The sequence below is a fragment of the Pogona vitticeps genome, chromosome 1 (genome assembly GCF_051106095.1).
Source record: "Pogona vitticeps strain Pit_001003342236 chromosome 1, PviZW2.1, whole genome shotgun sequence".
Taxonomy (NCBI): domain Eukaryota; kingdom Metazoa; phylum Chordata; class Lepidosauria; order Squamata; family Agamidae; genus Pogona; species Pogona vitticeps.
The window spans coordinates 176697189-176841367 of record NC_135783.1 but is presented as its reverse complement, the minus strand read 5'-3'; the positions used below and the strand labels follow the sequence as shown (position 1 = coordinate 176841367).

At 41.1% G+C, this 144179-nt stretch overlaps 2 long non-coding RNA genes across 2 annotated transcripts; one reads left to right on the top strand and one right to left on the bottom strand.

The window, feature by feature from the left end:
- Positions 1 to 65285: 65285 nt before the first annotated feature.
- On the top strand, positions 65286 to 94728 carry LOC110072428 (uncharacterized). Its single transcript, XR_012080571.2, has 3 exons — positions 65286 to 73650; positions 83349 to 83424; positions 93893 to 94728. It is a non-coding gene; the product is annotated as an uncharacterized LOC110072428 (long non-coding RNA).
- Positions 94729 to 97651: 2923 nt separating this feature from the next.
- On the bottom strand, positions 97652 to 123821 carry LOC140701650 (uncharacterized). Its single transcript, XR_012080568.2, has 2 exons — positions 123695 to 123821; positions 97652 to 100913 (listed from the first exon to the last, which is right to left on the bottom strand). It is a non-coding gene; the product is annotated as an uncharacterized LOC140701650 (long non-coding RNA).
- Positions 123822 to 144179: the final 20358 nt, after the last annotated feature.

Sequence of the window (144179 nt, the reverse complement as noted above, 5' to 3'; positions counted from 1 at the left end):
TCTTAAGATGCCCATTCTGCTCTTTTCTCTACTGTGTGCCCATGAGATATGGTAAATTGTAAACAAGCCTAATGAACTAGGACTTGGAAGGCAGGATGAAGTTTTACTGACCATGTTTAAAAAAAATCCTCTTGCAGAAATGTAAATTTTTTTTTTCTAAAGCAATGTAGTTTTCTTCATTTTCTGCTTAGGTGTACCACGGATGAGTTTTATAAATTGGCATGAAAGTTGACTTTCTAGGTAAAGAATTGAAAGACAGAGATGATTTATATATGTAAGACCAGTAACTTTGTTGACCTTTATTTTCCCAAATTCAATGTGGCATAATATTATTTTTATATAATTTAGATTAGTCATTACCAACAGGGGCCATATCGCTGGGGGGGGGGGGGCTGGCGCATTTGTAGGGAGCCAGACTGAAAAATATGAGAAGCTTCTGAAAGATACCAGTTTGTGCTATATCCTTGTTTGAAAGGAGACCCTGAGAAGAGCTCCTAAAAGGGCCGTGACTACAAAAAAGAAAAAGAGGTTGAGAATGGCTAATGTAGAGTATGACTGCATCTCTGAAGAACACAGGAGACAATGGCTACCCTAGGGCAGGCTTATAGTGCTTCAGATCCACACAAATGTCCCTCCCCTCCCGATCATTTTTTTTTTAAAAAAAATAGACAAGTAGCGTTTTCCTGCTTCTAGGAGTGTCTTGGAGCAGTAGTTTTTCCATTGGGGATTCATGTTGTGTCTTTTCAGGGACATTTTTCAAAAAATTTGGTGATTCCTTTAGATATTTGGTAGTTGGGTCTGTCATTAGGAGCTGGTAAAATTTAGAGTTGGACAATTGTCTTTCGCCATATTGTGTGTAGCTTGATTTGTCCACGACAACCACAGCACCACCCTTATCTGGCTCTTTGATGACTATGTCTGGATTGTTTTTGAGACTGTCTATAGCATTGCTCTCTGTCTGAGTGAGGTTATACAGTAAATTGTGTCCTGTGCTGATTATCTCAGCCTGGACATGGTGAAAGCATTCAGTATAAAAGTCCAGTTCTTTGCTCCTGAAGAAAAAGAAAGAAAACAATCTAATCTACTACAGAACTGCCTGCCCATCCAATAATAATAACACCATGGACTTACAAAATAACACTATAAATCTATCCAGGCGCACACTGAGCCAAGCAGAAGAGGAATCAGTCCTTTCATGGGATCTGTCCTTTAGTCTCACCAGACCCACACAGACGATACAGCTCTGTGGTGACCTGGGCACCTTTTTTCTGCAGACTACGACTCAAAGAATGTTTCCACAACTTTGACAACCACTATCAGAGCAACACACAAGCTGTGCCCCCCTCTCCACAACAGGAGGAGGATGTGTCCCAGTAACATGAGGAGGAACTACATACTGATCCACATTCGCCTCTTTCCAACAAAACAGAAATAAGAACTCCACATGGACATCTCCAGAACGTTATAACAAAGAACTGGAATTTTATATTGGTGTCCAGAGTCTGAGAGCAGTGACAGGGTAGGTCCTCGCCTATGTCCTCCCCAAACACACCTGTGAGGGTGGTTGGGCCTAGAGAAAGGTCTCCCCTGATTATCCCAACAGCTGGACAGCCTCACAAGGGAAAATGTGGTCTTTAAGATAGCTTGGACCTAAGCTGTTTAGGGCCTCAGAGGATAAAGCCAGCATTTTTGTGTGTGCACGGAAAGGGATCGGCAACCAGTGGCACTGCTGTAATAGAGGGATTATGTGATCCCTGTAGACAACCCCAGCTAACAATATGACAAACAGTTGAACCTGCTGAAGTTTCTGAACGCTTTCCAAAGGCAGCCCCACACAGACCATGTTACGGTTAGCCAAATGGGATGTAAGTGAGGCATGTGTCACCATAGCCAGATCAGACATCTCCAGGAACTGGCACAGCTCATGCACTAGTTTTAACTTTGCAAAAACCTGGACATCCAGGCTCAGATACTACCGTATTTTTCCATGCATAAAATGACACCTTATCCTAAAATAATTAGAGGAAAAATTGAGGATCATTTTATACACAGTAGTAAGGAAGGGGATAAGGATCAAAACTTTTTGCAAAGAGAGTGGATGGAGAAAGCACTTTACTCGCAAGAAAGTGGAGGGCGAAAGCGATTCTTTCTTCCGCCCTCTATTTTCTTGGGAGGAAAGTGCTTTCCCCCTCCACTTCCTTTGCAAAAAGGTGCTTTCCCCCTCCACTTTTTGCAAGGAGGAAAGCAGCTTTTTGCATAGAAAGTGGAGGGGGAAAGCACTTTCCTCTCAAGAAAGTGGAGTGGAAAAGAAGGAATCACTTTTCCCCTCCACTTTCTTGCGAGGAAAGTGTTTCCCCTGTCCACTTTCTTTGCAAAAAGCTGCTTTCCCCCTCCACTTTTTCGAGGGGGAAAGCATCTTTCTGCAAAGAAAGTGGAGGGGGAAAGCACTTTCTTTGCAAGAAAATGGAGGGGGAAAGCAGGCTTTTGCAAAGAAAGTGGAGGGGGGAAGTACTTTCTTCCCTAGAAAGTGGAGGGGGAAAGCAAGAATCAAAGCACTTTGATCCCTGCCTTCCCCCTCCACTTTCTTGCAAAGAAAGAAATTTTGGATTAGAAAAGTGGGGGTGTCTTATACATGGGGCGTCTTATACACGGAAAAATATGGTATTCCAGGAGCATCCCCAAGCTGCACATTTGAGTTTTCAGGGGAATGTAATCCCATCCAGCACAGACTGGATCCCTATTCTGGATCTGGCTTTCAAGTGACCAGAAGCACCTTTGTCTTGCCTGGATTAAGTTTCAGTTTATTTACCCTTATCTAGTTCCATGACCATTACCTAGCATCTGTCTAGAACTGAGGCAGCTTCCTCAGATTTAGATGGATAGGAGAGATATTGTCATCCACATACTGGTGACACCGAACTCCAAATCCTGCACATCCTCTCCTGTTAGTTTCATGTAGATCTTAAATAGTATAGAGGACAAAACAGCACCCTGAAGGACACCACAGGCCAATGACCAGGATGTCAGACAGGAGTCGCCCAGTGCTGTCTTCTGAGCCCTTTCCTCCAGGAAGGACTGGAGTCACCATAAAACAGTGCCTTTAAATCCCATTCCAGAGAGACAACCCAGAAAGAGGCCATGGTCAAATGGTATCCAGAGCCTCTGAGAGGTCCAACAGAACCAACAGAGACACACTTTCCCTGACCAGCTTCCAGCATAGGTTGTCCACCAAGGCAACCCAAGCAGTTTCTGTCCCATAACCAGGCCTGAAGCCAGACTGAAATGGATCTAGATAATCAGTCTCATTAAGGAACCCCAAAAGCTGCAAAGCCACAAACTGTTTCAGCACCTAACCAATTAACTACCAACCCTAGACGCTGCCCACACCAGCTAGAAAAGAAGTCAGAGAGAGAGAGAAAACAGAAAGGAATTACAGCCCATTTCCTGCTTGCTGTCTAACAAAGGCTACATTTTCTTTGATAATGCTTGGCCAGTCCATCTTCTATACCAAAATATTAACCAGTTCTTACATTGAAATATTAGATAATGTCTAGTGTTAAAACGAAAGCCTTGCTTTGAACACACACACACACAAATGGGGAGCATGTAGTAGAGTGCAAAACAGTTGTTTAGATGAAATATTTTTGAATTTATTCTTACTTTATTTGTGATTTGTTGAATGATGCCACAGCTGGTAGTCTAAATAACCAGACCACACCACAATCTAGATGTTTCCTCAAATGTAAACCCTTTCTTTATTTATTTATTTATTTATTTATTTATTTATTTATTTATTTATTTATTTATTTATTTATTTATTTTATTCTACTTGTATGCTTCCTGCACCCTGCAAGGGTCTCACTACTTTCCATTTATACTTACTCCAAGGTAAGTGAGCACAAAATCACATCTTACTCCTGCTTTTTAATATCAGATGATGTGGATATTTCTTCCCTGCTTTACAAGCTATATAAAAAGATGTAAGGCTTTAACTCTGAAATGTAGAACAGATAACTGCAGTTATGTAACTAATTGCTCTATATTTAATGGCTGCAGAATATTGCCTTGTTAAGGAGAAATAATGTTGTCTTAAACCTCTTTCCTATTTAAAGAATAAAAGAATGTCATTCTTTCTGATATGCTGAAGTGAGAAAAACATACAGGATGGTTGATATTCAGGGCTTTTTTCTCGTTATTCAACTTTGATCTTCCCCAGCCCCCTCACTGTATCTTGGGGTACAATCCATGGGAAGGGTCCAGATACACGACTCCTATTTTGAAGGGTCCATTCTAACCAACATTGTGCTAAGTTCCTGCCAGCAGAGTAGAAAAATCATTGGGGCTGTTTTTCAACTTTGCTTCTTATGATGGAAACTTTTAAAATTATTTTGCCAATTTATATTCCCAATCTCTCCATTGTAAACTCTGGGAAAGAAAAGTGCTATATCGGTTTTAAGTGTGTCAGAAGTTCCAAACATGGAAAGAAGCCACTGTGGAAATCCCCATAGTGACCAGGTGGAAATCTGGAAGAAATCTGAAACCAGCTCTCCTTACTTTGAGACTGGAGGGTTGTAAAGACTCTGATGGCATTTTAAATTCTGCTAATAGCCCCAGTTACTGTTCATAGGCTTCCCAGTCTCAACTAAGAAAGAATCAAATGCATGAATGAAATTGATAACCCAATACACAGATTATTATGAATGAAAGTGAATGAAGTCAGTGAGATTGAGTCATTCTAGCTTCATCTGCGCACCTGATTTCTGCTTGTATAATTGCTGTACTGGCCCTATGACAACCTTCCTTCCCTCCTTGAAGATAGCTATCTTAGGTCAAAGAAGATGGTAAGGGGACTGAGTATTTCCTACAGTCAGTCCATTCTCCTCCCCCAGAAAGAAGTACCTCTGCAACTGAACTCACAAATTAAGCTGGTGTTTACTGTCCAATGACCAATCAGAAAACAAACCACCACAGAGGAAGAAAAGTCACATGCTATGACAAAAAAAATTTTTTGCCACTCGAGGGAGCATCTTTTCTAAATACATGGCCAATAATTGATTTAAATTCAAATCTAGAGAAACATGTGTTCCTAGATCTTTAAAATGGGGTGGGGGTAGGAAGGGAGGCTGAACCCAGGAAATCGTATGTTTGAAAAGAAAGAGCTAATGGAAAGGAAGTAAAACAAACTCATCCCAATCCCATTTCTTCTTATGCCCAGCTGAGTCACATTACGCATTGCACTAAACAAGAGAGGGGGAAGAATTGCAAGTGGCAGAGAGCTCAGGACTGTTTGTTTGTTTGTTCATTTGTTTGTTTGTTTATTTATTGGATTTCTATCCCGCCCATCTAGACTAAAGGTCTACTCTGGGCGGTTTACAAATTTAAAAACAATAAAACCAATAAACATATATTATAGATCCAAGGTGGCGAAAGTATAAGAAATTACGATTTCTTATACTTTCGCCACCTTGACTAGACTAGAGTTGGTCCCTTTGAACACAGAGGACCAGACTGTGCACAATGCCTGCATCACAATCAGAAGTTATAAAAACATTGCCCCTCAAGATGCACATTCCTTCAAAGTTGCAACTTGCAAAGTTGTAGAGGCCTCGTTGTAGGAAAAACAAATGTTCTTTACCTCTAAAAAGCTTTTCCCCTAAACGGGATACTTTGAGAAGGCCCCCATGTTTTCCAGGTATCCAAAATTGGCACTCCAAAGGCAGATAGCATCTTGGAGGCACATACAAGGCGGCTTGCTCAGGCTTACAGTAACTAATACACTAGTCCGACATGTTTCACTTGTGCTGTTTTTAATGCCTCCATTTTTGCAAAATACCCCACCACCAGGCCTCACGAAACCTCCACTAACCCTCCACTAAATAATATATTTTATGATTCTACCCAAATTGTCCTCATTACTTTCTACTCTGTATGTATTCCCCTTTGCAAGAATAGAATTGTTTATTTTGCTCTAATAAATGGAAGGGCACATCTGAACTCTTGGTTCCTAGGTGCTGCAAGAGGGGGAAGTGATAAAAATATGTGTACTTAGACTTAAATAACTTTGTTTTAAGATATCCTCAAAATGTCATTTTATACCAATAAAGCAACCTCAAGTAAATGGACATTTTGTTCAATCCATAACTATCAAAAGTGGGAAGCGGAAAGCAAACCAAGTTAAGAAGAATAGCGATTAGAATATATATATTCTGAAGACAAACTTCTGAAAAGTCTTAATTAATATGAAGAAAAAGAGGACGGTTAGTTCTCTAAAGGTCTCCAAGTCCCCTCTCCGGAGAAGGAAAAACCCAAACAAATAAGAAATGTTGATTATTAAATATATTTTTCATACTTGTTAGCAAATTTGAATGCCATGAATTACTTATAGCACAACACAAATTCCCTTGTTTTGATTTCCTCAAAGGCCTTCAGACTAGTGTACAGAATGGAACCCTTGCTAATTCTGCATACAAAATGCAAATGAGATTGAATCCTCCTTATAGTTCAGATTCTTCAACTTTTTAACAACTTTTTTGAACAAACAAGCATGTAGGCTGCAGATAGCTCTATGTAGATAATTGTACATCCACCATGAATCCTCCCCACCACCAACCCTTTCTCTAGACATTGGGACTCCACAAGCAGCTCCTCTGGCGGACTCCAATGGGAGGTGAAGTAGCAGAAGAAGCCCCCCCCTTCCTCCTAATCCCTTCCGCATCCACAGAACTGTGTGGGCCTTGTGTGGAGCACAGCTGTGGATCGTTTCGAAGGAACATTTCTTAAGCAAATTCATCTTTATATGGATTACTCCCAGGAAAGTATGTACAGGACTGCATTTTAAAATGGAATTCAAAATGGAAGGGCTACGTGTCCAGTACAGGGGCACCACCCAGACAAGTTGAGCATTTTTAATGCCCAGTGACTTTATAAAGGGAAAGACGGGATTATCAGATTGCACGGAAAACGAGATTCAATGCTTGTTTAAGTGATTACGCTACCGCCTTTTTCTTTAGCAAGTAAATAAATTATATACATCAGTGGTTCCCAACTAGGTGTTCATGGACTGCAATTCCCAGAAACAGCTAGTGGTGAAGGCTTCTGGGGACTGCAGTCCAAGAACACCTCAGTTAGTGATATTGATATTTATAACATGGCAGTGATTGGTGTAGGTTTGGAAAAGATACTAATCATTAGCAGAACCCTAAGCGTAATCTCTAGAATAGAGATTGAAACAAATCTCTGGTTCGGCAGTTTGGCAGAGTTTGTTTGCCAGCTAAAGAGCTGATCGGCGGCGCTCCGCGCACCCCTCTCTCCAGTGGACGCCCAATCAAGCAGCAGTGCCTGGAAGAGGCAGGATGGGACACAGCTGCTAAAGGGGACACCACACTGCCGATCAGATGTTTGGCCAGGAAAGGACCCACACCAAACTATTGAATCAGGGTTGTGTGCCCATTTTTACTCTAGAAACGATGTACAAAGGGAAGGAGACAGAAGTAGACAAATTTGGGTTTTTGTTTTTCCTTTTGGATGTCTCTTTCTAGCAATTTGCTAAATGCTGTTTGAAAATTGTAACATTGTTGGCCCTTTTAAATATTCACAATCTCCTGACAAGTCATTATCTGAGAAAATAATCCTTGGGCTTTTCAGCAAATTTACACTGTTGTGACTGCACAATTTCCATATGTAAACCCAGGAAGGTGGTTGGAAAGAAAATTGATTCATCCAGCATAAGATAATTAATTTAACAAACAAATGTACTATCCATTGAATATGAATAGAGAGTGGATTGACTTGTGATAGGGCAAAGAAAATAGAGTGGCGCCTGTATCAGGATTAAGGAAGGGCAAAATGCTTTACTTATTACTGCTGACAGAAGTTTTGTTTATTGCTATATTTCTGTGCACAGAAACTGTTGAAATTATGCTGATCTTCCACTGATGAAGACATTGACATAATGCCTGTCATTATCTCAAGCTATTTAGATCTGTGTCCTGATTATCTCTTATATGATTTCTGTATATTATCAGAATGGCTACTGATTTTGTTGACAGTTGTTTAAACCTGCAATAACTTTAGCATTGATCTTCATTTCCAGATTTTTGTACATATGTAATAATGCAAGGCAGAACTACAAGCTTAGAACTAAAACTAGAACTCAAAAGAACACTTCAAGGAGTATTTTATATCTGCTTCACCTCTTCTTTATACTAAGTGATCTCACCACTGCTGAGTCAAATCTGAAGTGTCTATAATTTCTGTACATATCAAAAACCGTGATTTTGATCCAATGTTTTTATAATGTTTTTATAAAAGAAATGAAGATTTATTATGGACCTATTGCAATATTCTGTGCCTGAGCACTTGGCATTAATTAACTAAGCAGCTAATTTCCTCCATCTTTGCAGATGATCAGATGCTGGGCTTTAATGAAATATATCAAATTAACTTCTCAGACTGAGAGTAGGGTTAAGGAATGTAAAAACTAGAAGAAAACTAATTGTTTAGATACATTTTTTTCATTAAAGAAATTCTAATTTAGTTAGAAAGAATTGGATTAAGCTATTCAATTATTGATCATTCATTAAGTATTTAGATCACAGGACATTTTTGATTGCCAGACCAACATGGAGTATTTAGTACGTTTACAATAATTTATAACACGCCACTTGTTCCATAATGTCTTTGTAAAGATCCAATAATTACAAAGCATCCAATGTACATGCATGCACGCATGCATTATATACAAACATATCTATTAATTTCCGCAGTAGTTACTGAAGGAAAGGTCCACTATTTTCACAGGAACAGAATAATTTTGCTTTGGCCATTTTCGACTGGCTGAAAGTGTGTAACAGGAAAATCAGACATGTTGATTTGTTTCCAACCCTTGTTCTGTATTTTTGTACTCATTCTGGGAACTGCTTGTATCTATTGCTGGCATTTACAATATTCTATTCTTTTAAAAAAACAACCCTCCAGTTTATGTATGAGCACAATATTGCTCATATCAAGTTATTTTCTGCTATTTTCAATCAAGAAAGAGAAACACAATATCCCACATTTATAAATTGGAGGTATTTTGAATAATTGAATTTCCTAGCCTTTTTGAAAAGAAAGTTTAAGTATATATAAACGACAAATTCCAACAGCAATTTCCCTCATATACTGTAGAATTACCCCATGCCAGGATATTAGAAGACAAACACATGACCTGTACTGTGGTTGCTAGAAAAGGACAGAATCTCTGTACCAAAATATTTGAAGGGCTGTTTTGAACTTAATGGAATTATGAAGCAAAAGTGTGAGTGAGTGCACTACATGCAATGGAGAAAGATACACACCATTTAATCTGTCAAGTAAACTAATGTTGCTGTGCTCGCTCTCTGGAATGCAGACTAAAAAGCTATCTTCCAATTTCCAAACCCTTGCTCTAATCATACGTTGTGTGCATGTTTTCCAAAAGTGTCCCCTTATCTTTTGAAAAATAAAAGTTGGGGAGCTGGAAGTTAAGAAAGATTGTCACTTAAAACCGAGTACAAAATCATCCATACAATATAAAGAGGGACAGTTAAGAAAGAGAGCTGAGAGGTCATTAACTCATATAGTCACCAGACATCAATCTTTGTGTGTTTTTTTAAATTACGAAAAATTGTACAGTGACAAGATTGGTGGATTGGAGACTTTGAGAGGAGACTGTGTCAAAATATAGGCATCAAAGCTCCACTAACATCAAGTAGGACCATCCACTGTTTCAAAGCAAAAAACAGTAATTTCACAGTTTAAAGGAAGGAGCTTCTTAATATTCATTCTGTATTCTTTTTAAAATACATTTTTTAAAAAGTTTTCAATATCTTTTTTTAATTAATAAACTTTTTCTGTCTCCATTTTTACAAATAGATACAGAATCATTTTTTCAAGCATGATTCTGATAAGCCTCTTTGGCCAGGAAGGAGTTAAAAGGTTTGAAGATTAGCAAAGAGTCAGCTAATTTCATCCTGATTAACAGGGTCAATAATTCAGTCTGCCCCAGAGGAGGAGTTGATTTTTCCTTTGAAAACTTATGTAAGGAGACTGTTTGGTCTCAGAAATTTTGAGAGAATATTTACTGAAGATACATGGCAAAATATCCACCTTTCTGGCGGACTGTCACCCCATAACTTTTTTAAAAACAAAGCTTTTTTTCCTCTTTAAAGAAAACATTTTCAGTCTGTTTCTGTGGCCTTTCTCTAGAAATACCTCCATCCCCCATCTATTGATGTATACAATGTTACATCTGAAAATGCTCCTGCTGTCTAGGCTGTGCTGCACATGCTCAGTCTTATAACGAAGTAGCTCTTCTTCCCTTTTGAAAGGCTTTTTTTGAGGATGTATATTTCAGCCCCTGCAACCTGGATTGTTTCCAAATTTTAAAAAGTGGGTGGAGTAACTATTATCTTTCAAGATAAGTAAGACTGGTCTTTTCAATTTATGCAGTCTGTTTTAAATCTGGAGAAATTTCGGGTCAGTTATTTTTGAACAGTTTAAAGAGTTTTACTTTTTCTTAAAAAAAATGTAACTTGAAAACTGTTTGCTCAAATTTCCCCATATTTGGCACAGAGCAAGAGTAGTCTGTCTACTGCATTTGTGCTTATCCAAAGTTCAGTTTCAAAGTTATAAATTTTTATTCGGGCTGCCTCCATTTTTAGAATGGCCTTATAGAATGTTAATCACAAGATCATTGCTGCACTCTCATGTAGCAGTAATAAAACTAGGTAGGCCAGGGGTCTAACTCAATACAAGGAGCATCACTATTTGGAGGAGGAGTAAGGGGAATTATTTTCCAACAGTTCTGTTTCAAGCAGTGGAGTTTTTAAAACATGATCATGGGAAATCTTTCAGCTCTCCAAAGTGTGCAGAATCCAGTGCTGAGATAACGAAAGTAACTAGTAAGAAAATCTTGTCCCTGCCCAGCTTGGCATAGTTTCTTCTTTTCCAAGGCAGGTATTAAACATAACATTAATGTGTACTATTAAACATAACATTAATGTGCTTTAAAAGAGCATGTCCCAGAACCCAGGACCCTTTTCCCTGGAAGCTGGGCTGAGGGCAAAGGCCAGGTCTGTTTGAATGGATGTTTTGCTGAGGTTTTTTTTTCTGGGCTTTCCTTTTGTCTCCTGACCACATGGCCTGGGGGTGGGGCCTAGGGGTGGGACTTCCTGCTTTAAAAGAACATGTCCCAGGACATGCTCTTTTGTATCTGGCCTTAATATGGTAAATAGGAAAGCCAATTAGATTTGCATAAGCCTGGGAGTCAGGAAAGTTTTAAGGATCAGATCATACTTTTGCACTATTAAAGAGCAGGCCGGGTAGGTGGGGCTCATCAGCCATGGAAGGCAGCCCATCTAGGAGAAGGAAAACTCCGATTTCAAACCTCCACTGCCTTGTGTCTATAGCCACTCATGGAAAAGGCTTCAGGAGTTAACCGCGAGGCAAAATCCAGAGCTGGAGTCCCGAAGGCAGCGTGTGTCGTTCTGCCAACTCCTGCGACATTGCTGGAACCAGTTGTATTGGCTCTTGCCTTTCCATTGGATCATTTCAGCAATGTGGAAAGGGGGGATCTGATGCTTGGGTAACAGCCTATCCTCCATATTACCTTACCCGGGCTTCATGCTCTGGAGAGGGCACTCCTCGATTCAGAGCATGTTACCATAGTCTCTTGAGACTGAAGGATGCGTATAGGATAGGAATGTGTACTTAGCTATGATGTAAACAGATAAACATATTTCTTCAAAGAGCCGTAGCAAGCGGGAGAAACGAAGACTGGCTGCAATTTTGCTCGTAAGTGATTAGAGTTTCAGCTGTGGAATCTTAGCCACAATTTGGGGCATGAATGGAATAGATACTGAAACATATTTTCCAGAACCACATAAGAGTATGACCATATTTATTGTGCATGATCACTTATTTATTTATTATTTTGTTATTTATTTATTGGATTTCTATCTCGCCCATCTAGACCAAAGGTCTACTCTGGGAGGTTTACAAATTTAAAAACAATAAAACCAAAAACATATAGGTCCAAAATGGCGAAGTATAAGAAATTAAGACATGTCAGGAGGGAAAGCCTCCCCAAATAGCCAGGTTTTAAGTCTATTCTTGAAAACACCCAGAGAGGGAGCCAGGCGGATCTCCACTGGCAAGTTGTTCCAAAGGCAAGGGGCCACTGCCAAGAAGGCTCTATTCCTTGTCCTTTCCCTCTGGACCTCCCTAGGCATTAGACCCCTCAGCAGCCCAGCCTGGCTGGAATGAGTGACTCTGGCAGAGAAGGCGCTCTGCCAGATATTGAGGCTGTAAACCATTTAGGGCTTTATATGTAATCATAAGAACTTTGAAATCAATGCGGAAACAAATGGGTGACCAATGCAAGGCAGCCAGTGTGGGGGAAATAAGTTGGTATCTTTTCACCCTGTAGGAAATCTGGCCACCACATTTTGTACCACGTGAAGTTTCCATGTCAGTCTCAAAGGCAGCCCCATGTAGAGCACATTAGTGCATGGACCAAAGTGGTGAGTGCCCCCCCCCATCAAGATAGGGATGCAGCTGGGCAATCCGCCGAAGGTGGAAATGTGCAGAACAGACCACTGATGACACCTGGGTCTCCATAGTGAGTTCTGGGTCCAGATATACACCCAAAATGCGAACCTCACTCTTGGTGGTAAGAGTCACCCTTCCAAAGGAAAGGGAGTTTCCCAGACCACTGATGTCTGGGACACCCACCTGAAGGACCTCCATCTTGCCTGGATTCAGCCTCAGTCCATTCACCTGTATCCATTGCTGAACAGCCCCCAGGCAGCACTCAAGGGACGAAACAGCATCCACTGTTGTTGGAAAAAAAGAGATGTAGAGCTGAGTATCATCAGCGTACTGATGACACGAAACCCCACTGTGACGTTCACCTCCTTGAGGCACCTACATTTTGTCACCTCACAAAGGTTCCAGTCATTTTCCTTTACTGCCACCAGTGGATTACCTCAATCCACAAAATAAATGATGTTTGATCAGACACTTGTATGGTGAATGCAAATAAAACTTATTTATTAAAGTGAAGTCAATTTAATAATCACAGAAGTTCTTCAGATGTACATACTATTCTCTTGCCATATAATTTCCACCTTCTCTATCTATTTATCTTAACCAGTCTCTAACTCAATCTCTATCTCTTCTGCCTCTGCCTCTGACTAACTCACTGACTCTCTCTTGACTGACTGACTCCTCCTCTTAGGCTCCGCCTTTTAACCTCTCTCTCGGCTCCGTCTCTCAACCACATTAGCATCGGCTCTGCCTCTCAAACACATTAGCATAGACATAAATAATACATGACTTATACCTAACAAAGGGTGAACGCTACACCCACATCCCCTGATGACCCCCTCCCAGCAGCCTCATATAGATTTAAAACAGCATTGGAGAGATAATCGAGCCCTGAGGAACCCCACAATTGAGACTCCATGGGCCGAGAAACTCTCTCCAATCTGCACTCTCTGAAATGGTCCTCCAAGAAGGAATGGAGCCAGGCAAGAGCCAGGCCACCAATTCCCAACTCAGAGAGCCTCCCCAGGAGAATACCATGGTTGACAGTATCAAAGGCGGCTGAGATATCGAGGAGGACCAGCAGAGATATTTTGCCCCTGTCAACCTCCCTCAGTAGGTCATCAAACAAGGCAACCAATGCTGTTTCCATGCCATGCCATGGCCTGAAGCCTGACTGCAATGGATCCAGGGCATTGGTTTCATCCAGGAGAGCCTGCAATGCCTATGGTAGTTACAGGCACTTGTGGTCCTCCAGAGGTCCTTCTACATAAACCTCCCATCACCCCTAGCAAACACACCCAGTGTTGAGAGGTGATGGGAGCGTCAGCCCAACAACATCATGGAGTCACAGTTGCCAATTCCAACCTGAAGAGGAAGCTCTATAATCATCTGAATCGGGCTGAAGGTTGTTCAGTCTTGGATTTTAATGTTACTGCCATGTAAGGAGCTGCCCTTAAACTATATTCTCTCTTCAAGTTGTTTTTCTTTTAAAATAGCATTATTTCCCCCTCAACATTTTCTAATAGCATCTCTAAGGCTAAGATGAAACTTGACATGCTGTAATAAACAGCCGTTGGGGTATCTATATATTCAGCCAGTTTTAAAAACATGTCATGCTGTATAGAATTCAGAGTCATGATATCTATCACATCTGGTTAATTTATTATACGAAACTAATAAAAAGCCAGGTAGATATAATGTGAGCAGAGCATTAAAAACACTTGACTAATAATCATCAGCATATTCCTTTTGAAATATCAGTTAGTTTCTGTGATGCATAAAGGTGACCTAGAAAGAAAGGAGTAATAGGCAGTGTACTGCAAAGTTACCAACTTCTGCCAATGCAAAGAGCTAACAGACCGTCATGCACAACATTGCAAAACAGTATTACTTATTTATTGATTTTATTTCTGTGCTGCCCAATAATACAATGCCTCTGGATGATTCACAAAATAGAACATAGGTTCCAAAATAATAAAACACAAGCTGTTCACATCAGATTTGCATAATTTGCTGCAGCTAATTGCAGCTAACTGAAGAGGTGCTGGAGTGCATCTTGGTTGCACAATCAGGCAAATGAGCAGACACATGACCGAGATGTTCCCTAACACCTTGTCTATTAGTTGCAATTAGCTGCAGCAAGTTATACAAACCATATGGGCACACTAGTAGGATTCTCATCACAATGCAAAGCCAGAGATTCAAATCAAAGTAAAACAGATAGCACCACTGAGATTTTTAAAGCACAGTGTTTATAAATGCTTATGAACTGAGAGAATTCAAAGGTCTTTGCTGACATGGTAAAGACAATAATATAGGCACCCAGAAGGCTCCTGAGAAGTGTCTTCAATCACTGGGGCATCCATACTGCAAAAATCCTTCATTTAGTAGCCATCCACACTTAATTTTATATCTTAGAGAAGGGCATCTGAATATTGTTTTAGACTCTGCGAAAAAAACAAACTTTTAGATAGCCTAGCTGTCCCCAAGCCATTTAGGGGTTTAAAGATTCATAGAAGCACTTTGATTCAAAGTCTGAAATATATAGGCAGGAAGAAAGAATAATACTGACGGACCACTAAAGTAGTATGATTGTATCAGCCTTTCTCTGTTAACAGTCCTGTCTTTTCTTGGACCATCTCATGCTTCTGGACCATTTTCAAAGGCATATAAATCTACAATATATTAGAGTAATCAAAAGGAGAGGACAACTAGTTGTTATGTGTAGTGGACCATAAAATCTCATCCATTTATAAGTGATCCTAACAACGTTTTCAAGAATAATTCATCATTGCCATTCTCCCTTCGCCCCACAACCCAGAGTTTCCATGGCCAAGTGGGGATTCAAATCCAGGTCTTCTGAATCATAGTCCATTGTCCTCTACACTACACTGGCTCTTCTGTTAGCCACCAAACAGTATGCATAATTGTACCTAGCTGTCTCTGTCCAGATAGGCTTACAATTGGTGCTATCAGCCTAAACCCAGCAAAGGTGTGCCATATCACGTGTTCCTCCAGTGAAAAATCCAACTCAAGATTATTCCAAACCTACCAACTTGTTGCTTCAGAATAGGTTGAGCACCTGTCAACCAAACAGACAAGCCATCTATAAACAATAATGTCTGACATCCTGGCGTGGATTCAGCTGGATTCCTGGTGGATTATGATTTGACATAAACAAGAACCTCACCTGCATTTGACAGAATGGAGAGACAGAGTTAAGAGCTTGCTCTCTTCTACATGCTGATGAGGTCTAGACCACGTTTCTCATCAGTGTCACATACGTACATGTTGAACAGCAAAACCAACAGTTTTGTGACTCTTTAAAGTCTAACAAGTTTTATTCATCAGAAGCTTTCATGGACTTAGACTACTTCTTATCAATGTATGAATAAGCTATGTTCACGAAAGCTTTTCCCAAATAAAACTTGTTAGTATTAAAGATGCCATTGGTTTTCTTGCAACAGATGAACATACTGTAGCTACCCCTTGGAATGCTGAACAGCATGAGCATTTAAGTCTACCTTAATGGACTCTATCATCATAACTTCAAGCGTTATAATGGTAAAGCCACCTTCTAGCATTCACCGTTGAAGCAGGAGCCGAATCATTGCAATCCCCAGCCTACAAGGCTTATCCATGGTTCTACAGCTGATGATACTAAAAGCTGCTGAGAGATCTGTGAGACTCAACAGGCTTACACACCCTTTCTCATCAAAAATCATCCCACACCGTGGGAAAGACTTTCTTTTATTACTAAACCAAAGATCAATGTTTCTTAATTAATTACATTTCCTTTCTAGCCTACTCCTTTCTATTTATATTGGTAAATGTACAGTGGACCCTCTACTTACGGAATTAATCCGTATTGGAACAGTGGCTGCAAGTCGAAAAGTCTGTAGGTCGAATCTCCATTGACCTACAATGCATTGAAAACTGATTAATCCCATAACTGGCAGTTTTTATTCTATTTTTGTTCCATTTTGGTTTTTTTCTGGTCTGTAAGTCGATTCTCCGGCTGCAAGTCGAATCTAAATTTTGTGGCCAGAGAAATCTGTAACTCGAAAAGTCTGTAAGTCGAGCCGTCTGTAAGTCGAGGGTCCACTGTATCAGAATTAAAACTAGGTAGCTGGCAGATTTCCAGATTTCATCCCATTAGGATCTGGTCTCCTGTAAGTGCACTCTCTCCTCTTCCGGCAGTTTTCTGTAACTTTTTTTTTTTAAGGCAAAAGCATTTTAAATACATATGCATTTAAATATGTATTTTAATATAAACTATAAATACATATAGTGTTGCAGTTCCAGCCTGGCCATCAGTCCAAAAGATCCTGATCAGGCTAGTTATTAGAAGTTGCAATGATTAAATTTCCTGAAGCATCTCAAGCTTGAATACCATCTCAATATTTCTAAAAATAGGATAAAAGTCAAAATAGCTTATTCCTTTAATGTACACAAATGTTTTTAAAACATGCATTAGCTCAATATGTAACATTAACATTGTTGTTATCCAGAGTAAATAAATATTTTGTGAATTCTCCATTGGAAACCACTACTTTATTTTCTTGTCCTAGCATTTTTTTTTCAAACAAGTTTTTACAAATGTAAGTTTCTTTGGAACCAGATAATCAAAGAAGCTGACTACCCGCCCTCTTCTATCATTATTCCTGTTGACCTTCAGAAACAGAAGAAACCTGCTGAAGGGAAGGAAGAGCATCCTGTGTCCATGGAGCACTGTGTCCATATTGTACAGAAAGCCTCCACAGACAGAAGAGTGTCTCTCCTTAAGAATGTTTAAGACACCAATGAAAGGGATGAAGGAGGATGGAGGGATGCCTGCTCTCCCTCTCCCCCCTAAACACACACTTAGAATGCCTATCTTTCAAATGATGCTCAGGCAAAACGTGACTGAAATCACTTCCTTCTTGCACCACTGGAAACGGTTTTCTCAGTACTCAAAGTGGCCTGGGTAAATCCCTTCCAACCACTCAAGTTTGGAAAGTTATACGAGTGAAGTAATACGTATTACTGTATAAAGTGCTGTGTTATATGGAGCCAAACTAATGGCTCTTCAGCCCAGTACTGTCACTATTGCAAAATAACAGTTCTCCAAGGTCTTGGATATTTTCCTTTCTCCATCCTGTTCTCTAGGAGCAGAGACAGAGAGCTGAATGGGAACACTCTTATGTACGATTGATGGCCTTTTCCTTTTGTGCATTGGAAAATGCAACAGAATTATTGACAGTGCCAATTACTATTCTTTCAAATATTGAAAATTGCCAAAATGTTGTTTTGCGGGCAATGTTGCATTGGGACCAGTAGCATAGTGCTAAGAAATGCTCCACTACATCCAGATGGATTTATTCATGGAGCTCGTCCTATCTCTCTACTTTCCCGCCTAATGGTTTTATTATGTGCTACAGGGCAAGAATTAATTACAGTTTTGTAAGGAGAGATTAGCAGCCACATTCCTGAGACTGAAAAACACCTCACATTTCTTAGTTAACTGAATGCTAGTTAATTAGTTAATTGAATGTTAATTGAATTGCATCCTTTTAAAAGGTTGAATTTTCATGTGTTATTCAATATTGTAAGGCTTACTCCTACTCTTACTCTTGCCCGTATTTATCTTTGGGAGTTGTCATGAAAGGAGAGGACACAATTTGGCAAAATGTATGCTTTCTTTAAAAACAGTAACACATTTTAAAATTAAACCTAAATGTTTCATGAATACTTATTTGTGGACCAGTGATCCTAAAGTTCAGTGTAGGTTATGAATATGGAATGTAGAGATCCTTGCTTTATAATAGATTGATTAATCTAGACTAATCAGATGTAATCTTGATTATTGATTCAACATGGCAGTTGCAATACATTGATTAATCCATACTAAGCAAGTGTGATCTGGAATATTAATTCTCAGCCATCTCATTTGTCAGACCTAACAAAACATTATTTATTCTCCACCCCAACCTTTCCATTCCACCTTTGTATTACATAAACTATTAATCATAGCAGAATTTGGAGCAAATGTGAATGTGACGATCGCCCACATCACTCATGCCATTCATATTCATAAGCTGATTTGCATGAGCCTATGAAAGGACTGGAGAGGCGGAGTCAGCAGCTACATGAGTCTTGGTGGGAGAAGGAGGAGTCAGATCGGGCTGGTTAGTCAAAGAGAGAGAGGGAACAGATACTGAGAGATATAGAGCTGATTAGGAAAATAGGTAGAGGAGGTGGTAATGATATAGCAAGAGAAAAAATGTATGTACTGAGAGACCTGTTGATTTGCTTATGTATAATGTGTATCTGAAGAACTTCTGTTACTATTCAATCCACTTCACTTCAATAAATAAGTTCTGCTTCTGTTCACAAGACAAGTGTTCAAACAAACATCATTTATATTGTGGATTGAGGTAATCCACTGGTGGCAGCGAGAGGAAAACGCGACATGAGCCTTTGTAAGGGAAAGACAAGCAGGGGCCATAAGGGCGAACGTCACAGTGGTTTATTTTAAAACTGTTACAATATGCCATGGGGGGGGGGAATGAAGATACTCCAATGGTGCAATTCTGTGATGCCACATCATCATCCTAGTGGTTGTAGGAAATACTTGCTTTGTCCCTTCAAGAACTTCAAAACTCATGAATGTTTGTTAAATTCTTATTTTAAAAATGAGCTGAAATGAAATTCCCACTCATCTCTACTTCCAAATTTTAAATGACATCAATCCCCCAAACACACACATATATACACGTATGGGTGGGGAGAGACCTTCAAATTGATGGCAAGGATCCAGTAATGTACTTGCACTGGATCCCTCTGCTTTTACGTCCAACACTCCATGTACCCTCCATATCTGATCTGGTGGGCCCCTTAAGAGAAGTAAAAGTAGCAGGATATTCACCAAAGAACATTCGATCTGGTAGCAGGCAAAGGCAGACCTTCAAGTACTACCATTCGTTTCCTTCTTGTTCCTGCTGTTTCATTCAGTAGAGGAGGAAAATGACCACACTGAAGCTCCTCCAAGGTCCTCAAATAAAGACACAGAGGTGAAGACAAAGAGGCAGCAGTCCTAACCAGCTGCTGCTCATGTGGACATGAGTAGTAGACTACTGACATGCCCACCTGCATCTCCTGACTTCTTAACTTGTGCCAATTCACAGCTGAAAGTTACTCCAGTGGAAGCAGAAGGAAGGGGCCTTAAATGAATAGTCTGCTTGGGCTCCTCTGTGTCTTAAAAAGGCCTATTATCAACTATTCATTGGATTTAGTGTTGTTCTGTCTTCATTTTTTTAAAAAAATGAAAGCTCACAGAAATGATGGGAGTGGGAGGGGGGAAAAGGGTGAAAGACAGAAGGAGTATCTTTCTCTTCAGTCTCTTTGGATTTCAACTCCTCTCACCCTGGAGGCTGATGCAGCTGTCAGTATGCATTTCAGGGCTGATTTCAGCACCAGCACATCTCCATTAAGCTTTCATGTTTTATTAAGAAATCAGACAATGCTAATTACCCTCTAGTTCTAATTTCTTAAAATAAAATCAAAACCCAGGCAACTCCGAATTCTCTGGCATGGTATCACGTAACCTATAACTGAAAGACTTCCTTTGGCAAGCTGCCTGGTGAGATGGTGAGATCCCGCCAACCTAGCGGTTCGAAAGCATGCAAATGCAAGTAGATAAATAGGGACCACCTCGGTGGGAAGGTAACAGCGTTCCGTGTCTAAGTCGCACTGGCCATGTGACCACGGAAGATTGTCTTCAGACAAAACGCTGGCTCTATGGCTTGGAAACGGGGATGAGCACCGCCCCCTAGAGTCGAACACGACTGGACAAAAATTGTCAAGGGGAACCTTAACCTTTACCTTTATCTGGTGAGATGGATGTGCAAAGGATTTGTCTTCACTGCCAGGGTTATTCGTAACTCACCCTTTCACCTATTATCCAGTGAGCTTCCCCAGAGGATAGACTATGATGATGTTGATGATGATGATGATAGCAACAAAACCAAAAGTCATTGTCATAGTAGTAGTGATGGCATCTAATTTCCAAACACAACAAAACAGCAAGTGAATGCATTCCTACAATCTGGTGCAACAAAGCAGTACAATTCTGAGTTGTTGCCTGCCAAGTCTGGAAATTAGAAAAAGATCTGTCCAGAAGGAAAGTACTAGAAATAGGAAGGAGTGTTTGGACCACAGCACAGATTTACTTCAGCAAGTATGACTGGATGTACCCTACACCGCAGTGGGATTCACACCTCCCCCTGCGGTGCATGGTAGTTAAATCTGATTTAGCTGCTACCGGAAAATCCAACAGTTGTTCCAGACATCCCAGGGGAACTAGCTTTGAAGGCAACTAGCTTTGAAGATCGTGCTGACATTCCAAATAACATCCCCTGCATTTCAGAACATTAATAGTTGGTATTGCAGACCTCATCCGAGGCAGAATCCTTCATATTTCTTTGATGCCTGGAAGGCAGCATATGATAGCCGTTCCCACAGGTGGTAAGGAAGGAGAAAAATAGTACAAATGAGGACTAAAAAAGACGAAGAGCAATTACAGCCTGAGAACAAAACAGAAGCAAAATTGTCCCTGTAGAAGTTTGCATTGCTCTGGAGAAAAAGGCAGGTGTAAACACACACTCAAAACTCAATTATCACTGACTGTGTAGGCTATGGTATTTTTCAGTTGCTGGCTCCTAGACTGTTTTTTTCTCTGAAAACTATACCATGCCAGTTTGAACCAGGTGATTTAACTAGTTTCTTATAAAGACAAAGAAGAATCTCCCTTTTCCCCAGTGAGTCTACAGGACAGTATTTAACGTAACCCTATACTTCCTGCTCTCCTGCAAGTAGAGATGTTCATACGTGCTGTTGATATTTTGATAGTATTAACTTTAAAGACGGATTACAGGTAGGCTCTGGTAAAATTGCTAAAACTGATGTGCTCCACAAATTGCTTACAACCCTTTTTGTTCAAGTTTTGATGCTGAATATCCTTAAAGTCCAGGGTGGATGACATGTGTCCCATAAGCTGCACATGCCCCCCAGCTACCTACACCTTTAAAAATTTCCTTGTGCCCTCAATTTAGCTGTGTTTGGTGGGGCTACCAGCAAACCTGCCCCCCACGCCCTCAATTTCTAATTTAAGAAAAAAGTGAGTGGGTAGTGAGTGCAGTGAAAAATGGCAAAGAGGTTGAGCCAGAGGGACCATGCCTTATTAAAGGCTCAGTCCCTCCTCCCCTCGGAGGCAGCGTCATTCAACTGTGGCGCTGCTTTCCAGGCGGGAGAGGAAAGCCTCTCTGTCATGATGATGTGGCATCATGGCAGAGGGATCATTGCCCTCCCAGCCTGGAAATAAAGAGGTGAGACAGGTTGTTGGGTTAAAACTTGGGCCACAACTTTATTAACTATTTACAGTAAACTACAAGGGGGGTCCTGACCATAGTGCGAAGTCTTTCAGAGACCGGACGATTCAATAGAGCAGGGCGATTCAATAGAGCAGGGCGAGCTCCTATTTCTAAAACATGCTGTTCGTTGAACACCACACCTTCAGCTGCTCTGTGTTAAGGGTAACCCACCTTCTCAGTCCACTGAGTCGCGTGACCCTAAGTGGGCTGCTGTCCGGGAGGCTCCCCTATGGAAAACCACCTCTTCTCAGATGTCCACCTGACATCTGCCATAGGTTAGGACACTCTCAATGGTGCTACGATAGTGGGACAGAAGTAAATGCTGAGATAAATTTAACTTGCCGAGCATTCTCAGGAAATACAGCCTCTTCTTCACTAGCATGTTGGCATTTATAGTCCATGAGAGGTGTAGTAAAAGTGTAGTAAAAGACAATAAACACATGTGTAGTAAAAGACAATAAATATAAACAATAAAACAGATAAAAGTCCTGTGAATAAATAAGGAAATGGAGCAACCAGCTGGGTAGCGCTGAAGCACCACCCGATCCAGAGATTGAAGATAAGCCGTGGTGGGGAAATCAAAACCACTCCTCACCCAGCTGCACAGCTCTTCTCTTTGCAGCAAAAAAATGGCAAAGAGGCTGAGCCAGAGGGACCATGCTTTATTAAAGGCTCTGTCGCTCCTCCCCTTGGAAGTGCCATCATTCAACTGTGACACCACTTTCTGGGCGGGAGAGCAAAGCCTCCCCACCATGATGACGTGGCATCATGGCAGAGGGATCATTTTTGACAAGTGATCATTTCTTAAGGTGCCACAAGAATCTCTACCTTTTGCCACACTAGCTTAAAATGGCTGGCTTTCAGAAACTCTTTATGTTGTTTCAAAAATATATCATTTCTTTGTGCCCAAACCTAACTGTTTCATAAGTTTGGTCAGCCAAGGCTTACTCTTTTTTCAAAGCTATCTAATGCAGCAGTGGAACATTATCTGGTTCTATTGGGCTATAGATCTATTTTAAAACAGTATTGCAAACACAAACTTTACCAAAAATAAAAAAAAAATAAAATAACACAAAAGCAGAAGTGACATAAACAGCCTCCAAAGGGATGCTACCATTTGTAGACACCTGAGTTCTTGTCACAAACACCAGAGCAAAAGTTGCAGCAAGGAATAAAGAAAAATGCACATGTCTTTTTGAAGCCAAATAAGAAAAAAAAAGCACCAGATATACTTATTGACCAAGATAGGAGATCCACAACATAAGGGAAACATTTCCAAGTGTACAGACTTTAAAACCCTAAAATAAAATACAAATACATGAGATCACCACATGCATTCATCCTTCCAGTGCTCCTCCTGCTTCAACATGATGAGATTCCTCCTAAACCAAGGTGATAAAGGCCTTGTCACCCTCCAGCTGTTTCCTTCACCAGCTCTCTCACTCCTTCTCAACTGAAATCTTGGATCATAGCCCCATCCTAAGACTTCGCCAGCCACTGGGCTGAATCAAATAGTCCTTAGGACTTACTTTAGCATATTGTATAAATCACTATTGGTGACTACTTACAGCTCTGCTTATAGCTTTAAAGTGAATTCACAACCCACTTCCTCCGCTTTGCTTACTTTTTTCATATAAAGGACTGCAGTTACTTAGCGTATTGTGGTATGTTGATTTCTCTGTTTGCACATTAGGTGTTCAGTTAATTATTTCCTCCGAGCACTCATAAAGCAATAATGCACAAGTTATATCATCCAGGATTAGCATGTTAATCCTACAGAAATGTCCAAGTCAGTGCAGGAGAGTTATTGCACCCTGTATTTGTCTCCGCCAGCTTAAGCTGACTGAAAACAACAACAAACTAAGAAAAAAAATCAGACTAAAAAGAAACACCTTTATTTAGGAGAGCATGATAGCTAAGAATTACAGCAAACAGTATAAAAAATAAGTGCATGGCTACAGAGATCAGAAGCAGTGGTTTCCCCCTCAGTAGATTGATGGAGGCAATCCAGTTTGATGGAGGAATTGACTTCCAGTTTTTTCCGACACAAGACCCACCTTTAACCTCAAGGTGCTACAATGTTTAATGTAAGCAGCCACCCCCCCCCCCATTCCTTTATGTCTTCATCTTGCCTGTGTTGAAGTATGATAGGCATTACATCTGGGCCTGTTTTTAGGACCAGCTACTTCCTCCCCTACCCTCAAATTTTACTTATACCTGATGAAGAGTTCTACAGAACTTGAAAGTTCACTTTGTTCACAACTCTTTAGTTTCCCCTGCTCTATTTCTCTTGCTCAGGTAATGCCTTCAGAATTGTTTCTTTTCTCCAGGGAAACCTGAGAATTATAGTCATGGGTTGAATAGTACCTTTATTGGATCACTAAAAAATTTAATTGGATTGAAACATAATCCAGACCAGACAGAGATACACCTAGCCAATCCTAAAGGAGATGAAGGAAGAGGGATCCAACCTGTGCTGGATGGGGTTACACTCCCCCTGAAAGCTCAGATTTGCATCTTGGGTGTACTCTTGGTCTCATCTCTGAGCTTGGATGGTTAGGTTTTGGTGGTGGCCAGGAGTGCTTTTGCGAGTTAAAACTGCTGGGCCTGCTGTGTCCATTCCTAGAGATGCCTGCTTTGGCTACAGTGACACATGCCTGATTTAGATTTCCACACTGGCTTATAGTTATGATACATGGTTTCCTGACAGCACTCTGGCATGGAAAGAAAGACTGCTTGTGTTTCTACTTAAAATGATCCATCTTTCCCCTCTAAGAGTTGGCCTGTATCTTTCTGGCACAGGACTAGGGCATGCAATCTTTTTGGGACGATTTATTAAGATGCAAAATAGCTCTTTGTTCTGCTTTCACAAATGGGTACCAAGGGTTAAAATAGATTGCATTAAAGATAAGAACCTTTTAAGCACCAACTGGACCTCACCAAAGTTCACATTACTGCTGGCAATGTGGATGCAATATTATGCAATAATAACAGACCATTTCTAGATGTTTTGTATTGTGGATGGAGAAACACAAATACATTCATAAACCCAAGGGTGGTTTTTTTTAAAAAAGAGAATTGCACAAGTATTACTGAATTCATCTTGGATGCTGGGTTTATACTCCTTTCAAGTGTGTTTTTAAAGTTTTCAAATGCTTAGATAGCCTTTTAAATTGCTGTTGTTATATATTTTTTAACTTTGTAATTTATTGTGACTTTTAGTCTAATTTGTTTTAGACTAAAACCACTGCCTTGGTTTCCTTCTTAAGGAGAAAGGTGGTCTAGAAGTGAAACAAGCAAGCGCTATCTCTGTCAGCTAGTCATTCACTCATCATTTTCTCCTTCCATGTAGGATGGCCCATGGAGAGTCCCTGAGGAAAATTCTCTGCATTTTTCATGGGAAAAGATGGGATTGATCTCTTTTATGTACATGCACCTTTCTAGCAAAAGTATTTGGTATTCCAAAATGGTGCATCTGTATCTCTGTATTCCAGCAAGAAGGAAGCATATTGCCCCTCAGGAACCTGTGGCTGTGGCTGAGTTACACAACTTCCTAGATGGATTCTCACAGTATAATCCCCTCTGGTAACCTTCACGGTTCCTTTTGAAAATCTTTTTTGCAATGTTTCACTCCTAATTAAGAGGTGCTCAATAGCCTTTTTTTCATCTTTAATAAGGAAAAAAAAAGAGTCTCATTTTGTAATTACTCACAAAAATCAAATTAATATTAATTGTATTCCACTGAATGCCACCAAGGGGAATTTCAATTGTTGTAACACGAAAATCCTTATTTCCTTTTCAGAGCAGAGACCTGGAAAAAGAGGAGAAACAAAGAGTTATTTACTCTATTTACCTTTATTTAGAGCTATTTATTTATCTTTATTTACTGAGATGGTTTACCTGGTGCCCTATGACTGACATGTCTCTTGTTTTTGTTTTGCAGAGAATACCCTTTGCAAAGAAAAAAGCCACTCCTCCAAGATCTAGTAGGTACAATTCTTATATGTTAGCTGTTTGGTACGCTGTGCTGTGAGTGAAGAAAAAGGGTCTTTATGGAATATGGTGGTTGGGAGAACGCAGAATCCCTGCTTCTCTGCAAGTGCCATCGTGGTTCTTAAGAGAGCTGTATTCTTCTCAGTTTGGCACTCCAAAGAGTTAGGGGCAAAGCGGACATTTGAAATATAGCCTTCAGGTGAAATTCTCACTAAGAAAGAAAGTCTGTGCCTGGAGTATACTAGTTGAAGGCAGCAGATGTGGGGTCGGTGTTTTGAATGCCTTTCCATATCAAACGTGTGGAAGACAATGAAGACAATATAGCATAGGGAAATGTTTTGGCATCACCATTTCTTTCACATGCTGTTTTATTACCAGGGAACTTGAGGGTCCTGTCCTGTGCATGAGCTGCCCCTTTTCCTTTCAGATCTGTGGCTGTGTTGAAAAGATGGCCCCTAGTCCTAGAAAGAATGGGTCAGGGTCTCAGACCTGTTTCTACCGCTCAGATAGATTTTGACCTGTCATCTCAAGGAGCCCTCCCTTTCTCCACAAATATTATTTCAGGCTGATCTCTTAATAACATTGCCCCAGTGGAAGCTCCCAAGAACCCTCTTCACGCACTCAGAACCTGTAAGCCAGGAGGGCAGATGCGACCCATGGGCCCTCGTCGTCTCTCTGTTGACTTGAACCACAAGGATTCACAATCCCAGGAAGTGCTCCTTTGAACAATCACGATTGAGTCCCTGAATGTCAATAGTTTTTAGTATGTTACATATATTTTTAAATTATCCAGTGTATTTTAATCTGTTTTATAGTATTTTTTTAAAAAAATGTATAACTGAATGTGTTTTTAGTTCTATTCTTTTTAATTCTGTGAGCAACCTTGAGTCATGTTATTGGGAACAAGGCAGCCTAAAAAATAAGCCAAATAAATAAATAAATAAACCACATACAGTTCAACATGGTAACAGCATTTCTTCAGATTTTTCCCACCCTTATCCAAAGGGGGTGGGAATCTGTTCATGGCCCCTTCTGCCCTCCACACTGAAGACTTTCCAAATCCCTGAAAGGGGCTGTACTCAGGCCCATATAAGTTTGAGTTTTATTATCTGTCTAATTTCTGAGCTATTCTGTGACACTCTAACTTGAGTAATCAGCCAGCTCAGCCTACATTTAATTCACATCTTGCCTACTGAATCCTTATGACATACTTAACCACAACAAATACTCTTACAGTAGACAGCCTGCTTGTCATTATTTAACCTTGACTCAGATAGTAGCAAGCTGTTGGTCCTTGCTGTGCACTGTCCTTCTTCATAATCCACTGAAACATAAAATCGCATGTTGATAGGCATAAAGGGGAATTCCTAGTCTTGTAAAGAAAAACAAAAGAAATTATTATTCAAAAAGCTTTACAGTATTTGAGGCAAAGGGCTTGTTCTTTTATTGACTCAGACACTCCATTCTTGTGCTAGAAGTAATTTAATTATCTATAAATCATCCCTGGTAGGCTGTGTCAAATCTGATTCAGAATATATTCAGAGCTAGGAAATTATCTTCAGTGATATCATCCTGTCTCTGGATGTTCTAACATATAATTGCTCTTTTTCGGCCTGGTCTTTATTGGAAGCAAGCGTATCCTAAGTTCCTAGAATTCCCACATTATCTCCCTGTTATCAGTGATTGAAGTTTTTTTCCCTTTTCAGTTCCTAGTATTGTTTGTGCAAGAACACCCCACAGCCTGTATTTAGCATGCAGTTTAACTGGTTCAAGGGGATTCTAAAGAAGTGACATCTCATCTCCATACCTTTCCTTCCTTGCGCTAGAGAAAATGATTGAAGCTATTGCTAGAATAATAATCTGGTAGTCATAGGGTCTGTGGTGTTCACCCAGGTCATGAATATTCATATGCTATTTGCATAGACCAATGGGAGTGCTGGAGAGGCGGAGTCACGAGAGAGAGACTCGGCAGGAGGAGGAGATAGAGAGTTATAGTTAAGAGTTAGAGTGTTAGTGAGGGAGTTGAAGAGACTGAGAGAGTTTTGGAGTTTGGGCGGGGAAGTGGTGGTTGAAAGTGGATAAATGAGAATGTTTGTTTAAGAGTTAACAACACTGCTTGTTCTGTCAACACCTATATCAATAAACAATTTCTATTTGGTTCTTTTAAAATGACATATGGCCTGGACCTTGATTACTAATAATAGGTAATGTTGATGTAATCAGCTAGTGGCAGCTGAGGGGCACGTAGCTAAAACAAGCAGGGGGAATCGTGACAGGGTCAAACAAAATGTTAAAAAAATTCCTTATGACTCAGCCATTTCCCCTCCTGTTGAGGGTTTCCTCATGTCCTTCAGCAATCAGTTGATTAAATTAGTGGACAAAATCCTATTGCTGAAGAAGAAGAAGAAGAAGAAGAAGAAGAAGAAGAAGAAGAAGAAGAAGAAGAAGAAGAAGAAGAAGAAGAAGAAGAAGAAGAAGAAGAAGAAGAAAGAAAGAAAGAAAGAAAGAAAGAAAGAAAAAGAAGGAAGAACAAAGATGAAATCATAGGACTGATTTTTGCTGCACAAGAAAAAGTACTCCAAACCAACGTGATGAAAGCTAAGATTCAAAGAATTAGTGCTAACAGCAAATGTCCACTCTGCCAAGAAAAAGATGAAACTGTGTCACACCTCATCTGCGAATGTCCAAAGATTGCACAAACAGATTTCAAAAACAGGCATGATAGAGTGGCAAAGTTAGTACACTGGTCATTATGCAAAAAACTTGCCAGCTTCCAAAAACCCATGTAAACACCAGGTAGAGAAGGTGTAGAAAATGATGACATCACGATCTTGTGGGATTTCTGGATCTGAACTGACAGACGCCTTGAACATAACACATAGCACATAGAAGTAATAGAATGAAGAAATATCTGGATCATTGACATTGCAATTCCAGTGGATGCCAGAATTGAAAATAAAGAATTGGAAAAACTAACCAAGTACAGAGACCTGGCAATTGAAACCTCTCGTCTCTAGAAGAAACACACTTCAGTGGTCCCCATAGTCATTGGGAACAATATCAAGAAATTTCATCCACTACTATAAGCAGTTGCAGATCTCAGAAATCACACCATCAGAGCTACAAAAAATGGCAGTACTAGGAGCAGCATATATACTGTGCCGATATTTAACAGATACTTAGGTTTTCGGTCAAAACTTGTACCTGTTATATAATACCAGTCAATGTTTTTATACTTTTGACTGTGCCTGGTGTTTAATCATCATCATCATCATCATCATCATCATCATCATCATCATCATCATCATCATCATCATCATCCAAGTCATTTTTGACTTATGGCAGTCCTTTTCAGTGTTCTCCAGCTAGAGAATACTCAGAAGTGGTTTCTCATTCTTGTCCTCTGGTGGCATGCTGGGACTATGAAGCTTGCCCAAGGCCACACTGTCTGGCTCTACTTGCAGGAAACGCAGTGAAGAATCAAACTCCCAATCTCTGGCTCCACAGCTAGGTACCTAAACCACTAAGTTATCCAGCCAGCTTTTAGTTACAATGTGTACCATGGTGTACCACAAATAGTGTAATTTTGAAGGTTAGTTGCCTACAATTAGGAAATCACTGTAAACATTACCTTTTGTACACTGAGTTGTGTGACTCTGCATGCAACTGATAGTGTCTACAGTCGTTTCTTAACTTGCAACAATTTGCTTGCAAAAGTTATGACATTTGTGCAGCTATGCAAGAGGATTTGGGGCAATGTTCAGCTGTGTTATTAATCTTCTGATGGCCAATCTCAAAACAAAATTTGCAAAATGCAGGATAAGGTGAAGAAAATATGTGCAGCAACAGAAATCTTTCACCACTTTGGGGAACTCCTCTGCAAACCCCCCCCCATATAATAAGGGTATAATCTAGTACAATCTATAATCCATTGACTCCCAGATGTTCCTCTTTTTGAGGACTGCATTTTGCACTGATCTTCCTCCACACACTTGCAGAGGCTTGTGCCTGCACATATTTTTGCAACATTTAGTGTATACAACCCATCTTCCACACATTCTGAAATGCCAGATATAAAAAGCAGCAAAATCTTAATCTCAGAAGTCTTGCTAAGTGTATTAAGGCTTACTCACAAGTAGCTGGGCACAGGATTATAGCCCTACTATGTGAGACATACTCTTTGGAATGAGAACCATTTAAGAGCTATTAACATTCTGGACGTGAAGAACACATGCCAAGTCCTGCGTTCTCCTTGATTTACCTGTTGCTATACCAGATAGCTCGGTTTTAACAAAAGTCAACCCTCATGAGATTCCTTTCCTCCAATATGACAATAAGGAGGGTGTTTTTTTTTCTCCATCCAGGTTCCCAAATGTGTACAGAATCTGTCTGCATATCTTTTCCTTGTGGGAAGTAAAAGTACACATACTGAGAAAGTGCAGAAAGACTGGCAGGTTTCCCCAGAACCCACCAACACAACTGCTTCTAATTCAGAAAAAGTCCATGACACGTCGGCAGTAACAGCCACTGCTGCTAGCAAGAACAACGTGAATACGTTGCTCAGAAGGAGACAGCTCAAAGGATACATACAGCCTCTCCCCACTTCGCACTCCCTTGTGGCTGAAAGAGAGCTTGAGCAGAAACATTTCCTGCTTTTAATTGTAAAGAGAGGAGCATTGCATCTCCTCTTTCTCTTTTTCAGCATTCCTCTTCACAATACAGTACTTTGCAAGTCTTTCTCCTCCGGACATTGTGCAAACAGGTTGGGTAAAGGAGGGAAGGGGAAAGGAGGGGGAGGAAGAGAGAAGACTCAGACATCTCTACGGCACTCTTGATGTATCATTTTTTTTATTTTTTTAAAAAAAAGAACGAGGGGGGCCATGATTGCCCCTAGAAACAATAGAAAAGATGAACTGATGCAAAATTAAGAGCAATATAGCCTGCTATAATGGTTTAAATAGAAAGAAATGAATTGAAACAGTTAAAAAAATGTGAACACTGCCCCTGGTATTAATATCACGTGACTGTGAAAATAAATGTATTGGTACAAGAGAGGTATGGAAAGATTTGATATAACTGGGTTCTTTTGGCAGGCGTGCTTAGGCCCTTAGATTAGTACTGTGGTTATGAGCTTGAACTATGAATCAGGAAGGTCCCCGTTTGAATGTCATCATTGCCATGAGCTCACAAGGTTCTTTTAGACAAGCCGTTCTCTTTCAGCCTCGGTGCTTGCTTCCCTGCATCTGAAACATTTTGATGATGATAATACTGACCTGCCTTACAGGGTTGCTATACAGATGACCTGTACAAAGTGCTTTATGAATGTTAAGCTATTATTAGTAAGGCAATGATAGCTAGATATCTCAGCATTTGGAGACAATCCCAGGTGACCTCAGGATTTATCATGAAGGGTTAGGAAATCCTCCAGAACAAAGTTCTGAGTGCCACAGAAGACTACAATAGGAGAAGGAGAGAAAATATTACATTGTAGGCATATAAGAGTGGAAACTCCCTCCTTCTCAATCTACCAACAGCACAGATACACAGTTGGATCTTGGCCAAAGACTCCCATTGCCAGTGCCATGAGTTATATCTATATACAGTATAGCTTTGTGGCCCATAACTTAGTACTTGTCCACTATTAGGAACTTAGTCATTATTTAGAGATCTAAAAAGCTCCATATAAGTAATAGAACTGAGCCTTCTTCTTCGCCATAGTCTTTCACGTCATGCCTATTTCCAATGAGGCACAAAAATAATGGTGTTCTTTCTCCCCAATTTTCAGAAAGTGCCCCTGCATTACGATCTGTAGAACCAGAGAGCTGGACTATGGTAACGCCTGTACCACACGTAAGTAGTGAGCACCATTTGAAATATTGCCATATTTATAAGGGGAAAATATTGTCCAACAGTGGATAACCAAAGTTGGTAGAAACTATCCTATCAAGGAACTCAGAGAGCAAATTCAGCAGGTTTTGCAGTGGATAATTCAGGGTCAAACCATACATAAATTACAAATACCACATAATTAGAAGCCGGAATCACATCACTATGAAGCCTACCAAGGAGCAGGACCTAATGCCGTTTGCACCACCAGAGATGCTGCCACACTGTAGTGTTGCACAGCAGTGGCACGGAGGTAGCACCCCCTCTAAAGTTCCCTTTTAAAGGAACATGTGCCTTGTTTTCGAAGTCATAGGTATGTGTTTGCAACACCCTTCTCTTATTAACAATACTTAACAAATAATGCAAAATAAAATATCAATTGCTTTCCATAAAACGTGTTGTAGGCAGGACTTTTAACTGTTATTGCTTTTTAGTTTTATGTATATGGATTGCTTTACTGGGATTTTTAAAATTTGTTGTGGTTTTAATTACCGGAGGGACAGCAGACACGTGGCATTCTGCTGGACGATCCTCCATTTCAAAGAAAGTCCTGCCCTTGGCCCACTATCCTACCCTGCCCAGCAGAAAGCCTGTGATAAGTGTCCCCACCCCCCTTCCACCACCTTTCCTTTCTCACCTCTTTGGCTGAAGTGCCTTTTCTCTCACTGATTCTTCTCAGCTTTCCATCTTTCTCATCTCCCACTACCTCACCCTCCTGACCAAACCTGCAAGGTTAGGGAAGAAAGGGGTGGGTGGGAAATGTATGAGCCATCTGTCCACCCAGAGAGAAGAACAAAACAGGCTGGGTGTTTGAAATCTATAATTAAAATTATGAAATTAGATTCTTCTTCTCATTCTTTAAGCCTTTAATATCTTCTTAAGTAATTTGAATCTAAGTCAGTCTCTCAAACACTCCAGTCTAGAAGAAATGTATTGTGTGTCATTTTAGGGCACCAAACCTATGTGACTACAATAGACAATGCTGTATTGAGGGTATGTGTGTGTGAATCATTTCTAACCATTTCATACCTTTGCAATTTTCTGATGCTCTTTAATAGTGTGTCAGCCAATCTTCATAATAATCATGACTCTATTTACATATATTAATTTAAATCGGTATATGCACATTTCATACAAAATCTCTCTTTTGTCCTCCTTTTTGTTGAGTCAGCAGTGGCTACCCTCCCCCATGCTAGTCTTTTGCACGGACCAACTCCGCACCCCCCCATCCCCCAATCTTACAGGAGTCAATGGTGAATGTTGAAATATACTTCAAAATGAGTACTGTGGAGGCCTTTGCTCCAAAAAGAGATGCTGAAGTTTGGGTTTATTTTTTTAAAAAAAATGTTCTAGGGTAAGAGCTAGAATGGAAAGGTTTATATGCAACTGCCACATTTTCATAAGAACAATTATCAGGATTGTACTCCTTGGCTTCCTGGTTTTCTAGATCTCCACAGTTCTTTTTATTGAGCAACATACTTTTAGAGCAAATGGGATTTCCACTGAAAAAGGGCGCCTGCTGTTTTCAAAGCAGGTAGGGCATTGATTCTTTTATTTCCCCGCTCCCACCCCCTGAAAAGATGAGAAGTCCTTGTATTCCTCACCTATACAAGTGTGGGTAGAACTTTCCTTATGTCTCAGGTATCCTACGCCCTGTGGTACCTCACTGCCTCTTAAACGGAAAGAAAAGCTTTGTTGAATTGTTGACTTATACTGGCAGCTAATGTGATGAAGCCGAATGTGTTGACTTATCCTGGTGACTAACATGGTCTCACTAATGGGTTCAGCTGAAGAAAAGGGCTGCTGTTGTATGCCAATGGCCCACTGGTGCAATTTGCTCAGCAGGCTTTGCTGAGATTTAAATTGCATTTCCTTCACTGTTTGCTCTTCTGGAATTGACAGAGTGGATAGGGAGAAGCCTGCTATTACTTACTACATTGAGGGTGAAGGGGGGCACTGTGAGGCTGGCAGCTGTAGTTCATTTCCAGTCTAATCCACGTGTCAGCAGGGTCACCCCAAAACACTCTACAACATTTTCATCTCAGCAACGCTTCCTTTGTGCTGTTCCTTGACTGTTTTGCTCTCCCCACACCATGAATCCCTGCCTTCAGAGCAGGAAAACTGCTGTTACACACTGGAGGAATGTCAGGGTTTAGGGCTGTTAATGTGAAACCTTGACAGGCAGTGACAGTATGGAAAGTTGTGTGTGCCCTGGGGTTTCTCTGGAGGCACTTTCTTTTATTTCCCTTTGTTTTCTTAAAAAAAATATTTTATTGGCTGCCTTGTTCTTCTTCTGTTGCCTTCTGACTTTCAAACATGCCCAATGGAAAATTAAGGGCGACAGAGGGGGTGAGGAAATGAGGAGCTTCATCAGGGTTCAAATATCTTTGGCCATGCAGATACTCTTTTTTTTTCATGCAGTGAGATTTTTCCACACAAGATTCCACCCCTCCAAGAAATATGAACATTTGCAGAATTTCTCAGAATTTTCATAGTCTTTCTTTTTGACCCAGGAGAAATACCAAGCTGCTCAGGATTATGAGAATTCCTCCACAAAGTAGCATCTTTCAAGCACAGGATTCACTTGGAATGGGTAGAAGAAACCCAAAGTTGTACAGAATTGCAACCATTCCTGTGAATGGTGCTATCATTTGTGTGCAGGATTAACTGAAATGGACACTAAGCTGTGTATAATTTTGTAGTTCCTTGTGCAGAGCAACAAGCAATAAGTAAATAAGGAAGTGAGCAAGTAAGGAAGAAAATAGTCTTGGTGGGGTTCTCAGCTTGGCGAACCTGAGAAAAATCTCTGAGAACAAGATGTTTTCTGAATACTCATCACATGAATAATCTCCAGAGTAATTATGCAAGAAGATGTGTTCCTTTTAATCACAGACTAATTTCATTCAGTATTTCAGGATAAGGGACAGGCAGCAACATTGTTCCTGCTGAACAAGGTGACACAGGTAGCAAGAAAAACTACCAGTGTAAAACACCTTAAGACAGGTAGTGCAGACAATCCAGCAGGCATCAGTACAAGCTTGGAGCTTCCGGGATGGCATTTGTATGGGTTGGGATGCCTGCATCTGATGTCTGGGATAACTTGCATCTGATGTCTGGCTCGAGTTCATTGTTCTCAGAACTTGGAAAAGTTATTTTCTTGGACTACAACTTCCAGAATGCACCAGCCAGCAGGGCCAGGCCAAAAAGTGACTTTTAAAAGCTCCATTTGCTACACTGTATAAGTGTGGGGAAATTCACGTGTTTATTCTTTCTTTCTCCTATTTAAGAAAACCCTATGGCCATCTTTTCTTTTGCCATCTTGAACAATCTATTAATTTATTAGTGGATGTTATAATTTTTTGTATATATTTGTATGTTTTTATTTATGTATCTGGAAGCCGCCTAGAGTGGTCGCAAGACCAGATGGGCGGGGTATAAATAAATTAAATAAATAAATAAAATAAAATAAATAAATCTATTTTTGTTTATCTTTCCCAAAACCAAGTTCTTAGATCAAGAAAACCTAGAGCAGGGTGGGTGGGAAGGCTTTCAAAGATGTGCGTGGCAGAGTAAGAAAATGAAAGAATATCAAGTCAAGGAACTCTTGCAGCTCATGACCTAATGCTGGCAACTTGTTGTTTATACCAAGAAAACTATGAACTCCTATGTATCAGCTGATGGCAAGGATGGCAACAGCATAGGAACAAAGGCTATCAAAGCAAACACATTCCCCTGAGATTCATTCCTTGCCAAAACAGCGTGTTCTTCAAAAAGCATAATATGCTGTTTCTCAAATGTCCCAATTCAATAAAATAACATTTTCATTAACTGAAACTCAGCACAGCTGTAAGGCATAGAGTTCTGAATCTTTGGGAATGACCCAATATTTGAGAAACTAAAACTGGCCAACATTTAATGGACTGTGTGTAATGGAAATAAAAACAACCACAACACCAAGGCAAGAAATTTAAAAAAAAAAACATGGAAGGAAGATCAGCTAATCTTCCTTCCCATACTAATTTCAGCAGCTGGAGTTGTTCCAAAATCTTTGGCTAGCAATTTAAAGCAGTTGCCAATAGCTGCTAATTTGCTTCTTGAAATTAAAAAATCTGTGATTTTAAAAACATGTCATCTCATCTGGACATTTTTAGGATTTGACTCTTAAATTTTTTGCTTGTCCCTTTGGTCCACTGCCATGCATCAGCAATACTGAGAAATAATAACTGCAAAGTAATAATTATAAAAAATGTGCTGTCAAGTCAATTCTGAATTGTGGTTACTCTTGAGATGTTTTCAGAAGTGGTTTCCCATTCCCTTCTTCTGGTGGCACTCTAGGATTGTGCAGCTTCCCCAAGGCTACTTAGGTTGGCTCTTCTCCCAAGAGGGAAAGGAATCAAACTCTTAACACCTGATAGTACTCAAACTCACTTAGCTATCCAGCCAGAAAGAGACAAATTATCCTAACAGATATTAGTGGCAAGTTACTAAAAGTTAAGTGAATTCTTAACCACTTGGTAACTAAAAGTGAAAGAGGGAAATAATCTGTAATTATTATTTTGTGATTTCCAACATAATACTCTGTGGTTTTATACATTCTTTCTATTACATCAAAGGGAAAGGATGGTTCAACTCACTTTTTCACTTTTCAGAGCAGCTTGATCTGCAGAAAGAAGCTTATATCCATGTTCAAAATATCTTCATCTGCTAATATCTCCAATTCAATATTGCAAGGCTAACTTTTGCTCTGGTTTCTTTTTCTCATCCCTGGCTATGCTATGACAAGCCAATGCATCTGAAATGAGGAAAGGAGACAGTTTTCCTGTGAGAGTTTGTAAAATATCATGCAGTGACTAAAAACTTATCACCTGTGCTAAACGTTGACAATGCAGAAGGTCAGAATGCAACAAAAAGAGAGAGGAGCTTTTCATAACCCAAACATACTTTAGTAAGAAATATATATATCTTGCTACTCATGGGTCGTTTCACCAGAGCAGAGTTTGTTTCTATCAGTTTTGCTCCGTTCTTTTTGAAAAGACAAGAAAAGGATTCCAGTTGGGTAAGGATTATCATTAGATGTTGGCTTTCGCTGTTCACCTCTTGAGACCCATCTGGCGCTAGCTCTAGGTTCGTGAAAAGTAGCTGATAAGCTACCACTCAGAATGCTTTCTCAAACGATAATGTTAAACGGCTTTTAATGCATCCCTGGATGCTGTTTTTCAAAAAAAGAGAAAGCTGATAAATCATTCTCCCTCTAGCATGGCAGCAAAACCAGATTTTAAAAGAAAACTTGAAAAGGGAATGGAAGCAGGGACTAGAATAACTTGTGACTTTCCACTATGTCAGGATCACGACCTGTCTCCACCTGTAGAATTGACTGGGCTTGTAAAGCAGCTAGCCTGTTGACCACACAATAATACCACGGAGGTCAGTTTTATCATGTCGCCTGGCATAAGAGATAAAGGTACTGGGGGAAAAGTTGTTTCACAGTGAACCTGCAGGCAAACTTCCAGCTCACAGCAGGCAGGGAAAAACAGGAAATTGATCATCATTGCTAGTACAAAACATGCCTTGACACACGATTCCTTTTCCCATTGTCAACATTTTTCAGTGTTGTACAATAACAGTTTAATGTTACACAAATCAAATTCCATTTAAATAATGGAACAAGACACATTAAGCCTCGCTATTATAACGAAAAAATGGGATTGCTGGCTGAAATACCGTCACCATGTTTGGTACGACACATTTATAAGCGGTGGCTGTTTTCTTGTCCACCGGAGGCCCCTTGGTTAGACTGCTCAAGACTGGCATGCGTAAAACCTCTTCTTTCATTTTTAGGGATATTTTGATGTTCTTGGGAATCGGTCCAAGTCTTTCAAATTATTTATCTGAAAAAGCAGCTACATCATTTACTCAATGATACAATTGGTATTATTCATAACAGCAAAGGCTAGTTAGGAACTGAGCATTAGATTTTTTCCATTTTAATTTTTTTTTCATTTGTGACTTTAAAAAACTACTACTTTGAAATGCTTTTATTTGGATGACACAGCTGTGTCAATATAAAAGCTACTGCAACACCCAAACAGAATCCCAGTATACAGATAAATTATTGTATAAACTGTCCCCAATGCTACAAAGTCACAATCTTGCAGGGAGTTAACCATTAAATTGATAATCTTAAGCTTATTAAAATATAGAGGCTTAAGAATACTGGTCTCTGTACTGTACTGTAGTGTAGTGTAATGGACTGTATTGTATTGTATTGTACTGCTGTACGAGAAAGGTAGTAAGATTGAAGGTCTTCCTGAAGATGAACTGCCAATCTCTTCACTGACCGCCAAGGAATACATGACATGCAGTTCACTGAATCATAGAATTGCCATAGGATTGGAAGGGACCTTGGAGGTCTTCTATTCCAACCTCCTGCCTAAGGCAGGAGACCTCATACCATCCTGGACCTCATACCATCCCTGACAGATGGCTCTCCAATCTTTTCTTGAAAACCTCCAGCAATGGAGCACTCACAACATCTGGAGGCAAGCTTTTCCACTGCTTAATGGTTCTCACTGTCAGGAAATTTTTCTTTATTTTCAGGCTGGATGTCCCTCTGACGAGTTTCTACCCATGGGTTCTTGTCCTACCCTCAGGCGCAATGGAGAATAAATTGATGCCCTCTTCCCTGTGGCAACCCTTGAGCTATTGGAAGACTGCTATCATTGCCTCCCCTCAGTCTTCTCTTCGTTAAGCTAAACATACCTGGTACTTTTAGTTGTTCTTTAGAGGATTTAGCCTTCAGTCCCCTTTTCATCTTTGTTGCTCTTCTCTGCACCCCTTCTGGGGCCTCAGTGTCTTTTTTGTACTGCGGGGACTAGAAAAGTACAGCTTCACCAGCGCAGTATAGAGTGGTACTATCACTTCCCGTGATCTTGATGCTATCCCCCTGTGGATGCAGCCTAGGACTGTGTTGGCTTTCTTGGCAACTGCAGCAGACTGCTGACCCATCCTTAGGCGGTGGTCCATCAGGATGCCTAAATCCCTCTCACAGGTACTACTGTCTGTTTTTCCCTTTAGGATTTCCATCCATGGAATCCTTCCTATTACATCGCTCAGTTTGTTAAAGTCACCTGTCTTAAAATGTAGAACATTAGTCTGACTTGGTACAGTTACCCTTGCCTGCATGATGGTGAATTCTAATATGTGACATGGTTGCTTTCTCCTAAATTCCCTACAGTTTCTGCTCCCTCAATTTCTCCTCCCTATTAGTAAGCTTTAAGTCCAGTATGGCTGACTCTCTAGTTACCTCCTCCACCTTTTGGACAATAAAGTTGTCAGCCAGGCATGTCAGGAACTTGTTGGATCTCCCACTTGCTGCAGAATTGGTTGCTCAGTTGATATCCAGGTAGTTAAAGTCCCCCATTACTACAGTGGTGTGTTTCCTACACCAGTAGATGTGGGAATACTGAAAATGGATACCAACTATGGGACTAGGGCATCCAGCCCTGAAAACATCTAGGAAACGCTCTTATTGGGGGGGGGGGGAAGGGAAGACAGAGAACAGAGGAAGCTGGAAAGGGAGGCAGTTGACAAAACCTGCATGTATGACAATCAGACATCATGGAAGAGAATAGGTTTTGGCAGGATGGGGCCAGGGAGAGAGAACCCAAAGTGGGAGACTATATGCAAAGAATGAGTGAAGGGGAATTCCTGGGACCAACATCCCTGGTATGGGAGCAGATGTACCTGCAAACTTTCACACTTCAATCCTTGAAGTCGAAGAGCCCTTAGTGGAGATCTCCCTTGAAACCTGATGTTATGAGCATGTCTGGTATGCTGTACATAAATTCAGCCTGTTGGAACAGCTGGAAGAACCAAAGAGGTGGTGGTAGAGCACACACACCCCTCCTAGTTGGATAAAAATATGTTTCTAAGACTGAAAATTTGTAGTTTGTGGGAGAGAACAGAAGAGGGTCAGGGGAGTCTATTCCGAACCCAGTCTCATGCTTTTCTTCAGTTTCAGGACCAAACTTGAGCTGAGCAAATTTTCATTAGGCCTGGCTTTTATTTGGAAACATGCATATTCCATCAGGGATTATCCTGCCAGCCATCTAAATGAATTGTGTGGAAAATCCTAGATACAAGTCACAGTTTACAGAGGACAAGGGGAAAGTCCCAGCTCACTACTTTTAAGACTATGGGGAGATGTGCTTTCCTGAACTTCTTTGATCAAGCTTGACAAGATGAACATATCTCAATAAACATATTGCTGCCCAGAGTAGACCTTTGGCCCAGATGGGCGGGAGAGAAATCCAATATAATAAATAAAAAAACTCAGAGACTGTCCTAGTCTACATCTTCAGGCTCAAGAGGTTCCATTTAAGCTCATGGTTAGACTGCAAGGTTTCCTCCAATAATAAGAATCCCTCTTTGGGTGCTTTTGACTATAGATGGGGAAAAAATGTTAAATTCCTCCTGTTCATCAATTTTAGACTGTCTCGGCAGGAGGAGAAACCTTGCTTCTCACGAAGAAAAACACAAATAGCTGTGTACCATCCCTTCAAGAGCTGTGCAATATGCACCAGATTTTTCTCATGTTCTTTTCCTTTTAGAAGCAAACCACCACAAATGCGTCACGCACAGATGAACTGACAGATTGTCAAGCAAGATCCCAACAACCTATGTAGTGCTTCAGATTCTTAAATAAAGGAGCAGGCAAGCAATGTAGGCACGGAGTTGTGCCGGATGCTTCGTTTTGGCACTTGGCACTGAAAAATAGAATCAAAACACTGTTTTTGCAAATACAAGAAGTGGGTTGAGAGTGTCAGGAAAGTCCTCACCATCCTTAAAGGCACAGAGAAGACACTTGTTTTCATTCCTCATCCTTGCCTGTGTGGATGAGACAAAGAAAGATTTACATCCCCAGTTTTAATACACTTCAGTTATCCAGAAACTGGATGAAAATTCGTAAACATTTCATGGGAGCAGCTGAAAAGGTGCCTCCCAAGAGAGAAGTGCTTGTGTGGTGTTTGGAGACTCAAAATGTCCAGTTTTGTTTCCTCTTCACGTCCTTTACAGAGAGACAGATGGGAGCAATTAGCAAATGACCATAATCACCAACTGATGGATGTTGCTCCCCAGCAATCTGAGGTGGAAGAAGAAGCACCCCCGTGCCTGTTTTTCCCTCTCCCTGCTACCATCTAATAGGAAGCTAAGCCCAAGTGCCTGGCTGTGATGGGAGGAATCTTTTCTAAAAGCCCGGCATAGGAGACTGCTTGTGCTGGCAATCTGCCTAGCTTAGAGGACCTCTGAAACCTATATGTTTGGGGCTTGGGTGGCTCTGGACAGAAGGGCCCCCAGAGTTGGTGGTGGCAGCAGCGGCGGCGGCAGCAACCCTCCTAATGGATGGGAGGAGCACAGTTCTAAGATCATTGCTATTTATTTGCAGCTTTTGGCCCTCTGCGACTAGAGGCAGCCTCCTGACTTCATTTTAATGTATAGGCCACTTCGATGATAGCAGTTCTCGTGAATGACTTTCTTGACCACAACATTTACTAGCTAGTACCAAGCAGGATGCTTGCTGTGGAAGTGCCTGGGGACAGGATGAAATTAAGTCTAGGCATTTATTTACGAGAGCAATTAAGTGTAATCATTGACTTTTAAATCCACAACGACCAGACTTGTGTGCCTTAAGCATGTGGTAGAGATAGAAAGCATCAGGAGGGCTAAGTTTAGTTCCTATTCCATCAGTGTTTGCTCAGCAGTGTCACTAGACTGCTGGCTTAGCAAAAAAAACAAAGCCGGGGTCATAATTCAGCACAATTTTAAGTGCATTGGAAGTTTCACATTTTGTTTCCCTTTTTGTTTTCCCTTTTTCTTCCTGATGGATGATATTGGCTAGGAGTAGATTGCGTTTTTATATGAAAGATGACAGAGGTGGGTGAAATCTCCAGTTTCTGGCATTTCCCACTGCATTTCTGTGGTTTGGTAAATGTTTCTGCAAAGTTACAAATTGAAGGGTATTTTTTTTTTAAAGCTGAATTTACAGTTCACGTCCATTGCAGCATTCTTTTGTTAAAAGCCTAAATTGCTACCCTGTCTCTTTTCCTTTGAAGCTTAATGCTGATGTCTGCAAGCTTCACAAGGTTTTAGATCAATATGGCAGATTCATATTACTGGCGTGTTGACTAGAACAACCCAGTACTGATTGATCCCAGTGCAGAATTATAAACTGTTAATCAGTTACAGGATATTTGGGGGCATGGTTACCTTTACCTCTAGCTAGCTAGTGTTGACTCTTTTCACATCAGCTGTCCTGCTATCAGAGAGAAAGGTGGGATGAAAGAGCACCTCTGCTGTGTAGCATCAATACTGTCTGTGTTGCACGAGGATGTAGTGGTCCATTTTGAAGTGCAGATCATCATTACAGCCCACATGGCTTAGCCACATACTACATAGAGGCTGAAAAATGCAGGCAATGTTGTTGATCCATTGCATATATCCCTCCAAGAAGCATAAGGTAATACTCAAAATTATTTGGATCAGGTAACATTCTTGGAATAGTGAACCGTCCAAGCCTGGCGTGGTTAACATATTGGATCTGGGAAGATGTAGGTTCATGGAACAAGATTGGCTACCTCTTTCTAGGATCATCTTAAGGGACCATATGGCTATGCTGGAGCTGTCCTCCAACACCCCAAGCTTACAGCAAGGCAAATACTGTTCCAACAAATGCCTTCATCGTTCTTATTGTGAAAAGAGTACTGGAACAGTGCTTCCTTAAATTCCTACTCCACTATCTCACTGATGTCAGGCACAATCCTTCAACTTTCAGTGAATATTAATGACTACCTTCTGCTGGATTGTGGCTGTTGAGTTCTACGAGCAATCTTACCCAGATGGTAAATTGTAGACATTACAATTCATGTTGATTTAAGTATATGATAACATGCAGTTGAGGAACGCTTCATTGTGTTCTGCAAGAGAAAAGAACTGCTTTTCTCTTTCACTTATTCAGATTTCAAAGGTCCATTTATTCCCCTATTCTCTTCACGGTGACAGTCAACCAGATGCCCATAATAAGAACAGAAGAACATAAGAAGGGGCCTGCTGGATCAGGCCAAGGGCCCATCCAGTCCTACTTCCTGTATGTCACAGGGGCCTCACCAGATGCCTCTTGGAGCACCCCAGACAACTAGATATCTGCTTCCTGATACCCCTCCCCTGCATCTGGCATTCTGAGGTACCTTCCTTCTAAGTCTGGAGATTATACATCCCCATCATGACTTGTAACCTGCGATGGACTTTTCCTCCAGGAATCTGCCCAATCCCCTTTGAAAGGCATATAGGCCAGATGCCATCACCACATCCTGTAGCAAAGAGTTCCATAGGGGATGTATGAGGATACAATTCAGTTCAATTTTTTTGAGAAGAGCTCGCCAAAGTTCACACAGTTCTTCATAGATGGATCAGAAAGAACTTGAGGCATGTGGAGGGGGGAGCGAATGGGAGAAAATGGAACTGACTGTTGAGGCAGAAGGTTTGGTGTCCTTAGCTTCCAAAACTCTTGATTTCAGCCTTTGTACATTCATGAATGCTCCTGAATTAAGACTGTTGCCTCTTTTTTCTGATAATCTCTTCATTTGAAAGTGATGAATGATAGGGAGGCAGGCCAGCAGGCACAATATATCCTTCTACATCCTGAGAATAGCTGTGCCTATTGAGTTTGCCCGCCTCAGATGGGTGAGAATTTTGTTTGGTTTGATTTTTTAAAGAAATAGTAATTATTTATCAAAATTAGCAAATTGCTTCATAAATGGGATATAAAACTTTGGGATTTCAGAAAGCTGTACCTAAGAGAAAGCAAAACTCTTAAAAGATTTGCCCATGGCTACCCTTGAAACATGGATCAGCAATTGCAAATCTCTTTGTTCAATCGCTCAGTCCCTAGCTATGACCTAAATACATTTAAGGATGGGAAGGGCAAAACCAACCTGTTGCCACAGTGAGAAAGGGATACAGAAGACTACGGGTAGACCATCCAAACTAAGCTAGCTGAAGCTAGACTCCTCTGAAACCAAAAGGACACGTTAGCCATGACTTCAATCCTATTTATTTCAAAGTACAGTTTAGTCCGTATCCAGATTTATGGCTTTGTTTTCAGACAGACATTACTATGTGGATGTTTTATAGTATAATTATACAGTGGTGCCTCGCATAGCGAGGTTAATCCGTTCTGGATTAACCTTCGCTATGCTGAAGCATCATTGAACGGATCAAAAAAACCTATTGGAACGCATTAAACATCGTTTAATGCATTCCAAATGGGCCAAATACTCACCGTTCAGCGAAGCTTCATAATGGCCGGCAGCCATTTTCGCGCCCTCGCCTCGCTTAACGCTGCGCACGGCCATTTTGGGCCATTTCCGGGCTTCCGGCGGCCATTTTGGCCGCCGAACAGCTGATCGTCGGGCTTCGTTTTGCGAAGATCGGTAAGCGAAACGCTTACCGGTCTTCGCAAAGCGAATTTAGCCCTATTCAAAAAACGTTAAGCGATCGCATTAGCGATCCGAAAAAAGGATCACTATGCGATTTCATCGTTATGTGGTGCGCTCGTTAAGCGAGGCACCACTGTATGCATGTTTGTTCAGAATAAGTCTCAGCTTCTACTCATGGCCTTTCAAGAAGAAGTCTCTTGTAGAAACTCCCCACTCAGAACGGGAAAGTAAAGAATAACTGAAAAGGCCAGAATAGCACAGGTTATTAGGATGAGCCCAGTGTACCTTATGATAAAGTAGACTATGTAGGCACTGTACCTGAATAGGGTTTCAGTCTTCTAAATAGTTGGAGGAGGATGAAGGGGGTGCATTGGTCAAAATTTCTAATCCATCAAAAGTTGTAAAAATACATCGTATGGCTTTGGAATTGCAAGAGCATTATTTCTTGAATTGCTGCCTTCCATGCAGCTGGAAATACCTGAGAGAGGGAAGCTAGTCAACTGATGGAAGCTGACAGTACGTACTGCATAATACACACTGGGCTGCCTGACAGTTTGAATGCTTGATGAACCCACTCAGACAACCAGCACATTATCCATGCATTACTCACATTTTATGCAAATATTTAGTCTTGATAGCTACAACTGGCTGAAAAATGAAACTGATCAGAGACAGCGAGAAAAGGTTAGGGATTAACATAAAATACATCAACATTTCAGGCACTGAACAGAAATTGGCACTGAAATTTATTAATCCTTCTAGGCGATAATCCTATGCATACTTTCTACAGTAGTGAGTGTCAGTTTTTGGGCCTCCAGATGTTCTCCACTTCAGCTCCCAGAACTCCCAACCAACAAGGCTAATGAGAAAGGATTCTGAACCTTGATGTCCAACATAGCTTTAGGATTAAAGTCTGAGAGCAATTATACTAAGGAACTCAGTGGAACTTAATTTATGAGTAAGCACACCTAGTTCTGCTGCCCAACTCCTGGCTTTTCTTCCTCTAGGTGTGATGTCCGTTCAAAAATAAAAATAAAACAAACTAGTGTAACAAGTAATTTGTCTTGTGCAAAAGGAATTGCAGTGGTTTAGGCAGAGCTCAGATGACGTTGGAAAAGGGATGCATTGCCTGACTCATTACTTCTTGGCAGCCCTTACTATTGTGGTGGTTGTTGTGTCATATAGCCTAGGGATTCATTGTGTTGCATTGTCATTGCCAACAGGGCAGGAAAAAATACTCCTAAGGCAGGAAGGATGTAGCATAGCATGGTCATGTTTTATGATTTTCAGACAGTCCCGGTGATTCCTCTGAAATAACTATTTGTTGCCTAGCCAAAAACAAAAGGAATAGCTCGGAAACATTTTGCCGGTGTGACTGCAGCCTTACTCTTGATATGCATATACATAATTGTCAGTAAACTAGTCACCCCAGCCACAGCAGCCACACTGTCCTGGCTTGCATAGCAGTCGTCTCAGGATGGCCATAAGAATTGGTCCCAAATTAAAGAGTGAGGATGTGGTGGTGAGAGAGCAGGGTTCTCTTTCCTGATTTAAAGCAAAGAACCAGACGGCAGCCTGCCATTTTGTACATTCAGCCTGCTGCTACCCTGATCTAGCATGACAAATTGGTGTCCCCAATGTGGCAGCAAAGTAATCAGACTGTGACAAATGGTTTACTTAGAGCAATTTGTTTTCATTTTACTGAAAATTTCCGCAGCCTTAACAAAAGGATCTTTTTTTTCTTCCTTCCTTCCGTCTTTTAAAAAACGGTGCTTGAGCACTGCTAGAAATGAATTCTTAGGCCTAGTCTCCCCCCCCCCCCTTGAAGACAATTTGCTGTCTCTGAAGGAACAGATTGCTAATATGGCAGATGAGTAAGTAGGCAGATTCAGAAAGTCTGAACCAAATGCTCTCTGGATTTGCTTTCCAAGTAGAAAGCATTGATCTCAAGAGGAGACAGAACCACATCCCTGAAACAACTTCTGTTCGCTGCTTCCTGATCCATGACCCCACCTACACCTCTGATGTTGCTTCAATGGCTATTTTCCCACCCTTTTTCAAGTGTTGCTAACCCACCGCTTGCTGGATATTATGATCTCACAGAGGCATGCAGCCAATAAGCTTTGTCTATTCTCTTACAGTAAGTAAGTCCTATGGGTCTTGGAAACTCAAAGTTACAGCTTCCTTTATTGAGTCAAACTATTTCATGTTCTATCTTCCTCCTTTCCAACTGCCTTTGATTTTTCCTGGCTTACTTATATTTTCCAGCAAGTCTTATCAACTAATTGCTGGATAGCTAAGAGGTTTAGGTATATAGCTGTGAAACCAGAGGTTGGGAGTTAAATTCTCCGCTGTGCCCCCTTGACATGGGCTGGACCTGATGATCCATAGGGTCCCTTCCAGCTCTTCAGTTCTAAGATTATTATTGTTATTAATGATATGTCTGAAGTATTACATCCTCAGCCATGTTTGCTGAATGAATTTAGGCTTGATTTGACCCAGAACCCATGTGTTTGTCTTTCTGGTAGTCCTTGGCATCCATAAAGCTCTGTAAGTCTATGCATACCTTAATGAAAATGTTTTGAGTGATTTACATATGTGAGTAAATTTAATTTTGTGGAAGGACAGGGACCACCAAGCTGTAGGGTCCAATGCTGGCTGGAAAACATAATCTACTTGTAGTTAAGTCTACTCGGAAGTAAGCCATACTATATTTAATGGAGCTTTCATACAGATAAACATGTATAGGACTGGATCCCTATTTTAAGTTGCTCAGACACACAAAGACCTCATGCTTGTTACAGATCCTTACAGCTTTAGTCTGCTCAGTCCTAATAGCAACAGTACGTTAAGGGGTATAAGATGACCAAATAAAATCATATTTAAGCCAGCTGAAGCACACTTGATTCAATCCAGCCATTGCTCTCCCCTACTTTAACAAAAGCCAAAATTAAAAGGGTATGAAAAACTGGACGTTTGGATTGTAGAGTATGAAACTATTATCTTAAGGGCTGATTTATAGCCACAATCGTTCCAGCTTTTTATTCTTGAATGGTAATAATTCAGGACCCAAACATTATATTAAGCATAGCAGGGGTTATTCTCTCACCTCAGCCATCATCTAAATTACTTTATACTCATGAATTATACATACTTCTGCTGCCATTACATTTCCAATTCTCCCAATGCTAGCTTTAGTTATTTTGAGTATTCTCTTCAACAATTTCCATCATTTTAACAAATATGTTAAGGAGCATGGAGGACAAAAATAGATCACTGGGAACATGTGCTACCTGCATTTTATTTCTAATGTGAATGGAATTTGTTAATATTTTTTTGCTTAATCCCAAAGATTAAGCGCTACAGGTAGAGGGCACTTCCACTTATGTAGGAGGAGGCTCCAAACCCCTCCAGAGTTTTCCACAGAAACCCTCCTGAAAATGGCCTCTAAAAGGCATAGCAACCTCTAGAGCCAGTGTTCTAGCATTGTAGAAGTTCAGTGGCTATTAACAATCTGTCTCAAGTATGAGTGTCTCAGAGTAGCAATGAATTTGTGGATTTATGAGCAGAGTAGCGATGGATTTATTCAATTTGTGGACTATATGATCATAAACAAAAGCATATGCTGTACTTATCTTTCCCAGGGATATCAGATGCTATTTTTTTCTTTTTGAATTATACATAAATGTGCACAACTAAAAATAAATGTGCACAATTAAAAACATTTTGGAAAATATAAGAATCCAACACCATATATCACCCCATCCCTTACTTGCATATTTTAATTGCATTATAATTTCCTTTCTTTCTAAGCATATTAGAAAAATGTCTCAAAGACAGCTTGTAAATTACCAAATTATATATTTGAAAAATACCCACCTTAATCACAGAGAAAACATGTATGTTAAGATGTATTTTTACAGAAAAGTATCAAAACAGAGGGAAGAGTAAAGGCCTACAGTCCAGTAAGAAACAACAATGTAAAGAAAGTGACGTGGAGAATGAAATCAAAGTAAAAGAGGTATCTGGCTGAAGATGCAGAGGTCGGATTTTCGATTCCCACTGTGCCATCCTGATATATCATATACGGTGGTGCCTCGATTTATGACCATAATCCGTTCCAGAAGATGGATGTAACTTGAAATGGTTGTAAGTCGAAGCACCATTTCCCATAGGAATGCACTGAAATGCAATTAATCCATTCTGGCTGAAGGGAAAAAAATCACCAAAAAAATCACTGCAAGACTCATTAGAAATGTGATTAATCCCTTCCAGCCAAAGTGGGGGGGAGAAAAGCAATCAAGCATGCAAGTCCCATTGGAAATGCACGGAAAACAAATGGAGTAGCTTGGAAATCCGCAGAGAACAAAGGGGGCAAGTCGGAAATGCAAAGAAAACAAAGGAAAAAGCAAGGGAAGCATGCAGGACCCATCGGAAATGGGGGGGAAATACCCCCAAAGCAACCAAACCCAAGACCCATTGGAAATGGGAAAAACCACTCCAGAAAGCAACAACAACAACAACAACAACAACAACAACAACAAAACCCCAAGACCCATCAGAAATGGGGGGGAATCAAAAAACAAACAAATCCCCCCAAGACCCATCACAGCACAGAAACATAACCCCCCCAGCTCAAAATCACGCTGCAAAAACACCCAGAACAGTTTTCAAAAAGCAGAAAACAGCACCTTACCTTACAAGACAGCCTGAAGCCTCCCTGCAAACACACACATGCTCACTCAGAAGCATAAGCGAGGCAGTCCCAAGCCTCCTCCGACGCACACTAACTGCTGGGGGGAAAGAGCTACAAAGAAGCAGCCTCATTGCCACCTACAGTTAGAAATTTGAATTTCCCACCTTTTTCCCTGCCTTTTTCTGTTTGTAAGTAGAAGCTCTGGTCATAAGTAGAAGCAACATTTTGCAGCCGGAGCTGGTCGTAACTCAAAATGGTCGTAAGTAGGGACGTTTGTAAGTCGAGCCACCACTGTATCACTACTTCCTTTTCCCCACAGATTTTTACTGCATTACCATCTCCCTTCTTTTTAAGCATACTAGAAAAATGTCATCATGTAGCAGTTTATAGATTTGTTGAAAGGTTGCTGAATAGATTAGCTTGTTGGCCTTGTGTAGGACAAAACTTGCACTATTTGCTAATGCAACAAAATGAGTTAATAGATGGTTTCTAATAGATTCACAAACACAATAATGCAATGGAAAATTACTGGCCTTAAATTGACCTCCATATATATATTAAATAGTATGTTTGACTCACAATTACACTGAATAATTAATTAAATCTTATATTTTTGTATAAGCTGCTTGTGGCTTATGGCATGAGAAGTTTTCATTGTCTCTGCATCTCTGTTAATATGAATAATGGAGGTATTTCAGATTGTTGTTTTTCAGCTAAGGGTTTGGAAATAAGTAAATATAGCTAAGATTTACTACTTCATTGCACTATATTCAGATGAGATCAGAAGTAAAGCCTTATCAGGAAATTATTTATTTTAACCTGGGTCCTCAGAGTATAACATAACATTAGCACTTTCCAATGATAGAAAGGAAGAAATAGATAACGGCAAAATAGAATTCATTCAATATTATTTACTGATCCAGATCCTTAGAGGAACAACTGGATTTAGAGTTCCTCCCACTCATCTCCATGCTGGCAGCCACAGGCTTCATAACAATCTATGCTCTTTCAAGAGCAATAATATTTTTATGGGGAAATATAATGACAACTCCCTGGCATTTGTCTGCACTTAATCTCATAAATGCACTTTTGCGCGGAGAAAACTGAAATTCAATTGAGAAAAGGAATACTACATTTTCTGTAATTGTTCCCTGTTTTATTTGTTTTTAAAATTAGCAGTTTGTTGTTGTTGTTTAGTTGTTAAGTCATGTCGGACTCTTCGTGATCCCATGGACCAGAGCACGCCAGGCCCTCCTGTCTTCCACTGCCTCCCGGAGATGGGTCAAATTCATGTTGATAGCTTCAATGACACTGTCCATCCATCCTGTCCTGTCATCCCCTTCTCTTCTGGCCTTCACACTTTCCCAACATCAGGGTCTTTTCCAGGGAGTCTTGTCTTCTCATGAGATGGCCAAAGTATTGGCGCCTCAGCTTCAGGATCTGTCCTTCCAGTGAGCACTCAGGGTTGATTTCCTTCAGAATGGATAGGTTTGTTCTCCTTGCAGTCCAGGGGACCTTCAAGAGCCTCTTCCAGCACCACAATTCAAAAGCATCAATTCTTCGGCGGTCAGCCTTCTTTATGGTCCAGCTCTCATTTCCATACATCGCTGCTGGAAAAACCATAGCTTTCACTATGTGGACCTTTATCGGCAAGGTGATGTCTCTGCTTTTTAAGATGCTGTCTAGGGTTGTCATCGCTTTCCTCCCAAGAAGCAGGCATCTTTTAATTTCGTGGCTGCTGTCACCATCTGCAGTGAATGGAGCCCAAGAAAGTAAAATCTGTCACTGTCTCCATATCTTCCCCTTCTATTTGCCAGGAGGTGATGATCTTAGTTTTTTTGATGTTGAGCTTCAGACCATTTTTGGCGCTCTCCTCTTTCACCCTCATTAAGAGGTTCTTTAATTCCACCTCACTTTCTGGCATCAGAGTGGTATCATATGCATATCTGAGGTTGTTGATATTTCTTCCGGCAATCTTAATTCCAGTTTGGGATTTCTCCAGTCCAGCCTTTCGCATGATGTATTCTGCATATAAGTTAAGTAAGCCGGGGGATAATATACAGCCTTGTCATGCTTCTTTCCCAATTTTAAACCAATAGTTGTTCCATATCCAGTTCTAACTGCTGCTTCATGTCCCACATATGGATTTTTCAGGAGATAGATAAGGTGGTGAGGCACTCCCATTTCTTTAAGGACTTGCCATAGTTTGCTATGGTCCACACAGTCAAAGGTTTCTGCGTAGTCAATGAAGCAGAAGTAGATGTTTTTCTGGAACTCTCTGGCTTTCTCCATAATCCAGCGCAAGTTAGCAATTTGGTCTCTAGTTCCTCTGCCTCTTCGGAATCCAGCTTGTACTTCTGGGAGTTCTCGGTCCACATACTGCTGAAGCCTACTTTGTAGGATTTTGAGCATAACCTTGCTAGCGTGTGAAATGAGTGCAATTGTACGGTAGTTGGAGCATTCTTTGGCACTGCCTTTCTTTGGGATTGGGATGTAGACTGATCTTTTCCAATCCTCTGGCCACTGTTGGGTTTTCCAAACTTGCTGGCATATTGAATGTAGCACCTTAACAGCATCATCTTTCAAGATTTTAAATAGTTCAACTGGAATGCCATCATCTCCACTGGCCTTGTTGTTAGCCCTGCTTTCTAAGGCCCACTTGACTTCACTCTCCAGGATGTCTGGCTCAACGTCAGCAGCCATACTATCTGGGTTGTCCAGGATATCCAAATCTTTCTGGTAGAATTCCTCTGCGTATTCTTGCCACCTCTTCTTGATGTCTTCTGCTTCTGTTAAGTCCCTACCATTTTTGTCCTTTATCATGTCCATCTTTGCATAATCCCCAATTTTCTTGAACAGTTCTCTGGTTTTTCCCTTTCTAGTGTTTTCCTCTATTTCTTTGCACTGTTCATTTAAGAAGGCCCTCTTGTCTCTCCTTGCTATTCTTTGGAAGTCAGCATTCAATTTTCTGTAACTTTCCCTATCCCCCTTGCATTTTGTTTCCCTTCTCTTCTCTGCTCTTTGTAAGGCCTCGTTGGTTTATTTCCAGTTTAATTTTCTCTAGCCAAGAGGGTGGTTTTAAATTGTACGAATGATGTATTGATCCATTCCTTATCTGTATAGCATGTGTGCATACCCCTATTGATCCTTTCCCCATCCTTGGCCCCGGGGAAGGTAGCCACCATTATTGTCATGCAGCTATCCTGTGATTAATTTTTCTTAAAAAATTGTGGCGGGTTTATTGATATATTGATAAAATAAGGTCTGCAGTTTTACAGGGACAGTCTCAGTGTGGATAGACTTCTGTGTGCCATTTGTCTTGTTTACTGTTTGATGCCTCAGCCTACTGTCTGCCAAGCAGCACAGCTTTATAGGAGGGGGCTGGGACCCTAGTGGGAAATGCATTACTTCCAGAATCACAGGCATTCCAAATTGAGTGTTCCAGAATAGGAATCCCTTTCTGCCATATTGATGTATCAGTTATAGGTGGTTGTTTTTTAAAATAAAAGTAGGGGCAGCACTGCCCCAGGAAACACGAGAGGAAAATATTGATTCCATGTTGTAGCTGTCAATAACATTTCAAATAGGAAGAAATGAATCAATATCATTAAAACCAATGGGAATGTTCCTGCTGGTATATACAGTGGTGCCTCGCTTAGCGATTGCTTCGTTTAACGAAGAATTCACTTAACGATGTGTTTCTTGGAGGAATTTTCCGGATCGTTTAACTATGTTCTCTATGGGGGATTTTCACTTAACGATCTCTGTTTTCGCTCATTTTTAAGTGTCTTAAAATGTTTGAACCCTGTTTTAAATGCTTGGAATCGGTAGTCCCCCTTGTGAAACATGTGCAAACTTAATTTGGCTCTGTTCTGAGTCTTCGTTAATTTTTGGTGATTTTTTGTTTTCCCCATTTAAATCCATTGAACTGTCCCTTCAATGGATTTAAAGGGGAAAAACAAAAACATTTTAAGACACTTAAAAATGAGCGAAAACAGAGATTGGGAAGCCAATTGAAATGCATTGAAGCTGGCAGGTGTGGTTTGGCCCTAATCATTCTTGAGAGCCAACTATGTTGGTAACTATGATACATCTTGTGGTACTTGATCCAACTGTTCAGCTATGCTCTGCGTGAAGAAATACTCCTGCTTATCCGTCACCGGAAGCTAAGTAAAGCGTTAGGTTTTTTCCTTCCTTTCCTACTTCCTGTCCATCCCACTTCTGGATGCTATACTTTCTCAGGACCTTGCTTCTTCTAATGCTAATAGATTTTGGCAATAACCAGCCGCCACTTCACTGTGTGTCTGCTCAAGGTGCATGTCTCCACTGTGGATATGAATTTCATAGCCTTTTGCTCTTGGTGAGAGACCTGGGGCGAGGGGACCTCTTTCTTCTTCATTGCAAGATTTCTCTGTACATGTTTTTTCCTCAGAAACCTTGTGGGACAGCTTGGAGGATTTCTTACATGTTGCATATATTTTTTCAAGTACCTTCAGACCAGGCTGCATTCTTCTCTTATAGCTCTAGTACTATTAAGGCCATCTACCTAATAGAACCGACGGCTGGGTCTCTGAAGAAAATTAGAAGATATTCTAAAAACCCCTGATGCTGGCAACTCATCCTGTGATTATAGTCCATTTTCCTGGAAACCTTCAAAAGGAGACTGAACCCCTGAAACTGTTGGTCAAACCCTGAGACCTGGCAGCCATTGTTTGGGCCTTTCTTGCAGCAGCCTGCCACCTTTTGATAAGAAATAGACTTAGTTACAAGATAAGACATAAAATGTGGTCTTCATTTTTCATACTATGCCACTGTGGATGAAATAGAGATAGAAACCAAGATGGTAGTGAAACACAAATTTATTAAAAATTTAGCTTCCACATGGAGTGCCTCAAAATAATAGAAACCCTCACTCAACACAGGTGAATATAAACCTTATAAAGGTGAAAACAAGAAGCTAGCTAAGGTATAAATAATCCATCATAAGCTAAGGTAAAAGCAAAGTTTCAGAACAATATGTCCTAAACAAAATTTTTAAAGTTTCCGAAGTTTCAACCTGAGCATAAATCCCCTTCTCTTCCTCATAATCTATGTAACAAACTGCCATGATTTTAACACTTAGCCAACCCTTTAGTAGCAGCTGAACAAAATGACCCTATCTTGAGAGGTATGGTTTTTCTCATCCCAACAAGTTTCTTGCAACATATAAATCACATCAGGTATTTGTCCTCACTACTCAGAAAGCCATCTGTAGTCCAATTTCTATAAAATCAAGAAATGTACATCCTACGTAGTTTCATATACAGTACTTTGATTAATCTCAGTTCCGAAGCCTTTTCTTTTCCTGCTCTTAAAGTTAAATACTTTTCAGATGCTATAAAATGATGAATTTGTGATTATAAATAACCTTATCTTCTTCAACACACTACACATGATCCAACACACTACACATAAGCATTGGGCCCCACTCCTGAACCACTGGACATGCTGCCTAAATGAACAATACAATCCATTAGAGCATGCCTTACTCCAATACAGTACAGAGTAATAAATGGGATAACTGTTTGGGGGCAACTGTAATATAGTGACAGTGAAGGAAAGGAAAGTGGTCTATGCATGCTGTGGATTACAATGGCACAGAAGAAACTATCCGGTCTCTGTGGTTTTTGCTCACTTTGGCAAAAATGAGCTTGAGCAGTGGCCCAAATAGCCTGGCCTTGTGCTCCAGCCATATATTGGTGCATTAAGGTAAATGAAGGACACAGATATATTCTAAAAATGACTGTGTCCACATTCATCTAGAGCCATGTCATTTGCTAGTTTTTTTCTTGGTCCTACAGCTAGGCATCTGGCAATTCCTGTTTATCTCAGTTTGCAATTTTTCTGGTCTTATGTTCAAATCAGCAATCACTTCTCAATATTTATTTTTAAGTTTCTGAGAAAAATGGCATTTGTTTGTTTGTTTGTTTGTTTGTTTGTTTGTTTGTTTATTTATTTATTTATTTATTTATTTATTTATTTATTAGATTTTTACCCCACCCCACCACCCCAGACAATGTCTACTTGGGGCAGCTTACATGGACAAAAACACAACAATATAACATGCCTTTCTCCTAAAGATGCATTTTTGTCTAATATTTGGAAATTGATTTTTTACTAAAATTCATTTTAACATTTTTCCCACCAAGATATGTATTTTTGTCTGCACTTTCCCTGAACATATGCATTCCAATCACATACTTTGAAGGGGAGCAACACTCACTGCAAAACTACTTCTGGCACCATGAGACTTTCAAGGGATAACTCAGTTGCTGTCTGCATATTTTCAAAGGAAGAAAGAGAGTAGAATTAGCACTAGAATGGGCATCAGAAAGAAATCCCCCCCCCCGTCCCTATCTAACATCCAGTGCAAATTTTAGTGTCACTCATCTACACAGAGTATGGGTTTCATTGATGGCTTCTGCTGAAGTGAGAACAATAACTGTTGTCCTTCTGATTTCCAGTTTAGATGTCCTTGCTACCCTGAAAGGACGTATACTCCGGTTGTCACTGAGGAAGACCTCATGGCTGTGGAAAGGGGTAAAACAGACATCTACTTCAAAATGCAAACTTCAGTGAGTTACCTTTAATGAGTATCTAAGGAAGTGATGTTTAATATATAAGAACCTGGGGGGGGGGGACTGAGAAGTACATGCATAGCATCTAAGAGGAGTTGTCCCTCAAGAGTTCTCAGAATGTGGGCTTTATGTTAACAAAGGAAAAGAAAAGATTTTTTAAAAGACTCTTTCCTAGTTCTTCAGGTTGTTCAGAAAAAAAAGTGAGGACAATATCATTCAGTAGCTAAACAGAGCTTTTGGCAATTCTGCGGAGTGACTTCTCCATACAGATCGCCATTTGCCTTGGCCAGTTTGTCACTCCTCCAGGCAACTTTTACTCTCAGAATTTGTCTCTTAAGTACCAATTGAACATTTCAAGAAGGAGTGGGGAAGAAAACAAAATGGTGCCAGAATCCAGTCACCAAGTCCTAGGAGGCACAGGGAGCTGGTATTAAAAAGAAAGAATTCCTTCCCACAAAGCACGGCAGTGGAAATGTTTTGCAATCATACACAAGGGGTGCTAAGATCCCAACTTTATACGACTTTCTTCAAATTAACACTGTAACATGTCTCAGCAGAATTAACAGTGCGGTGCGACAGATACCAAAGTAGAAGGGAGACCCACTCGCTTGAATACAGCCAGTAGTCCCAACTGCTGAATTTCTTAAAGCAACGTTGAATGGTGATTCAATAATTAGGTAAATTGCATTGGTTCAATAGCTGAAATCCTGTTTTGCGGTTATGCTTATGGCTTAACTTTTAGAGGTAAGTTGCCTCAAGTTAAGAAATCTCTATAGACTTTATCTGTTGCATCATGAACCACAGATATTTTAATCTGAAGCAATTCACCTCTAAAAGTTATGTGTCACTGCACAACTGGATTTCAGCCAATTAGGCTCTTTTAGCTGGGACTACCAGTGGGATTCAGGCTACTTCACATAATAGCAAAGGTGCATAAGATTGCATATTAACTGCATTACTCTCTCCAGGATTAGGGATATTTTGTTACAAATCTGGAATATTTACTGTGAGAAGGGTGCAATTTGCCAAGATTTCCCTCAAGAACATTTAGAACTACCACACTGATCCTTCTAACGTAAAAGACAGTATTGACAGACAGATTATTCTAATATGTCACGACTGTTTTTATAACGATGGAAAGTATAACCTTTTATTTCACGATGCACAACAATCCTTTTGTTACGCAAAAGAATGTAATTCTCTGACTGGCCAGAGTTTGTCACATAAAGAAAAAGCCAGATATGAAAAGTCAGAGATAATGTATCTTCCCCCTCAGCCCTCATACAGACTTAATGTGGGACTGTTCAAGGGAATCTAAAGTCAGACACAGGATATTCTGCAAACATATGACAACATAGATTTGTATCATGGTGGTCTATGTTCATTACATAAACAATTCTTCCTCATGATCAATAAATCACACCTTTTGTTCCATGTTTATTCATTTTATTGCCTAATTCATCAAGTCACCTCTGGACATAGCTGGTGAGATTTTCTACAAAGAAGCATTTATAGATTTAAATATACGTAGGGACTACACTGCTGAATTTTGGCCTGATGTTTTAAAAGAAATGTTACAATATATTTCTGTTGCTGTTTGGACTTTACTGCTTAGACTTTGTTTCTTCTTCTTTCTTAAACATCTACGACCATAGCTACTATAAACAAACGAACACACCAACTACAAATTAGTGTGTGTGTGTGTGTTTAGTCGTTTAGTCGTGTCCGACTCTTCGTGACCCCATGGACCAGAGCACGCCAGGCCCTCCTGTCTTCTACTGCCTCCCGGAGTTGTGTCAGGTTCATGTTGGTTGCTTCGCAGACACTGTCCAGCCATCTCATCCTCGGTCGTCCCCTTCTCCTCTTGCCATCACACCTTCCTAACATCAAGGTTTTTTCCAAGGACTCTTTTCTTCTCATGAGATGGCCAAAGTACTGGAGCCTCAGCTTCAGGATCTGTCCTTCAAGTGAGCATTCAGGGTTGATTTCCTTTAGAACTGATAGGTTTGTTCTCCTTGCAGTCCAGGGGATTCTCAAGAGCCTCCTCCAGCACCACAATTCAAAGGCATCAATTCTTCGGCGGTCTGCTTTCTTTATGGTCCAGCTCTCACTTCCATACATCACGACAGGAAAAACCATAGCTTTGACTATTCGGACTTTTGTTGGCAAGGTGATGTCTCTGCTTTTCAAGATGCTGTCAAGATTTGTCATCGCTTTCCTCCCAAGAACAAGGCGCCTTTTAATTTCAGGGCTGCTGTCTCCATCTGCAGTGATCATGGAGCCCAGGAAGATAAAATTTGACACTGCCTCCATATCTTCCCCTTCTATTTCCCAGGAGGTGATGGGACCAGTGGCCATGATCTTAGTTTTTTTGATGTTGAGTTTCAGACCGTTTTTTGCACTCTCCTCTTTCACTCTCATTACAAGGTTCTTTAATTCCTCCTCACTTTCTGCCATCAGAGTGGTATCATCTGCATATCGGAGGTTGTTGATATTTCTTCCGGCAATCTTAATTCCGGCTTGGGTTTCTTCCAGTCCAGCCTTCCGCATGATGTATTCTGCATATAAGTTAAATAAGCTGGGGGACAATATACAGCCTTGCCGTACTCCTTTCCCAATTTTGAACCACTCAGTTGTTCCATGACCAGTTCTAACTGTTGCTTCCTGTCCCACATATAGGTTTCTCAGGAGACAGATAAAGTGGTCAGGCACTCCCATTTCTTTAAGAACTTGCCTTAGTTTGCTGTGGTCCACACAGTCAAAGGCTTTCGCATAGTCAATGAAGCAGAAGTAGATATTTTTCTGGAATAGAAGGCAAGTTGAATAAAAAAGAAGGTAGTTCACCTGGACTGTAATATTAAACCTGCTAATCTGGGAGATAGTGCTATTGAAATTGATGACCATCTCTGCACCTAATGAGGCAATGTTTAGAGCATTTAGCTTACAGTTCATTAGCAGACGTATGACATACACAGTTCATTAGCAGACGTATGACATACACAGCCCAATCACATCCACATGGCTCCTTCCGCCAACAGAAACAATCAAACACAACAGAAACACAACAGAAAGCAACTCTTGGAATTATGGCTGAAGCAAGAGTCCTGGTTTGCATTCCCAAAGAGGGATGAATTGAAAACCAGTAACCGTGTTCCACCGTGAGCTTATCTGGACAGAATATTTATTCCTCTATATGTAACTGTGGGCTTATCTCTAATATTGGTATTTTCCCACTGTCCAGAGGATGCAAGATCTAGACCAGGACCATGGCTTTTAAAAATCACATCCAGGAAGCAAACCTCTTTTGTACCATTTTGTACAAATGGCAGAGTTCAGGTGGTAAGAGTTTGTTGGGTCAGAAGCTTTTAGTTTATCACTACTCAGCTAAAACAACAAAAGAAACATCCAGCGGAAATTATTTTTAAAGGGCTTCCTAAATAGTTTGAAGGAACTGTTTTGAAAGAAAGCTGATTTTTGAAGTAGGTTAGCAATGGAGTGAACATCCACTCAAAGGGCTCTGATCAGATGTTTTCAATGCTAGCACTCATCTTTTCCTTTAAAGATTATTTTTAAAGTATTTTCCCAAGGTTTCTGACATATTTTTTCAACCATTTATTGAAATGATGCTGATTTCTTAGAGAGATGAGAAGTGGGATTTAGGAATAAATATGTGTGTAAACCTCTATTAAGATCAGCAATCATTTCGCCACTAAGCACTGTAGACCAAGGAAGAACAAATACTCCACCAGGAAAAGCCCAATGTCAGCCTATTGTTATGTGCAAATGTATGAATACGTGTCCACAAGATTAGACTGCTAAGGACAAAAGTAGCCAGATAGCAGAAAGCAAAAGTATTCTTACCTAAGGTTGTTGTGGGTTTTTTCGGCTGTTTGGCCATGTTCTGGAGGTTTTTTTTTTTCCTAATGGTTTGCCAGTCTCTGTGGCTGGCATCTTCAGAGGACAGGAGCTAGAATTCTGTCTGTGTTCTGGTGTAGTGTGTGGGATTGTTGAGTATTTGTAGCTGTGGGATCAGAGTTTTTATTCTTTTCAGGAGATTGGATGTTTCCTGTAATCAGGGTGTTTTTTGTTATAGATGTTTTGTTGTGATAAGGGGTGATGATCTGTCAATGTGATTGATAGATGTCATTGGCTAGTCTTTTTTGTGCAGTGATCACTGGTCCTTGTGATTGGGTGGAGTTCATTGACCTTTTGGCAGGCTATATTTTTCAGTGCTGGGAGCCAGGCTTTGTTGATTTTTAGATTTTCTTATTTTTTGTGCAAACTGTGCTGTGTTTGTGGATTTCAATGGCTTCCCTGTGCAGTCTAACAGATCTTGGGGGACTAAAGATAGGGAAAGACTCTGAGGGAAAAATTCTGTTTGAGGTTTACCTCAAGATTTGAATAGACCAGTGGGCTAGCTTTGAATCCAAGGCTCCAAGAGTTAAGGGAGCGCTGGTGGACAAAAGCGGAAGCCAGTGTCAGAAGCAGGTCTGAGGTGACAGGAACAAGCAGAGGCTTGGAAAATACAAAATTTCTGAAATAGTTTTGTGTCTGGAGGCAAGAAAATAGATTGTCTCAGACCAAAGAACAGCGTGGCTGGTGGGGTGCCAGAAGAAACTGTAGCAATCCTTGGCTACCGAGGGAGAGCTACAGAGTAACTCAGAAAGGGGGAAAGTATTTTAAACAGAGGCTTGACTATCTTTCTGCAAAATAAACCAGCTTATCCAAATACAGTAAATACACATACATATGCCTCTTAAAAGAAGTAAAAAGATAGCAATGGAGGTAACCTATCCTCAAGATTTACCTCATGAAGTGGAGGGAAATGGAGTCCCTGTGGAAATATCTGTAGAACAGGAGGAGACTCATGAGGATGTCTCAGGGAGAGAAAATGTTTTACTCTCCCAGGAGTTTGAAAAATGGAAATTGGAACAAGAATTCAAACTAAGAGCTCAAGAATTACAGCTCAGAGTAGAGGAAAAAGCTAAGGAGCTAGAGCTCAAGGAATTAGAAATTAGAGAAGAAACCAGAGCTGAGCAAGAGGCCAGACAAAAGGAATTAGATTTTGAAATGGAGAGAGAACAACCCAGGGCTCAATAATTACAGAGACAAAAGGAATTAGATTTTGAAATGGAGAGAAAAAAAGCTGGAGCTGAGGAAAGACGAAGGGAGATGGAATTTCAAATAGAAATGAAAAAAATTAGAATTGGCAGCTCAAAATAACAACAATAATAATGCTAATGCTAATGAGGTGAATGTAAAAATAGATCTCAAGAAATTTCCCCAGTATAGAAAAGGTGACTGCCCAGAATCATTTCTTATTTCCTTTGAGCACGCTTGCTGGGACTTTAATGTGAAACAGGAACAAATGATTGTACTAAGATCTCAAATAAGTGCGGATTTAGCTTACATATATTCACAAATGCCCCTAGATCAAGCCAGAGACTTTGAGGCTTAGATGAAAATGATTTATTCATGATATGGCATTAATGCAAAACACCTGAAAATTTTGTGCCCTGAACCAAAAAGCTTGATGAATCATATTGTCAATTAAGGGCATAATTAGTACAATGCTTGGAGAAATTGATGGAACGGGAAAAATGTCATGTCACTAGAACAAATGAAAGGTGTAATAGGGCTGGAGCAATTTTATTCTGTTCTAACTGGTGAATTAAAATATTTAGTGAGAGACAAAAAGCCTAAAATTTTACAGGAGGCAAGTGAAACTGCTGATTCTATAAATAAGGAACCCCAAATACTCTGAGGTAAAAATTAGTGGGAAAATGTGGGATGATGACAGGAGGAGAGGACCTAGAGATTACCTCCAAAATAATCAAGCTACCAGAAGCCATTTTAAAGGCAAGCCTTCAGAGCTGAGTCACCAGGAGCAAAATAGCTTTGAAGGAAAGGGTGACAAATCCCCGTATTTGGAACCCAGAGTCAATAAAACATGTTATGGATGTGGAGAGAAAGGACATTTTTGATCTCAGTGTCAGACCACCAAGAATAGAGATGTTGGTCAGCAAAAAAGACGGGGAAATTCCAGTCAGCCAAAGAAGATATATTGTGTACAGCAGAAGGGAGCTACCACAGAGGCATTTGAAACTGTCGCCATAGCAACCTCAGTAGCAGAGGGAGCAGAGAGCCAAGATCAAGAGCCTCCTTTAGTGAGGATAGCTCAATGCTATTTGATACAAAGTAACCAAGAGCTTCTTCGCAGCTCCAAGGATGTTATTTATGTGAATGATAATAAGTATCTTGCATTAAAAGACTCTTGCTCTCAAGTCACAGTGTGTCACCCAGGCATAATCTCTAAGGAAAATATGTTAGAGAATGAAAATATTTCTATCATAGGGTTTGGATTAGTGACTTTGCAAATGGCTAAAATTCTAATAAAATATAAGGGGTGGATGGGAAGTTGGAAAGTGGCCATATCCCATGCTTAATAGGACTGAATCAATCTGAGCATGTGAAGAGTGTTTTAGTAACAACTTACTCCCAGGGAGGGCAAAGTGAAGCCCCTGAGGAAAAATAAGAAAACCCTGCTGAAATAATAGAAGGGAATGAAACAGCTGATCTAATCACTATGAGGAATCCTTACAACCAGTATTTCAGAAAACAAAAAGGAGACCTTACCTTAAGTGAATGCTTTAGACAAGCTAAGGAAGGGCCCCAACCCCTGAAAACCCCAAAAGATACTGTGTGAAGGAAGACCTATTGTACAGAGAGGTCTTAGTGAATCCTAAGAGGGGAGGGGAAAGCATACATGAACAACTAGTGATTCCTTTCAAATATAGAGAAAGAATTATAGAAAAGGCACACAAAGACATATTTGTAACCCATCTAGGGATCTCACGAACTAAGCAAAGGATTGCACAAAATTTCTATTGGCCTGGGATGAGAAAGCAGGTCAAGTTACATTGTCAAAGCTGTGATACCTGCCAAAGACAAGGGACTGGGAATGACAGACCAAGGCTAAGCTGTGTCCTTTGCCAGTCATCTCAACCCCATTTAAAAGAATAGGCCTAGACATAGTGAGACCCCCTAACCAAAGTGATCAAGCGAGGGAATAGATTTATCCTATCCATAATCGATTATGCCACAAGATATCCAGAAGCTGTACCACTGCAAAATATTGAAACAGAGACGGTGGCAGATGCACTTATAAACTATATGTGTCGCATGGGCCTCACTTCTGAGATTATCACCAACTTGGGTACTTCGTTTACATCCAAACTAATGAAAAGATTGTGGCAAGTCTGTGGGATTACTCACATCATGTCATCCCCTTATCATCCCCAGACCAATGGGTTGGTTGAGAAGTTTAATAGGATCCTAATGAGAATGATTCATGCATATACAGCAGAGAATCCAAATGACTAGGACCATAAATTCCAACCATTATTATATGCATATAGATCTGTACCCCAGGAAAGTACAGGATTTAGCCCTTTTGAACTGTTATTTGGATGGGAAACTAGAGGACCCCTAGATCTGCTCCATCAAAACTGGAAAGAACATAGGGAGGAGGAGCCTGAATCAGTGGTCCAATACATAGATGCACTGATGAACTCCTTACAATAGTCTCTAGAGCTAGCAGCAGAGAAATTAAAGAGCAATCAAGTAAAGCAAAAACAATGGTACAAGAGGGCCAGGGAAAGAGTATTTAATCCTGGGGATGAAGTGTTAATGCAAAAAACCATAAAAGGAAATAAACTTCACCTAGCATGGCAGGGTCCATTTAGAGTAATTGCTAAAATGACTGACATAAACTATGCAATTCAAGAGGAGGAAGAGGAAGGCAGTAGGGTTGTACACATAAACATGATTAAACCATATTGTAGAAAGAACAATTTTGTGTTGTATGCCATCAAAGAGATGCCCAATGAAAAACCTGAAATACAGTATTGGGAAGGAAGGGGTGAACCCTAGTACAACCCCGGGGAAGTTAAAATTAGCCCTACTCTATCACCAGAGCAACAAGATGAAGCAAGAGCCTTGCTGCAAAAATACAAGCAAGTCTTCTCTAACAAGCCTGGTGTAGCCAAGGGGTTATTACATAAAATAGATACCAGGGATGCACCTCCCATAGCTGTCTTACCTTACAGGGTAATGGGGCCATATGTTGCCGAGGTTCGTAAGGAGCTAGATGAGATGCTAAAGGGGGAAAAATCATCATTCCTTATTCTAGCCCTTGAGCAGCCCCAGTAGTGCCTGATGGAATCATCCACTTTTGTATAGACTATCAAAAATTGAATCACATCACTAAGCCAGATGCTTACCCTATGCCTTGGTTAGATGACCTACTAGAGATTATAGGAAGATGCCAATTCATATCAAGTTTCGACCTGACTAAGGGGTTCTGGCAAGTGGGTCTAGACCCCAAAGATCAAGAAAAGACCGCTTTCTGTAGCCCTTTCGGTTTTTTGAATTCTGGGTTTCAGATTACGAAATGCACCAGCAACCTTTCAGAGACTCATGGACCAAACCTTACAGGAGCTTAGAGACTTCACAGTAGCATACACAGATGACATAGGGGTCTATAGCCAGACTTGGAAAGAGCATACTGATTAGGCACCCTTCAGTCTGGAGAGACTATGGTATCGTGCTCTGTATGGAGGACTTGGAACAGCATCTAGTGTGGCTGAGAAGGCCAATTTGAGAGTGACAATCCCTTCCACACTGAGGACAAATACAATCTGTACCCCATCTATCTACGATTTTGCTGCTTTCATGACTGCCTCCTTGCCTCGGCCTTCTGGACAAAGGTCTCTTCAAATTGGGAGAGGCCTTAATGCACTGCTTGCCTCCAGGCTGAACGCTCAGATGTCAGGGTTTCCCATCTGTTGAGATCCATTCCTAAGGCCTTCAGATCCTGCTTGCAGATATCTTTGTATCACAGCTGTGGTCTCCCTCTGGGGCAGTTTCCCTGCACTAATTCTCCATACAGGAGATCTTTTGGAATCCAACCATCAGCTATTCTTACAACATGCCCAAGCCAATGTAGACGTTGCTGTTTCAGTAATGTATATATGCTAAAATTCCAGCTCCATCTAGGACTACACTATTTGGAACTTTGTCCTGCCAGGTGATACCAAAAATCTGTCGGATACAACACATTTGGAACGTGTTCAGCTTCCTCTCCTGCTGTCCTTTCATGAGTGAATGAAGGGCACCGTAGTTTTTGATGGCTCAACATCAGATCCCTTTGACATCCGAAGTGGAGTGAAACAGGGCTGTGTCCTTGCGACGACCGTGTTTGGGATCTTTTTTGCTGTCATGGTGAAGCACGCCTTTGGAACTGCAACAGGTGTCTATCTCCAGACTAGATCAGATGGAAAGCTCTTTAATCTCTCTAGGTTGAGAGCAGAGACCAAAATCCAACTGGAATGCATGCGGGACTTCCTCTTTGCCAATGATGCAGCCATTGTTGCCCACTCTGCTGATGACCTCCAACAACTCATGAATTGGTTGTGGGATTTTCGGGCTCTTTGCCCATGTTCTGAAGGTTGTTCTTCCTGATGTTTTGCCAGTCTCTGCGGCCGGCATCTAGTCCTTTGAAGATGCCTAACACAGAGACGGGTGAAACATCAGGAAGAACAACCTTCAGAATACTGCCAAAGAGCCCGAAAAACCCACAACAACTATCAGATCCTGGCCGTGAAAGCCTTCGAGAATACATTTAACTCATGAATTGTTTTAGCAAGGCCTGCCAAGGCTTTGGGCTAACAATCAGCCTGAAGAAAACACAAGTCTTGGGCCAGGGCGTGGACTCACCTCCCTCTATTACCATCACCTTGCAAGAACTGGAGGTTGTTCATGACTTTGTGTACCTTGGCCCAATGATCTCGGACACTCTCTCCCCAGATGTCAAGCTGGATAAACACATTGGCAAAAGAAGCTACCATGTTCTCAAGACTCACAAAGAGAGTATGGCTCAGTAAGAAGCTGACGGCATACACCAAGATCCAGGTCTATAGAGCCTGTGTCCTGAGCACATTCCTGTATCTTCTTCAGAGTTGTTGTGGTCGCTGGTGATCCTTCCCCGCCACCTATTTCAGTCCCCAAACTGTTAGAAAAGTTCACCTGATGATGGTGTCATGCCTCCAATTTTATATCTTCAGAGTCGTTGTAACTTGTGGTCACTGGTGATTTCTGTGGAGCAGTACAAAAGCAATTGCAACATATGCAGTGCAATAGAATTTGCTTCCTCGCCATGGTTGTCTTGTTTAAGGAAAGGTCTTCCTGGGTCTTTTCCTCTTTTTTCTTTTTATGTGTTGATGGCAAGCTGTTTTCCTCTCTTGAAGACATGATGACTCTCAAGTCTCTGCTGGACCAGATATTTATAAAGTTGATGAAGTGTCATCACAAAGTGTGGTCAAGGTATTGTTACCTGGTTGGGGAGGGGTGCCATTCCCAAGGTTGCTAAGCCGCATGAGTGTTGTAGTCTACCTGCGCAAACATCAGTCCCATTCATGGGAGGCAATAGGGCTGCAGGTTTAATGAGAAATTGGGGAACAAACCTTTTCAAGGGACCCATCGGCGTAGCTGGGCATCTGATCTTCCAGTTCTGTGATCAGATTTTGAATCCACCTGTCATCCTCAATGGTTATCAGGGACGTCCTCAGAAACTGCAGAGCATATAATCCACTTTTAAAACCGTATTACAGAGATTACAGGAGGCTGAGTTAACTGCTAAAGTAAGTAAATGTCATCTAGGAAATACAGAAATAAAATATTTAGGACATGTAGTAGGGGGAGGCACAATCAAACCCCTTGAATCCAAGATAGAGGCTATTGACTATTGGCCCAGACCAACCTCTAAGAAAAAAGTAAGAGCTTTTCTAGGGTTAGCAGGCTGTTATCATCGCTTTGTGCTGGACTTTCGCAAAACAGCCGCCCCTTTGTCTGACGTAATCCACAAGAAACAACCCAGGAAAATCCAATGGACAGCCAAATGCGAGAATGCCTTTAACAAACTGAAGACAGTGCTAACCACTGATCCTGTCTGAGAGCCCCAGACTTCCAGAGGGAATTTATAATCTTCATTGAGGCATCTAACGTCGGGCTGGGAGCAGTGCTGAGCCAAGCAGACGACAACGGAAACCATCATCCGGTGACCTGCCTCAGCAAGAAACTGCAGGCAGGCAAAAGACAATTGAGCAATGCCATAGTTTGGGGATTGCAGAAACTGAGGTCACACATATGAGGACGACACTTTGTACTTTGCACCGCTCATTCCCCACTTTTGTGGCTAAGAACTATTTGGGCCAATAACAGCAAACTGATGAGATGGGCCCTGCTTTTGCAGGACTTTGATTTCAAAATCTAGAACATGAAGGGAATCCAGAACGTGGTGGCTGATACGTTATCTCGGAGACCAGAGGACTGACGGATGGAGGAGGAGGAAAATGTAAAATGTAATGTTATATAAATTGTTTTGTTTGTGCATTAAAGTTGAGATATAATTAATATGTAATGTTGTATTGAATTAATGGTAAATAGTGTTATAAATGTAAAATCAATGTAAGTTGTATTAGAAGACAAAAAGTGATAACTGTATTGACCGGGTTAAAGGTGTAAAGTAATAAGTTCAATTTGCTCAAAATAGTAAATGATAATAGAAAATATGCATAAACACTGTATAAGTGAAATATATTTAATATTTAGCATAGTATTCTGAAAATGTTTGGGATAAATTGTGCACTGTATAATTGCATTGGTTTATCCCATGAAACAAACTTTTCCTAGGGGGAGGTATGTGATGGATGCCCCACGTCATGCCTGTCACTCACAGCTGGAGCTCATTTACATACGCCTATGAGAGGACAGGAGGGGCGGAGCCAGAGAGTCAGTTAAGGCAGTTAGAGAGGGAGAGAGAAGAAGAGGAGAGAGGTTTGCAGAGAGAGAAAGAGATTGAGAACTGTAACTAATAACGATAAACTGGTTAAAGTGAATAAAACAGGAGGTGATAGAATGTGTGGCAGAATATTTGAAATTTTAATGATTTTGATTCTATGAAATGAATAGAGAACATCTGTGATTCTGAATTACCCCAATACCCTCTAATAAACAAGTTCTGTTGTTGGCAGCCAATGTCAGACTAAAGTCCTTTACAGCGTGGATAAAGAAATCCACTGGTGGCAGCGAAAGAAAGAGAGAGAGAAAGAAACAGGGGCACGGGTGAACGCAACAGTAGAGTTAAAGAAAGAAAAAAACCCACAAAACCCGGGCACATATCAGTTCTATGGTCAATGTGCTGTTCATTACCAAGTGATCAGTGCAAACATTTTTAAAAGATGTGAGGGCTCAGCTAACATATATCTGAGCATACCATTAACAAGTATGTTTCTGAGTTATACATAGACACCTCACCAAAATTCCAGAAGTGCTCACATTAATTAAATGTGGCTATTACACCAAGATTTCTACATGTAGCCATATGTGTTGTTGTACAAGACACACATACAGGAAAGTTAGGATGCATTCTTAGTCAGTGTTCTGAAAGACCAGTTTGGGTCCCACTATTCAGGATCTGGTCACACTCTCAGTCCTATCTTGAGGTTCAGCTACCCATGATGTATCTGAAAGTATTTTTTGTAACATTGGCCAACCATGGTTTAACACATCAAAGAATTAGTCCACTGGCGAGCCTCACCAAATGATTACTACGTCTCTAACCAAGAAACAGGAAATAATGATATGTTTAATAAATATAACAGTCTTATCAGTTTCATGCTGAGAATTACATACAAAACCTCCTTCTCCCCAGCTAATAAATGTAAGCAAGTAAAGGGTTATTTCTTTACAGTTGGTTGCATGGAAAAATGCAATCAGCACTCACACCGTGAAGATAATCATATCAAAATGTAGAATTGGGTTTAATAAACTACAACCTTTTCTTTGCATCACCAAATATTAATCTTTGCTGTTCTTAAAGGCACCTAGTGATCTGTAAAATAGTGACATTTGAAGCTGGCCAGGAGTGAAGAGTGCATGGCATTTGGCAGACTTGTTAAAATATACTTTATTTAATATTGGCTTATGTTAAATATGCTGAAAGGAGCAGTTTAGATAACTTGCGCATTGTTAAAAGCAGAAATTTCAAATAAATTGCACAATATTAGGTACTTAAATGCATGTCCTATTAATTCTCCTCTAACTTCTGACTCTGGAGATGCACAGGAATTTCCAAAAATGGAAAGACTTTTTCATTTAGAGGGGGAAAGGAAAGGGATAACCCTGTTTGCAAACTTTTCAATTACTCACAAACTTTCAACTGCTGAATACGTTGCAACTACAACAACACAATGTACAAAAAAAATTGCTATCACTTCAAAATAAAAAAAATAATTTCAAATATATTTTTGAAATTTGACACCAAGGTTTTTTACAAAATACTGTACAAGCATATTTTCTTGGAAATGTGATGTAGTGAATTCAATGTGTCTCATATTTTCAAATATACTTTAATTATGTTTAATCAAGTTTTAATCATGGTGATAAATATTAGAGTTTGTTTCCTTTAACACTGCCCATCAAATTCTGGTATTTATTTATTTATTTATTTATTTATTTATTTATTTATTTATTTATTTATTTATTTGATTGATTGATTGATTGATTGATTGATTGATTGATTGATTGATTGATTGATTGATTGATTGATTGATTGATTGATTGATTTCTATCGCGCCCATCTAGACCAAAGGCCTACTCTGAAAGAGCATCTAGGGATAGGCAACTATGGTACTGAATGTATATTTTTGGTCTGCAATTCCATCAGCCAAAATATCCAGTAGCAAAAGATTATAATTAATTTGGGTTTTACTGCATTTGTATTCTTTGACAAAGGCTGTAAATCACCTTGAGTGCTACTTTACAGTGGAAACATGGAGTAAAATAGAATAAATAAACAGATAAATAAATAATAAATTATGGGAATCCACAGTTGCCCAATCCAATTTATAACATGGAATGCTACAAGGAATTCACACTGGGGCAATATAGATTTAACTTTGTTTCTGGCAAAAAGAATACTGAGAATTATCTCTAAAAATTTACATCAGCTGCATGAATTCTACAGCTGGACAGAAAGGAACTCAAAGCAAAGGTACTTAAATAATTCTAGTTGTATGATTGCTTTGTTTGATATATTGGGGTTAAACGTTCAGTATTCTATTTGAAATGCTTATTTGCACATTCAAAATATTCCTTCAGCACTTGGTCTCATTATCACCACTAGTAATGCATGCACTCTCTACTTGAGCAAACTGTCAATCCCCAAGTATAGGAGAACCTTCTTTCTAGCAAGGATTACTACTATGTCCCATGGAATGATGGCAAGGTGATTTCATGGCAACCAATATGCCCATGAGCCACTGGAGTTACTGAGACAATACAACGTACTGTATGGTTCTATACTTTGATTTGTACAAGTGCCCAAGGGACAGAATCTTGTACCCCATCCTGAAAGGATTCCCAGGCAGGTTTGATGCTTATCTGCTATGAATATGTTTAAGCCAAAACAGCCCTTTTGCTATTATGGCTGCTAAATTTTTATATATTGTGATTGACACTTGGCCCCAAACGCTGGGGGTCTACAGCCATCTGAGAGTCTAGTCATGTAACAATTTTGTGTATTCTCTTGTTTGTTAAACATTTGTATGATTGATAGATGAGTAGACTTTGTGTGTATGTATAGTAGGACCCCCATAGCCACAGGATCAGAATCCACAATTTCACTTTTCAGCAGTTTGATACAACATACAAGGGTGCCCCTCGTGGACTTTGACCTGGCACTTGAATATTGTATATAGGATTCTTTTGTATCCACAGTCTCAGGTATCCACAGTAGATCATGGAACCCATCCCCCATGAACATGGGGGTCCTACCGTGCTTATTATTTATTAAAATTAAATCCTATTATCTGCCCCCCTTTTCAGAACAGAATGCCTGAAATTGTGTCACACTACATTTCCCTTTCTAGGTAGAAAGAAATCTAGTTCACTTGAGGTCCCATCTCTTTAGAGCTATAGTCCATTCCCTTGTTAGTGATAATAACATGCATTAAATTGTACTTCACACTGATGTATATTATCTAGATAATGTCAAGAATGTTTTCTTAAAAAATGGAAAAGGTTGGCACACTATTCTCTGTGTATTTTATTAAAAGGGATATAAAAAACCTAGTTCAAATAATCTCATACATGATATATGTATCTGTGATAAACAGTGCTTATTTTTTTAAAGTAGATTTCCATATACATAGCTTGGGATATTATTATAAGGTTATTCAAGGCTACCAGATGCTTAGTAGACAGAACTGATAGATATCTCTTGGTCACAAATTGCAGCCAACCTATGAAAGCCTTAGTCTTCAACTTGAGGCTTCTTCCACACAAGCCATCTAAACACCATCCTAACTGTGTGGAAACCTCTGATATATAAGCAGCTCTTATCTCAACCTGTTGCCAGTTTATATAGTACCTGGTTATAAAGCTAGAGTAAGGAGGCCCTCAAGAAAAAACAGTAAATATATTGAGGTAGAGGGGAAAGCTTTTAAGAAACCCTGTCTATCCACCTCTTCCATGTCAGATTTAATCTTCTAAGAGCTTCCTTAGATTTGTCAGTCTTGATAAAAGTAGGCTTTTGGCAGCTTTCAATACTTTTTTTGTGAGAAGAGACACATCTCACTCTGAGAATTCACACCCTTCTGATGCTTACAGAGTGCTGCAGAAATATAAACTCAACACACAATGTGCACATTTAAAAAAAGGCACAGTTAAGAAAACATAAACACACAATGCTTTAACTAATTGGGGAAATGTGTACATTAGTTAAAATTAGTAAATAAATACAAGAATGTAAACGGGGAAATGAGTATTACTATCCTTGTAATTTCTCTATGTAGAAAAATCACAACCTCTTGCCACCCCACACAAAACAAGTATGGAGAAAATGCAGGGTGGATTCAGAGAAATGCAATGAAATTGAGATTCAGGGTCTGTCCAGACTGGCCATTTTGGTGCCATCTGAATGGCACTTCAGCTCCTGCTGTCAATTAAGCGCTTCCCCTGATCATCTGTGGATCATCTGTAATCCCATTCTAGTTTCTGAGGCTACAAGAACACAGACCTCTGTAAAGTGTGGCTGTAATCAGATTCTTTGATTCTAACAAAGTCAATGGAAATTAAGACTATCAAGTAATATATAGGACTGGACACATGCAGCACAATGCTTCACAGGTTTAATTGGAAACTCATCCCACTATTTTCAATGGGGATTTCTCCCAGGGAAATATGTACAGAATTGCAGCTGTAGACTCTCATAGCGTGGAGCCATAGGCTAATCTTATGCACAGATTATTGGATTATCAATCATAGTGACATATCTAGGAAGACTATATTACACCAGCCTCTCAGCCACTAACTAAAAAATGTTGTTTCCTTTAGAAAGGGGAACAAAACGTGTCATACCTGTATATATTTTTCAGAATCAAGATGCATTATAAAACCTCTTTTTTTATATGTAACCAAATAACAGGTCTTAGTGTTTTAAATAATCCAGTCATCTGATTAATAAGAACTACAATATGGTATAGCTAAGTGCAAAATAGCCCATTCATATTAATATAGGTTCTGTGGCTTTAAAATAATTATCTGGAAACCTTTTACCTTCTCTCTGCACTATTGGCCTATACGACAGGCCTTAATTAGCACAGATTTTTCACGTTCATGGATAGATTGGAAATTTGGAGGCACTTAATGAGAGAGGTCTATTACCTTGACCAGGCTAAAATTACAGTTAGAGGACATTTGCTTGCTCCAGAGGCTGACTGCATACAAATATTTGATTATTAACATACTGCTTTAAAATACATATTTAAAAACATGTGATCTTTAGCAGTGCAGAGCCAGACGCTAAGCATCAATGAAGCTTTCAGTTTATATCAGAAAGCCATCTGTATTTATTTGCTCCCCTTAACACGGCCACAGTAAATGATCACATCAGTCTAATAGAATGCAAAGACTAATTTGAAGACACCTCAAAATAAATATTTTCAAACCCTGCCATTTTGAGTTGCAGACAAAGAAAGCTGCCCTAGGCAGACTCTTTGTCCATTAATCCAATAGAGTCCAGAATCTCAGGTAAAAATTTCTTCCATCACCACATCTTGACGTTTTTCGTGGGAAAGGCAAGAGCTGAGACCTTCTGTAGACAAAGCATCTGCTTTACCTCCTACCTATACAGAGGCTGCATGGCCATCAATGTATGTGACAGCCATCATCACGGTAATGCTCAGTCTATGAACCTTCAAATAATGCTGTCCCTTATAAATCATCACTGGTTTTAGGGACCCTAACTATACCACGTTCCAAATTTCAGCCAAAGGTTCTTATATTAGAACTTCTGGCTGAAACCTAACTTAGACCAATATCATAAACATAATCCATCTACAACAAAGTCCATTTCATTGAAACCATAATCATAAGCAAGATCCATCCCCATAGGCTGGATTAAGGTAGCTGACCCTTCTGAGTCAGCCTGCAAGGGCTTTAAGGAAAACTCGTCCTTGTCTTTGAAGCCCCTCCCCTTCCTCAACTTCTCTCCATCTCACATCAAAAAGAGAAAGCAGGAAAGCAGCTGTGCCATCCTGAACGACCTGAAGGAAGGGCAAGATACAGTAGTGTTTTTTAATCCAGCCAAAGTAGTTGTAACCTGAGGTTACATCTGGATTCCTGAGACAGATTGAATCATGAATGAGAGCTATATCTGGCCCATAGCTCTGAATCACATACACTGAGTAGCAGTGCCCTTCCATTTGGGTTGTCCATGTGTTGTAGCCATTCAACGAATTCTGTTGCTCTTTGTGTACAGGAAGCAAAAAGAATGCGCTCTTTCCAGCAGAAAATGGACAAATACTTTTCTGAAGAAGAAAGAGAAGTTGCTTGGAGAAAACGGCATCCTCTGGGACTCAATTCAGGTATACTATCAAGCCAGCATATTGTTCAGGGAGATGGTGCCAGTTAAGCAACACGCCTTGGCACAGTTGATACTCTGGATTTGCTGCTTCTTCTGTTCCACCTTTGATGCCAAGGACAGAGCTCAGGAACATACTTCTAAAAGAATTAATATGATGGTACACATAACTGAGCACCGATAGGATGATGCTCTGCTGTTTAGTTATGCACAGCTGTATAGTATAGAATTATATTTATTTTTAAAAGTTTTCACGCTCTGAGTGAAGGCCATATTGAATCTAATGACATAGCTTTTGGAAGGGGATTTAAAAAACCCCACCTTACAATATAAGAAATGAGGCCACGGCCTCTGGTTGTTGTCTTAAGACAAAGGGCATCTTAGATTCTCTGTGATTGTCCAATCCCCCTGACCATTTGTACAGTCAGTTTTGTGCAAAGGAGCTTCCGTTATGCACATGGGGGGGGGAGACTGTGTGACATCACTTTTGTGCACATAAATGAATCAGAATGTTGCCCATCTTGGAAGAACGGGCTTAGATGTACCTTGCTCATAAGCTCAGCCCAAGACGTAAGAATATAGATTGCACTGTACGAGTGCAGAGGCTTAAGTAAGCTAAGAGCTAGTTCTAAAAACTTGGGAAATCCTTGCAGGAAATTTCAGCAGAGGGAAGGGGAGAATGCTGTTGAATCCTATTGCTGAGGGTTCTGGCAGAATATTAACCAGTAAGCAGCAAAATACATGAAGGACAGACTATACGTAGGTTAGAATAGCACAAGGAAGACTTTGTGGAGGTCTAAGTTACTACCTGTTTGAATAAAGAGAGCATCTCACTTTATTAAATTAACTGAAATCAAACCTGTGCCTTGAAGCGAAGCAAAAGATGGAAGAGTGTGCACACGCACACAGACAAACAAACAAACAAACAACCAGGAGCAAATAGAGACAGATAGTGTTTGAAAGACCCACCACACTGGGCTTCTGGCTTTTCTTGTAGTCCAGGAGATGAGACACATCCTGTATACTTTCTCTTTCCTCACCTTTCATCAGCAATTCCCCTCAGTTTGGATCTGGTTTCTTAGAGATATTAAAATGTACTATTGAGTTGTTGTTTCTTCTAACAAGCCTTGCTTGCTATGTCCAGCAACAACTCATGAATTGAGCAGGCGGTGGCGGGGTGTATGTGTGTGTGTGACGATGATCAGGGGCTGTTCCCTATGGGCTGCCTATGTTCTTCTTTCAGGCTACTAGGATTATGTAACAGCTGTTATTTGAGCATAGGAGAGTCTGTATATCTTGGGCTCACACCATGTTAGAAGCTTTGCAGCACAAAGGAAAGACGTATCCCTCTTTGTTTACCTCTGCCGTCTCCCCTCCCAACCTGTTTCTCCTCTTGTGTTAAAAATTAGTTTTATAAGCACCTCAGAGCAGCAATCTGCCCCCTTGTAGTTTGTGACGTCTGCTGCACATTGATTGGACTGTACTGTATAAAATACAAAAAAAGTAATCTTGGGGCTGATTCTTACATGACCAAAACTAGGTGGCTGCTACCACTCTCGCATGGTTTCGTCGTGGCAGCATTACAGGAGAACCAACACATCATTAAGCAAATTGGGGGCAGAGTTACTGGAAGAATTGTTTTCATCGTGGCCGCATCCTTGCCACTTTGGTTCTGCCCTCCTCTGTTACTGCATTACAACCTTTTCACTTATGTAACTTAACTGTTGGCCCTTAGTTCTTTGTGTCAGCTTTAAAAGTGGCAAACATAAGTGATCATTAAACCCATTCTGAAAAGCCTGAACGCTGTAAAATGAACACTCTGGGAGCAAACGCTGCGCAGAATTTATCTTCTGCTGAAAGAGAGTCCTTTCCTTGTGCTGTACGGTCACCGTTCTATATGGGAATGAGGGTGAAATGCAGACATGTTGCTCACACAAAGAGGCAACCTAGCTATTTTCCATCACCCTCCTTCCTTGGATACTTTCCCCAACAAAGAAATTAATTAAACGATGGCATGCTTGATTTTATCTGATTTGGAAGCAATTCATCACTCTTTTGCTAGTCCAGGCGATCAGCATATTAATTCATTTGTGAGACTAAGCTCAAGGGTAATTACAGCAGGGAGACTTAATGCTTAAACGTGTTAATGCCTGTAATCAGAACTATTTTCTCAGTGTGGAACAATTGTTAGACAATTACAGTTGGATATGATTGCCCTCGTAGACAACAGAGGCCGTGTCACGAGGGAGAGATCCGAGGCTTGCTTTGCAAGGATCCCATTATAAGCAATCTCGTTTCCCTGCAATCTCTTTTGTCTACCTTCTGCCAATCCATCTCCTTTCCTCACGATTGCCTTGTTAATTATGTCTAGCAGTTACCATCTTTTATCTTTCTTTATAAGAGAAGGTGGAAAAGGGGCAGAAAGGAGATGAGAAACCTTCTCCTTGTGCAAATGGCATCGGGGTTTGCTGCCAATTGCCCGGTTTATACATTGAGGTAGAGCAGTGTAGCTTATTTACTATGATGCTCCTCATTTTCTCCACACCCTGTTCAGCAATAGGAGTTTCCCAGCTAGGAATGTATGAAGAGGAGGAATAATCTTTTAAAAAAATATGCAAAGAGGAAAAGTCTTCATTCCATTCAGAAAAGAAACTAATTTGATCAAGCCTTACACACCTATGTCAAACCACTTGTGAGGGATGGCATAGGCTAGTAATGGATATAGAGTTATATATGGAATGAGAAGTGATTATAAATAATGGAGCCAATGGAGTCCATTACCCAGTCTCTTTCTTCTGAAACATGTACCTGCTTACAGTAAATAAACAGAGTGTATCGATTAAACATGGAAATAAATAGAGCAAATAAATAACTCCACCATGTATGTAGACAATTATCACATGAGGGAAAAGAGTAGACTGGATCCCTGCTTCCATCGTGGAGCCACATAACTGTAAAGTCAAGGGACCATGAAGGTCATTTAGTCAAAACCCTTGCTGATACAGGTAACACAGTAGATGTCAGAGACAGAATTCAGCATACCATGTTGAGCATATGCAGCATCTGGCAACCAGCCATCATGTTAGGTAGCCAGTGAATTTGCTACCCAACACGATGGCTGTTTGCCAGGTTGTTTCGTTTTGTTTTTCTTGAACTGGCAGTATCTGCTGCTCAGTGTAGATTGTACATACCCAGCTAATCAAACTGACCAGCTCATTAGAGAGCTCCTTATATAGCGTCCTTAGACATGTCCTACTTTTCTTTCTCATCAGAATTGTTTGTGATTGTGCCCTCACTACCCACTTTTAAAGAAACTCTCTTTCATCATAAACTTCTTCCTCTCTAATCATATCTGACCATGAGATCAAGGTGTTTTGTTGCCTTTATTTTTCTGTTTTTGGCATGGAGGATGTGAACTCTCCCCTCTAGTCTGAAAAGGTAATTCCCAAATATAGGTATTAGGATGCTGGCCACCACAGAGACCATTCAGCTGCACCACCCCTGCGTGTACAGTGGTGCCTCACTAGACAGTTACCCCACATGACAGTTTTTTCGCTAGACATTGACTATTTGCAATTGCTATAGTGATTTGCAAAACAGTGATTCCTATGGGGGAATTTCGCTGGACAATGTTTGGTCCCTGCTTCGCAAACCAATTTTTGCTAGACAATGACTTTGACAGCTCCCTCCGTGCTCGTAAAATGGGTGTTTTTGGGACCTAAGCTTCGCAAGACAGCTATTTAAACAGCTGATTGGCAGTTCACAAAGCTGCCTTCCTATGGCTGATCTTCGCTAGACAACAACGATTCTTCCCCATTGGAAAGCATTAAACAGGTTTCAATGCATTCCAATGGGGAAATGCTTTTCGCTAGATGATGATTTCGCTAAACAGCGATTTCAGTGGAATGGATTATCATCTAGTGAGGCACTGTACTTCCCAAGTGTACTCAGTGTGCCAGTGATTGGGAAAAGCTTCCCGGGTGACCTCTGAGATGGAAGGCACGTTCTTCAGTATCACTGACTCCTTAGCATTCCTAAGGGGTCACACCGCTGAATGTTTATTGAAAGTATTTCAAAAAGACATATATTTTCAAAAATAGATTTAAAGCTCCCCCCCAAAAAAATCAAAACGTTGTGAAGCAAATCCATAATTGATGTGCAAAAAGCAAACTTACTCAGAGACTAGGCAATTGAGAATAAAACCCACAGAAAACAATAAAGCTACCTACCTACATCTACATCTACAAAGTAATAAAGCGGTAGCATAGTTCCAGGACATACGCAGAATTCAGCAGACGGGCAGGGATAGCTTACATTCTCCTAAGAGACGAAGCTGAGCAAGCAGTGAGTTGGCACAATGCTCCATTCTTCTGCTCTTACTTGTATTCCACCATCCCCTCTCTAGATGTTTTGGCCCTTTCCACCAATCAGGCTTTGTTCCTCCCCAAACCTTCTGGTAGGTTACTTCTGCAAAAGTAACTTGTGTTGTGCATCTTCCCCATACACACAGAAGGCAGGTGGTAGCAATTAAGGTACCATGAGACAACCATGGGAAGAAGCTTCTTACAGCTTTCTCTTGGCCTTGAAATGTTGGAAAACATTACACACAGCCATAGATAATTCTCTTAATTGAAGAGAATCCTCCCTTTTGGCTAATTTAACTACCAGGCACCACACTTACAGACCACAGGGGATGAATTAACCTTTTTTTTTTCTAATTCCATCACAGCATGTCTAAGGTTTGAGTGAGAACTGTCTGGAGCTGCCTTGCCCTGGCTGTTTGATTCAATGCCTGATTACTATTAAAAAAAATTAAAAATGATCTGTAGCCTAGAAGGGCACCTGTATTCCGACTTCTTTGAATCACTTCCTTGAAGCATGATCTTCACTTACATTGCTGTACTTTTCTCCGTCCTCTTGGGTTACATTTTCTCAAGGTGTTTCTAACAAGGTTTCCAAAGACTGTGTGATCCCTCTCCAAAGACAAGTAACAGCGGTTCTTAATCTTTACTTTCCATGCCCCCCTCCCCTTTGAATATCTTTTGTTGCTGCAGGCCACCAAGGCTTAACTCAAGATTTACAACCCTAAAGTGCATCAAATACTTATTTAAATACGATTCAGATACAAACAAGCAAGGCAAATGGGGTGCTTACACGGAAGTAGAAGGTACAGGAATCTTACAAGGAGTTTGGAGCTACAGTGGTGACTCGCTTGACGACGTTAATTCGTTCCAGCGAAATTGCTGTAGAGCGAAAACATCATCAAACAAAATAAAAAAGCCCATTGAAATGCATTGAAAACCGCTCAATGCGTTCCAATGGGCTGAATACCTGCTCGTCCAGCGAAGATCCTCCATAGGGGAGCCATTTTCAGTGCCTGTAAAGCAAGGAATCCATCCTAGAAAACAGCAGGGGGCCATTTTCTTCAGCTGGTGGCCATTTTGAAACCCGACGATCAGCTGTTTGCTGATCATTGTAAAGTGAAAATTGGTTTCCAAAGCAGGAAACCGATCATCGCCAAGTGAAAATCCCCCATTTAAACCATCGTTTTGCGATCGCAATAGCGATCACAAAAACCTCATTGTAAAGTGATTGTCTCATTAAGCAAGGCAATCGTTAAGCAGGGCACGACTTTACAGAATAGATTCCAACCTCTCTCCCTTATTAATCATGAAATGGAACAGCAGCAGTGTCAGCCTGCAGATAATATCCAGAGAACCCAGGAACAATCTGTACATCAAGTGTCCCCTACCAAGCTTCAGAGGAGATGAGTTGTGGTGGTTGGGGCTCCTTGCTCAGAGGAACAGAGCCACAATCTGCAAGCCTGACAAGATGAATCGTGAGGTGTGCTGTCTCTCTGGAGCCACAATTTGTGTTGTAGCAGAGAGACTGACAAGACTTATTAAGCCCTCTGACTCTTACCCCTTCCTTTTGGTCCATGTGGGAACCAATGACACTGCGAGGCATAGCTTTCAGGACATCACAAAGGATTATGAGGATATGGGTAGGAAGCTGAAGGACCTGGGTGCACAAGTTGTAATCTCATTCATCCTCCCTGTTGAAGGACATGGCCCACAAAAGGAGAGAAGAATAATGGAGGTGAACAACTAGCTTCACAGATGGTGCCGCTAGGAACAATCTGGCTTCTTGGACCATGGTCTGTTTCACAAATTTTGTATTTTGGCAGGGGATGGGGTGAACCTCACAGCTGTTGGAAGTATTGTTTTTGCTAAGAGGCTCACAAATCTGATCAGGAGAGCTTTACACTGAGTTCAGGGGGTGGGGAGGGAGACAATAATTTTCAGGGCAGAAATTCAGCAAGTGCTGGTGAGAAAAGCCCAGCAAGGCAAGTAGTACTAGAGAACAACAAGGGGAAGAAAAACACATATGGTCCTAAATGTCTCTATACTAATGCACAGAGCATGGAAAATAAACAAGATGAACTGGAACTCTTAATACAACAAAATAAATATGATATAATAAGTATCACTGAAACCTGGTGGGATGAAACTCATGACTGGAATGTAGTTATTGGGGGGGGTATAAAGTATTTTGAAATAGACCTGGCAAGAAAGGAGGAGTAGCTTTACATGTCAAGGATGTTTATACTTGTGAAGAGATCCAGGACTTAAATCCAGGAAGCCAGGTTGAGAGCATCTGGGTAAAAATTAAGGGGGAGAGAAATGAGGGATATCATACTACAGACCCCAAGCCAGCCCAAGGAGTAGGATGATGCCTTCGTGGAGCAGATGGCCACACATTCAAAAGGCAGAGATGGAGTAGTAATGGGAGATTTCAACTACAGTGGTGCTTCTCTTAACAGCGATAATCCGTTCCAGGAAAATCACTGTTAAGCGAAAACGACGTAAAGCGAAAATAAAAAGCCCATTGAAACACATTGAAAACTGTTCAATGCGTTCCAATGGGCTAAAAACTCACCGTCCAGCGAAGATCCTCCATACAGCAGCCATTTTCAGTGCCTGTAGAGCGAGGAATCTGTCCCTAAACACAGCGGGGAGCCATTTTAATTACCTGGTGGCCATTTTGAAACCGCCAATCAGCTGTTAAAAAACATCGTTTTGCGAAGAATCGGTTCCCGAAGCAGGGAACCGATCATTGCAAAGCGAAAAAACCCTATTTAGACCATTGTTTTGCAATCTCAAAAGCGATCCCAAAAACATTGTCGTGAAGCAGATTCGTTGTAATGCGAGGTAATCGTAAAGCGGGACACGACTTTATCCCAATATATGTTGTCAGTCAAACTCTGCCAAGAACATAAGGTCCAGCAAATATCTCACTTGCCTTGCAGAGAATTTCATGGTCCACAAGGTGGAAGAGTCAACAAGGGGATCAGCTATTTTAGATTTGATCTTAACCAACAGGGATGGCCTTGTTAATGGGGTCGAAGTGGTGGGATCTTAGGTGGGAGTGACCATGCTGTCTTGGGATATGTTATAGAGTGGGAAGGGGAAGCCAAGTGCAACCAGACACGCATTCTAGACTTTAAGAAGGCCAGTTTCAGTAAACCTAGGGAATTACTGAAAGAGAAAGGAGTTCAGGATGGACGGGAATTTCTTAAAAGGGAGATACTAAAGGCACAATCTAAAACTGTTCCAATAAGAAAGAAAAACGCAAGATGTCTAAAGAAACCAGAATGGTTGACTAAAGAACTTAAAACTGAACTGTTAAAAAAAAACATGTGGAAGAAATGGAAAAATGGAGAAAATGCCAAAGAGGAATACAAGGAAACAGCCAGTATATGTAGGGGGAAGGTAAGAAAAGCAAAAGTGCAGAATGAACTCAGGCTTGCCAGTCAGATTAAAAACAATAAAAAGAGCTTTTTTTTAGTTATTCCCACAGCAAAAGGAAAAACAAGAAAATTTCAGAACCATTGGCAATAATATTTGAGAATTCTTGGACAACAGGAGAAGTCCCAGAGACTGGAGGAGAGCAAATGTTGTCCCTATCTTCAAAAAGGGGGAAAAAAGAAGACCCAAATAATTATCGCCCAGTCAGCCTGACATCAATTCCTGGAAAAATTCTAGAGCAGATCATTAAATAGACAGTTTGTTATTACTTAGAAAGCAATTCTGTCATCACTAAAAGTCAACATGGGTTTCTCAAAAACAAGTCATGGCAAAAAATGAAATCTGATCTGTTTTTTGATAGAGTTACAGGCTTGATAGATGAAGGGAATGCTGCGGATGTAGTATATCTCGATTTCAGTAAGGCCTTTGACAAAGTTCCCCATGATATTCTTGCAAGGAAGCTAGTAAAATGTGGGCTAGACAGTGCTACTGTTTGGTGGATTTGTTGACAACCTGGAATGTGTCCAAAGGAGGGTGACCAAAATGGTCAAGGGTCTGGAAGCCATGTCCTATGAGGAGTGGTTTAGGGAGCTGGGAATTTTTAGCCTTACAAAAAGGTTAAGGGGGGGGACATGATAGCCATGTTTCAATATTTGAAGGGATGTCATGTCGAGGAAGGGACAGGTTTGTTTTCCACAGCTCCAGACACTAGGACAAGAAGCAATAGTTTCAAGCTACAAGAAAAGAGATTCCACTTGAATCTCAGGAAGAACCTCCTGACAGACAGAGCTGGTCGGCATTGGAATAGGCTGCCTTGGAGTGTGGTGGAGTCTCCTTCTTTGCAGGTTTTTTAGCAGAGGCTGGATGGCCATCTGTTGGGATTGCTTTGCATGGCAGGGGGTTGGACTCAATGGCCCCTGTGGTCTCTTCCAACTCTGTGATTCTATGATTCTCCATGATCATCCGTCCTGATTTAATCCCATTTATTTCAATGGGTTTCCCTCTCCCCCCCCCCACATGTTTGATTTTGTAAGTTACTTGCTATCAAACTGTTATTTTCATTACCAATTTTTAAATTTATTTGTTTTTAATGGAGGCAGTGGGTTAGAAAAGCCACGTTTTACACAAACAAGCAGGACAATGAAGATTTCGTTCTACGTTTCCTTTTCTTGCTTTCTTGTTTTCATTCTTTCTTTCTATTTTAATGGCAAACATTTTCAAGCCTTTGCGGACCCTCTGTGAGGACATCGTGCCCCCCCCGTGGGTCCATGGACCACTATGCTGTAGAACACTAACAGATGCCCATCTTTCCTTATACAAATGACAGTGAAATAGGCGGCATCTCTCTGGTCATATTAAAGTAGCATGTCTAATTTAATTTTCCTCTTTTCCTGTTGACAGGCTGTTTAATCTGCAGGAGAGCTTGCTTTGCATTTGCTAACTGAAGAGAGTGTGATTGCATTGGGGAAGGACAAGGAGGGATTGGCAGGAGTAGATCCAAGTATCACTGACAATGCCTTCAGCCAGCCTCGTTGTCTGGCTCCCGTCTCTCTCCTTCCACAGCTAGGCTGTCCAGCTGTGGGCTGTGTTTTTCCCCCTGCTCAGAAGTAGAATGCTATCATTCCAATTCTGCCCAGAGGCTACTGGGAGTCTGAAGGGGTCTTGAACTGAGTTAGACTGTACGTACATTGGTGTAAATATCTCAGCCCCCATTGGTCTTTGCAGAAATGCTATTTCTGGCATTTGAAGAAAAGCCTGAAGCAGAATTGCTATGACACTGGACGCAGAGGTTTCTGTCCTTAAAACAATCCAGCCTTGTGTTTTAAGTGAAGTGAAATAAAAAAAAGAACACCCACAATGATTCCTACCATTACGTTTCCAATTGTACCCTCAGTGAGAAGACCAGCCACCACAGGAGACGTCCCCCGAGGTACCAATAGATTCGAACGCCTGTCAACACCCAGGAGAAGGTGAGAAAAAAGTATACAGTACAAATGAATATTGTGGCTTGCTCAGTGTCTCCCGTCTTATTGTGGTTAAACTATGGCCTAAAGGCCTTTTCTTTCAATTGGCGAACATATCCTTTTGCTAGTTCGTGTAGGATTGTGCCACATGTCCTTTAATTTTGATGTTCACTTTAAAATTAGGAAATTCAGCACAGCCAACCAAATTAATGGGGAAAAACAGCCTGCCAAACATTTGCATTCTGCTGGCTGCTACTTCTTTTCAGTATCGTTTATTTCCCTTTTTATGCTCTGCCACCGCCAACCTCAACCTCATTTGCCCACACTGCTGTTTAGTGCTGTAGGTGTTAGTGACCCTCCCATGGCTTATTTGGTTGCTGTGAGTCTGGGAAATACATCCAATTTCTTCTGTTCCACAGCAGCAATATGGAGAAGGGAGGAGACATGACAACATTGCATCCAAGTTGTTTCTTACTGTCAGGCGAGCCTGCCATCATGTCCACAGTGTTGTATATAGGAGACGGCACGTCCTTCGTAACCCTGATTGAGGAGCATTTGCAGGACAGAGTGATGGTCAGGAGGCAAATGTGTACTCCTGCCCCCATTTGCCAATGGTCTGCTATGCTACTTTCTCTTTTACTACACCCCCCCCCCCAGCAGTACCTGAAGAATAGAAGAAGCCCAGTTGTAGGTAAAATAGGCTGGGAAATATTTGTATGGCCAATCAGAGGGCTCAGGAAGGTTAAGGCATCCCCTCTCCTACTCCCAAATACCACTTTGAAAGCCTTCCTGCTGCTGCAACCTGTATCTTTATTACTGGATGCGCATTTATGGAAACACAACAAACTAGCAAATGTACATGAATTAGAGCTGTTATGGATTGCAATCCACTTTTTCAGCCACACCAACAGAGTGTAATGCATGACAGCTGATGAGAAATACATCTGTTAGTCTTAAAAGTGCTTCAATTCTTTTGTTTTTGTTTTATGTTGCTGCTAAAACAGACTAACACAGCTATTGCTCTGAACATGGCTATGTGTTTACTAGTACAACATGTATTTTGCCTGACAGTGTGAATACAGCACTTGGGCAATAGAACTTAGTACCCTTTCTTGGCTGTGCTTCTCAAGGGCAGAATCCCCTGTTCTTCCTGACTCAGTGCCATCTGGGGGGGAAAAAAGCACAGAGGAACAGCAGTTGATGGCTGGCCAGTGGAGTGTCAATGCAAACAGTACAGAAGTGCTTTACTGCTGAAGTTAATGTAGGAGTAAACTGCTGCGATTTGAACCCCCCCCCCAATGCTTTAATCATGATAGCATTTTTAAAAGCCTTCCATGCAAGCTGCTTTTAAATTCTGATGTAAGACAAGAATATGCCTTCCTGAATATTTGATATCCTGAACAATGCCTAGACTGTAATAAAATTCAAAATGTAATCAATTAAATCAATTAGAAGATTAAATTTCACCATGCTATGTGTACCACTAGCAAAATTTACAAATCACATAATCAATGCAATCCATTAACACTGACAAAGGAAGGGGGTGATGGACTGGAAAATCTCCATCAAGGGCATTCAAAAGATGTAATTAAAAATACATTACACCCTGAATGCAAGGCTCCCCGCACTGCCTTTCTACTGCCTTGAAGAATGCTCCTCATTCTTCCAGCTTCAGGCCTGCATGGAAATTTTGCACAAATAGAAATCATGTTATAAATTTAGGCAATTCTATGTCATGCTAGCTAGGCAACACTGAAGATCACAGTAGCTACAAATCAACTTCTTGTGATATATTTGCACCATTAAGGAAGGCTATTGGAGGAATTAGATGACGTGAGTAGGTGGAAATCCTAAGACGTTCCAATATGTCAGCTGGCTCTGGGCCTCAAACTTTCAGGCTCTCTCCTTTTTTGTTTCCAGAATCTTTTTAAAAAAATTTGAGGGGTTATGAAGGGGAAGAGAGAGAGAACACTAACCTCAGGCGAGAGAGGATTGTTAGAGAGTAAAGTGTAAGGGAGCAGTAAGAAATATTTGCAGTGCTTGTTGGAAAGGTAGCAAGGAGTGGAAACATGAGGGGAAAGGAAATGGAGAAGAAGAGGGAAAACATACTTTGCCTTCAGTGAATTGTTCTGCCTGGTGAAGAACTAAAGGTGACATTCAGGAACCATTTTCTACACATAAAATTTATCTCACTACAATAGACAGACTTAAGATATTGTGCCTAATCTACCGTCAGCAAGTTTGATTTTATGATGGTTAAGTCCATTTCACTGCATTTAGAATGTTTTTTTCCCCTCCATCCTGCCAGCCCAAGGAGTTTAAAGGAAGCAATAATGTTCTGCCGATAATATAACCAAGTAAAGATAAGGCAAATCTAATGATAATATCAAAGTAAGCAAAACACCCAAATGCCAACATGACCAGGTCCCATGACTGAGTGCCCACTTCACGGCTGGACCAGAAAAAAAAGTTTAATAATAAGTTCAATGTTCTATCGGCCTGGTTCCCAGGGTCAGGGACATTCTTCCCCACCCTCTGTATAAGAATGGAACTTCTATAAGAAGGAAATCTGATACACTGAAAAGTTTCCAAAAGGGATCCTTAAAATATCTTCAAGAGCTAAAATATTGGCAATGATTTTTCGAGGGACAAGTCACTGAAAAGAGCAAGGGCCTTGTTCAAATACAGAAAATTGGGAGTGTACACTCAGTACTTTGGAAAGGCACTCCTAAACTCCACTAGCCATGGTGGCTGGGGAATCCTATGAATGACGTTTCCCTACTCTGTATGGACTTTATTTGGCTTTTTGCCCTGGGGCTGAATTGCTAAACCTTTCCAAGTCGGCACTGGTGCGTTCGTTATTTCTCAACGTTAATAAATAGTCCAGTTTGTTCTAGGGAGACTCAACAGGCCAGAAAGGGATATTTTGTACTCTTTTCTTGGAAATTACTATTCTGTTTTGTAATTCAAGGTATCTCAGCACATAATGCTTTGCACTCTGTATTGTTCCCTTTTCACTCTCCCAAACCCCAGTTTACATAAACAAGTTAATCTCTTCCTACAATTACAAGTACGACACAGAAATCCTGTCCGCATAATCACGTTCATTTTACAGCCACCTCTTTGCCGCAGGTTCAGAACATATGAAGATATCAAATATAAGTCAAAATATGAAACCACCTATCATTTGGAAACAAAAGGCGGGTGACTTAGACAGTGGGGGAGTCGCTGTGGGGCTCACAGGATATACTGTAATCACTTAAATGTTCATCACGTGAGGTTTGATGCCAGAGCTGAACCAGCAACTATCACATACTTCTGATGGACTACCAACAGCAAACAGAGCCAGAGGGTGGATCAATTTACATTAGGAATGCTATCTTCATAACTGAGAGAGCCGACAAAAATGCTTTGAACCTGTCAAGTTGGCAGTAAAATCTATAGAATGAACTGAACATTTCATTTTCTTTTTGCCCCCAGTTATGGCTTATGAGACTAAAGAGAGAAAGAGAGGGCAGCTGTCTGCAAAGTTCCCGAGAAGTTATTGTTCAAATGGCCCCTCCTCACCTGTCACACTGCTCTGGGTATTAAGGGTAGTTCTTGGGCTCATATACAAAAAGAGGCAGGGGCTACATCTGTTGTCTGGAGAGTGATCAGGCCGAGAGGAAAATGACCAGGGAAAAGGCCTAGGCTCAAGGATGTAATATGATATGGTACTCACTAGTAAAAATAGTTTTATTTTCAGATTGAATACTGGGGCAAAAGTTTCCTTTTTAGAAAATAGGTTTTAACTACTGCACGTTTCATTCTATTGAAAACACTAACTTGAAACAAAAAAAAATGGCAGAGTAGACTTTGTGTGATAACTTATAAATGGCTCTCTTATGGATAGGAAATATATCTTCTCTATCTGCCAGCATGAATTAGTGTAGCACCATTGTTTTGATTCTCTGATACACTCTGTACCATTCTCCCCACAATCAGACCACAAGTACGACATGCTGAACCCTACTGCCAGTGAAATAATTGATAGGCTTATGAACACATAAAAGGGAGAGTGTTTTGCTAACCATTTCCAGAGCAGCAGGCGATCACAGCAGGCTTTTGGGGGTCAGCTTTCTTTCAAAGAGAGGGGAAAAAACATACCTGGGTCTCAGGATGCCCTCCTAAAAATCTGCTTACTTTATAGGCCAAAATAGCATAAAAGATATGGAGGCTCATTAAGTGCAAGTAGTGCTAATTCCAGCACAAAGCCGTAGAAGCAAAAACGGGCGGAAGGAATTCAAGATCATCTAATCCCGTTGTCTCAAGATAGACTGAGCTTGCTTCTTGATCAGGCAGCATAAGGAGACCAAGGAGACACTATCAGATGATGCTCTGTGGAGAGTGGTTTGCAGAGCATAGCGCCTTCAGTCACTCAAACAAGGAGCTCAGCAACAGTTGTAAAGAATGCCCACTAAATTCTACATTCAATTTAAGGGGACACCGTGATGAAGGATTTCCAGGTCCCACAAGATTCCTCACCTGCAGGCAAGAGCAACACAGTATGCACTACTTCCCCCTCCCCCCAAGTCTTTATAATTTTCACAAACTGTTGTTCCACAAAATTGGCATTAGTTTGAGAAGTAAAGCAAACGTACCCCACAAACACCAAACAACTGCTGATTGTTTAAAAGGATGCAAGCAACCCCTTTGACGATTCTAATCCTTAAATGTCCATTAGATAAAGCAAAAACCCAACGTCAGGCTTCCTACAGAGTTTTGTGAGGCACCCATCCTGTTCTGTTTTTAGGAAGCTAATTAAGACTGAATTATGTAAAGCTGCTTTCCGCTAGTGTAAATACCTCCCTGAGATCTTCAAATGGGTTTTAATTTGTGTATTTATATTTAAAGGTAGTTTTTTTGTTAGCAACAGGGTCTATTACATATTGCATTTTTGTATTTATTATATAGTGCTTTCAGTCCATGATTTTATTGCATATTGTGAACCTCCCAAAGAGTGGAAACACTAATGGGGCAATACAGAAATGGAAATCAATCAATCAATCAATCAATCAATCAATCAATCAATCAATCAATCAATCAATCAATCAATCAATCAATCAATCAATAACTTTTTTGCAGGGTGTATTATTCACATTAAATATTTATTTGCAGAATTTTGCTTACGGTAATTCTTGCAGGCTGGCAAGGCTCACCCTATTTTGTTGAGAATTCTTCAAAATACCTCACCCTTTTGCAAGCAAAGCAGAATAATTTTATGGTTTCTCATCCTTGTATGAGAAGATGAGACAACTGGGGATTTACATCTGAGCCTGCAAGATCCAGAAAAACCTTAGACAGAGCAACATGTATGTGTTAGAAGAGAAGACAGAAATATTTGCTTATATACAGTATTGTGGTCAGAATGCAACATGAAAAAAAGCCCTCTTCCATTGAGTCTTCCTTCCTTCCTTCCTTCCTTCCTTCCTTCCTTCCCATTGTAGGGATGCAAGGCAATTATCCAAATATGTAACCAAAATGCTGTGTGAAGGCAGATCTCCATACAGCTAAACCCTTTGTTTTCAATCCTTGCCCCTTTCAAGATAGATGAAGGGGATTAGTTTTTTAACCAAACTTTGAATGATGAACCAAACCTCAATCTTTGTTCATGGAAACAAGCTCGGGTATTTGCAGGGATTATTCTTTTTCTGTAAAATAAGCGCAGTGCAATGTGAGGAACATCTATGTGTTTTTAATCCATCTGTCTGTTAGACATAGTGCCTGGAGAAAATCATGATGGGAAACTGTGTTGTGCTGAGGACAAAATGTGCACAGTAGCAGGTCAGCTCTCCCTCTGTGCCTGCTCCCCCACAGGCTCTCAGCCTCTTCTACTTAGTCGTCTGAAAGATTGTGCAAATATAGCAATCAATAGGACAACACAACTGTCAGACTTGATACATCTTATGGGAGAGGTCAAAGCTTAGAAAGAAATAAACATTTCTCAAGCTAAGCACTAGGTATCCTCAAGATATGAAATTTTGTTTACAGATCAATACATGGGAGCGGTATGTTGTAAGTGACTTTGCACATGCATTTAAACACCCCAAAGCTGCTTGTGCAGAACAGACATGTTCACAGGTAACACAATGAGACATCTGTGTGAATCAGGGTCTAATATGCAAGATAGTATGCCACTTTAAAACACACTGCTGTATCTCGTAATTTAAAGGATCCTGTTTTGAAGTGCCTTTAGCCAAAGCTAGGCAGTGACACAACCAGGCATGGAAATATGTTACCTAGATATCTGAATTATCTTCCGTTGCCTGAATTATAGTGTGTTCTCTACTAAGTTGATTACTCAGCATCCCTATTAAAGACAGCATGATAAAGCTATTTTCTTTGAATTCGTTCTCATGTTCCTAAAGAGATTCTTTTTAAAATGAAACTTACATCATTATAAATGTTTGATGCATGGTAATATTATTTGAGAAAGGGGAAAAGACAATGTACAGGGGAGGCAGAAGATACTGTAAGAGGCTAAGAATCTTAATCCACTTGACCCTAGAATCACAGAAACTCAAACTTTAATCTTACCTTGTGGTTAATAGAAGAGCCAGATACATCCGGTACCTGTGTTCCCCACTTTTGAAAAGGGGAGATCTTTGGGAACATAACATGAACAAACTGGGAGTAATGATAGAGAGGGGGGCAACCAACCAGTTGTGGGCATTCGTGGATGACATCAATAGTCTAGATCTATTTTAGTCAAGGTTTGGCCCATACCACAGGATTGAATTGGCACTGGTTGCTCTGCAAGATGACCTTTTGAGGGAGTCTGACAGGGAGAGTATAACCCTGTTGGTTCTCCTAGATATCTCAGCTACTTTTGATTCCATTGACCACAGTTTCTTGTTGGACTAGCTGTCGAGGTTAGGGATCAGAGGTCGGGTCCATCAGTGGTTCTGGTCCTTTCTTGATGGCTATGTCCAGAAAGTTCAGCTCAGAGAGGTTGTATCAACCCCCTGTTATGAGGTCCCTCAGGGCTCAGTCATCTGTCCTGTGCTGTTCAACATCTATGTAAAGCCTCTGGGAGAGGCTTGTGCATTAAATCTGTAACTATGGTCATTAAGTATTTTTGTTATACTAATGTACATTTTGTTTATTATGTTATGTTTCATGTAATTTGGTTTGATTTAAGTTGCCAGGTGTCAATCATAGGTTGTCTATGCAAGCAGCAATGCTTTCATTCACTCTGTATACATTGGGGGTGGTCAAAATGTAGAACAAAAACATAATTGGTAGTAAGGCAACTCTTAAGTTCAGCTTATGTGCTTGAAGATTGATGTTGGCTATTTTGATGACACAGCTGGATGCTTGTTAAGAAATGTGTGTAGCTTTAAGGATTAAATATCCAAGTAGCTTCCGCTTTCTTTTCTGGTCTAGAAGCTCCGACAAAGTCGGAGCTGGCTGACTTTGTCTCTGCGACACTGTTGGGATCCCCGAGGCTTCTGGTCTTGGGTGATTTCAACGTGCACGTGGGGGCAGAGGCTTCTGGGTCAGCTCTTGAGTTCCTGGAAACCATGGCTTCCTTGAACATGTCCCAACATGTCAACAGCCCCAACCACGTGGGTGGCCACACATTGGACCCGTTTTTTTCCACCAGTTGGAGTGAGTATGGTCTGATGGTGACCGACCTTGTGTCAGTCCCCTTGTCATGGTCAGATCACCACCTGATAAAATGTAACCGCACAGTGGTGCTCCCCCCCCCTGCAGGGAGTAGGGACCTATTTCTATGGTCCGCCCTTGAAGGCTACTGGATCCTGCTGGATTCCAGGATGCCATGAGAGGGGTCACGACGGACCTGGCTAGCACTCCTGTCGATGCTCTGGTTGATAGTTGGTTCACCTTTGCAACTACGGCTATAGACATGATCGTGCCTAAATGCCCTCTCCTTCGTAGAGCTCGGCCAGCGCCCTTGTTTAACCAGGCGCTTCGAGCGATGAAGCGCACAAGGAGAAGGCTAGAGCGTAGGTGAAGGAAGAACCCGACAGAACATAATTGGATTGCTGTTAGAGTTGCAACTAACATTTACCTGAATAAGGTAAAGGCTGCTTGTCAATCATTCTTCGCCAACCGGATAAGCAAAGCTTCAAATCAGCAGGCAGAGTTATTCCATATAATGTGCAACCTATCCGGAATTGGTCTGGGTGATAGGCCTCCCCCTAGTTTTTCACCTGACCAGTTTGCAGCCTTTTTAAAATCTAAATGGAGGCCATCCGCCAGGAGCTCTCTCCTTTTTTGAACACAGTAAGTCGAGCTGAGATGTCCAGTGCTCCGTCTTGCAGTCGCCTAGAGTGGTCTTAAGTGACCAGATAGGCGGGATATAAATAAATAAAATAAATAAATAAATAAAATTGTCCAGTAACCCTCGACTCCTTTCAGCCTGTGATGCCTGACTCTGTGGACAAGGTGCTTGACTGCTGTCGAGCCACCACCTCCTCCTTGGACCCTGGCCCAGCCTGGCTAATCAAAGCAGCCAGGCCAAAAACAACAGAATGGGCCACAGCAATAATAAATGGGTCTTTTCTTGAGGGTAGGTTTCCTTCTGCCCTCAAGGAGACACTCATTAGGCCCATAAGAAAGAAACCTAGTTTGATGGCGGATGAAATTGGCAATTATAGACCCGTTGCCAGTGTTTCTTTCATGAGCAAAGTGGTCGAAAGGGTGGTCGCAGATCAGCTTCAGGCACATTTGGATGAAACATATGCCCTGGATCCGTTTCAGTCAGGCTTCAGGCCGCGCCACGGTACAGATACGGCATTAGTTGCCCTGTATGATGATCTGTTGAGGGAGGCCGACAGGGATAAAATATCTCTGTTGGTCGTCCTCGACATCTCGGTGGCCTTTGATACTGTCAACCACGGTATCCTCCTGGGGAGGCTCTCCGAGTTGGGTATCGGTGGCTTGGCATTTGCCTGGTTCTGTTCCTTCTTGGAGGACCACCCCCAGAGAGTGCAGCTTGGGGAGAGTGTCTCGGCCCCGTGGAGTCTCAAATGTGGGGTTCCACAGGGGTCGATTATCTCCCCAATGCTGTTCAACATCTATATGAGGCCGCTGGGTGGGGTCATTAGGGGGTGTGGAGCATAGTGTCATCAATATGCTGATGACACCCAGCTCTACATCTCCTTTTCACCAACTGCAGGTGATGCCATCCTGTCCCTCCAGCACTGCCTGGAGGCTGTACTGCAATGGATTCAGGAAGATGGGCTGAGGCTGAATCTGGACAAGATGGAAGTTCTGAGGGTGGGTGGCCCTGTGGATGGTGGCTTGGGAAACTCCCTCATGTTAGGGGGTGGCCCTGTCTGCGAAGAGTGGGGTCTGCAGCCTGGGGGTACATCTGGACCCGACGCTCACCATGGAAACGCAGGTGACATCGGTAGTCCGCACCGCCTTTTTCCACCTTTGGCGGATTGCCCAGCTGCGACCTTATCTCGACACGGGGACGCTCATTACCTTAGTACATGCGCTCGTAATCTCTAGATTAGACCACTGTAACGCGCTCTACGTGGGGCTCCCTTTGAAGCTGACGCGGAAGCTTCAGGTGGTGCAGAATGCAGCAGCCAGACTCCTTACTGGAGTGAGAAAATACCAACATATTTCTCCTACACTGGCCATGCTGCACTGGCTGCCCATTCGTTTCCGCATTGACTTCAAAGTCCTAATGCTTACCTATAAGGCCCTAAACGGTTTAGGACCTCGATACTTGGCGGAACGCCTGCTCCCACCTAGATCTACCCAGATCACCCGCACAAGCCAGGAGGTGAGGCTGAGGAGCCTAACGCCGAGGGAGGCCTGGAAGGAAAAGACACGAAATCGGGCCTTCTCGGCGGTGGCTCCTTGCCTCTGGAATAATCTTCCTCCGGCGATTCGTGCGGCCCCTACGTTGGGCACTTTCAAGAATCAACTAAAAACATGGATGTACATTCAGGCCTTCCCTCCTGTCAATACTTAATTTTTTCTTTATTCTTTTTTCCCATTTATTATTTGTTTTAATATTGTATGTGTTTGGATCGTTTGTAAAATCCTTATGTTTTTATTGTATATACTTCTATTGGTAGCCGCCCAGCGTGGTTGACCAGACCAGATAGGCGGGATATAAATCAAATAAATTAAATAAATAATAGAAGCTGTGGCGTGAACTGGAGAGTGGAATGTAATGCATTCATAGACAATGGGACCCATTCTGTGTGTGCGTCTCTTGGTCCTTCCCCCCCCCTTCTCTTTGGGGTTATGATTCAGTTTCTTCCATTCGTAGGTGTGAGCTTTGCATTAATCACAACAGATGGTGCCAGCACAAATGGTTCAGTGCCTGTGTCAACTGGCACATGCAACGGTTCAGTGCTAATCTAAATGATGTTTGAAGAGCATGGTTACAATCCACCACCGCAAGAAATCCTCTCCATTCTGAGTCATGTACATGTTTGCCTTTCAGGTTACCTTCCCAGTCTCCTAGCCACGCTGCAGCAGGTGATGCGTACAAACGGGACGTAGCTATGAAAGAAGGACTCAGAGAAGCCAGAGCTACTGCCTCTATGCGCTCAATGTGAAAGAACCAACAAAATCCTGGGAGTCATTGTCTCTTTCCAAGCAGTCATCATCTCTTTCCAAGGAGCGATCACCTTCCTTTGGGGAGTTGTCATCATTTTACATTCGTTTCAAGTCTCCCAGCCAGCAGGGGATGCTCAGCTTTGGCTGTTCTGCTCTGGGGTCCTAGTTTTCTTGTTTTACAAAAAGGAGCCGCTGAGGCAAAGGTCTGAGCAGGCAGAGCCGTTGCTGTTCTGAGGGCATAAAAAGGCTCTCCTTCACTGGAGACACTCCACTGACTTCTCACGTGGGGCTATGGCAGCATTTGCCCTGTGTTACCAGCACAAAGGCAGATGGTTCCAAGGGAGCAGCTGAAGGGAAATCTTACTCATTCTAGTGTCACATAGTTGTTGTTTATTTATCTGGGCCCTTGAGGGTTGAATCATACAATTTTCTTTTTCATAGAGCAGTCTTTAAAGAATGACAGTGCTGTATTGTGTGGATAGATGGGTGCTGATTTGCTCTCAGAAAACATGAAGGGGCAAGTTATGGCAATAAAGGTGTTCACAGTTGTGTAAAAACATTTCAGAACGCATCATTGTAAATTGAACGATCATTCAGATGCACTTACCTTATGTGTTTATAGTTATTTTGAATCCATTTTTGAAATGTGATACTGTTTCATTTGGTTCTGTCCCCTGTTCCGGACTACTGCTAATTAGAATAAAGTATGATAAAATGACAGTCCAAGTATTTTGACTATGCTTTCAGCAATCCATAAATTAGAGGAATTACGGCATAATGTAGTGTGGTAGTGGTAGTGATTCCAAAGTCACAGGGGGAAAGAATTCACTGTAAAGTACAGTAGTCACTGAGCAGTAAACTCAAGGCAGAGCAAAGTTTTACCAAGTTCTTTGCATGACACACAATACACGAAATTCTACCCCATAAGAGATGACGATTGCCTCTAATCCAGGCTGTTTCAGTGAAGTCACATTAACTCTCGATCCATCTGTCATCTGTTTCCTCCTTCCTTCCCCGCACCTTTTCTTTCCCTCCAGACTTGCATGCTACAGAATGTTGCAGCTCCTGCTCCAACTGTATATGCAGATAGCTGGTTTCATTTCAGCTAATAGGCTGCAATATGGTTGACAACACAGGGCCGTCCAGAAAAGAGGTATTGGGCAGACTCTACCACTGAGATGCACCTGAAGGAGGACAGAGAGCCCCCCTAGTGGTTCCTCTAGGCCCATGGTTTGAGAAATATTTAGTCAATTTCCACATTTACTGAGTTTATTTAAGGAACAATGTAATACATACTCATTTTTCTGCAATAATATATGTGAAAATTCTCAGTCATCCAGGTGAAGTTATCTGGAGTCATGGCAACTGGACTTCTTTCTTATTGGGTTGAAACTCATCCAAGTGACTGAAGAAGTGAAATGTTTCAACCTAATAAGAAAGAGGTCCAGTTGCCATCACTCAACTTTCAGATTTTCTCAAATAATGCTTTAGTGGTAAATCTGTAGAATTAGGCATGAATAACCATGATCCCAGCTACTCCTTGTGGTATTTTTAGAGGTGACTGAAGTTATTTAAGCCTCTCCCTTGTAACGCTGAGAGGGATGGAGAGACATTTTCTGCCTCTGTGATAATGACCATGACCAAAGGCTTCACGACATGACCTTTCAGGCACTGGCCATCTTAGGTATTGTGTCCTGTCAGGTGCTTGTCACCCCACATTGTACTCAAAATCCGTTTCAAGAGCAAGAGCTTTACCATACTGCTGTTGGGCTGTGGTATGGGGTCGATTCACACATTGTACTTTCCCAGACTGCCCCTGTGTTATAAGAAGAAATATATATGAAATGATATGTGGAATTTGCTAACTTACCTTCAAATCCTGAAGGGGTATTCCACTTGCACCATTCCCTAAATTTTCTGCAAATTTGGCCATGGGCATAGAAATCTGCAGCAACTCTCATTATATAGGTGTTTGCGCACATGGTAAATGTTTTGATGTTACTCATGTTTGGCCTCTCTGTGTGTCAATATGAAATATTTGCCACCGGAACCTCTTTGGCGTTTAAAAGAAATCTTTTTCCATTCTGCCATTTTGTGAAGCACAAAAGCTTGCATACTGCTGCACCCATAGAGCAGGGACCATTAAAAGATATCCACTTGCCAATTGTGTGCCACTTGTAAAAGATAATGACTCTTCCCACCATGATAAATCTGTTGGAGACATTTCCTTGGGATGTGCAGCATGTGGGCCCACTTCCAAACCCATCAAAGTACAGTAAATGGGAAACTGCCCTCTGACATCGCAGAGGTATAAGCCCACATGCCCACAAAGCATGACGATAAATTATTAACAATAAGTTATTGTCCTGGTGTTCTTGTTGCTGTGTCTTCTGTGACACAGAGCAAGGCTTTAATAAGGCAATATGTTGGCAAATACGGTGGGGCCATGGACTGGAAATAGGAACAAGCTGTTCCCTATTCGTCAGGCTCAGCAGATGTGCCAGTGTGAAAAGCTGAGGAAATGTTTTTCTTGTTGATGCGGGTGAAGAGGCATGCAGATCTATCCATCTCATTTCCATAAAGCACCGTCTGTTTTAGCTATGGCTTTCAAAAGCATTGCTGTTTTCTTGATGCCTCTGAGGTACAGAATGGAAAAAAACTTTAATCTGCCTTCCCAATGGATGTGCAGTAAATAGAGGAGGGAGAGAGAGAAAGAAAGAGAGAAAGAAAGAGAGAGAGAGAGAGAGAGACTCTGCCCCATCCAGTGAATGGAACACTCTTGAAGGAAACTTGAAGGGAACTTTTAAAAGGAGGCATTTTAAATCACACACACACACACACACACACACACACACACACACACAGACACACACACAAAAATTTCTACCCCTGCCACCTTGGGCAAGACACACACCTGACGGCCATGTGCTGGTGCAGCACCAAACCTTTTCAAACTGGATTTGTGTTTCATTAGATTGCACTCATGTGAAGCAAAGGGCGCTGTTTCAGTGTGAATCAGGAGAATGAGTTTTACTTAAGCCCAGATAATTCTTAACAGATCCCCACAGGTAGCAAAAACTATGGTTCCCCTTAGCTTCCACTTTTTTTTTTCACTGAGTGGCTTGCCTCTGGAAAGCTGCTTACTCATAATAAGAGCTGACATTTACACAGAGCTTTGCATTTTGAAAGGTCTCTACAAACATTAACTAATTAATCCTGAAAGCTCTGCTGTGGCACAGGTAAGAGCGGTTCCGCTTCGGAGGGAAAACAGGCCATTGAGCTGAAATCCCTTGCCTAGGTCCACATGGAAAATGGGAACCAAGTTGATTAAAGTTCATTCAGCCTGTATTCCGAACAAAGTTCTCAAGAGTCTTACAGCTAGCTGCATTCTGAACTCACTTTGTCTTCCACTTTTTCACAAGGCAGTGTTGTATGTGGATCCCCTGCATGGGCAAAGTAGAGACAGTAAACGTGGGAAATGCCAGTAACTTGATGCGTGCATGCTTTCTTTTCCTTTTTCAAGCATTCCATTCATGTATTGCCAACTTTCTTGAAGATGCTGGGGACAGTTTACGCTTGGTTTACTAAGCAACAAGGTCTGTTCTTCAAAGAGTAATTGTTTTATATAGGTTTCATCGCTAATTGGGGACTTCTGAAACGGGGATACGTTATGGACACAGATGGTATTGTTACAAAATGTTCCTTATGGAAGCCCCAGGTTTTGGATCCTAATACTTACCTAATATTTCTTGTCATAAACTCTATAAAATGGTGCCTTGAAATGAAATAACATGGTACTGTATTTGAATTATGTAGCTGGAACAATTACAACTCTTACGACAGCTCCTGCTGTACATTTCAGTTATCTATGGGTCCTCCCCATAACTTCTTCTCTCTTTGCACTTGTTACCTGTACTTGCTAGTTTCTTCTGTTATTACATTAGCACTTGGCTGCTAGCACCTCCGTCCTGGACTAGAACGCCTTTGCTGCTTTTAGAGGAATGATATTGACAAACACTAGTCTGCTTATTTTACTTTCCTGTGCTTCATTGTTTGGTTTATTGTGTTCATTTGATTTTAGCTTGTCAACCTCCTAGAATAGTGCACTGCCCTAATAGATGGTAAATAAATAAATAAATAAATAAATAAATAAATAAATAAATAAATAAATGAATGAATGAATGAATGAATGAATGAATGAATAAATGAATAAATAAATAAATAGTCCACCAAGTTCAAATCAGCAAATTAGTTTTTATCACTCTGGTGATGCACTATTGCCCTGTAAAGAGGCAGTAGCACGTCTTCCTTCCTTCCTTCCTTCCTTCCTTCCTTCCTTCCTTCCTTCCTTCCTTCCTTCCTTCCTTCCTTCCTTCCTTCCTTCCTAAAAAGTTCTTAATATGATTATCCTTTCAATATTACTCTTTGGTGCCTATTTACAGATTATTTCTTGTTCTCTTTGAAGGCATCATTGTTAATAGAAGTGAACATTATTAATTGTACTTGATTCTCAAACTCTTCCTATTTATGAAGATGTAACACATAGCATTTTCTGTGACATAAACTTAAGAATCCTTTAGCTCTCTTCCTCTGTAGAATGCTGTCAGGCTGTTACTGGATTTTTACCTCACACTATTATGCAACAAGGTAAACCACAATTGAGTATGTGCAGAACCCACATGTTTTGTGGATCAAAATTGACTTTTTCAGACTTCCGCAAAACCTTGCATTGAAATAAATCTGTTCCTCTTTAAAGCACCTTGATATTTGCTTTCCTCTATTTTTTTCCTGTTCCCCTCCCTTTAATTTTGCTCTTAACGTTAGACTTATAGAATTTTAGAGACAGAAGAGACCCAAGGGTCTTTGAGTGTAACCTCCCTGTTGAAATAGAAAACTATAGCTGTCAGGCACCCAATTCAATCTCTGTTCAAAATCCTCTTGTGAAGAGAGCCCACCAATGTCTGACAAAGTCCATTCCTTTTTTCGACAGTTCTTATTGTGAGGAAGTTCTTCTTATGACTATGATTACATTCTAGAAAGAACAATTCTGTTCCAAAGTAATATCAACATTATTAGAAAATTAGAATTTCTAAATCTTGAATAAATTTTATGGGGATAAGCAATGGTGAGAGAATTCTCCCATCCAATGGCTGATTTATTGTTTCTGTAGTTCTGTGCTGCCCTGTGTTCGACTTCTCTTGAATTCTGCTTGAACAAGGAAAGTTTCTCAAAATTAATTCTGGAAGAGGACTCTGCACAGTTCGTGGCAGCTTTCACTTGATTTGCACTCTTCACTTTGACCAAAATCCAGTTGCTAATCTCAGTCAGAGTTGACCTACTACATTAGAAGGGTTTACCTAAATGTTGATTTATCAACCACAAATGATTCAATGGATTCACTTTATTTAGAAGAGCTGCAGCATTTAGGTCGGTGTAGAGCAGAGGAGGCAGAGTTCTGCAAACTCCTGCTTTGTTCAGTTCCCTGACTTTTGGATTTGTTGTACAAATGCTTAACCAAAGAGCACTGGTAAATCCTGCTGGATAGCTCAGTGGTTTAGACATCTGGTTGCAGAACCAGAGATTGAGAATTCAAGTCCCCACTGTGCCTCCTTGAGAGGGGCTGGACTTGATGATCCATAGGATCCCTTCCATTTCTGCAGTTCCAAGATTATTATTATAATTATTATGCTAGCTTTGGTCAGAAAATGAATGTCCCACAAGAATATTCTTCATTTTTATTAATGAGGGTGCCGCTTTGTTGTCTTTCTGAATTGGGGAGCCAGCTGCTGCTTCAGTAACACCAAACAACGGAATAGAATTGGAATCGGTAACTTATATTTGACAGATCTATTTCCCCGCAAGACCGCATGGATTTTCACAGCAGGTAATCAATATTGGAATTTGACTTCTACCAAAACAGATTGTTTCAGCCAAAACCACGCCTCTTCATTTGCATCCTTCACTTTGGAGAAAATTCAGTTGCTAATCCCAATCAGAGTTGACCCACAGAATCAGAGGGATCTACATACTATGTGTAGGCGGGGTATAAATGAAATAAATAAAATAAATAAAATACCATCCACAAATGATTCAAAGGAATAGAACCAGCTTGTCCTGACCATACTAGGACAACTTCTGCCAGCTCTTCGTTTACAGGCAACTATTTCCAGGTGCACTAGAGTGCAAGCTAAAATAAGCAAGCAAGTCCACAAGCATTTTCCAGCTTCAGTCTCTGCCAGCTACCTGGGATGCATTGATAGCTTCCAGCAAGTTCATAGTGATCCCCTCCATATTTATTTGCTGCTTGCCTGAGGCCAGCCTGTCACAGTCTTGCTGTGTCATATGTCAATGCTTTTATGTGGTTCTGAGACTAGAATTTAAAATGAAGGTAGTGCAGTTACTCCTCCTGAGCGCCAATGTCTCCAGTGCATTGTAGGATGACCACTGACTCAAATATTTGAGGGAAATCTACAAGAAGAGTAATGTGCTGCAACAAAAGGAGGCAGAACGTGTGGCCCTGGACTGGAATTAAGTTTTTCACATTTGGGAAGTTATGTGGTTCTGCAAATCCAGAGTGCAATGGATAAGCCCCACCTGGGAACTCACATATTTCCTCAGCATTTGCTCTGCTGTCTATGACGGAGGGTCACATGCTACCAACCCCTGATCAAATAATAAACCAAACTAAATCTTTCTAAGTAAGGACAACACTGCTGAAATTGCTGATTTATTGTCATAACCTGAGGAATGACAGGAAACATCTACTGAACCCTTCAGTTCTCCAGAACACACTGTTTCTGATTGCAAGTTGACCATTTGTGAACACCTGAACTTCAAAAACAAATTGCAGTGCAAACAGTGGGATATGGGATCATCAAAAGTTTCACCTCTGTCTCCTGCGTGGCCTGGAAAAGGACAAAAATATACAGTATTTGTAAGACTGCATATGTTAAGCAGCTCATCAATACAAGGATTTCTGTGTTACCACCCAGCTACTGTTTTCTTCTTGATAACAGTTAAGGTAAGCTTCAAAGAAGTAGATACATTAGCCTGCTTCAGTATGTATAACACAAACAAAACAAATAAAAAACCAATCTTAACAGTAACAGTTTTATTTCAGTGTAAACCTTCACGGATTACATTATACTTCTTCAGACGCATGGAGTATAACATTTAGGCCAGAGGTTTATATGTACAGAGTATACATGGTTTTGAGGGTGAGGTGGGGCCAACAGCATTGTGGACAATAGTATGAACTTCCAAAGTGTTGACGTAACCCCATTCAAGTGTCTCTCTCAAATCTCACTCTGAATTCCACCCCCGCCCCAAGATCAGCCATTTTGAGATCAACGACAGAGTGTCCTGGGAGGTTGGAATGTTCCGCCATTGTGCAGAGATTGTCCCATTACCCAATTTTGAGTACAGAGTGGCACTGCCGCTGATGGACATTACAGATTTTGTCATGTATTCTGGGCGGAGCTGAAAGCTTGTAATGATATTTAACAATTACAGTCTGCTGCTTATACATCCACTGTGCACTGTGGTGCAGCAGATGGGTTGGTCTAGCCTCACATTGTTTATAGCGCAAAAGTTATTGAATTTATGGTGAAAAATTTCCAGTGGTTCTTTGGTAGATGGCAAAAATGTCAATGATTTGTTTCAGTTGAAGCAGAAGCTTTGGGATACATGTGGAAACAGTGATCCAGGTCAGCCACTGATATATTTGAACTCCGTGATGCCACATAAATGGCCACAGTTGAGCTGAAGGCAAACATTATTATTAAATAGGAGGCAGTTATGTATACATCCAACGTGAGAGTATATGATGGCAGACGTACTGTAACCCAGATTTGTTGTTTGTTGTTTGAAATTTTTACATGACAGTGCTGACTCGTCTCTCACCATAGATCATGCAGTATGTAGACTATACTGGTTTTTGGACACTTACTAATGATGTTCTGCTATTTGCATTTACTTAGAAATACTATGTCTGTTATTAAATATACAGGTTTAGGTAAAACCAGAAGAACTATTTGGATTGCTTGATTTAATGGCTGCTTAAAACCATCAATTCAATCAGTCAGTATTATATAGTTGGAACAAAAGAAAAGAAGAGACCTGCTCAAAATAGCTTACTTATATGGAAATGCAAGTAGATCAAACTCTCATTCAAGTAGTGCACTTATTGTCCTTCTGGTGAGCCATTTTTTAAGAAGAAACAACCTTCAGGAAGTCACATGTGTATCTCTTTGGTAGATTCAAAACAGGTGGAGAGAGAGTGAAAAGAGGACCGAGTGTCAAGTTCCCTTACACTGGGTACTAGAAATGGGGATATTCATATACGAATACCCCGGCACAGCTGGACGTAACGACATGCGTCCGCTGCTGCCACCAGCTCCACTCTCCCTTCCAATTGCTCTGGAGCTCATGGTTGACTATCCACTCCTGGCAGATGGAGAGAAGATGAGTCTCTCTGCCAGGTCGAAGAGTGGCTAGTCAGTCACAAGCTCTGAAGCTCCAGGGGGCTGGACCCTCATTGCATCTGACCAGGGAGCCAGGCCCTCATTACATCCATTCGAATACGAATAACCCCATCTCTAGTGGGTACCCATTGACTATCTCATTTAGTAATTCCCCTCTGGAATTATGTCCTGAAAGTTTACAATATATCAAACATCTATTTGTAAGTGGGTGTCTTTTTCATGGGAGTATGCCTACCGGAGTATGCCACACTATAAATATGCTGCCACCAACCATTCCCTATAAGGAGTCACACAGACCAGGAATGGATTTTTAACAAACAAAAGAACAAGGTTTATTTAAATAACAAACAGGGTAAATAAAAAGATCAAGTAAATAAGATACTGTAACGTGGCTTAGTCTCAATCATACATACAACAGTTTGGTTCACACAGAACACTTTAAAGTAAAGCACAGACCCTGAACCTATCAGTTCTGGCTACCTATAAAGAAACCTGAACCTATCAGGTATGTACTAACTGACACACAGTTGTACTCAGTCTGACACACAGACTCCCACTCCTCTTCTCCACACAAGCTCCAAATATATATATACAGTACAGCTCCTCCCCCTGATGTCCCGCCTTCCACTCCCCATAGGATGGAACTTTTCCCTCCAAACCCATGACAGACAGGTACCATCAGTGCTGTATGTAACATAGGTGAATTTCCACTCTGTTCAGCTGAATGCAGTACCTTTCTCTGCCATTTTTCAGAGATAGATGTGCTAGCTTATTTTATGCATGCATCACAAAAACAAATAAATAAAAGCAGACAGAAACAAACTGAACCCCATCCTGTCAAGGTAATTATCACCCAGAGTTCTGCATTCCAGCTCCCTCTGATCTTGCTGTTTACAAACTCACCCACTGCAACCACTGTTATATTCTTGGCAACTGAGGATTACATTTCATGCATGTGATGAGGTGTCTACAAAAACTTAGATTCTGGGAGTCATACCTGCAAAAAAGTAACTTTCTGACCTCTGAGCTTGGATTGCAAGGTGCCATAAAATGCTTTTCTGCTTTTGCTGGAAGAAACTAACAAACTTACCCCTCTATAAATTATTTTAGAAGAGCTCAGAGGCACCAAAGGCCTCCTTTTAATTCATGAAATTCAAAGATTTTGCTCCTTCAATTCCCTGCTTAAAACAAGTTCTTAAAGAATCAAGATTTGCTTGCTGGCCTGCACCCAATAAATATATTCTTATGAGGCAAGTTGCTAAGGGCCTACTGCATGTTTAGGCCTCTGAAAAACTTTGAAGGAAGAAAAAGGGCATCCGGATAGGAAATTCAATTCTCCCTTTTCAGGCCCTTGGCTTCAGATTATTTAAACTATACGGTAGACTGTTTAAGTATATGCCAAAAACCAAGGAGTGGAGTAATTGGCTTGAGAGAGCTTTGCCTCTGACTCCCACCCCACACTCCACACTATTGTTGCTTGTGAGTTTTTTTTCCATTCAGTAATATTTGCCTGTCTCTAATGAGAGCTTACTGAAATGTTTCAAGAGATGAAGGCAACTAGGGTAACTGCTGGAAACTCTCCAACTGCCTGCTGCGTGTCTCTGTTCGAGGCATAATGCCTTAGTGCCTTCCTTTTGTGAACCACAGGGACTGTCACCTTAGAACTGGTCCGTGTCAAACTCTGTTGTCTTGCAAGCTCACGATAGCAAACATTGACAATTCAGGCTGAGTGGTAGCATTGCTGGGAGGGGAACGTACAGACTCCTACATTCTGTAGTATTTCTCCTTGCCTGTGGTACTGACTCTGTGAGTTTGTTTTCCTTACATCGGGAAAAATTAAAAACACATGCTTCAGCACAGGCGCTGTAGCAAAATTGACTCTCTCTCTCTCTCTTTTTCTTTGAACACAGAGAGAAGCCCAATGGCATTTCTTAGCTGTGTCAAACTAATTCCAGGAAGGTTCTTATAATACATAGCATGACCAGAGCAAATGAATGCGACAGAATGTGATTTTATGGCTATTTAGCTTTGGGATTTTGCAGGGGGTCGCAAACCACTATTCTAAGGTTAAAGGACAAGCTATTCTTTCATGCATAATGCTAAATGCTGCAGAGTTCTTTGTTTTCACACATTTGTTACTCTCCATAACAGCATTTCAACCAAAGGTCATTTCAGGTAAGCATGTTACCGGCAATGAACTTTCCTAGTACGAGTCCGCATGGATAAAAACAAATCTACCATGGTATTTAATTTGGCATACAAATATGTCAGTCCATCCCCATCTTGGACTTTTAATTCTTATGTAAAAGTCAGCTCCTTGCTTTACCTGCTGCAAAAATTGTTAGTGTCACCTACTGTAGGCCAATCAGATATGTGAAGAATTAAAATTTAGAGTAGACACTAGATGCTCCTGCTCTTGAGCTGCTTGTGTTTGGCAATACCCAAACGTCATCCTATTAATCTTGCAGTTTAAGCCACATATGTCGTTTGAACAGATCTCAACAGCCTGGCATTTCCAAATTCAAATCAACTCTCCCCCCAAAAAATGTTCCTTTTCTTTTACAGAAAAGTATTGCCATTAAAGCCTTTGATCTGGGGAGAGGGTTAAGTTATTTATTTTTATTTAATTACAATATCTTTTATCCCACCTTTCTCCTTAAAAAAGGACACTCCGGGCAGTATGTAAAGCTAACAACAGTGAGAATATGACACTGAAAGGATTAATAAGGACTTTGGGAGGATTAATAAGGACTTTCCTATGCATCCTAGAGGCACAGGAAATGCAGTATGTCCTTAAGGGCAGAACTCCATGAATTAGTGAGTTAAGTTTGTTTGTTCGTTTATATGCAGCCTTTCTCCCCATAAGGGACCTAAGGCAACTTAAAAAAGAAAAAGAAAAAAAGAGATTTAAAATAGATTTAAATATAAATATAATATTTAAAAAACAAACATATATTAAGACTAAAATCAAGTTTAAAAACAATTCCAAAACATTTAGAAACCTATATGTGAAAACCCAGCATTTCTCAGGTAACTTACTGCTTAAAAGCCTGCCTGAAGAGGAAGGTCTTTGCCTGACGACAGAAGGAAGAGGAGAGGAGGACAGCCTGGCCTCTCAAGGCAGTCCATTCCCAAGCCTGGGAGCAGCCACTGAGAAGGGTCGGCCCATGTGGGAAGTTCCATATCATTATCCTTCCTGACACTGGAGGTCCAATGTTAGAAGGGTAGGTGGCATGAACAGATCAGAGAAGATGATTTTGCAGGATCCCAAACCCTCCTTGTTCTTGAAACCACCCACCACAACCATAGGAAATATTGCATATCTCAGAGCACGTAAATATGCTTCTCCTCCTCTTCCTTTTCTTCTCCGTCTCTTTAACCTCACTGCCAGCTAGAACTTCAGGTCTTCACTTAATGGTCCTATCCCATCATTTTCAATTTTCAGTACATTTGTAGGAAAGCTGTCATTGGATTTCTTATCTAGAACATGACAAAAGAGAGTACAAGCATGACTTATTCTTGCTAAGGCTCCGCCTAGTCCAGTTGGCATTGAACACCTTGAGGGCACCCCTTTCTATTCCCCCTCCCCTCCCCCTCTCTTTATCCCTTTCCTCACAATGCAAAGAGATGAGCTTAGCTAACAATCTCTTCATGTCTTCATATCAAGCTGTAGTTAAAGCAGAGGGAGGCAAACCATGGCCCTAGGGCCACATAAGGTACTCCAAGGCCATTTTGTGATGCTTGCCCTTATAGATTTACCTGGATCAGCTGACAAAAGAGTTAAATTGCTCTTTCCAGTCACAAACTGTCCCCTGCAATTTAACATCCAAAATACCCCCCCCCCTTTTTCCCCACAACAAGAAGTGGGCTTCCAGCTATTTATAGCTTTTGTTTTGTTTGTGGCAAATAAAACAATCTTCTTTGTTTTGCAGTGTTATTTTAACACTGGTACTGGGGGGGAAACCATGGCTTTAAGTGCTGCTGTCTCTTCTTATTGTCTTGAATTCTGGGGAATTTTCATCAAGCCAACGATTTTAATAGTTTGCCATTTTCTTTATTCTGTGCTTTGGCTCAATGGCACTTAACTATGACTGAATACTGTATATGTACAACTAAAATTAGTGAATTACTATAATTACAGGTTTGGAATTGTTACATACAGCACTGATGGTACCTGTCTGTCATGGGTTTGGAGGGAAAGTTCCATCCTATGGGGAGTGGAAGGCGGGACATCAGGGGGAGGAGCTGTACTGTATATATATTTGGAGCTGGTGTGGAGAGTGAAGAGTTGGAGTCTGTGTGTCAGACTGAGTACAACTGTGTGTCAGTTAGTACATACCTGATAGGTTCAGGTTTCTATCTGGGTAGCCAGAACTGATAGGTTCAGGGTCTGTGCTTTACTTTAAAGTGTTCTGTGTGAACCAAACTGTTGTATGTATGATTGAGACTAAGCCACGTTACAGTATCTTATTTACCTGATCTTTTTATTTACCCTGTTTGTTATTTAAATAAACCTTGTTCTTTTGTTTAGTAAAATCCATTCCTGGTCTGTGTGACTCCTTACAGGGAATGGTTGGTGGCAGCATAATTAAAGTGTGGCATATTCCAGTAGGTCTGGGGTTGTCACATTGATTGGTGGCAGCGGTGGGATACGACTGGTCCAGTTGTCCAGTGGTCCAGCAAAGCCTTGGCAAGTGTGCCCAGAGCAAGGGGGGTCTAGTCAGGGAAAATCTGAGAGCGCGTAGGTAATCTTCTAGGCTTACCTCACGTGGAGGTACGCTAGTGGAAGAACGTGCCAACTCAGATTGGGGAGACTAGATTAGGGAGCTCTGAGGCAACCCGTTTTGGCGGGAAAGAGCTGAGGCAAAGCTGTGTGAAGTAACAGTGATCTAGCCTGTCTGCTGAGAGGCCTAGCAGAGGGGGTGAATTCTGCCTGGCAACAGTTGCAAGTTAGTGCTGAAGGAACAGCAGCAATCTATAGAAGGCTGTTCCTGAGGCAAAAGGAAAAAAGTCGTCGTTTTATTTTGAGGCTTGACTTTTGAAGGCAGCCTGTTCTGGGGGGATTATGCCCTTGACTCGAAGCCAAATGGCAGAAATGGGTGAAGTGAGAGATCCACAGGTAGACCAAGGTTCTGAGGAAGAATTTGGCTCAGTGCAGGATGAGAGCACGGGAGAACAGAACCCAGAACTCAGAAAAATGCTCCTAGCCCAACAGCATGAACTGAGGGTGAGGGAAATGGAGGAAAGGGAAAGGGAGAGGCAAAGACAATTTGAATTGGAGAGAGAGAAAATGGCGTTTGAGCTGAAGAAGCTGGAGATAATGAGTAGAAATAGTAATAACAATAATAATGAGGGGAACCCAGGGAATGGGGAAGGCAGCCTGTCTAAAACTGACCTGAAGAAATTCCCTGTGTACCACAAGGGAGATTGCCCTGAGGTGTTCTTTTCCCTCGTGGAAAGAGCGTTTGTGGACTTCTCAGTAAGGGAAACTGAGAAGATGACCATTTTGCGATCTTTAATCAGTGGCAGCCTGGCAGAAGTCTATGCAGAGATGCCAGTGCAACTGCTGAAAGACTTCGCTGAGTTTAAAAAACTGGTGTTTGCCAGACATGGGATAAATGCGGAACAGCTGAGGCAAAGATTCAGGTCACTCACAAAAAAACCAGAGCAGACGTTTACCCAAGTGGGGGCCCAACTGGTGAGGTTGCTAGAGAAATGGCTGTCTCAGGAGGGGACAGAGACCTTCCAGCAGCTCAAAGACCTGATAGCGCTGGAACAGTTTTATTCAGTCCTGCATGGGGAACTGAAGTTCCAGGTGAGGGAGAGGAAACCGAAATCAGTGGCAGAAGCGGCAGAGATCGCAGATTTTATTTACCAAATAAGAAAGCCCTTAGGTGCTGAGGGGAAATCTGTAGGTAAACCCAAAGAAACCTACAGCAAGTACTCTCAGGGACCAGGGAAAAACCAGCCAGGGGGAGGGGCCCATGTTGAAGGGAAGCCCTCAGACATGAAACCACAAAGACCTCAGATTTTGGAGGGAAAACCAAAAACAGATGAGAAAGACTCCAAGTACAGCAGAAAATGTTATTTCTGTCAAGGAAAGGGCCATCTAATCTCAGAGTGTGAGAAATTAAAGCAGCTGAAGGGAAATTTGCCTCATGATTTGAGTGGAACCAAGCCAAAAGCTGTGTTCTGTGTCCAGAAAGAGCAAAGCTCCTTGCCATTGAGGGAGCCTGTCACCATGGCTACTCAATCTGGACCAGTTACATCTGCTGATCAGGCTGGGGAAAATGGTCCTCTTGTGGAGGTCAAGCGCTGCTTACTAGTGAGGACAGATTCGCAATTGTTTGAGACCGCAGGGGTGGACATAGGAATACTTGACCATCAGTATAGGGGGCTAAGGGATACTTGTTCCCAGGTGACCCTGTGCCATCCAGACATTATTCCTGGGAAGTATATAATCCCAAATGAGAGCCTGAAGGTGGCAGGGATTGAGGGGCAGGTGATCTCACTGCCAGTAGCTGAGGTACCTGTGAGCTTTCAAGGCTGGAGGGGAGTTTGGCGGCTAGCGATTTCATCGACTCTGCCAGCAGCCGTGCTCGTGGGAAATGACCTGGCTGAACATGTGAAACGGTGCTAGTGATTACACGCTCACAAGCTACCACGGAGACAGTTCAGGGGGGTACTGACGAGCCCAAGGCTGAAGCAGATGAGGGTAGTTCCGAAGCTGTGGTAGAAACCTTAACCACAGACAGCAAATTTGGCCAAGAGCAAAAGGCAGACGCCACTCTCCGAAAGTGTTTTGAAAAGGTGACAGACACCCAGTTAACACCTGAAACCCCAGCGAGATTTCGGGAGAAAAAGGGAATTTTATATAGAGAGACCCTGAGGAATATCTCAAAAGGGGGAGATGGGATCAGAAGTCAGCTAGTGGTACCTGAAAAGTATCGCCCCATGATCTTACAAAGGGGGCACTCTGACATGTTTGCTGCGCACTTAGGGGTGAACAAAACACAGCAGAGAATCACACAAAATTTTTACTGGCCTGAAATAGGGAAGCAGATCAAGGAGTTTTGTAAACAATGTGATGTGTGTCAGAGGCAGGGGAATAACCGTGACAGGACCAAAGCGAAGTTGTGCCCTTTGCCTGTGATTGACACCCCGTTCAAATGTATAGGAGTGGATATTGTGGGACCTTTGCCCAAGGCCACAAAGAGGGGGAACCGGTTCATTCTCACCATTGTGGACCATGCCACGAGGTACCCCGAAGCCATACCCTTGACTAACATTGAAACTAACACAGTGGCAGATGCCTTGGTGGGGTATATGTCCAGGATGGGATTTGCCTCAGAAATAATCACAGATTTGGGCACATCGTTTACATCAAAGCTCATGAAACGGTTATGGCAAATCTGTGGAATTAAACACAAGGAAACCACTGCCTATCACCCCGAAAGTAATGGGTTAACAGAGAAGTTCAATGGGACTCTGATGCGCATGATTAGGGCTTACTTGGCAGAGAATCCAAACAATTGGGACCAGAAGCTGCAATCCCTTTTGTTTGCTTATCGATCAGTGCCACAAGCCAGTACCGGGTTTAGTCCGTTTGAACTTTTGTTTGGGAGAAGGGTGAAAGGTCCACTTGATTTGATCAAGCAGAATTGGGAGCAGATCACCCAGGATGACCCACAAGATGTTGTGACGTATATAGACACTTTAATGATTGACCTGAAGAGAAACCTAGAGCTAGCAGCAAAAAACCTGCAAGCTCAGAAGGTCAGAAAGAAAACCTGGTATGACCAGAAAGCCAGGGAGAGGCACTTTAACCCAGGGGAGGAAGTGCTTTGGCCTAGGCCCTGCAAAGAGAACAAACTGCAGCTGGGTAGCCCAGAAATAAAATACTTGGGTCACATAGTAGGGGGAGGAGTGATCAAACCCCTAGAGGCCAAAATAGAAGCCGTTCGTGATTGGCCCAGACCCAACACCAAGAAAAAAGTCAAATCATTTCTTGGGTTGGTGGGCTACTACAGAAAGTTCATCCCGAGGTTTAGCGAGATAGCGGCTCCGCTGACCGATCTGACGCGGAAGAAGACTGATGACCGCATCCCGTGGACCAGCGACTGTGAGGAGGCGTTCCGGAGGTTGAAGGAGGCGCTCATCAATTATCCAGTGCTGCGTGCTCCAGACTTCGACCGGGAGTTCATCATCTACACCGATGCGTCTAACAGCGGGGTAGGAGCAGTTCTTTGCCAGGAGGATGAAAAAGGTGACCAGCATCCAGTGTCCTACCTGAGTAGGAAACTCCAGAAAGGTGAGAGACATTTGGCAACCGTGGAAAAGGAGTGCCTGGCCATAGTATACGCAATTCAGAAGGCCAAACCTTACATCTGGGGAAGACATTTTGTTCTGTGCACTGACCACTCACCACTGCAGTGGTTAAAGACAATGAAAACCCATAATAGTAAACTTATGAGGTGGGCTTTAAACCTGCAAGATTATGACTTTGAAGTGAAGGTGGTCAGAGGGTCAATGAACTGTGTTGCTGACGCCTTGTCAAGAAGACCCGAAGAGTGAAGACGGCGAAGAAACATGGACTATGTATATTTTGGTGACCAAAAGTTAAATGTACTTGTTTATTAAACATGCTTGGTTTGTATTAATAAAGGTAACTTAATGTATGGTAAATGTTAATGTTTAAATGCATAAGTGTTATGTTTAACCTAGAGTGTAAGTATGGGATTGTGTTATTGTATAACTGTTTTTGTGTGTTTTGATCCTGGTTGTTTTTTTTGGAGAAAAGCACTTTAGCTTTTCCCCTGCAAAACAACTTATAAAGAGGGGAGGTGTTACATACAGCACTGATGGTACCTGTCTGTCATGGGTTTGGAGGGAAAGTTCCATCCTATGGGGAGTGGAAGGCGGGACATCAGGGGGAGGAGCTGTACTGTATATATATTTGGAGCTGGTGTGGAGAGTGAAGAGTTGGAGTCTGTGTGTCAGACTGAGTACAACTGTGTGTCAGTTAGTACATACCTGATAGGTTCAGGTTTCTATCTGGGTAGCCAGAACTGATAGGTTCAGGGTCTGTGCTTTACTTTAAAGTGTTCTGTGTGAACCAAACTGTTGTATGTATGATTGAGACTAAGCCACGTTACAGTATCTTATTTACCTGATCTTTTTATTTACCCTGTTTGTTATTTAAATAAACCTTGTTCTTTTGTTTAGTAAAATCCATTCCTGGTCTGTGTGACTCCTTACAGGGAATGGTTGGTGGCAGCATAATTAAAGTGTGGCATATTCCAGTAGGTCTGGGGTTGTCACAGGAATATAATATTATAATATATTACCAGTCACGTCATATATTTTACATCAGCATTGGTGCTGTTAAGAATTTGGGAGAAACAAAATATAAAAGTGACGTTGAAGTATTAATTGCAGAAGCTCTAACATTGCAGTCTGCATAGCAGAAGACAGTCGTGACGGAAAAAAAGACTAATCAAACTTAGATAAGGATAAAGCTATGCTATTTGTTGTTGCTCCAGCCCAGTTCTCAAAAGTAGATGTCCTGCAGCTGGACCAAAAAGGTCCAGCTTAGACTGTAGTTGGCCTGGAGATCACTTTCCTTTGCCTCATGTGATCGTCAGCAAATAGACTGCCCCGGACCATTCCATAGGCGGTCCATCTATGTTCCTATGTGATCATACCCTTACTCTCCTTCATCACTTATAAATCTGCTCACATTATTGGCTATCATTAATTCACCACAAACTGTGCAAATTTCATTGTTTAAGTATTGCACTGTGTGGAAAAGTACTTTGTCTTAGCCGAATCCATTCAACTCCATCATTCAACTCCATCTCTCCAGGTTTTCTATCTGAGGGATATCATACACTTCTATCATGTGGCTGCTTTCTTACTTTTAGTTTGGTAAGGTGAAAAACTGCAATATCCAGTGTGTGGTGTGAGCTACCCACTGTGGTGCAGTGGATAGAGCAATGGACTAGGACCCAGGAGACGTAGGTTTGAATCCCCACTCAGCCATGGAAGCTCATTGGAGGTGTAGAACCGGTAAAACAAGACCTTAAATATTTCACTAGCCTGGAAAACCCTGTTAGGATTGTTATAAGTTGATTCCGACTGGACTGCATGTCACATAACAAAAAACTGCAAATTGTAATGTTTTCCCATCAGGCACTTGTTCCAGCCTCTTGATCATTTGGGATCCTCTTTTTTCGTAACTTTCCTCTTTGTGCTGTGGTGACCAGGAATATTAGTCCAGGTGCAGTTTCATCATACATTCCTAGAAAGGTCACTTTATAGGTACCTGATCTCTAACATGGAATTCACCTTTTTCACTGCAGCTGTTACAGTGGGTCCACATCTTCACCAAGGCCTCTAACAGAGCCCTAAGACCCCTTTTCTTGATCAGCTCCTGACAGCTTAGACCCTACCAACATAGAGGTGTGGTTAGGACTCCCAATGGGCACCAGTTTATAGTGAAGCCACATTGGCCATTTCTGTACCCAGTCCCTCACCCTGGAGAGATCCTTTTGGAGCTCTTCGGTGTCCCTTACATCATTTGATCTTCTCCAGAGAATCTTTTCTGGACCGTCACACAGAACATTCCATGGCTTCTCTTCAAGAAGAATGCTGTCCGCTTGGCTAGCCATTTTGTGAAAAGTGCCCAGCTTTAGATAACAAGTGATCTAGTGTTGTGGCACACATACAACTTTGTCAGCCGCACACCGATTGGATTGAATCTGCCTTGGGCAACGAGCAAGCTGTCTTCCTAAATGAGCAGCCCTGGGCTTCAAATTAATGTTATTTTCTCTAGTAAAATACTAGTCAATTAATCTCTTTTTGCCAACTAAATAACATTTCAGTAAAATAAATAAAGACATTTAGCAATAATCTGGTCTCCTGCATATTTTCTGCAGGTGCCCTGGATGCATGTATTTTTGACGGGTTGGCAACAGTACTGTGGCAATGATATCAAAAGCTTCTAAGCCAATCTCAGGCCACTTGTCAGAGCAGATATTGACTCTTTTCCAGACTGGAATATTAATTAAGCCTACAGAATTCACAAAACACAACATACTCAATTCTGTAAAAGATAGGATGGAGGGGAATGGAACAGCTAGATATAGGTCTGTGCCAGGTCTGCTTGTAAACTGAGAAGGCATCATGAGACTCACAGGAAGCATGGGGATTTAATAATAATAATAATAATAATAATAATAATAATAATAATAATAATAATAATAATAATAATAATAATAATAATAATAATAATAATAACAACAACAACAACAACAACAACAACAACAATTTATTGTCATTATTTATAGCCCATGTACAAACAGAGAGCATGCTACTGTTGCTCCCCCGCATCTGTAGCAGACTGATATGAAAATATATACTTCAGGACAAAAGATTCTGTCAGAATATGAACTTGCTGGAAGAGTTAGTAGGTAAGATTTGCCCACTTATCTGAGAAGGGGCCCCACTGAACACAGAGCTTCTGAGGAACGATGGCTGTGGAGGTGCTCAAATGGTGCCCTTAAAGAACAGCTACTTAAGTGTTTCTTGTGCACCATCATTAGTTTTGTTAGAGATTTCACTCTATAAATGTCTGAATCACACACACACATATGTCACATATATTGTGACTTGCGCTCTGTCTCCTTGCTTCTGCACCCTGTCTCGTCTCATCTCTGAAGGGTCTTTCAGGGCATCACAACAGATTTTGGTGAGGCAGGGACACTGCCGAAGAGATAGGGCAATCCATTGGACCAGTTGTAGACGAGACCTTTGGATTTCATCGTGGGTCATTTACAATGATAATTTGCATGTATCATAATATCACAATGAAGTGATAAGTGTGGTCCTAAATCTATTTTTCCAAAGAATGGAAAAGTCTGGGAGCATACAAAGGTTTCACCTGGCATTAAAAAGACAGCAATGCAGGCACTAGGGGAAGAAATCTCATCAACCATGAAATGCCCTTTCTTTTCCTCACTTCATGTGGCAGAGTCATCAGGAAGAGGGTCCCTGAGAATGGGACAGACATACGTGGGAAGAGACTTTCCTTCAGACAGAACCCAAGCTTCAGAGGGCTTTAGCACAGCCTCCTCCAGAACAGCTTGGACAGCACACAGCCAGTCAGGCAAACTGATCACTAACACAGTACTTTCTTCTATTGACCACATAGTTTTTTCATTACCTCCTCCATGTGGTAATGGTGAACAGGGCGCTCACTAAGACCCGCATGCAGTTCAGACAAGTCTGGAGCTGAACTGGTTTGCTGGTCAGCCTAAGGTGAGATATGCTGGGTCAGTGAAAAGAGAAAAGAAAAAGACGGAGAGGAAGAGGAAAGGGAGAGAAGGGCAAGAAAGAAGTCACATAACTGGATGGGTGATGTGTAGTTTTCATCAAACAAACTTCAGTGCAAGGTCGTTCCTTGGTCCAACTCTGACACTGCCTACTTCTGCCATACAGCATCTCACTTCATCTTCTACCCTGTTTCCCCGAAAATAAGATCTAGTATGATTTTTCAGGATGCTCCTAATATAAACCCTACCCTAAAAATAAGCCCTAGTTCAGTGAAACCCCATCCTCCACCCTTGTGCAGCAACCAGAAGAAGATGACATGACTGTATCTGAATAAATGTAGATTGTTGTCCATGAAAAAAATAAAACGTCCCCTGAAAATAAGCCCTAATGCATTTTTGGAGCAAAAATTAATATAAGATCCTGCCTTATTTTCGGGGAAACACAGTAGGGTTACCGTTGTATCCATGCTGCGGTATAATAAGTCATTGTGACTCAGCACTCTGCCATAGGCTAATAAGGGTATTTTTCTAAAGTGTGTTTCAAGGTCATAATTTTCATTTACAGGAGTACAACTATTTCCCCCCCCCCCCAAATGTCTGAAATCATGTCACAGTCACATTATTGACTTGCAACATGAACACTTCTGCTAAATGCAGTCATAACATGAGAAACTGCCCTCTGGTACATTTGCAAAGAAAAGCACTGTCAGCAATACATGCCTAGTTGAAAAGGTAAAGGGTATTTTTTTTGTTTTTCCTGCAGCAACAGCTATGGCTCCACATTGTTCCTCTGTATATAGAAATGGCCCAAGGTATTTTGGGAACTGCAGGAGAAAGTTTAAATGCAGTTCCCTCAGCACTTGGATGATTAAAAAACTCTAATAAAATAAGTGTCAATCCAACACAAAGATAAATATGCTTAAGTCAAAAGGGCCAATAGTGCTGTGTGTAATAAAGAGTAGGCCTCCTTTTAATGGTGACCTGAAGAAGGGTTGCTTTACCCTGCTATTACTTTCACATTTCTCTTACGATACCTTGGTCTGAAAAACATGACAACTCTGACAGAAATGTTGCATCATAGTTTGTTACGTGGAATAGCTTCATGGCATTTACCAGGTTTGTTTTCTGTTTGGAGCTAACATGTTCCACAAAATTGTGGAGGTTTGGAAATTATACAAAATGGCCTTAACGATCTACTGGATAAAATTCAATAGTAGTCATAAACAGAATACTTACACCCGCCTATGGAGTAAAGATTATTTTGTATCTGCAGTCATTGAAAGTACTGGCAGATAATATTGAGGTTAGCAAATAGGTTTCAAACAGTGAAATCCGTGTATGTATGTTTGTTTGACTATGGGAGTGGGTGGGTGGGTGAAATTGATATGTTTCTACAAAATGACCTTTCCAGGCTACTAAGACTAAAATATTGAGGTCATTCATGAAATAGGGGCAATCCAGAAAAGATGGGAGTATTTTAAAACGTGCCTTCAAGAGCAAAATGACCTTTTACGGTTTCACACTAAATATAAATAGCTCTCACGAGACCCAATACATTTTGCTTCTAAGGGAAACTTCTAAAGGCAGGGTTGGCATTCTTACACACGGGGCCTTCACCCAAATGTCACATTATTCTCTATGGGATTTCATGCATGTAACTGGAATGAATGTTGTGAATATTATTCTGTTTTTCCTTTCCTCTGTCTCCTTACCTCCCCCCCCTTGTGTTCCAGGTATACACATATGTACATAGGTGTTTTGGGGGACAACTCATAGTTGGCGCATAAGAGGGGAGTCACACCCGGATGTTAAGCCTGGGAGGCCCTTTGCTTGCCTGTCTCTCTGACTCGCCTCAAAATGAATAGGATGGTAATGCCCGCATATTCATTCAATAAAAAATATAAGAAACAATATTAACAATTAAAGCACAACAGATCTAACAACACTTATCAGAATCAGCAGAGAGAAACAGATACAGAACTGGGACATCATCGTAATCAATTTAGAACGTAGGTTCCTGGACACTGTGACCTGTTTTCTGGCACCATTGATGGGGCTAAACTGATCACAAAAAGAACCACTTCAGAGGGCAACATGGTGGCATCTCTTCACAAAAAGCACACCATGACCTAGGGGGCAGCTCATCAGGAAAAGCACATGCGGCTGCATCCTCAGTATCTTTTGTATTACCTCAGCCACCATACTGTGATGTTTTCAGAGGCTCCACAATAAGGAAAGTGCTTGCAGTGCTGTCATTTTCAATCTGCGCAAAATATCTAAGTAGCTCAGAGAAAAATAATTACATTTCAACATTATGTCTTCTTGGAAAAGGAGAATAAACTTCTTCTCCGTCAGTCTTTTCTGTCAGTCCTCCATAAACCGGTTTGCTTTTTCTCTCTTACCTCAGTAGTATCTACCAGCAATCCAGGCACATGCAAATGAGACAGCTGTTCCTCAGGCCCTACTTAATGCTGAAAATATTAACAGGAAGTGGATAGTGCAAAGGTTTCAGGGAAATGTAGTCTAGGAATGTTAATTTCACAGCTTCTGGCTCTCAGAGAGAGGCTGTGACAACATGATTGAATACTCCGGGATTTGCTCTGCTTATAAAATGGGTGAATTCAAAGTAATTTTTACTGAACACATGCGGCAAAGGCTGATTCAAACTGGTCCAGACTAGACACGGGGATGAATATAAAAACGAATCAGGATATTTGTTAAATATCCGTGATTCGTCAGATATTTGTTGCTTCGTATTCTTGGGGTCCAGAGACCCCAACAAATAAGAAGCAATGAATATAACCCTTTTATATTTGTCCATTCTCTATCTGCTTATGCCCCCGTGGATCAGATGTTCCTCAGGAGCATAAGCAGAGATGGGTTTTCTCTTTTGGTGGCTTGGTTCCCCAGTGGGATTCCTTGGGGGATGGCTTGGTTACCCTTTTCTCCTCTTCCTATGCCTATGTGGCATAAAAGAGGAGGGAAGGGATCAAATGTATCCCCCAGTTGCTGCAGAATTGCTTTGATCCCTGCTTTCCCCCTTCTTGCTAAGCCATGCAGGGCTTAGCAAAAGGAGGGAAAAAGTAATCAAAGCGCTGCAGGATTGCTTTGATCTCTGCTTTCCCCCTCCTTTTGCTAAGCACCGCAGGGGTTAGCAAAAAGAAGGTGAAAGGGATCAAAGCAATTCTGCAGCTGCACAAACGCTTCGATCCCTGCTTTCCCTTCTCTTGAGGGAAAGAAGAAGAAAAAGACCCAACAAATGACAAATTGATTTGTTGTTCCTCAGGTCACTGGGAGGGCCATTCATGGTTCATGTTCCATTTTGGCACTTTGTCCCCATCTCTAGTCCAGACCTTTTTGCTCCCAAAGTTGCTTCCCCCCCCCCTCTGCTACTGGGATTGGGGCTTCTACTTTTTCCAGCTGGAAAATTCAAGTGGGCTATATGGTTAGTTGCTATACATTCCTATAAAGATGGGTATGTGTGTGTAGCTGGTGTTTTAATGACACAGGCAGTTGGGACATAATTTTCAGGGCCAGGGAGACATGCCAAAGCAAAGCACTGTCACGTTCCTGGGGGTTTCCACAGCAAAGTCTGATAAACCAGTCCAATAACAGAAGTTCAGAGAATGCAGAGCTAATATCAAAATGCCAAATCCAAATCACAAACCATAATCCGAGGTTAGGGTCCAAAGTCAAATCACTCAACATAGTCCAGGGTCAGAGTCCAAAGCCAAGGGTCCAGAGAACAAGGTTCAAGGTAGTCAGGAGCATGGATGGAAGCCAGAGATTTGACTTGTTGCTTCCACAAGCTTCCCAGCCGTCTGGGAGCTGATTATATAGAAAAACAGTCATTGAACTGCTGGAAGCCTTTCATCCTGTCAATACTCAGAACTAGCTGACCTGATGTTTCTGCGGGCAGCATTCAGGAGATCCTCTGACCTTTGTGTCATAAGTCTTTGCCTGGCTACTGGGGGAGGAGAATCTGGTAGTGATTCAGCTGCCTGCACTTCTAATCGCTCAGAGATGAAATAATTCCTGCATGATTTACTTGAAATAAGGGAAAAGATAACAGATGAGAAGAGAAAGGGTAGTAATCCCCATTATTGGAGCATTCTGACATGTGCTTTATAATGTATTTTGCAAAATTACTGTTCAAACACATGATGTTCTATACTCTTGGACTGCTAAATACCTTTCCATATTATTTTTCTATAGAATAGCTTTTAAGAAGTGTAATAATTTGAAGTTTTAAATGAGAAAATGGCTTTACAGATTTGCACTCCAGCCCACAGCCCCCTTTTCTTTCCTTCCTTCCTCTAGTCCTGCCTCTGCTGATCCTTTTGCCTGAGTATCACTTTTAGACCACTTTAGATCTGTCTCCGTATATGCTGCAATACAGTTCTGTGCCTATGAACTTGTTCTTCACTTGATCAAGCTAAGAATAACCTTTTAAGTCCAGAAAAATCCAAAAAGAGCATAAAATTGTATATATTTTGTAATATCAATGAAAATAGCATGCAATTGTATTTTATTGTCAATAAATCACATTATTCAAATAATCATGTCATTCAAGGGAGGGGGGATTACTAAGCTAAGCTTCAAAAGTCCTGGGAGGAGAGAGCCTTGAGATGAGAGCCTCCTGGCCTTAAAGATACAGTGGTGCCTCGCTTGACGATGTTAATTTTTCCAGAGAAATCACTGTAGAGTGAAAACGTCACCAAATGAAATTTAAAAACCCATTGAAATGCATTGAAAACTGTTCAATGCGTTCCAATGGGCTGAATACCTGCTTGTCCAGCAAAGATCCTCCATACGGCAGCCATTTTCTGGTGCCTATTAAGCAAAAAATCAGTCCTAAAAACAGCGGGGGGGCATTTTCTTCAGCCGGCGGCCATTTTGAGACCTGACGACCAGCTGTTTGCTGATCGTTGTAAAGCGAAAATCGGTTCCCAAAGCAGGGAACCGATCATCGTGAAACAAAAAAAAAAAAAAACCATTTAAAGCATTATTTTGCGATCGCAAAAGTGATCGCAAAACTTCAACATTAAGCGGATTCGTCGTAGAGCGGGGTAATCATCCAGCGGGGCATGACTATATAGACTTTTAATTGGTTGAAAAGTATAAATTATGACAAATTTTGTTTTGACTAATGATGCAATACTATAGCATAGAAAGAAGGCTCTCTCACACTGATACATAGTGGAGGAACATCCTATCCGAAAGGAGCAGAAGGGAGAAAAGCTTTGTCTCACAGATGGTCTGAGAGCAGCCAGGTATTTATTCCAACTGGGTAAAGTCTTGGTGAGAAAATACTCTTCCGTGTGTTAACAACAGGCTTAGAGCTAAGTAATGCTTTTACGCTGTATATTTTTAGTTGCAAAAGTTAAAATATTTTTCATGCCTTTCACTAAAAGTTGTAAGGTCTATTGTTTTTTATAATTTTTTTCTTAAGAGGTGTTCTAGAGATGTATTCTCTGTCTTTATAGGCTATGAGCTCCTGTATTTTAATACTTTTGTATTTTGATTCATACATGGCTTAAATGTTGCCTATAATCCAAATTTCAATACCTGCATCTTTTTACAATTTGCAAGGATGTATTCTAAGCCTACTATATTTGCAGGACTGTATGATTTTTGGATTTAATTAAGCATATGTGCCTATAGTTTTTTCCTCACAACTGTAAGATTGTCTTTGACTCTTTTATTGGATTTTATGTTTTTCATATGGAACCTAGAAATGATGTAAATAATAGAAGTTCTACAAAATTAACAAGTTCTGGAATTGCCTGTGATTATTGCAACAACGAAGACACATATAATGAGATGCCAAGATGAGTTGCAAAAGCTTTTTACTGATTACTTGGTTTCATTCTGAGATTAACCCCTTACTGGGATAACGTAAGCTATGATGAATCATAGAATCTGTTCTCTTTGCTGGAAGGTCTATAAATGTTTGTTGGACTCCTGGGGGAGTCAGTTATCCTTATCAGGTTCTGACTCTTATATGGGACATAAATGCAGGAAATAATAATAATTAAGACCCAGTGATAAGGTGGAAGGGTGATCTAGCACTAACCTCATACACTCTATGTTAGAATTTTTTTAAAAAAAAAATCTGCAGGATGATTTGGGGAGAGAAAATAATATCGGGCATGTCCCCCCCAGTCTTGAGCATCATGTCCCAACTGCCTATATCACCAAAACACCACCTTACAGACACTAACACGCATCTTTACAAAAACATATCAGAACTAACCACATCAGGGAAAGGCCCATTCAGTCATTCCAGTAAGCTTCAAAAAGTAGAAGCCCCCAGAAAGTGCCTTTGAGAACAAAAAGAGCGAGACTGATATGAACCAGCCTTTCCATCATGCAGTCAGTTAGAAATACTTCGAATTCACCCATTTTACAATGGTATTTACAGCATTTGACCATGGATTTGCACTCTGAATGGCACAGAAGGGAAGAAGGAGAGAGAAGGGAGGTAAGGCAGCAAACGAAGCCTTTCAGAAAGAGGGAATGGTGAAATTAGCCATTCCTAGCGTGCTGAAGTACCCAGTATGGTATAGTTGATGGAGTGCCAGAGTAGGACACTGGAGACCAAGGTTCAAATTCCCACTTGGCCATGGAAATTTACTGGGAAAGTGGAACTGGTAAAGCCACTCTTTAAGTATCTCACTCACACTTATAGGGTTGCTATAAGTTAATTCCAACTTGATAGCACATAAATAAATAGCAGCCTGAGGCAGTCACATTATTTTTCCTGTTTCACAATCCAACATAAACTCAATCCACTTAGAAAAGTGACTGCCCCTACAAATTTCAATCAGTTCTGCCAAAAAGTTAAACATTTCTCTTTTTAGGGGAACACAAAATCCCATGCTTGTCGTTGTGTGAAGTTTGCTAGGCATATGTTTGAAAATGGCATCGAGTTCTAATAAACATAAATGGGGAGGGAGGTAAAGAAAAATTTCCATTTCTTCATTTTCAGTGATAAGCCAGTGGGAAGCTACAGATGACATCATGATTCTACTTTCAGAATAAGAGTGGCATCTGGGAGTGCTTTCTCCCACAGAGTAAAATTGAGCATAAAAGCCTCAGAAACATTTCAACAAAATTTCACAACAGTGGTGAAAGGCACCCCTGCTAAAGAAAGTTAAGTAGGAGTTTTCACCCCAAAATGATGGAAATATATGATATGCAGGTTGAAAAACTGGAGTGAAAGACATCAATATGACAGTTTTTTTTAGCACTTTTCAATTTGCTGTAGTTCTGCCAGTTTTTACCAGGTCATTATGAAACTGAGCATGTTGTCAATTTCTTCTAATAGATAATGGACGCCAAACTGCATTTTATCAGCTCAAAAGGTGATAATTTTCATAAGCAGCAGAATGGGGAGGTTTATCATGGTAGAAGGCTTTTCTTAGAGGTACTTCTTAGGGGTACTCCCTTGTACCCCTTTAATAGGATGTACCTACAGATACCTTAGAACTAAAGAAAATGTAGGATAAGGTTTGGTGGATTTGGAAAAGGAAGCAGGAGCTACGGAAGAAGGAGAGGCCTCCCATCTTGAGCATCCCTTGTAGGCTATACATTGTCAGCAGATGCGATGTCTCTCACAAGACTCTTGCAGGCCTCTATCAGCACCGGAGTGCAGACTGGGCTTCATGATGATCGTGGTAGCTGCTTTGAAAACCCATTGATTTCAATCATATAACAACAACAGTTTCATCTATTAAAAAGGAGAGAAATGGACTCATACATCCTGGATTCCTATCTCTTCTAACTTTTGCAATCATGCTTTTGTTTAAAATGCCTCTTCCCTGCTTCATGGAACCTTTTGGGTAGAAATGAATATTCAGCATGGGCTCAGCAGCCTCAGCTACTGTCTCTGCCATAGATTAGTGGGATGCTATTAAAGGGGCGTAGTGGGGTGGGGAAAAGCAGCAGGTGGAAAGAAATGCACTGATCTGGTTCACAGCACCTCCTTTTCTGTGGGCTCCTGTGATATAATTATATCTCTTCAAAAGTGACAACAATACCCTGTCTTTGTTCCTACCCTTGTTCGCAAAGACACTGTCAGCTTCAGTATTTTGAGCCTGGCTGGTTGGTGCGTTCACTGCATAGATTGTACGAAATGTCTTCTATGAACAACTGCAGCTTGAAACTGAAGGTGGAAGAGCAGTATGGAGAAAATAATTTGCATTTAATTGCTGGAATTCAATAAGGAACATTTGAAGACTAGTTAGGGTTTTTTTTCCCCCCAGTGGAAAGCCAACTGGAAGCCTGCATTTTCTTCTGTAATAAAGTGTAATGGTAATGTTTTCTACTGCCCTGCAAGAAAAGGGTACTGAGACAGGAAAAGTACAGGATGGCTTGTGATGGGAATGGCCAAGTTCTTGCCTCAGTGGCCAGGAATACTAAGTAGTCAGGTACACCACTACTCATTTTGTCAGGTTGCAGCTTAGATGAGTCCTCCATAACAGGCAAAGTTATCAGCTTGTAAAGGAGCAGAGTCATTTGCCCCCACCTGGGATCAATAAATGGATTGGATTTGTAAATGGAGTTGTCAGCTTATCCAAATGCATCCAGCTAAGGAAATGAGATTTTGGAGGGGTGGGACTTGGGAATTTCAGGGAAGCAGGTTGCTGGCGCTATAGGTCAGTGGCCAAGGTGAACGGAACAGTATTCAACAGAAGTGAAATTGCAATAAGGTGCCCACACACTTTGTTTCTGGGGAGAGGATATTCCAGAGAGTGGACATGAGGGACGTGCCATTTGGGACCTTTGGACTCCAACAGCCAGAATTCTCCCATTCTGGAAGTTTCACCCTGACAGATCAACACCTCAAGACACGTAAATTTTACTTACCTGGTGAAAGGCCCATTCAACGTCTCCATGGTCTAGCTCCAGCCTAGCTTCCTGTTAAAAAAGGAAGTTGCCACAGTGATAGGTGGGAGGCTCTACAGAACAATTACGTAGCAACAGCAATTCCATATGGCTCCTGTAGAGGGAAACACAGGAAGCAGTTATCACTCCACTGGTGCTACCAAGACCAAATTCCATCTTGCTCCAGTCCCTGAATTGTTTCCATTCAAGCTGATCATTATGACAATGTTGGCCTTAGTTCAGCTGCTAGTCTCAGCTGGAACGGACATGCTGGGGGAAAAAAAAGGCTCTGTTCCTCAGCATCTACAAGCTTCACATTCTGATTCGTACTAGGATCCAAAGGTGAGAATGGCAAACAGCTTGTTTTATCAGCCCTTGCCCAAGCTTGAAAAGTCATTTTTAATAAGAATGAATATATTGATACACTAAAGCCACCTGCAACTGAGCAGTGAGTCCCAGGGCACCATCCTACCATTGTTCACTTACCAATAGCTTGAGTACCTCCTACGGTTTTTTTCTTAAAATTATCTAGCACAGGCAATAGCCAGGGATGGCTAGACCTGGAACCCAACAACATCCAGGAGGGAACAACTTCCCATCCCTCCAGTTTCCAGGCATGCCCAAATCTTAGGTGGATGGGTCACAACTGATAGCCTGTGACAAGTGAGGTCAGGGCTGTATGAAGACTCCAGTTGCACGTCTTCCACTGATTCCGACTGGACACAGAAGAAGCAGGAGACAACCAGGCAGCAGGGAAGGTGGGCTTGTAAAACCGCAAGTGTTATACCAGGCCTCTAAAATTTCTGAAGGCAGCAGGAGAAACAATTATGAGATTTTACTATGCCATAGTTTTAAACATAATGAACATACTGTGCTATAGTTTTAAGCACAATTAATCAACCTTCATTGGCTAGCAATCATTACTAATTAGTTATGCAGCGGCATGGATGGCATACCTTTAATGACATCCTGCTTGGGTAGTTATTTCCATCTCTTTCTTCTCATGCCAAATTCTGCATTATTCTTTCTTCACCTTTCTCTGCCTTTCAATAGTCACATGAAAGTAAGACTCAAAGTTTACAGCTTATAAGTGGTTCCCCCACACCATCCCTGAGGGGGTTCCTCCAGAATGACAGTACATGTATGTACAGATCAAGAACCCCCAAGTGCTAGACATGCATCATTTAAATGTCTCTCCTTCTGTGTTTTCACTGGAAAACTGAAACACAGAAAAGCCGCAGCCTGTAGGGAAATGGTAAGTTGGTAGGAAATTGCTGTAGTGGAAAATGATTTCTGTAGACTTTGGCATCACCACCCTGGGGTTTGCTCTTTTAATGGACTAAATTATTGTCTTGACTACAGAAGAAGGCAATGGTAAACCACATCTGAGTGCTCTATAGCTGGAAACCCTTGGAAAGATTTGTCATACGTTAACATAATTATTATATTATTTTTACAGCATACGAGTAATTGCACCTATATATTATTAACTTCCTTACTCTCAGTCTCACTCCTTCCACTTCACATTTTGTTTCCACTCTTGCCTAAATAATATAAAGAATCAAAATGGCAGGTGTTGATATCTGCGTGAAGCAGAGCCAGTCCTGCCACTAGGCAAAGTGAGGCAGATACGTCAAGGAGTGGATCATCAAATAAGAGAAAATTGGCTCATGTCTTCTGTCAAGGGCACCGGCTGTTCTGGTCGGCTGCTGTTGCTCCTTGCAGCTTTCCAGAGAGACTGCTGCTTCCAAAGAGAGCCAGTCACTGATTGGAAGATGGACAGGCACAGACAATTTTCATCATCACTGCAGAAGTTGTTCTAGAGTGGAATCAGGGTTTAAACACTAAAGGGATCATACAGATCATCTGCTACTCCTTTCAGTCTTCCCTATTTCCACTGAGCTTATCTGCAGTCCTCATATTAGCTGAGACAGAAATGGATTCCGCCCCCCCACACACACACACCAGAACAGCATGTTTTTACAAGTTGTCCTTGTTGAAATGCAAAATATTTTAGGATGTTTCGGTCTTGAACAGACAATTAAGAGCTATTAGCTTTGCAAAGGACCTGCACCTTACTCATTGATACAATTAATCCTGCTGCCTGCATTCCCCCCCCCCACTCTCCTTATGGCAGTGGACTGGCAACGGAGACAGTCACAAGGAGTACCTGCATTGCCAAATGTGCCACTACCTTGCTGCATCCACCTCAAAAGAGTTGGTCCTAGGGGTTCCTCAGAATCAGCCATTTGGGCATGATTGTTCCATCCTCTATTTCCTTCCACAAATCTGCGTTTATACGAGCACAAAGCAAGAGCAGGGGAACTGTCCTTTCGAAAGAGAGCCATTTCTCGGGGGGGGGGGGGAACAAGCAGACAACAGCCTTCCTCAATACTGCTCAGTTTCCCATTCCTGTGACTGTATTGTGACTTTAAAATATCTGAATTTGTTTCTGGTTTCTCACCCTTTGCACTGTTTTTCCCTCCAGAGCTCCCACCTCATTCTCCAATCTTGCTCTCCTGCCTGTGGTGTGGCAGGCCAGCTCAAGCACCTCCGGCCCATCAGGGTCCAGGCTGGGCTATCTGAGCAGCAGGTCCTATTGCCACCGCTTCCAAAGCCCTAAGGGAGCTGAAGAGAGAGTTCAGTGGAAAAAAGCAGGCTCGGCTGAACTGGACTGAACGGGGCTGTAAGAAGAGAGTTCCCAGTGTGGTTATTCCTCTCTTTTATACACTCAAGAAATAAGGACTTGAAAAAAAGCATGATTTATTTTTGAGTAAGCATGCTTAGGCTGAAACTGAAATCCCATGTACCCCAATTATATGGGTTTCACTTTTCGCAAGCAAGTTAGAAACATGGAGTACTTGTCACAACTTTAAGCACTGAAAAAGTCCAAAGAAAGGCTGTCTGGATGCTTCTTCTCCACTGAGCGGCAATGTGAGGCAAAAAAATAAAATATGTGTCAAGCTCAGCCACCCACACTTAGAGGGTTTTCATAGGGGAAGTGTGGGTGGCTGAGCTTGACACATATTTTATTTCCTTCACATATTTTATTTCCACACATATTTCCTTCATAGGGAAATGGAACACATTGCCATTTCAGTCTCTGCGGATGAAGAGCAGAGGGCAATGCTGCTGCTGCCGCCTTGTGGAAGGATCACACCCTCAATGGAATGGGAGGGCAGCCCCTCGCTTGGGCCATCCCTACAGTGAGGTGAGAACAAGAATCCTCCTGAATCATGAAGGTGAGGCCACCGTCCCATGATGGCAACTGCTGCCTCCTCAGACAGGAGACAACATGATTTTACAGGCTGCAGGCACAGCACATTGAGACCATTTTTATTTTATTTATTTTATTTTATTTTATTTTATTTTATTTATTTTTTGTATTTATACCCCGCCTATCTAGTCATTTTGACCACCTCTTGGTCCAAGCAGAGAGCCCAATTCCCCCAAACCATTTGAGATGTGGTATTCACATCTAAAATGATGGGCTGCCCTGAGAGGTGTTAAAATTACATTTCAAACCTATCAGAGACAGAGAAGAACAGGAAAGACAAAGTATTTCCACTTCCTCTTTCTATGCATTCATGTCATATCTTCTCTAAGACTGAAGCCTGTTACTTCATCATTTATCCAACAAACAAACCCCAAACAGGTTTGACGATGAAGGGATTAGAACATGCTGAATCTCTGTTCCCGTGGTAAAATACGCTTTTACATGATTGCTTCGGGATGTGCACCAATGACGAGGAGAGTGTGTCAAAACAGAGCAAAGCAGGATAGTTGTACATTACCAGAGCAGATACTTGGTGGTTCAAGAAGCCATCAAAGGAAGGCAGGCAGGCAGTGAACCAGCCAACAAACTGAAGGTCCACCACGCTTTGAAATTTGGTGCTGCTGTGTAGCATCGTCCATTGCTGCCATGGTTTGTCATTATCCATGTTTTCAGCTTCTTTTTCCCCGATCTCGATACAGGCAAAACCCTACACATACTTTCAGAAACCTGGGGGGGGGGGGGGGGGGAATACATTTCGACCACTTCCAGATTAGGTTGAGGCACTCAGTTCTGATTTGCCTGGCAAATATTTGGATACAAATTGGATCTGGCAGTATTGAGATGCTCCTAGTTTGTACCATGTGATAACATAGGCCTTTTGAAGACCACTGCATGAACAGGTGCTCTGTCTGCCATTTCAACTTTCATTTTTTTCAATTTTTGAGTGTGTATAGGAAATACTTTGTTGCATATGAAGGATTTCAGCAACAAATATTATCTGAACATGCCCTACTTCTCTATTTCACCTTTTTTTTAATTGTGCCATTCTGACAGGCATAAGACAATGGCCCTAAAGTGTCCTATTTAGCTCAAAGTGAACAATTTAGGTATCCCTAAATGCAACCGTAACTACTGGAGCTGGAAATGTGTATTTTAAAAGATCTGAGCAGGCAAAGTTTTGGAATTAGCACCTGGGCACTTAAAATTAGGATTCATCCCAGAATTTTGTGGGAAAGTTTTGTGAGAACTTTGCAATTACAAACCACACTAATATATATATATATATATTCATAAATGTCTGGAGGCTATAAGAATGCTCTCTGGATAGCTAGTTCTGAAATAATTCAAAAGCAGAAAACAGAGATCAGGTATGTGGACAACACCTGGGTAAAATCAAGATTCAGGAAATACAAGCCTTCACAGACCACGTAAATGCAGTGGACCCCACAATCAAGTTCACTAAGGAAGACACCAAAAGCTGGCTTTCCTGGACTGTACAGTCATCATAGGATCCAATAGGTGCTTAGGAATAGAAATCTACAGAAAACCTACACACAGGGATCCATACCTGTGGTTTGACTTTCATCACCCTTTGCAAAACAATCTAGGGGCCATCAGAACGCTAAACCACAGACCAAGAAACATCACCAACTCCACAGAGGCCAAGATGAAGGAAAATGGACAAAAGATAGCCTTTAAGGCCTATGGATATCCAAAATGGGCTTTTAACATGACAATGTCCCAACCTATCAGGACAATGGAACAGTCTGAGACCCAGAGGCAATGGAAGAACCTGGTCATTCTTTATATGGCGGGTGTGTCTGAAAAGCTCAAAAGGATTTTTGGTAAACACCACATACCTGTACCCTTCAAACCCACAAACACACTAAGGCTGAGACATGTCCACCCAAAAGGCTGGACACTAAAACACAACAGGAGTAATATAGCATATGCGGTCCATTGCAAAGAAGAGTGCTCAGAGCTTTACATTGGAGAAACCAAACAGCCACTAAACAGGAAAATGGCCCAGCACAGGAGGGGAAACAGCTCAGGACCACAGTCAGCAGTGTTTCTTCATCTGAAGGACAAAGGACACTCATCGGATGACCAAGGTGTATTCATTTTGGACCAAGAAGATAGGTAGTGTGAGAGAGGGGTCATACATGTGCATATAAAAAACCCTCACTCAACAGGGGTGGAGGCCTTAGATACAATCTGCCTCCCATTTATCATGCTGGCCTTTCTTAAGTCCCCAGAAAGATCAGGACCACACCCACCAGAAAGACCACTGTTAACGACTATTAGCAACCCATGACAATGGGTGAAGGACTGCAGAAGTGGGATTTTCACTCACCCCAAGTCCTTCTAATGAGCCTATTCAAACCAGGGGGATGTGAAACCAATGGGGAGGACATATCAGGGATCTCCTACCAACTCTCCTCAGACTGAAGAAGCTACTTGGATGAGTAGCAAAACGTTTCAACCTGATAAATCCAGTTGCCATGACTCAACTTTCAGATTACCTCACCTGGGTGACTGAGAATTTTTACAGATATAAAACAGAGGTATTTTGAGTTTCCTGAGGAGGCCTATGGCCTAATGCACACAAATTTTCAGGCTGCAATTCTGCACCCATCAAACTGAATGGCACTTACTTCTAAACACCCATGTATGAGATTACGTTGTAGAGATCTGTGTGTCTTCTAGACATGCTGCATATTTTGCCCGCTAGAATCAGTCCTTCACATACATTGTGTGGCTATTTAGAATGGTTTAAAACAACAGCCACACAATGTTCAACCTGGTATCCCCCATGGGATGGATTAGGGCTTGGACTTGAAATTTTCCTTCTGAAACTTCAAGGCATGTACAGCAAGATACAGAATATTTTGGGGAAAGCAAAAGGCACGTTGCTTTTCTCCATCCCTTTTTAAAATGTTATAACCACACAAGACTGAGATTTCTCTATCATATCAACACATGAGGCAGAGTAATATAGTTTCGGTAAAGAATACTACTTATTTGATATTTGTCACCAATAATATCTTCACTGTAATAGGATCCTGCTGTACTATTTTTGCAAAAACCCATAAAGCGGGTGGAGGGAGGGAGGGAGAGAAAATCCTAAAACATCCATAGTTGTCTGTGCTGGCAGAAGTCTTTTCTTGCCTATCCGGAGATGCTAATAAGTCAACCTAGAAGCTTCTGCATACAAAGCATGCATTCTACCATTGACCTTTTTTCATATTCCTTCCAATTCATTGGATTAGGGAAGAGTCCATGTTAAGTATGGGTAAGAATCTCGTTATCAGACCCCTAATTTTCTAAAACTGCAGGAAAGATCAAAGCAGACAGATTCTTCTACCCAGGTCCATGATTTTGAGTGCTTAATGCTGTAAAATTCCATTTTTGGACCTATATATTGTACCATGTTAATGCTCAATCATGTTTGCTGTGTTTTTCCCCCTGAAGGATGCATCATCTTATATGTAACATACAGTATATATAAAAAACTTGTAGACCCCATAATTAAACACAAGGGTTATATGGACTAGGGATAGGAAAATGTGTCTGTCTTGTTTTCTCCCACCCTGACTGGATTTTATTGGCTTGGCTGTTTCCAGCATGGAGAGATAGATATATATATAAAATATAGATTTTCGAATTCAGTGTTTACTCCTTAATTTGTGTAATAAACCAGCTTTTTTTAGAACAATATACAGGGATGGATGAATTAATATTAAATATCCAGAATCTTGATTCAGCTATGCTGAGAAGCAAGCTAGAAAGCGTGGCATTCATGCAAATAAAATGCTGCAACTTGAAATATTTAGTCATTTCAACTTTTACAGCAGATAATTCTCATCTTTCCTATAATCCCATTTCTTTATATATCGTTAGCTGCAATGGCTGAAAAAAGAAGCAACTTCACTTACAATGATGCCATAATATGTGTCGAATCAATAGGATGCTTCCTCTCATCACTACTTCTCTGCCCCAAAACTAGCATGTTGGTAATTCAACTGTAGAAATTTTCCACTTCTACACTGTGAATTACCTCATAAAAATGGTTGCTGCCTGAGTGAAGAGATTTCTGTTCCATGTATAATGACTATTTTGACACTTGTGTGAATATAGCCTTTGAGGCTGCCTGGTAACACATATTTCCCTCACCCCGTTCTCCGCATGGTCTTTCTGTGTCTAAGCCTGGGGAAACATCAACTAAGGTCAACCTGTTAACTGAAGGAATTATGTGCAATTCTATCCTAATTGCAAAGCAATATGCTTACAAATAGCCCTCCACATAGTGATATCCAGTTCACTGAAATTTAATTAGATAGGCACCAATTAACTGAGATTCATAACACTGATATAATTATACTTACTTTGGATTTTTTACAGTGATTAATTCGTTAGAGAAAAGGTGAGAGTGTGATTATTATGTGACCTATATCATACATTCTCTCTTTTTTTGAAGGCATGTACACTACACTGATCAATGGCATAGAGGGACTCCTTTGAGTTTCCCTTGCTATAGCCCGGCTAAAGATCCTTTTCACTCACCAAAAGCTCTGCCGCTTTTTGAAAATATGGATAAAATCCTTGTTTGGCACTCCAAAAATGAAATCTCCAAGTAACCCGTAACAGCCAGAGTATATATTGACAAAGAAAATCAAATATAGCAGACACTAAGAATATGTAATGAAAATAGCAATTGGAATATTGAATGTAACTTCAGTCTTGTGTTTTCCATCCGATATAAAACATCCAACATAGCTCCTAAGAGTTTAGGAAATGATTTGGAGCGTAACTGTTGAGAGAGGGCATTTCAGCTTTCACTAGGGATCTGGAAGGAATTTGTTGTTTGCGCACTGTGATACAAATTAACCTTATGTTAATATCATCAATTGTTTTTTCCTGTTGTCTTGATGCCTCAAGTATCAAATTGCCACCAGTAGGGATAAAATGTGAAAAAACACTTGCGCACTAGATTTAAAAAAAGAGAAAAATCTCCAGAAGGTGTGTTTTATTTCATCTTGTTTTGTTCTGGTGTGGTCTTAAGAGCTTTCACTATTAATGCTAATCTGCAAACAAACAAGTGAGCAAAAAAAAAAAAAAAAAAAAAAAAAGGCCAACACAGAAGATAATTTTCAAAAGGATTTCAAGGGTTTCCTTGATGTTTTCTAAAGAAATCGTGTGATGGATAGTTAATTTCTGAAGAAAATTAGGAATGAAGTGAACCACCACTGAAAGGAGCTAAAATGAGAAGCTTTAATGTGGACGTATTTTTAAAAGGCTTTCCTTGATATTTCCTAAATAGCTAGTGTGAAAGATAGCTGATTTTCAAGGGAAGTTAGGAATGGAATTAAGGTCTACTGAAAAGTCTTAGATCAGAAGTATATCTGGAAGTTGAGTGATGGCAACTGAACGTCTTTCTTATTAGGTTGAAACCTTTCACTACTCATCCAAGTAGCTTCTTCAGTCTGAGTAGCAGTTCTTTGGTTGAGTAGCAAAACACTTCAACCTAACAAGAAAGAAGTCCACTTGCCATCACTCAATTTCCAGATAACCTCATCTGGATGACTGAGAATCTTCGCAGATATATCTCAGATCAGAGGCTTTCAATGATAGTGTAATAATAGTGCTTGCCGATTCAGAAGTTGTGCACAGTTAATGCCCCCTTCACTTGTTGGCAGTTGTAGAGTTTCCAGTCATCTGGGTGGAGGAAAATGCCCAGTATTTGTTTGCTTTCAGGTTAACTGGAGGAAAGTAATGCCCCCTCAGCAATTTGTTATACTTTAACCTTCATCTAGACATTTAAAAAAAAAAAACTTGCATTGAATGACTTCTCAAGTATACTCTAATCCCATGCAAATGTATGTGTATTGCAAGGTATGAAAACACCCCCTGTTTAGACAGGTTTTTGTAGGTGTAGAATGAAAGGCCTTCCCTCATACTTTAGGGTCCACAGCCAGAGAACATATGTTCATATGAAGTAGGACGTTGGTTTTGAGTAGCTAATAGCCCCCCGCTTCTACCTTTGCAAACAGTGTAACCAACACAAATTCTGTGTCTTAAAAGTACAGTAGGATTCCCATAGCCATGGGGGATTTGTTCCAAGGCCCCCCACAGATCCTGAAAAATGCAGATTACAGCAAGGATCTCCCTCCCCAACCAAATGCCCTCCTCATCTTCATGAATTATCCAAAAGATATAGGGACAAAGTGCCACCCACACACCCTCTGATCCACGCAAACCCAACGGTTACAGAGGCAGAACTGCTGCCTTGGGAGAAACTCTTAATCTGCACACTGAGCTGTTTGCCGACATGCTGTCAGCCTCAATGCAAACCAAGCCAGCTGGAGATACCCCCATCCCACTTCCTGATTAGTTTGTCTGGCACTGATGCTTTTAAAAAAAAACCTCCAGGTAAACTTGCAGGCAGAAGGACCCTCCACGGCCATCTCTGGGGAGAAAGCTTACAAGAGGAGAGGCCTTAAGCAGCAAGAGACCATGCTATGTATTCTTCATAGCACTGTCTCTCTGGTTCCCCCTAGTGGCCAGTTCTGATAAAACATGTGAATTTTTTTCTGCATTTTTCTTCTAATACTTTTAATATTTAAATATTTAATTGAGTATTTGCAGATCATGCATAAGTGAATCAGCAGATTCTGGTCCTGTGGATAAGGGGGGTCCTACTGCTCTTGTTCTTTCTAAATCAAAACAATAAAAACATTATTTTGGACTCTCAAAATCAGGAAACCACTATACATTCCAAAGAAAAAGAGCTATTTTATTATTTTTTTTTGCCAGAAGCCCTAACACTAATAGTCTTTTGGGATTATAGTTGCAGAGTAGTGCATCTCTGTCATTGGGCAGGCAAAGCAAATCAACATTCAATGTGGCAATTCTAAAAACGGAGGTAGCCCACATATAAATTATAATGTTGAAACTGGACTTTAGATTAGCACATAATTTGGCACAGGTGTAGCAGACAGTCTGCCTTTGCTCTATGCCAAATTTGGGGAATTTTGAGCAAAGAGTTTTTAACCCCGAATGTCCTAAGATTTAAAATAGCTCATATAAATTGAGAAGACCAAGCTTGCTTATCTTGAAAGAGAATGGTTGGCCAGAGCTCCTTTTTAATTTGGAAATAATCCAGCTTGCAGGGGCTGAAATATTGCTCTTCAAAAAAGGCCTTTCAAAAGGGAAAAACTGTGATTGTGTCATAAGCTGAGCATGAATGGAACAGGCTTGCAAGCAAAAGGGTTGCAAATTAGATAATTGTTGCAGTTTCATGGGCAGGAAGATGTTTGAAGCATCATGTGTCAGCTGACGTAAATGTCTTGATCTGAAGGGCCTCTACTGACACAAATGTTGCCATGTAGTTCCTTATGGGCAGGATCAAGTACAGTGGTGCCCCGCTTCACGATATTCCGTTCCGTTAAAATTGCTGTTAAGCAATATCTTCATCAAGCGAAAGTAAAAAAACCATTGGAATGCATTAAAAACCGGTTAATGCGTTCCAATGGGTGAAATACCTCATCGTAAAGTGAAGATCCTCCATACGGGAAGCCATTTTCGATCGCTGTCTTCCGGAAATAGGTCTGGAAAACAGCGGGAGGCCATTTTGAAAACCCGACGATCAGCTGTTTTTGATGGTCATGAAGTGAAAAATAGGTTCCCGAAGCAGGGACTGATTCAATGTAAAGCAAAAAAAACCCAATTGAATTGTTGTTTTGCGGTCGCTATAGCGATTGCAAAAAACTAATCGTAAAGCGATTTCATCGTCTAACGGGGTCGTCATGAAGCGGGGCACCACTGTAAGTATGTATGTACTGCCTTCTCAGCTCTAGGGCTTGGGTCCCTTTTTGGAAGACAAACCTAATAGAAATAAAAGATACTATAACAATGCTGCGCTTTAGATAGCTGCAGCCAGATGACACATCCACTCCATGTGTACCTGTAGGCATTTCCAGAGGCTGTTTCTCAATTGTGTTTGTACTTGAGCATTACTCTGAGATACTTGAAGAATGCTTTGAGATGACTTGCCTTCAGATGCCAAGATGTTTCCAGCAGGTAGCATAGTGTCTTCATCTTCAAAGTTGTAGCAATGACTCCCAGAGCTGCTCTGAAAGTCATTCCAGAGCTTCATCTGAAGAAAAACACTTTCATTTTGCTGCACATCCTGAGTACAGAACAGTAACAAAGAAGCAGTTTTACTTTTGCCCGTCTTGGATTTTACCTGTGGGGACAGACTTCTCCCACCAACCCATCCCTCTGTGAACCAACAGTAATGTGGGGTCAAAGCAAAACAAGCTGAAAATCGATACAAACAGAAATTTCCTGTTGATAGGGCAGCCATGCGTTGCTCCTCCAGTTAATTCTGATTCTTTGAGGGACTCCTGGCTGCAGATGTTTTCACCTTTACTAACACAATACTTCACAATTTGAGTAACAGGCTGCTGATCCAGGTGCTGGAGTCCAGGTTATATTTGTCTTCCTTGTTCTCTATTCTTTGGAAGGAAAGGTTGTTTCTAGAGATGGAGACGACCCACCATTTTGGCAAGTTGTCTCACTTCATGAGCCATCAAAAGTTGACGACTCACAAAGCATGAAGTTGCCCCCATGAAGCGACAAATAATAAATATATTTGTTGATTTGTGGGGGGCATTATTAAAAAACAGCACCTTGCTCCTGCCCCCCGCTGCCAACACCACCCCCTGCCGCCACCGCTCACCCCCGCTGCCACCCCCTCTGCCCCTCACCCCCACCGACACCCCCTTACAGTAATCATCACCACCACTGCCGAGGTGTCCATCAGGCCTCCGCATTCACAGCATGTAAAAGGGGAAACTGTCTGCCCTTTGCAAAGATGGTGGCTGTGGCTTCATTTAGGGTAGGGAAGCTGCAGCCACCATCTTTGCAAGGGGCAGCCAGTTTCCCTTTTTACACGCTGTGGCTGCGGAGGTCTGATGGACACCTCGGCAGCGGCGGTGACAATTACGGTAAGGGGGGATCGGCGGGGATGGGGTGGGGCTAAGGTAGGGAGAGGAAGGGGTGGGTAACTGTGGGGGTGGATGGCTGCCCATCAGCCCGCCGATTAGTTCATCGGTGGCCAGTAGGCACAATGTTTTCTTTTGTTTTTGTTTTATTATGAAGGGATAAATAAAATGGGGAAATATTCATCCCTTTGTATTTGGGGGGGTCTCTCGAACTCACGAATATGAAGGGACAACTATTTAACAGATCAGTGAATTTCCTGAATATCGTGATCTGTTTTTTAATTCATCCCCACGTCTAGTTGTTTCTCATCCAAACACTCCTACTAGCCTTCCTGCATCATATTTCATCCACAAAATTGCACAGGAGGGTTTTTTTTGGGGGAAACTCCTCAGTATATTGCATTGTGTGGGATAAAAAGAAGTACCATATGAGAAAACGAAATGGATTTATTTGGTCAGTTTTTTTTACCCCAACTGGCATTCTCCCCCCCCCCCCCCACAATCTTGTTTAAAATAAGAGCTGCAAATGGCAGGTGACTAAAATTTGGGGAGACTGTTTACATCTCTGCAGTTCGCAATGCTGTAAAATGCCTACCTTGTAGATCCAGTTCTGTGAGACTTCTGCAGCAAAATAGAATTGATTCAGGACTAAAATGTCTCACCTTCCTAGATGAAAGTTAATGCAGTAAATCTTTAATTTAATACATGCCAGTTCCTAGTAGCCCTGGCACACCTGTGGGGCTTCACCCAAACCTTTATGTTATTGACAGTTGTACCCTAGTCATGGCATGCCCATTCCTCATAGTGTCCATCCTCCCTGGACATGAGGCAAACATCCCATTCTTTCTTTGCTGTGTGGCTGTTCCCAGAAGAAAGATTTGACTAAAAGTTGGGGCAGACTTTTGCTTGGGGAATCAGCAACAGTGGGCTTCTGGTTAAGTGAAGGGGCTCCTCCCTTGGAGAAGCAGAGATGGGCAAGCTGGTTCAGAAGGACCAATATCATTTCATTCACCACTAATGAGCTGAATACATTCCCCAGCAAGGAAAACTAGCCTTTTTTTCTATTACATTTCCAATCTCTTCTCTTGAAATGCCCTGAGATTGCAAGGGAAACAGTGGGAGCAGGTCCTGAAAACAAAAGGACACATCCAGACAGTCTGGATTAATTGGTATGTGGTTTGGGTTGTCAGGGGCTTTGATACAATATAATTTTAATAAGTAAAATTCCTTCCAAAGCACTCTGAATCTGTCTCTAATGCTGAGGGAGTCACCAGTAAGTGTGTTGGCACTCTGAGCTCTTGAAATTCAGATTTCATCAACACCCAGTCCTGAGCCACAGAGTTGTTCTGCAGACCTGATTTAATTAAGGTAACTTCTGCCCCAAGAGTCCTCTTCCTGCCCCCTCCTCACTCTATGCCATGGAGTGTCTTCTTCCAATCCAGATAGCCTAGGGATATGAAGTTCTGTGCCCTGTGGAATCTTCTGTCTGTGTGTCCATTGTCACATTTATTTATTTATTTATTTATTTATTTATTTATTTATTTATTTATTTATTTATTTATTTGTTTGTTTGTTTGTTTGTTTGTTTGTTTATTTATTTATTTATTTATTTATTTATTTATTTATTTATTTATTTATTTATTTGATTTATACCCCGCCTATCTGGCCCACCGGGCCACTCTAGGCGGCGCCATGTTCTGGAGTTGGGTCAAATTCTAGCCATGCTACCTAGCGCACATCTAGAGTATCCTCTGCCTGGATTCCCATCTTCCATACAAGTAAAAAGTAAGTCATTAGCCCTTGTAGGTAGACGGCTAAATATCTCGCACTCTTTCACCCAACTGGTCTATAGGAAAGATGCATTTCTGCCTCTTTAGTTGATGAATAATGAGCATAGGGCATTCTTATAAGGTTCAAAACTGAAGGACCCTGACCGACTTGTGAAGTTAATTAACCTATACACAGTGCCCTCACATTTTTCCAGAGTCCTCCTGCTATATCCTCTAAGCATCTGTTTCATGAATTTCCTCTTCCTTTCCTATTTTCTGTTATGGTTCTTCTTTTCCTCTGCCTTTCTTGCCATTGTTTCCTGTCCTTTCACATATATTCTTTTGCTCTCCATTTCCATGATTTTCTCCTCCTTTTTGTCAGTTATGGCAGGACAGGGTGACTCAGTGTGATATTGACAGAAGAAAAAGAGGAATGTGATTTATTTATTTTAAATAACATCACCAAGTCAATTCTGACATGGTGACCCTTTTCAGGGTTTTCCAGATAGACAATACTTAGAGGTTTGTTTGTTTTTTGAATTTCCTCCTTCTGGTAGCGTCCTGGGACTGTGCAGCTTGCCCAAGGCCACACAGGTTGATTCTGCTTGTAAGAGACACAGTGGAGAATTAGACTTCCAACATCTAAATCACTGAGCTGTCCAGCCTGCTGTTCAAACATATATGTACCCAAACACACACACACACACACACACACACACACACACACACACACACACACACACACACACACACACACACACACACACACACACACACACGTCCTGGTTGGTCCTGTAATTTGAGTGATGGATGTGGGGGGGATTATGTGTGAGCAGATACCCCAGCCCCAGCCCAGGGAAGAGCAGAAAGAAAATGTCCTAGCAGTATTCCAGCAGATTTTTTTTTCTAAATTTCCATCCTCTTAACAGGCCTCATATTTCCTGTGGTTAATTGTGGCATGCAGCAGAGCCAGATGGTAACTGGAAATTACAAACAGAATGAACTATCAGAAGCGGCAGAATCTGGAGGACAGCCATGGTGTGCTTCGTAAGGAGGCAACAACCTGGAACCAACAGCCGAGAAGCACACAGGAAAAGGTAAACAGAATGCTTGAAGTGTCGCCCATTGTTTTGAATAAAAAGACACTCGATCACAGGGAAAGCATCAAGCGGCTGCAACATTTATGCAAATAATCTCTAGGAATCCAAGTGTGAAAAACATACACATGTATAAATAAGAAAAAGAGAAGAACCCATTGTTTACAGAAGCCAAGTATTGGGGTTTTTACCGTATGCGCAATCAGTTGGAGATCCTACATTTGGCCACTGTTTTTTTAATGGTTTGTCGTTATTGTTCTGCAAGCCAGCAACAATGTAGGAATGAAAAAAAAGTTGTGCATTTGCTGAATATGGAGGGAAAAATGACCCCCATCATTAGAATTTTGTAAGAGATATTTTATGTCAGGGCTGAGCTGGCATGTGGGTCTCTAGAGTTTGTTAAACTAAAACTCCCAGCATGTCTCACCATCCACTGTGCGGGCTTAAGAAGACTGTGGGAGTCACAGTCCAGGAACATCCAGAGGGTAGACTCTTGTCCATCCTGCTTCAAGTCAAAGCATCTCTGTTTCAAGATGAAGCAGGGATGGACAAGAGGCCCAAAATCTGAAGGCCCACATGTGGCTTACTATACTTAGAGTAATGAGAAAAATTCTTCTGGGCAGGAGAGCTGTTGATGGATTCCTGTACATTTTTACATTCATGCAGAGAAAAAGAGAATGTGATTTTTTTTTTCACTATTCAAGCTTTTGTGTACATGGAAGTCAAATGGAAGGGTTTTATCATGGCAGCTCTGTAAGCTCATGAAATTAGGTATGCTTACAGAGTCATACTGAAATATTTTAACAGGACCTAAGACAATCTAAATGATAGCCAAGTATGTTGGGATACAGCAGCTGGGCTACCCATATGCTTACAACTTCCTTCTTACTTTAGCCCTACATGTGTGCAAATGAATGCTTGCCTAGGGCTTTTTTGAAAGTATGATCTGGTTTTCTAGCCACAAGCACTTACTGTGCGTATTTTACCTTCTGACAGAATTCATAATAGTGTTTGAGCATACAGCTTCACCAGGCAAAGACAGTTTGCAGTATTTAAAAAAACCAACAACGCTCGGTCGAGAAGGAAAGGACGTGTCAAAATGTTGTCATGCTATTTGAAAAAAACTGAATTGCACAGATTCAAAACTCATGAGATCATGGCATATGGAAACTGTTGCAGTTTTACAACCTCACATGCTAAGTCTAGTAGATGTGGCTGTGGGGGGGGGGCTTTCTGTGCTAGGGTGACTGACAATCTACTCAGCACGAACCAATTGATATTTTCTTGCCTCTGGATTCAGAGTGAGAACCACTCCTTTTTTCAAGCTCTTTATCCCTCTCTTTTAATCTGCGGAAAGGCAGCTAGTCTATTGAGGCTTGTTGCTTGAAGCAGTCTTGTTTGTCAGTTTGATGTCTGATCTGTTCTTCAAGTAGATAAAGTGGTTGTTGTTCTTTCTTACAAATGTTACAAGAGTGGATTGTGAGGTGATAAGTGCCAGTAGTTGAGGAAAAAAGGGGTGGACTGGTCTTGGAGGCTTGAAGTTATTCTGCTCTGCAAATCTCTGCAGCTAGAGGAATTTAACCATAATTCAAGCCACTGCAGCAGAAACTGACACAGAAGATTAGAAACGGCGAGGGGAAAGAGAGGTGAGATCAATTTGTAGCTGTTTGTAAACAAGAACACAATGGAGGGATATTTTATGTCTCTGCCTGCTCCCTTAGGGAACTGAATGGGCTAGGTGAGCATATTCTTGCAAATCATTTCCACTCAATGTGTCTCAGAAGACTACTATCATATATGGTGGGTCTTTTGTAAGGAGTTGATAATATTAGCCGTGGGGGAGAAATTTGTTTCAAAGAACCTGGCAGACTTTATTGACAGTGTGCTGTTCATTTTTATTCTCCCTGTCTCTCACTATTTAGATGAAGAGCTTGAAAGACAAAAGGGGTACATGAAAAAGATGGTAAGTATGGAAGAAAACATAATTCATGGAGGAGTCAGGAGCAATTCCTGGCTGTGATTGTGAATCAATAGCTGGATGTCTGCTTTTCATGGATCTGTTGGAAATCTAACCATATGTGCAGAAGTACATTATAAGAATCCATCTTGATCAACAAAATAATTCCTGACATAACCCCCAAATGCACATAAGATCAAATTTAGTGAAATGTACTTGGGGCACTCTAGTTTTGTATCATTGTGTATGTGTGTGTGTGGGGGGGTGTACTCAGTTCAGCTCCCTGGGACCAAGATGTCTTTATGTGCCCAATTGACATTGCACAATAGCCACTGATAGTGATTTAGTTATAACTGGGAGTTTGATTCCCCACTGTGCCTGCTTGACAAGGGGCTGAACTCAATCCCTTCAAGTTCTGCAGTTCTAAGATTATGTTGTCTGTACCATAATGATTTTTAAGACAGTCTTCTTAAACATGCAACCGTAAGCATATGCAATGGACATTAAGTACGAGTGGACTGGAGAAATGGCAATGCCATAAAGGAGTGTGGAACTGGGGCAGAGAAAACAACATAGTTTTGTTAAGTTTTAACCAATCAAATTTTGAATCTTGACCAAATCAAATATATTCTCCCTGGATGGCAGGAGAAGAACCTTTCCTTTCTGTCCTTCTGCTTGTTGTTTCCTGTAGCAGTCTGTCAGCGCAGCATTATAACTTAAAAAAAAAATCATTCCAGAAGAGTTTAAGTCTAAACGCTGACCTGCTAGTAAGTAACTTCCAAGGGGCTAGACATTCACTTTTAGAAAGTAAATCTTTATGCAGCTCAGTCTGGGGCACCCTCCAAAGGTCATGGAAAAATAATGTTAACATTTGTTATACTACATGTTATTTTGCTCATTGCTTTAAAAAATTGTTTTGGAAAAACATCCATCACTTTGCTCAGTGATAAGATGAGCAAAGGTCTTCATAAGAGTTTGAATATTTGTGAGATTAATTTTTGAATGCCATACAATACCTGCTTGTTGTTTTTGCAGATCTTCCAAAAGACATAGTCAATAGGCTGTTTGCCCCTTATGCATGTATATGCCACCTACCATAAATTAATATATAGCAATGTTCACTCAAAGTTTTTTTTTAAAAAAATCATGCACTGATCATCTGCATGTGGACTATGAGCAACAGTTTGCCTACCCCAATATAGAAATTAATCTAAGATATTGCCTTCTGTATTCTGACTGTGTTCCAATTGTCTGTTTGACTGCCACTAAAAGGAGCTAACCAGCTTGTCCCCACAGTGAACCAAATAACAGGACAAATGGCTGTCTGATTGCAACACAAGTACCTCTGAACTCTGTGGAACTCCCTTCTAATTGAACATTGAATTGTACTTGAGTTTCCTTGTTGATTAATATTCTGTTATAGTCTATGCATATAATTTCTTTTGAAAAGACTTGTTGGGGAATGCCTTCTCAATTTCAAACCTTCTAAAGCACTCATTGGCTATCTTCTAAAGAAACTCATTTAAAATAAACGTCTCAATATGGCCACTGTGTTGGACCTATATATACATGAAGGGTATGCAAGGGAGGCATAAAAGTCTGCTCATTCAAATATACTCGTAGTCCAGCTGTTTTTATATGGCTCCCAATTAGAATGTGAATCTTGTAGCTTCTTGCTCTCAGTGAGAAATTGGGGAGGGGGAAATACCATTTTTCTCCTTGCAAAGAGATCTCTTTATAAAAGATTTTAGGATTTTTTGTTTGTTTTTGAGAAACCACACAAGACATTATGGCTATTTAGTGGCCACTTTTTCCCTCTGGAAGAACCATTTGTGCAGAATTATTATAATTGGTGTGCAAAATGACATCTTTCCTACAAAGCAGCTACCAAAAAAATACTGAGCTGTACAGAATTTGGCAATTTCCTGTGCCAAACATGAGAAAGGGAGGGGAGGGAGAAGGGAGAGGAAGAAAGGAAGGCTGGGATCTCTTGTTGACAGGAAGCTAAGAACTTTAGGTGCAATGTCTTGACATGGTAACAACAGGAAAATCTCTGAGAGCAATAAATGTTCTGAATATTCTTCATATCTCTACTTCCGAATTTAGGGCACCAGTTTAGAATGTATGACATAACTAGAGTGGTTTCTTACATTGTATGGATAGCTTGAACTTCTACTGTGCCAAACACAGTATGTGGGGATATACCTAGGATGCATCCTCCCCCCCCCCCCCCCGAATCCAGGAAATCCAGGAAACCTGCAAATCAGAGATACAGAGTAATGCTGCCCAGAACTGAACGGACTCGGACTCAGGATGAAAGAATCTGAGGACAAGAGTGCAGAGGCAAAGATCTGTGGTTGTGGTTCACCACATATCCATGGTGGGGGCCCCCACAAGTTGTTCAGGTTATACCCAGAGCCTTGAGCTTTTGCACAAAGTCATAAGGCTGAACCAATGGCTGTTGAGGAACCTGGTCAGCCTCCTCCTCCATCCCCCCTGCCTTTGGATTTAGTAAAATAACTTGAGGGTGGTGGTGGTCAGGTGGCAACTCAAAGCCCTCCTGTTTTACCCACATGGCCCAGGTGAGTGGTGTTAATAAAGGCAGTCAGTCAGACAGACACAAGGGGCTATTTCTTTTGTATTTTATTGAATTTCATTTATATTAAATTAAAAATATATTTCTGACAGATTCATGTAACAAAAAAGCAGAACATTTTTCAAATTGTTCAGCTGGGATGATCAGGGTAGGAAGAAGCTAAAGTAGGTTGCAGTCTACATTTGTCTTAACAAACAGGTAAATTTCTATCCCAAGGTGCCTTGGTAAGGAACCTGGGAGGAAATACAGAACAAAAAAGCAACTCTAATCGCACAAAGTAAAAAAAAAGAGTAAGAAAGAAAGGGACACTGGGTTTTCTCCAGAGTGCCCAAAATAATACACAAGGGAAATTGTACTAAAATAGCTAGCTAGCTAGTAATATTAACAGAATTCAATCATGTGATTTTTTTTAACAGTGCATAATCCTTCAGAGCTGAAAGATGGAAAAAACTAAAGGATAAATTAACATCACACCACACACAATTTGTCATATCCTACTGTGTAAGCAAGTGCAGGAGGTTGAACACACCACAATAGTGCTAACACAGAATCACACAGAATGTCAAAATGATAACCTCTGATCAAACCTGCAAGGGGAGGAACAAATGCAGGGGAAGTCTGAGGGAGGGTAGGAGAAAGGATGGAATCACAAGCCAGTTACTTATATACAAATCAAACTTAAGACAACTATGTTCCAAAGAATGATGCCCACTAAGGAAAATAAAAGCTACATTATCCTTATTTACATATGCGACTAGCCATGTCT